At 41.3% G+C, this 103,407-nt stretch overlaps 6 protein-coding genes and 1 long non-coding RNA gene across 9 annotated transcripts; 5 read left to right on the top strand and 2 right to left on the bottom strand.

Moving 5' to 3' along the window:
• The first annotated feature begins 4,450 nt into the window (after nt 1–4,450).
• Nucleotides 4,451–6,716, top strand: adrb1 (adrenoceptor beta 1). Its single transcript, XM_041066490.1, has one exon. The coding sequence runs from the start codon at nt 4,571–4,573 to the stop codon at nt 5,762–5,764; it is 1,194 nt and encodes a 397-aa protein (XP_040922424.1). The 5' UTR covers nt 4,451–4,570; the 3' UTR covers nt 5,765–6,716.
• A 6,584-nt stretch (nt 6,717–13,300) lies between these two features.
• Nucleotides 13,301–38,504, bottom strand: ccdc186 (coiled-coil domain-containing protein 186). 2 transcript variants are annotated; one of them, XM_041067115.1, is made up of 16 exons: nt 38,399–38,504; nt 35,783–36,767; nt 35,231–35,357; nt 33,537–33,665; nt 31,861–32,073; nt 31,511–31,630; nt 30,531–30,635; nt 29,752–29,850; nt 28,710–28,796; nt 28,483–28,625; nt 26,850–27,105; nt 26,399–26,588; nt 24,668–24,763; nt 24,188–24,416; nt 18,650–18,869; nt 13,301–16,484 (listed from the first exon to the last, which is right to left on the bottom strand). In XM_041067115.1, exons 2-16 carry the CDS (start codon nt 36,745–36,747, stop codon nt 16,401–16,403), a joined length of 3,063 nt encoding a protein of 1,020 aa, XP_040923049.1. In that variant the 5' UTR covers nt 36,748–36,767; nt 38,399–38,504; the 3' UTR covers nt 13,301–16,400. The 2 variants fall into 2 exon arrangements, with proteins under 2 accessions (XP_040923049.1, XP_040923050.1); XM_041067116.1 differs by having other exon boundaries at nt 24,683–24,763.
• A 760-nt stretch (nt 38,505–39,264) lies between these two features.
• On the top strand, nt 39,265–48,746 carry tdrd1 (tudor domain containing 1). The gene is made up of 26 exons (XM_041066836.1): nt 39,265–39,275; nt 39,633–39,800; nt 40,014–40,051; nt 40,146–40,206; nt 40,620–40,734; nt 40,893–40,959; nt 41,060–41,140; nt 41,244–41,423; nt 41,534–41,677; nt 41,905–42,070; nt 42,180–42,263; nt 42,505–42,681; nt 42,773–42,880; nt 43,296–43,466; nt 43,973–44,233; nt 44,362–44,493; nt 44,751–44,858; nt 45,136–45,303; nt 45,470–45,832; nt 45,911–46,027; nt 46,129–46,257; nt 47,201–47,368; nt 47,499–47,915; nt 48,202–48,267; nt 48,370–48,413; nt 48,611–48,746. Exons 2-26 carry the CDS (start codon nt 39,641–39,643, stop codon nt 48,680–48,682), a joined length of 3,597 nt encoding a protein of 1,198 aa, XP_040922770.1. The 5' UTR covers nt 39,265–39,275; nt 39,633–39,640; the 3' UTR covers nt 48,683–48,746.
• Nucleotides 48,747–49,411: 665 nt separating this feature from the next.
• On the top strand, nt 49,412–63,278 carry vwa2 (von Willebrand factor A domain containing 2). Its single transcript, XM_041066839.1, has 14 exons — nt 49,412–49,540; nt 52,471–52,532; nt 55,819–55,893; nt 56,894–57,027; nt 57,119–57,228; nt 58,975–59,172; nt 59,324–59,457; nt 59,574–59,703; nt 59,860–59,915; nt 60,037–60,144; nt 60,227–60,808; nt 61,188–61,739; nt 61,834–61,956; nt 62,334–63,278. The coding sequence occupies exons 2-14, from the start codon at nt 52,481–52,483 to the stop codon at nt 62,462–62,464; spliced, it is 2,385 nt and encodes a 794-aa protein (XP_040922773.1). The 5' UTR covers nt 49,412–49,540; nt 52,471–52,480; the 3' UTR covers nt 62,465–63,278.
• A 47-nt stretch (nt 63,279–63,325) lies between these two features.
• Nucleotides 63,326–98,232, bottom strand: afap1l2 (actin filament associated protein 1-like 2). Of its 2 annotated transcripts, none has more exons than XM_041066837.1 (19): nt 97,856–98,232; nt 85,737–85,865; nt 81,707–81,772; nt 79,597–79,688; nt 72,257–72,368; nt 70,409–70,620; nt 69,237–69,416; nt 69,048–69,134; nt 68,854–68,938; nt 68,625–68,729; nt 68,076–68,287; nt 66,542–66,687; nt 66,339–66,450; nt 65,612–65,863; nt 65,132–65,429; nt 64,502–64,675; nt 64,233–64,420; nt 63,828–63,992; nt 63,326–63,715 (listed from the first exon to the last, which is right to left on the bottom strand). In XM_041066837.1, the coding sequence occupies exons 1-19, from the start codon at nt 97,869–97,871 to the stop codon at nt 63,689–63,691; spliced, it is 2,658 nt and encodes an 885-aa protein (XP_040922771.1). In that variant the 5' UTR covers nt 97,872–98,232; the 3' UTR covers nt 63,326–63,688. The 2 variants fall into 2 exon arrangements, with proteins under 2 accessions (XP_040922771.1, XP_040922772.1); XM_041066838.1 differs by lacking the exon at nt 97,856–98,232 and adding an exon at nt 90,385–90,406.
• LOC121201159 (kelch repeat and BTB domain-containing protein 13) lies at nt 77,069–79,572 on the top strand. The gene has a single exon (XM_041066841.1). The coding sequence runs from the start codon at nt 77,208–77,210 to the stop codon at nt 78,723–78,725; it is 1,518 nt and encodes a 505-aa protein (XP_040922775.1). The 5' UTR covers nt 77,069–77,207; the 3' UTR covers nt 78,726–79,572.
• Nucleotides 79,704–87,638, top strand: LOC121201160. Its single transcript, XR_005896601.1, has 3 exons — nt 79,704–81,235; nt 85,745–85,898; nt 87,369–87,638. It is a non-coding gene; the product is annotated as an uncharacterized LOC121201160 (long non-coding RNA).
• Nucleotides 98,233–103,407: the final 5,175 nt, after the last annotated feature.

Here is a 103,407-nt window from a genome sequence, read left to right as displayed (position 1 = left end):
GTACAAAGAGCTCAACTGCATGGCTGCCATTCCATTCCTGTTCTTCTCATATTCCTCTTTACATAGTTCCAGCCTTTGCGAATCAGGTCACTTAGCATAACTAAAATTAATACATGAATAAAGTGAAAGACTGCAGCTCCGCTATGTGAGATATTATCAAAAGCCTCACTAATGAGCTCGTTCCCTCATAAATCTGTCACAGTACCAGGGTATGTGTGAGCTGACCTCAGATGACGGACTTCCTGTTCACGAAATGCAGTAAATACCTCTCATTTGTCTCATTCCTTTAACCAGAAGCAGAACATTGCCCTCATATTTTGCGGATCAGTATTGGAGTAATAACCACTTTAGCTAGTTTTAGTCATAAACAATCACCTTACACTTTGCTATACTAGTCCCATTAATGTTTTTTTTTTTTTGCTCCTTTAAATTACAGAATGAATTGACTGGTAAACCACTGCCTTGGCTCAGAATGCCAAAGCCCAGTGATAGAAAAGGAAAACAGCTGAGGTTGAGTTTTTTAGGTAGCGGTAATTACAGTTTTCCAGAGAAAGCACACACTACCACAATTCAGAAAGGTGCTGGAGCCAAAAAGTGTTGTGTAAATGTCTCCATTGCAAACACCCAGTTCATCGTCAAAGATTTTGGTCAAGCCGCTCATAAAATATCACAAATAGTGTCCCACACTAGTAGGTGTCATCAATGATCAGTCAACACACATAGAAGATAAGGCAGGTGCTGTCCTACATAAGTCCATTCCTTTCCACTGTAGACATAAATCTTAAAAACAGGTCACAGTTATATATACTTTTAAAGGCTATTCTATATAATTATTTTCCAAAGCAACTGGACACTTTGGTTTCAAGCAAATTATACTTGAACAGGAGAAAATAGTGTGGTAGTTGGAACCTGTGTCTCAGTTGTGAGTTTGGTGTGCTAATGGTTTATTTACAGCAACAGTGATGGCGTTATGTGGAACTGATGAGAGATAAACTACAATGCCCATGTTTATTGTTACCAAAGTATATTTCAAACTCATCTTCGAGGTCTATTGATTGTAAATAGTCCATGTTAAAGGGTCAACTGTTCATCTATGCAAGTCTGAACAAAACATGGATAAATTATGAATCTGTCTTTAAAGTGAATATGAGAGGATGAATGTGGCAGTGGATTAGAGAAGTACTTTAAAACCATCATAACAGAGAACAAGGACAAAGCAGAACAAGAGCTATCGCTAGCACTCCCACCACCACCACCACCACCTCCCCCACTTTTGTACCATTGCCTACTATCCCATCCCTCCGTCCCCCTCAGCTGCTTCCCTTGCCGTTGTTCTGACAGCATCATTAAGCCCATGTGACTTTTGGCTGCTGTCCTCGCTGCCGGAGGCCATGCAAACACACTCACTCTCACAAACACAGTCTTAATTAACATGGGCCACACCAGAAACATCACCAGGGAGCAGACCAACACATTTACAAGCATAAAATACACAAGGTTTTCCACAATCACAAGTCGGGGGTGTCACCAGACGCTTGGCAGGGGCACCTCCTCTTTTGGCTGCCAAGTACGACGGCCTGTACGGTGATATAACACGTTAAAAAGAGCATTCATTTAAAAGTAGGCAAATCCCTCAAGTAAGCCATGAGGATTTTGAATCTGAGTGATCAGATAAGAGGCTCCACGAGCACACAGCCCCTTTCGGCAGCACAGAAAAAGGCTTTTTTTTAAAAAAAGCTTTCTCAGGGTTTTGTAAACCCTGTGCCTCCTATGACACTCATATGATGCATGAGCTGACACTGGTTAATTGTTTCTGACCTCTCAAAGTTAATTGCTCGTAGAAAAAGGCTTAAACATACGATGACTGGTTTTTTACATTGTTTTAATTGGAGAAACATTTATTCGCCCTTCATTCTGGCTGAGTTGGCTCCATTAAGATCATATCTCTGTGAGAGATAAAATACTATTTCCAGTCTGTGTGACAGCGCAGGATGAATGCTAACTCAAAAAGCAGGAAAAAGAGAGGTTTTGTGATGAATAGAGCTGCTGAAAATGTTCTCCCACTTCACCTGAACACATCAGACCAGTTTGTCTCCCTTTGCTGCTCACCTCCGTTCTCCGTTCTGCTGGGAAGCTGAAGCCCAAGAAGCAGGAAGACAACACTTCAGAATCAGCTTTGGCCTCTGACTCGATGTCGGTGTTGACATGCGAGGTCAAGCTGCTAAGTCAAGTTGAACCTGCTCCACTTCCTTTTTAAACTTGCACAGAGATATGTAGGAGGTAGCTGCTGTTCGGTGGTGGAGAGCACTTTGCTCAGCTTATTTTTGTGAAAGTGAGGGAGCAATTGCACAGAAAATACTGAAAGTTGAATTACAGCAAAGAGGTATAACTGCCATAAATGTAACCTTTAAGAGATGCCAGCGAACTGTTTGAAGAGTTTGAGATAGCTTTTTAAAAATGGATTTGTTCAACATCCTAAAGGGTCAGTTCACAAATTTTTTTTCCCCTGTTCATACAGATAGTTTTGATATTATTTGTCTAGATTTGGAGATATTTTCTCTGAGATCTCTTCCACCACTGCAGCAGAGTGAAGGTGAATGGAATTTAATTGGAGTTGCTCACAGCACTTAAAGTGACACTTTAAATATTCAGCAACACGACATCTGTCCATGCTCCTCAGGGTAATTCCTCTCTCAGTGAGTGAAAATCTTGGAGAGCACATATTTCAAAATCTGATACCTGATTCATAAACAGGGTGTCAGCCATCTCAGATTTATGTGGACGAAGGAGATCAATACTCCCAAACATGGAGGGAGATTGTTCACAGGGAAACTTTGCATTTATTTCCTTGTGCTTCTATTGTGAATTTTAGGTTCTTTCCCTGATGCCGCTGGTTGTTATGACAGGTGCATCTTGTTGACTTATCAGTCTGTTAAATCATCACCTTCGTGTGGCCTGATGTCTGACAAATAAAATCAGCTAAGGCTTTGTGGATCAGCTGTTATTGACTAAAAACATCAATAACAGGAGGCAGCTCCTAAACTGCTGCCCAAACAGACCATGTGCATTAAGCTGACCAAGTATTTGAATATCCTCATTTCTCAGATAACCATAGAAATTTGGTGAACAGGCATCATTTCAGCCTCCTCATACCACCTTCAGTCAGAAAACTCCTCTGGCCCTCCCAACATGGCTGTGAGTGTGAGAAGCTACAGATCCGTGCAGCGGCGTGGACACCCTGAGATAATGAGCTTTGCTATGTTGGGTCAGGTCGTGTCACAGCCTCTGGCGCTGGGTCGTCAGGTTCATGAACAGGCATGCTGATGAGCTCACAGATAAACAAGGGATGGGTGTCACAAGGCCGCTGCAAATGCATTCATTTAACTGATGATGAAGATGTCTGTCCTTGTCCTCATTTTTCAAAGTCTTTCACAGCCCTTTAGCTGTAGACTCAGAAAAGGATTTCTGAAACTCTTGGGGAACGAAGACATAGACAGGATTTTCAGAATTACTGTTCCTTACTCTGTGAACATCAATGCTTAAATGAATTGAACTTTATATTGGTACAATCAATCCTTTGCCATCTTGTCGATTACTGGATAAGACCTTCCTTCAAAATTTGGCTTTGATGTAGCAAAAGCAAACTTTCTGTCTCCACTCTTATTTGTCTTGCAGCTCTTCTTCTCTTGTGTAACCTTGTTTTTGTTTGAGCTAGGCTGTGTAGGAGACCTGTCTGTCAGCCAGTCCAGTTTGCTGACACCCTGATGCTGCACGGCTCAAAGCACCGACACCACTCATCCTGTCTTCTCCTGTAGATAACAAATAAGTCAAACCCTGTTTTTAAGTTGTCTGAATTCATGACTGAAGATCAGTAGTTCCATGTAATACAGCTGCTGTGAAGCAAAGAGCAGATCTGAGGTTGGGCCCATGGCCGTGGAATGTATTCTTAGTGATAAAAATATAAAATGGACAAGTGGAAAAACAAATGTTGCTTGTAATGGCAAGTGATGAAAACAGGGAAATCCCTGTAGTTCCTGATGATGTCTTGGTGGATTCTGGATGTCCATATTTGGCTCCTCGTGTTACCTAATTCTGGCAACGTTTCTCACAAATAAAAATCACACACAATTTTCAGGTAGGGGGCCTGGTTGTTGTTCAGGAGCTGCTTGCCAATAAATAAATAAAATTAAAATCCCTCCTCTACCTCAGTGAAGATGTTGTGTATTCATTCATGGGCATTAACTATATAAATACACGATAAGAAACTGAGACTGAATGCGTAATGTTTGGAGGTTCAGGTGTTGTTTGCGTCCTCAACTTCATTGTTAGGGCAATTTGTCCAGCGCTGCAGCCTGATTGGTCCTGAGGAGCCGTGATGTCACAGCCTGATTTGATGTTCCGGCCGGTGCAGCAGCTCGCGCAGGCTGAGGGCGAGAGAGGAGCTCCAGATGGAGTTGGCGCGCGAAGGAGGGAAGAGCCGTGGCTCGTGAGACAGCGACAGACTGGAAAGGCTGCCTCGCGCTGCGTTGATGAACTCGACCTGGTTCCGCACACAGCGCAGCAGCCCGTCATGGGAGACGGTGGCGCGTCCTCGGCGGTGAACTTCCAAAATGGCACGGGGAGCGAGGCGTCGGACGCACCTGGGTCCTCCACGGCCGCGTCCGAGCAGTGGATGGCGGGGATGAGCCTGGTGATGGGCTTGATCGTCCTGTCTATTGTGTTCGGGAATATCCTGGTCATCGTGGCCATAGCCAGGACGCAGAGGCTGCAGACGCTCACCAATGTCTTCATCGTGTCGTTGGCGAGCGCGGACCTCATCATGGGGCTGCTGGTGGTGCCTTTTGGTGCCGCGCTCGAGGTGCGCGGCTCGTGGCTGTACGGGTCCTTTTTCTGCGAGTTTTGGATCTCCGTGGACGTCCTGTGCGTCACCGCCAGCATCGAGACCCTGTGCGTTATCGCCATAGACAGGTACGTGGCCATCACCTCGCCTTTTCGCTACCAAAGCCTGCTCACCAAAGCTCGGGCCAAGGCTGTGGTATGCATAGTCTGGGCCATCTCTGCGCTGGTCTCCTTCCTACCCATCCTGATGCACTGGTCCCGGGACAGTGTGGACACAGCCTGCTACGAGGACCCTGAATGTTGCGACTTTGTTACCAACAGGGCATATGCGATCTCCTCATCCATCATATCTTTTTACATTCCTCTACTGGTCATGATATTTGTTTACGCCCGCGTGTATAGAGAGGCGAAAAAGCAGCTGAGGAAAATTGACAAGTGCGAGGGCAGGTTTCACAACACCTTAACCGGACTGACCTCCAAGTGCAAGAAGAGGCCGTCTAAAATCCTGGCGCTCAGAGAGCAGAAGGCTCTCAAGACACTCGGCATCATCATGGGGACGTTCACCTTGTGCTGGCTGCCCTTCTTTATAGTCAACGTCGTGCGGGTGTTTTGCGCAGAGGTGGTGGACAAGGACCTTTTCGTGTTCCTAAACTGGCTGGGGTACGTGAACTCGGCGTTTAACCCCATCATTTACTGCCGGAGTCCTGACTTTAGGAAGGCGTTCAAGAGGCTGCTGTGCTGCCCGAGGCAAGCCGACCGCAGGCTGCACATCAGCTCCTGCGACCTGTCCCGGTGCTCCGGTGGTTTCGTCTCCTCTCTGGAGCCCGGCACACTGGGGATGTGGTCGGATTGCGCCGGCTTGGACAACAGTGACAGCAGCCTGGTGGGGACCGCAAAGCTGTCTCACTCCGAATCACAGCTATGAGGGAAAACATTAAACTTTTGCGGAGGTGGATTACAACAGCCTGGAGAAAGATGGGTACAACAGCGGGCGTTGACTCCTTTAGCTTGTGCGTCTTTTCGACGAAGGTATGCGCAAGAGCTGGACCTCAGAGCTTAAATGGGTGGATTTTGGTTTGTTGGTTGTTGGTTGTTTGGTTGTTTTTTAGGTTTTGCATCAGAGAGAGAAAACATTAAGCGAAATCACCAGAAACGTGTCTGAAAGCCATATTTCCTTTTTTTTTTCGAAAAGAGACATCAGGACAGATGATCTTTCCAAGATGCCCAAGACAGTTTAGTGTCCAAGAGGTGATCCAATTTGCCAAATAATATGGAGCCTAAAAATCCGGATCTGAGGAATCATAACGGTTGTTTGCACATGAAACAGGTTTCAGTGAATCGACAGCTCTGTCAAAGAGCGCACGGACGCTCCTGTGATGTTTCTTATTTTATTGGATCAGAAGTTCGGTTATATTCTAAAGAGGATCATCTGTTTCAAGAAGAGCGGGTGTCATAAATTAACCCCAGGTTCTCGATGGGTCACAGTTTATCGTTAACCTGACCGCTCGGGCGCACTGTAATAAATGTGGCTGGTATTTAAAAGCATTGCACAGGAGCGAGGCATTTGTCGGAGCGTCTGTACTGTAGTCCATGTAGAGCTTACGATGTGTTTCTTTTTTACCTCACAGCCATCGGCAAGTGCAATTTGTACGACAGGTATTTGTTTATATTAAACATTTATGTAAAATAGACGTGTATTTATTCCGCGCTGTCTTTTCCAACTACACAAGTGAACGTGGAGCTGAATCCCACGCCCCTTGTACATATAATACTTTGTGGTGTTTAGTACCGAAGTGAGGAATTTTCAGCCTCATCCTTTGTCTTTCTCATTTAAGCTTTACATGCTGTTGTGAGGTGGTGTGTCGACTCCTGTGAAATAAAAGGAAGTTTCATTGTTAAATATTGTTTGAGCTTTATTTTGGAATTGTACTCTATCAATGAATCAAAGTTTAAAAGATGTGGAAGTGCAGGAGGCTTCAGTAATCATTAAAAACTGAAAATTTTCTTTTTTTCTGACCCCACTTCTTTAACAAACAATACACAGGGAAGAAAAATAAAATAAATCTTGAGCAGGACATGGAGAAGTAAACTGATCTGGCAGGATTTGTGCAAACAGGATGGGATGTTGAACTCCTCTGTGCTGGCAGGGGACTGCTGAGAGCAATGGGAAACTGATTGGCTTCTGTGGAGTGATGAGCCGTGAGAACATGGGATTTTTAGACAGTGGATTGATTCACAATCATGCACGGTGGGTTAACAAGCTTTTGTATTTTAAGTGTTTACATGTTTTCCATTCATTCATTCATTCAAGGTTAAGGTTCATTAATCCTCTACATCTGAAGAAATGAGCATTTGCATTAGTGAGCACATGAAACACTGATGTGCACTGTGATTGAGTTGAGATCATTTCCTGGAAAATTTGTATTTCTCTTAATTAAAATGTTAAAGCATTGTAAGTGCTTCTCATTCACATCCAGCTGCTCTACTAGATGAATGCATTTGTTGTATGTCAGTATTTTTGCCACAGTCCAAATGTGTTTCGACTTTTTTTTTTTAAGTTGTATTGCACAAAAACACAAGCAGCATGTCACTGTAGTTTTCACACTCCAGGCTAACGTGCTATTTTTAAACTAAAGGGAGATTCCAGTTGGAATAGGGGGAACTCATAAGAGACAGATCTTTAAAAACAATGGTCAACATCGAACCAGCAGATATCTTGATTTTTAGTCCAGGGTATGGGTCAAGCTCCAAAAACACTGGATCCTACACTTCCCATAATGCAACTGGATGGCACATTTCATAGCCCCCTAAATGCCCATGTTCAGGGTTGCCTTGGCTTGGATTTAAGATTATTTTTCTCAGCCTTCAGAAAGCTGCACAATCTGTTTTTACAAGCCGAGTAGCCCTCCTCAGGATGGGCAAACTGAACTTCATGTGTAAAAAACCGGTGTACTGTCCCTTTAAGTCATTTTCATGGCACAAACATTAAGTTAAATACTACTCTACTACTTTAACTGGGCCAATTATGAGAAGTCTTCACATCTAAAACATATAAGATACATGTCATCTTGTTTATGATTTTCAATATTTCCTCTCACTTTGCCAAACCTGTTGAAATGATCTAGAATCCAACAAAGTCCAATGTTTTTAAAGTGTCAGCTGCACACGAACTCATTCAGATACGTCCCGAGTATGCTGTTTGATCGCTGCATTTTCCACGAGCCTCACTTTGAAAGCCTCAGAAAATGTTGTAGTAAACATTATGACAGCTGGTGTTATGAAGTGGCTCTTGCAGGAGAGATCTGCAGTTCTTTCTGGGGAATATTAATTAGCCCTTAAGCTGGACGTCTTTAAAATGCATTAGCATGATGTGTCCTGCTAATGATGCTCTCCCAGAAGGACCAAGCCGTACATTTCAATTAGACCAGAAAAACTGAATGGAACTGAGCTCAGCTGTTTTGGCTAATGAACGTTGTTTAGATATGATTGGCTGAATTAATGTGTGTGAATGAGACCTAGCTTTTAGGGGAAAAAAAAGAAAAAAAGAAAAATAACAACAGCAGTGGAGCCAGTATCACTGATGGCCTCCTGGCAAAGACCCACTTCATTATTAAGCATTGTTTGTTTGGCAGGAAGTTTGTGTTTGGGCAGATTAGCAGTGGGCCCACAGATGGAGAAGCTAATCAGTGGCTTTAAGAATAATTGTTTCAAATTGCTTGTGTATCAGTAGACATTTTAACTGCTCCAAGTCAAAGTAGATGAATTGATTACAACATGACCTCTGCAGTAACGGTGGTTACACAGAGTTTACTTTCAGGAATATGACTGGTTCTACAGGAGTATTTGACAAACCAGTTTAAATATACCTTTAGCTGTTATAGGCCAAGATATTGGGTGCAATCATTTTCAGTCATTTGCTTTTTTTCTTTTTGCTGAGAGTTAGGTGAGAAGATTGAAGCCACTTTCACATCTGCACAGTAAATGTGTAGATACAGAGCCAGCAGCTGGTTAACAGAGCTTAGAACAAAGACTGGAAACGGGGGGATATCGGTTAGCCAGCACATCTAAAGCTCATTAACATGTTTTGCCTCCTTTTTCAATAAATACAAAAAACCCAAAATGTAAAAACATAAATTTGAGGTTATGTATCTGGTTATTTATTGGCTGGGAGCAGCTGCAAGCCAATCAGCAGAGACTACATGAAAACACTACTCAGCCAAGAAATAACAGCTGGATTTTGTTACCTGTAGATGAAGCCACGAGCTGTTTCCCATTGTTTCCTGTCTTTATGCTAAGCTAAGCCAAATGACTGCCTCATATTTATCATGCAGGTATGAGAGTGATATCAATCCTCTCACCTAACTCATGGAAAGAAAGTGAACGAGTTTATTTCCCAAAATGCCAAACTATTCCTTTAACTGTGTTGTATTTGACGCTGCTGACGCAGGTGCAGCTCAATCACCCACCCCATTACATGTGGATATTTGCAGATGTTAATGAACCAATAAACAAATTCACAAGTGCTTTCACAGCAGAATGAAATCATTTTCCACGACCTCCACTGAAACTTTGAGCGAGTATCTGGACTTCTGTCAGATCCTCTCGAGCATCAGGTGTGAGGTTTCATTCAGTTATTAAACGAGCTGCGTCTCCTCCCGCCCCGATCATGAATATCGTCTCTGCCAACCACCTCCTACCTACTGCCATCTGCACTTGATTAAAGACCAACGCAAACACCATAATCATCAAAAAGAATTAAAAGCACTTAGAACATGGGATGTCTTCGTGAATCTTAATAATCTTCTCATTTTCCCAAACGCGACTGTGAAACTGATGCTGAGGCACATTTGTTACACAACATATGTTTTAGCGAACAAGCCGCTGAATAACAAGTTTTCCAAAAGCTGACTTAAAAAAAAACAACGAAAACAACACTGTAAATCCAAGTCAGCTGAAGGGGAATTAGATAATAAATGACACTTACTGAGCTCCTTTGGTGGACTTGGGACTTCACAGGAAAAAAACGAAAAACAGGATTTTGACAAAAGAGATTTGTAATTCAGCTTATTACGGCAGAGATCCAAAAGAAACATGTTTACGAAACAGAATACTGTTAAATGCTATGCAAATACTGTCATTTTCTTCAGGAGGCGGTTGGAGGGGAGATGGTTACAATCTGTGACTAAGAAAAACAAAACAGTCATTTCTGAAAGGCTAGAAATGTCAGCACCTGGAGATAATTATTGCTGATTGCTAATGATTACAACCTTATCAGACCCCAACAGATTTTTCTAAATTTAGGCTACAGGAGCATAATAGTGTTCCCTTTGCACCCATTCGCCACTTAAAAAAAAAAAAAAAGATATTTAAAATCTTTTGTTCGGCCACATCAAATCTAATTAAAGTGTATCAATAGATGAAAAGTGTATTCCCTTAACACGTTAAGACCATCCATTCAAAGCCAAGTGATGGATTCAGTGGACAGTTTGAGAGAAATGTAGCTACTAGGGAAACAAAACTGTAGATTTTAATTATGAATGTGAATTAATTAACAGACATAGCTTCAGCGAGCAGAGCTGAAACCTCTCAGTTTGCTCAAGTCACTGATGCAAAACGCTGATAAAAATAAAAAAAAATAAAAAACTCTACCTCCACTGGCTGATAAATGCATTGTGACCCTGTACGATCTAAATCCCCCTGCGATTTTTTTTCCCACTCTAAATCACAGTGCGAGTGTGGAGGTGCGGTGCCAAAAGCAGGTGCTACGCTTCATGTGTCCATCTGTTTGGATTCCCGTGCGAACTTGGAGCACAGAGGTCTCCATCTGTTGCACGTTGGCTTGCTATGATTGCTGTACTTACATAAATATGAGCTTAGAAACTGAACGTAGCACAATCATGACTACAAAACTTGGCAGGTTGATGACTAAGTTATGAAAGAGACTGGTTACAGATCTACAGACCAAGTTCAGGAATGACATTACTTTTAAATCTAAGAATTTGACTTAATCGATGCTGGAGCAGTAACAAACTCCTCAAGCAGCCTTAGAGTACTAACTCTCTGCAAGTAAACACAAAAAAGTATATTTTGCAAAATGTCAAACTCTTCCTTTAAGTCTCCAGCAGCAGATCATCTGTAGCAGAGGATGTTTTAAGAAGTGGCTGATGGAAGCAGGAATTGGGTCTCTAAGATACTGTGAAAAGAAGATGTTCTCTTTCAGCGGTCAGATTCATCCTCAGCTCACAGTTTCTGATCAAGCCTTCTTTTCTTTTCACCCAGGTTGTAGAAATCTAACCACCATCATCACACATTTAGTCTTTTTTTTTTTGCAGCCCCTAATCCTTTGTAAGCCTCTTTCTTTTAAAGAATCACCTTCACAGTCCTGGCCGGATGAGCAGTCTTTCACAATGACACTGGGGTTCCAGAGGTGGACTTACATATCCATGATGAGTGGCTTCACGGAGCGTTCAAAGCCGCCTGAGAGGCCAGGCTGAGTCTAAAAGGGGGAAAGTGCCCTTTCCCGAGCCCGCCGACTGACTTCAGGGTTTTTATCCCTCACAGTAAAGGCCACTGTGTCACACCAGTAAAACATCACAGTGGTGCATCAGATTCCTGAGCCCTCCTCAGTTGTTCATCTGCTGACCACCTCAGTTCCCTGCACCTTCAGGTCGGTTTATCAAGAAGACAGAGCAAGAGTGGTGAGAACGTGGCAGTAGAGTAAGAGACATTAAATGAAAACAGTCAAGTAAAATACAAGCAATACAGCACTGACATCAAGGCTTCAACTCTACTCGTCTTACTCCTGCATTAAGATACAGAATACAATAGATAATTTCTAGACATAAGGTTGTGAATGCATGTTATGTGAGTAAAGGGAGTTCTGGTTTAAGGATCTAAAAAAAATCTGTTTCATTCATGAATCCATTCACAAAATGCACCTATCTGAAACTTGCAGCTCTGCACTTTATTTTTCTTTCTATCTATATATATAATTATTTTTTAAAATCCCAAATCTGAACGAACATGACAAAATCGTAGTGTGTTAATGTACTGCAGCGCCATGGGAGAAAACGAATCCTCTCGATTTCCATCTCTGAGCCTGAAGTGCAGCGTCTGAATGGGCAGAGCAGGAGAGTGGCATACAATCAAAGCATCAGTGAGCCATTCCACACATGAGAGGGCTGATTTTTCTGAGGGAAGATAGAACAGATGGAAACATGAATATTCCCTCTTTAAAAGGTCTATTTTTGTACAGAAAAAAGACAGAAAACTGAAATTAAAAGACAATAAGTGAAACGTAATAATACGGATTACAGAGACCCATTGATATTCAGCTGTTTTTATCTTAATGTTGCAGCTGTAGCGGAGCCAGTGTTGTGAGGGAATATGGTAAACAAAAAAAAAATAGACTGACAAGGACAGGATGGGCTTGTTATCTCTACACCTTGAGAGCTACTGTCATGCTCGCTGCTGCATCTAAAGAACACAGGCAATGCTTTACGAATTCAAGGGTGGTCATCTGAGCTGATAGGAGAATCTGTTATCAGAGAGCTAAAAATAGCCTGTCGGCAACCATTGGCCTGAATGGGATATTTGAACCTGCCGTGTGCCTGCGGAGAAAATGGGAAATGTCAGCCACACGTGACAAGAATGAGCAAGTGAGGAAATGTCTTATTTTCCTGCTAAATGATGTGTTATTTTGATGACAGGTGCTATCAGTTGGTCTGTAGGTGTATTTCAGTGTTTGCACATGTGCAATAATAGAGAAGGCTCATGCATGTGTGCAGATTGTCAGGGTGACTAAGGATATTGTTCAACAAAACTGGCTTCGTTACTCGGATTTTGATCCAAAGGACATGGTAACTGCACAAAGCTCTTCAAGATTAGTCGACTGACTAATTAACAGCAGTTATTTTGATAATTGATTCATAGTTTAAGTTTTTTTTTTGTCTAGAAAAATGGCAATAACTAGTTGCACATCCCACTTTGTGAAGATTTGCTGAACTGATGAATCACCAGTTAAAATAACGGTTAATTGCAGCCTTACTGTGAACCTTTCACATTCATATTTAAGCGTTATGTGACTCCACTGTCCTTAATAAACTAGGTTACTTACACAGGAAAGATGCTTTCATTTACACTAAAATGACAGTTTGTGGGGGAAAGTTCACCCTTGAGTCTGGATTTGGGGAGAATCCCCATGACGTTGGCTTTTAAATCATCTGAAAGGCCGCCTGGTTTGAGTGACAGTGCTGCAGTGATGTGCATGACCTCCAGCACTGCTGACACAGCTGCTTTTTAAGTGGGTCCTCTCAGAAAGAGTCACTGTGTGAAAGGTTATCACTGTGCAAAAATTGCCCGATTACCTGAATTACACTTCATTCCACTGTAGCTGAAAACCAGGGCAACAGATGTTAGTGTCAACCTTTTCCTCATGGCCAGAAAACACAGGACGACCGCGGAACATTCAAGAGAAAGTTAAGACTCATCTCCTTTTATTCCCTGGAAACACCATATATACAAACATAGTCCAGAATCAGTGTTTTTAAAAACATCTCATCGTAATTTTACAGAATGACGTATCTACAAATGTATATCATAATCACAGTTTGAATATTCCACAAAACAGAGCAAAGGGGGGAATCATTGCACAGCAGGAAGAAAACACAAAAATGACAAACTTCTCATTTAACGTCACCTTTCGACACTCGCACATATTGAGCAACATTTCTTCATATTCACACGGTGAAACGTGAGGTTCTATTCATTCATCCACACAATGCTGCAGCATGGCTTCGTTTCAAGGCTGTGGAAATGTGTAAAATCTCGGATTAGCGTGATGCTTACTGGTGACACACTGTGACCAAATCAGAAGAAGAAGCGTATTAGCGTGCCTCAGAGAATTAAGAGGAATTAATTAGGAAATCCCATGCGAGTGTTTTGCATAGGTTTTTATTTTACTTCTGCAGCAGAAACAAACTGCAAAATAAAAAAACTGCTATGATTTTCACCTACTCAGCAGCAAGCAGCTCATCGTCACATTGTTTAAGATGAATTTACTATGAAACAATCAAATGGCTTGACTGAAAAAGAAACCTGAATGTAAAGTGATGTGATAAAGTTGCAACCTTACTGAACCTATACTGGATTTGTTTAAGAGTTTAAAAGGTAACTAAGGTACTAAGTTTTAATATCAAGATGCTATCTCAAGGTTTGATTCCTCACACAGAGGAATCAGTCTGGGTGAAATAAAAGTAGACATACATCAAACACAGAGCACCCACTGCAGCACCAGGGAGGGTTTTAAGGACTCCGTGACCTCAATCCTGGAAACTTTCATCTCTATTCACATACTGGGCCATTTCAACATAGCCTCAGGGTGTACGGCAAGGGGATCGGCCTGTAAGCATTCATGGCCCATAAAAGCCTGTTTCTGATTTGGGTAAAAAAAAAAAAAAAAAGAAAAGAGATGGAGACTTATCTTTTGTGACAGCTTCCGCAATAAGATCAAATGAAGACCAAGGAAACTTTAGTGCTGTCGGATGGAGCTAGGTGCCTGGTCTACATCCTTCATCCCGTGTGTTTGAGATTGTGTGTGTGTGTGTTTGTACGATAGACCTAACAGCTGTGAGTGAGCGACAGAAGCATTACTGTGTATAGCTGAGACGTGCAGAGCTGCAGGAGTGTGTTCGTGCGGCTGACAGACACTGGTCTAAATGCAAATGGCGTTTATCCCTCTGGAAAGAACAAAACTTCATGGACTATCCGGTAAAAGCTTATAAGCCCGAACAGCTAAAGCATGTACACAAGGTGTAAACACACACAAAAAAAAAGGAAAAGCTTGAGAGATTAAAAAGGCACATGTGCAGCTCACACACACAGTTTGGACACTTAAATATTCAAACACCAGCACAGTCGTATGTTGCAGAAGCATAAAAACAGGCATACACACAGTATACAGGCACACAAACACATTCAGAGAACAAAAAAAATAAAATAAAATAAAATAAATCAACAAAAGGAACAGCATTGCACTTTGTCCCTGGTTCTACTTCTGTAGAGTCCATAAGTGTTCCTGAGCTACAGCTACAGATCTCCTGTGCTCCCACTGATTCTTCTACACTTGATTTACTTCAATGGACTCAATGACACAACAAAAAAAAATACAAAGAGTAGAGTGACAGGAATACCTTAACATTTTGTGCCCCCGCCCCCCCACCAGATCATATCACGCAGGAAAGTTTCTACTGGCCGCATCTCTTTTTAAAGTGATGCTAACAGACCACCAGGGAAGCTGAAACATAAACATCTTCAGATGCTCGTGTCTGAGGCTGCCAGCTGGTGCTGATGACGCCTGCAACAGGAGCATTTAAACGGGAAGGCCAACAATGTTTAAGGTATTCATTATTTTAAATTAAGAGCATCAACAATCCTAAAATAAAGCTATCTGAGGTGATAGTAAAAAAATAAAAACTGATAATCAATCAGACATACAGAAATAAAAACTCAAAAACTTTGAAGTCGACAGAAATGAAAATAAATTTTAAAAAAAAGAAAAAAAAAAATCACATTCAAAATGGCCAAACTCAAGACCAGCTCTACATTTCAACCTTAGCATGATATTATATTTGTCATAGATTTTCTTTAAATTTTACACAGCTAAAGAGCAGGATTCTTCCACACTGACGGCTTAGTGCTGTTGGCTGCATGAAGATGCAGTCTGCTTCCTTAAGTCTAGCACCGGTGTCACACAGACGAGCGGCTCTGCTGACGTGAGGCCCCTTGCCTCACCAGTTGGTTCGCAAAAGATGATGAAAAATGGCGGCACAAGAGATCCCCACAAGCCAGGGTTGATCTGTTTTCCACTTTTGCTTCACACATGGAGTGCTGTGTAGTTAAGCCGAAGAAGCAGCCTCTCAGAAATACATTTGGCTTATTGGCAGACGGACATCAGGAGACGAGCAGAGAGAGCGCATGCTGGGCGGTGATCATCTCATTTCAGTTTCTTACTGTACGGTGGAACCGAGCTGTGATTCGCAGTGAGGAGAGAAATGTACCAGGAGGCTCTATTATGTATTTATTTTTTTTCTTAGGACGTATTCATTGGCAAATCTGTGTTTGTTGTTTCGCAACGATTTCCCAGGTAGGTTTTGCTATACATTCATAATTATGGCATCTTCAGTCAATTCGTTCACAAGGGAGTCAGAGTTTCAAGCTTGAGGAAAGTGGCCCAAAAGAATTTTATGTCTTGGCAAGGGGACATGGACGTTAGCCAGAGGAGGATTTGTTGTGCTGAAGGAGGCGACGGAGGTGGCATGATGTAGATGGAATAGTGACAGTTCAAGTAAGTTCAGAGATTTTCCACGAGATGGACAGAAACTGAGGTCCTCCACAAAGCAACCTGAGGTGCTACTGGCCCTCACAACATTCATTTTGCTCCTTCATGTTTTGGGAAAATGACGGTGTGTATGTCTCTAATTTTGCTGTCCCTTCAAAAATGCGGTGTGTTGGAGATTCAACGTGTAGTCCTTTTATTTTCTCTTTCCTGTGATGTGGTCGTGTCACTTCCTCCTTACCCCATCCTCAGGATCCCTCTGCTGTTTTATGAGCCTCTCGATCTCGGCCCCTAGCGTCTGCAGATTCTCCTGTCGAAGAGAGCGAAGGCTTTTAAACTCAAATATGACATGTAAGTGACAATACATGAGGGGGACTGGTGTGCTGTGGCTGCTTTCTTGGTGTTTTCTGTACTTTGTGGCACTTCATAACTTGCTGCCATCAGTTCTTATACAGTATGAAAAATAATCATCACAGACTTTAAATCTGGCAGATCTAAATTTTCTATATCAAGCCTTAACTTGGCTTTGTCAGAGTGTTTTGTTTTATTGTCATTTTATTGTGTCCATGTTGAGTTTTGGATCATTACTCCATGCTTGCTTGTCAATCATCTTTCATCCACAGAAAGAAAAGTCGCTGCCAGAAAATACTCCCACCTTCATGTTCACTGTCCTATTAAGTTTGACACAATATAAAGATTATAGGAAGCTGCTTGTTTGCGAAATATGAAACAAATATTAAAGCATCTCATGCGCCTACATTAAAGTGCACATAGAACTGTTTATGTGGGCGCATTAGAAGCTTTAATAAATATGTTCATTTTTAGCTCGGTATTACGGGTACGTCATGTTTTCGCCCACTGTATTTGACGTTGATCAGAGTTAGAGCTACGTTTAACACTCTCCAGAATGCATAAATTGTCAAAAACAAGTAAACTGCATTGCATTACATAAAACATGTACTACACACTGAAAATATTGGAGCATCTAGCTTAACTTATTAAGGCAAATCTGGGAAATGTGAATATGTCATTGCGTGGAAATTAGCTGCTGCTGCCCGGATGAATTACATTTTCTTATGGGTGCAGTGTACCATTGGGCCAAATCAACCCGTGAGACATGCTGCTGTTGTAAGCTGAGAGCTGAGAAGTGGAACGGATGCATTCATTTAAACAGCAACACATCAGAAGAATTGGTTGAGCTGAAATCCTAATTCAATTAAACTATCCAAAGACCCTCTGGTGCAGAAGCTTGTCGAAGCTCACACACACAGGATGAATGAGGATGGACACTCTGAATACAGGCTTAAATCCACTATTTCAGACCCTGAACCAGTAAGGAGGAAAAACAGGTCTCAGGCTACAGCGGCGCACAGTCTCCTCATTTTGCAGCAGCATCAGTAAAGCAGGTTCTGGACTACACCGTGGTTTCCAAACATGTCATCTCTCTAAAAACGGAGATGGGTGACAGACAGCCTGACGAGCACACTGTCCTGACAGGACTGTCAGTCTGTCAGATGAAACGCAAAGTCACATGCAGACAATGTGATACATACTGTGGCTGACTTTAAAGGTTTTGGAGCTATGAACCAAATGTCAGACAACCTCCCTCAGCTAAAGGCAGAGGATGGTCTGACAGTCCCTGTACCCTGATGAAGCTCTTTTATCCACACCTGCACTGTCTTATTGTTAGTGTACTATTTTACTACTGCACCAGTACTGTCGTCGTTTGTGTAAAGCTGTTAAGATGACATTAGCTGACAATATTAATTTCACGTTTGATTTCTGCTGTCTGATGCCAGGGCAGAAGCACATTTTGAGGTGGACGTCAAACAGTGGACATCTCAGCAAAGTAATCTCCGCACTGAGTATGAAGATTTACTCACTAATTTAAATGGCTGCGAGAGGAAGATTAGCAACTGCATCTTCACTGTGATGCCCGAGCATGATTGCCATGCAGGGAGTAAGAATCTTCATCAGTATTCTGCATGAACAGATCATAGTCTATGCATAAGGGCTACAGTAGAAGCATTCGGTGATCCTGCGTTCTCCTGGGCTGGTGTAGGTGTGACGACTATGAGAACGTGAGCTAAGTCTTGGGTATGAAAAAAGTCATTAGTATTATGTAAGCATACAATAGGGACAGCAATATGTAATTAAATACCAAAATAAAGTAAAAATATTGAAATCTCTTTTTTTTGGTTAATTACATGTATGAAAATCTCCTTCTGACTTAGACAATATTTATAAAAAATCAAATCACATCAGGTTGCGTGGCTCCAAAGGTGGAGCATGACACTGGAACAGCCAATTATCCACTCAGGTCATCAAGGCTTAAACAGTTACACACTCGCAGCAAATTAAGTTGTGTTGTGTAGAACTGCACACATCATCCGTATCATCGCTGCATGTGAAACAGTTTTTTCTGCATTTAATTCTTCATCATGGGAAATGATGCCAGCTGGGGGGAGACCTTACCTTCAGAGTAATGTTCTTCAGCAGTGTGTCCTCCAACACAGCCTGCAGCTTCCTGTTGATCTCCAGCGACAGATCCAGGGTCAGCCCGCTGTCTGCCGGGTGGGAGGTGTAAAGCGAAGCCATAATGCCTCCCCGTCGGCTCAGGTGGGCCTTGTTAATGTCGGACGCCTCTGATGAGAGGGCCCCTGACTCCTCCCTTAGCACATAGCTCTGGATAATTCTGTGGGGAGGAAGGGGAGGAGATGAGTGAAAAGGCGTGCTTCAAAAAGGAGGGGAAACGGAGCGAATGCGTGGTATCGGCTGGAGACTGTTGAGCAAAGAAAATTGAGAAAGGGGGATTTATAGGTGGGAGCACGGAGAGCTCCTATAGAGCAATAAAACCGTTTCCCGCAGCAAAAGCAGCGGATGCTACTGGAATAGTAATGCCAGTGGGATGGCTTACTGAACTCATGTGCATGGTATTCATCCAGCCATAGCTAGAAAGATTATTACTGTACCAGTCAGAGAAGGAAAGCGTATGAAAACAGTGGCATCAGAATGGGACGCCAGGATTCAATTAATCAACTGCATGTATGTGTGTGTGTGTGTGTGTTCATGCCCATAACACATTTTCTTCACAGCAACAATAAGCTGTTGAGGTTCAGCCATGTTTGTGACAGAGAAAGGGAGAGATGGGAAGAGCTGTCGTCGTGATTCAAATTCGTTACTGCCTCCTTCATCATTATATTTTTCTTAATATGCAACCAAAGAGAAAGGAAAATAATACAAAGCACTATTAAAAGAAAAAAGGGAGGCGGTTAAGGAAATAAGTGCTTGAAACTCATTCATAACATTTTTTCTTGCATTTTTCTGTGCATGTCTACTGCGACAGGAATGAGGATGCTTGGACTACACTCAAGGCATCAAAGAAACGTAGACGGTTGGAACTAGAAAGCTGCGAGCGCATCTGTATCCTTAATTGTCTCTTAAGACTTGGAGTGTGTGGGCAGGCAAAGAGGGTTGTTTACTGTCCTACAGAAAAGGTCAACAATCTCTTAAGATGGGTGAGTAATCAATATTTTAAACCTGCTCTCAAACCAGCCGTATACCCTAAGCACTAACCTGAAACGGCAAAAACATTCAGCCCATTATTGGCATTGTTTAGTTCAAATTCAGGGAGTGTGTGCTGGCGATTTTTCGATGCTGAGTAACTGCAGGATAAGCTGTGAGCAAAGGGACGTTCCTCACCAACAAGTGAGGTTCTGCAGCAAGATTTCTACTCTGTAAAAATCTGTATTTCTAAACAGAGTCTGCTGTTGTTAAACTGTTCCTGTTTATTCAAGTGAGCATGTTGTGACATCTTGGAAGGCTTGAAAACATGCCAGTGACTTCTGTAAAAGACATTTCAGAACATACCACTTATAAACTGGCCAATACCACGATAAATAGGTACTGGTACTACAGGTACTGAACGTGCAGGAGTCTGGGACACTTGGGTCTCAAACCTTCTTAAAATGCAAATAATCCTTTTACCTGGATTTAAGAGATTACATCGGACGACCTCTCTGAAGAAGGGAGGATAAAGTCGGGAATATTTTTTAACATGGATTTTAAGAGCTTATATTGGTATTCAGGGTTAGTCTTGCACTCTGCATGAGGACAAACAAATGAGTACACCCTTATATTTTTTTTTTTATCCAATAATGGGTTTTCTGTCTTGGTGTTATAAGTCTTTCACAGAAGTCAAAACAATATCTATGCACAACATAAACCTAAAACTGTATGGTGCAATGAACGCATTCTGAACTAACAAAGCCAAAAAGTCTATGGTGCAAAAAGAAGTGAAGCTATGTAAGCACTACGGAGAAGCAGCCATCATAAATCGTCCCCCATCCACACATACACAAACACCTGGGGCTTGCACAGACAAAAAAATGAGACTTACCTCTGACTAGACTTGCAAGGGTCCATATTTGGACCCCGGTTCCATCACGACAGTGTTTAGTAAAAACAAAAAAGTGACAGAAATTAAAGATGTGGCCACATGGTGTGCTGAATGGCATGCACAGGTTGGCGGAGGGGCAGGGAAGTAAGCAAGACAAATGACTTGTATTTGAATTTGTGAGTCTCATGTCCTTTTTTTTTTTTTTTTATCCAGCTGACAAAGTGTGACAGAGCGATGAAGGCAGCAAGTCAAGCATGCATGAAGTGAAGGTGGTCAATCTGGGTACAGAGCAACTCTCAGATATGTTGTGTTGGACAACACTACAAAGCCTAGTTCTTAACCCTTGTGCCCAAAAAGTGGGAAGACAGAAAGAGAAGATACAGAAAGAAAAAAAAAAAAAAAAAAAAACATGCCTGTGATGTGAAAATCTTTCAATTGTCAAAGCCATGCTTTATCTTGATTGTATTCAGAACTACACAGGCTAAAACCATGAATTTAAAGGCAATTATGAGTTTCATATTGGAGGCATTTTGTTGCAACATGTACAACTGTACAAAATATATATGATAAATGTATGTACTAATATACTAATGATCAGATCTTGATAAATCTAAACATATAGAGGATATGTTTAGATTTATTTACAAAACATCACTGGCACTGGCTAAAATCAAAAGCATAAAGCAACTCCAAGCCTGAGTGGCAGTGGGACAAAAACCCAACGTAACCTTGAAAGGATCCATTGTAATATATTTCAACACATTCAGCTGGTGTGGACCCTCAGGAGCCTGCAACAATAGCTGGCATCGCCTTGATTTACATTTACCATTGATTAAAACCTTAACAGAGTGAAAAGGGTGCTCTCCAGATAAATAGCCATCTGCACCTCCTGAACAGAGGGACTCCTCCTGCTTTGTTCTCATCTGGTTTGTATCAGCATCATTTCATTCAAGTCACATGAATGGACCATTTAGACTTAATGGTCATAATAACCAGGTGTGGCGGCTGAAGGACAGACATCATTGCCCTTGAAGGATGACGCTGCCGTTTCTGCATTTTTTAGCTCATTTGCTACAAATCATATATACTGTATGAACATGGCAGCCAATGACCCATGTTTGACTTCGCAGCAGCACATGAACATGCCACTCTGAAAACACCATATAAAATACAAAAAGGCGATACGATGGCCGCTGTGATGGGTTACTGGCAGGAAAGTGAATTTTGACAAACTGAAGTGAATGGAAATGAACAGCCGTGTGATTGGTAAAAAAAAAAAAAATACCAAAAAAAACTAAAACTATTTATGTAGCAATAAAATTGCAAACTGGAAGGAGCTGCTGGCTCTGGACATATATTTCCCCTCTCTGAATATGCATTTCAAATCTTTCTTTTAATGATATCCTCAATGTCACTGAACAAAGAAATAAGAATCTCCTGAATAACGCAGCAATTCTATAGGTTTATAATGTGGCTACCAGTTTTAAACATTTTAGCTTTTCAGAACAGCATATTCTTTAAATTTTGTCCACGGTTAGCACTACATGGACGGTTGGTGACAGAGTTTTAAGCTTTGATACTCGATGTTTCTAACATGCACCTTGGGAATCGAAGTTAATGTCTCACCACTCATTTTGTAACTATAACTTTATCAATGAACTAAATATTCTCTAATGCAATTAGTCATTTGCTGTTGTATTAATTCAACTGATAGAGTTTCATGTCCATTCAAGGCAGAGAGGTGCACCACCTGTCTATGGGAAAAAAATGAATTGGACTTCTGGAACAGCTTCTCCCAATTTGCAACTCTTTTATATTTATACTATAAAATATATATTAAAATAGAGAATACACATGAGTAGTAAATGGATACCACCAGTAGTAGTCAGTGAGCTAAAAGATGCAGAACACTTCCATTGTACAACAGAGTGGTATGGATGTGCTAACGTAAACCAAAAATTAGCCTATTAACTTCCTTCCACTAACTGTCCTTTGTCAGAGACCCACTAAGCTGCTGCTTCCATATCTCTATCTCTTTATTCATCACCTGCTTCAGGCTTACAGTTAGCTCTCCAGTGTTCACCAGGCTGTCCTGAAGGGATAGGGACAGAAAGGCAAAAAGGACAAATTCACATCTCACATCCACATTCTGGGTAGTGTAACACACCCCCTCCCCGCTTAGCTGAGGTTTTACAGAGCTAAATTTAGCCTGGCAACCGTGGGATTCGTCCTCAATTTTAACTCTTGAATGTAGGTTGAGGCTAATGGATTCAATCCAAGTGTATAGCTGGGAAACAAATGAGGAGAGAGAAAGAAGAGATGATCCACGTAGAATCACTTAGGATGCTGGGATATCTCCGAGCACTGTCAATATCATTTGACAACAAGAGCCAATGAGATGCAAAACTGATCTAATGAACTGTAGGGAGTGATCTTTCCTGATCAATGAACAAGATTTCATTCATTTTATTAAGTCCAGAGAAATCTTTCTGTCTTAAATCTCTTTGGCTCTATGAGATTATATTAGGTAGAAATCTAATATTCACACCCGCTTTTCTCCTGGCATAGGTTCACAATCCACTTCAAGGCCCAAACTTCACCTGAAGGCGTGTTGTGAATAAGTTGTGAATAAGTCCAAACATCCTTCACACTGTCTCTTAAATTCAGGTGAAGGCCATGAATATGGATGGGACATCATTAAGAATCCATACTGAGACATTGCCCCCCCCACCCGACTCAGCTATAAATAGCTCTGAGAGAAGTTTGTCACGAATCAGAAGTGCTGTGTTTGCATGTCTTGAAATCTAAAGATGAGAGAGACAGGGAGGAGGTAGGGGGCCATAAAGTGTGTGTTTAAGCATATACTGTCTGTCAAGATTGGCTGCTGTCCCATGCAAAACAAGGACTGAGGTACAGTGGGCCTAAATATGTGCTGAAATATGAAGCTCAGCTCTTGCCATCTGCAAGATGCCAAGAGCTGTGTTTAACATGTGCAAGTAAGAAAATATACTCTTTGCATTATGTTGTTTTGCATTTTGCCACTTTAACACTTTCACACAACTGAAGCAAATGGCTCTCACTCCAGTGACCCCCTACACTAGAAGTGTGTTTTCACATGAGGTGTTGCTATTTTTCTTTAAAGGAAGATTACGCAACTCGTGGCTGTACAAGAATCCACAGGATATTTGAGGGTGAGCACTCTCTCATTAGTGAGCAGCTACTTATGCTTTCCCAACACCTCTTGTATTGTTTAATGGCTGCTGGTTGGGGCTTGTTGTTTTGTACCTATTACATAAGTGCTGAGATGTTGACAAGCTTAAGTAAAACTGCTCTACTGTTACATTAAAACTGCTGTGGGGCCTGAAAGTCTGTGTCAAGTTTTGTGAGGTTTCCTCACATTTGCACTGTCAATTTCCAAACTTTATCTAACCACCAGTATTGTTGAATACCAAGCATCCACTGCACCAGTAAAACCTGAACACTCTGCGTTCTATGGTCAGTCTGCTCCTGAAAAAGTTTGTCAGAATCATATTTTCGCAGTAAAAAAATATAATGAAGCACATTTCCAACATCTCTCTTTCTCTGTTCCCTGTACTTTGGTCCATGCCACTCACTTGGTCTTTTTTCGGATCTCTTCCACCAGTTGCTTGATGTGATCCTCCATGAATTCAATTTTTTCCTGCTTGCGAGCAAGGGCCTTTTGCAGACGGACAATGCGCTCCACTAGCACAGCCTTGTCGACCTCTGGGAAGCTGTCCACGACCACCACTGAGGGACCTGACTGGCTCTCCGGCGACCGCTCTTCAACACCACTGCTCCCACCCTGACGTGCATTCAAGGAGCCTGGGGTAAGAAGGGGATGGAGACAGAGATAAACTTAGAATGCTGTTAAATGTTTAATGCTGTAAATTTTCCATAAACAAAAGAATAAATATTCTTTATATTGCCTTGCTGTCATGAATAATGTAAATAAACATTACCCTCTTTAGAGGGACATTTATCCCACTAGAGCAAAAGCCCAAAATGCCTTATACGGCAACTACTGAAAAACAAATATTACAATATTACTACTGTATGTGTTAAATAATACCCACATTCAGGAGTAGTACCTGAGGAACTAGAGCGACTGCCCATACTGCTGGCATCCCGGTCGCAGCCTCCATTCTCGACCTGCTCCAGTCTCTTACGAGCTGTAGAAGAAGAAAAAGTATAGAATTCAACAATTTGTTTACAAAAAAAGTTTCTTCAGTGCAATCTCCTTCTAAGAAGTCTTTAAAGACATACCAAAGTGGTAACTCAAAATTGCTTACTGTTTGTCTGACCAACAGTCAAATGTTTAGTTTAACTGTATGAAAAAGAGACAAGCAAGCACATCTCCTCATTTAAGAGGCTGTAATGAGGAAATGTCTTTACTTGATAAATGAACTATAAACTTTAAGTTGATTATGGAAGTGTCAGAAAATTAATTTTCTGCTGAGCAACCTACTGATTTGTCAACAATTTCTTTCAACACAAGCCCTGATTGAGCGAAATAACAGACGATACTGACTGGGACTATGACTTTGAAAATGTTTTATAGTCGAGGAAAAAATTACCTGCGTATGAAAATTTTCAAACAAATTATCAGAGGCAGAGGCCCACGAGAAGACGCAGTGAAAGTCAAAGCTAAGCATCACTGCTTGTCTGAACTCAGCGAGCTTCCCTCTGTGAAGGTGTCTAACTGAATTAATGTGATGCAGGTTGTTCTTGAAGAAGAGTACACGCTCAGCAAACCCTCTGTGCATAAACAAAGGCTTGAAAACGACTGTGCTGTAGTCATAAAGTGTAAACACTGCAACAGTGATGAATGATCACAGGCTCTCCAACGAACACGTCCACTTTGTACTACACGCCAGCTAAAAGTGAAAATCTTGTGCATACAAGATAATAGCGCTAAACTTCATGCCCTAAGGTTATGTTGGCTGTATGTGTCCAGAGAACAAAGCAGGGGAAGGTTGCTCACTCTGCTAAGTATGACCATAGAATGAGAGGAACATTAGCTTTCTATACACAGCACCTATGTGTACACTCTGATCTCCCTTGTTTCTAATCACCCTGCACCTTCCCCTCTTAATCAGCATGTGTGACCAGTCATGAAATCCCGAGTACAGATGGTCTCTCAACCAAGCCATTGTATATTAAAGATAAATATCACAATAAAGTGAAAGAAGATGATGGGGAAGTGGGAAATGTATCATTCTGAACGGTGACACACTCGAATAAAGTTCTAGATACATTAATATACGCAGAGATACACGAATGGCATGAACATAATGACCACTTTGACAGGGCTGAGAATTAATGGTAATGATCCAACCCTTTTTCATACCTCGCAACTGAAATAAAATCCAATTTATGGTAAGTCTACAACTGGGCATGGTAATTTCTATTAAAATGTTTGACACATCATCTGCTGTTTTAAACAGATAATTTTGAACTTACTCTGCATTAGCATAAATCTGGAGTTAAGAGGAATCTAAGAACACTCATCATGTTTCACCTATGTTTTGTTGTCTTTATATAAAGCAACATATCCTTGAAAGTGACGTGCTGGCCTCGGATCTTGGCCAGCATTGTTTTACCAGACTAAAATGGTTTTTCCCTTGAACTGTAATGTTACACGTTGTATTGGATTAAATCACCAAGACATTTGAGTGCACATACAATATTGTTAGCTATGTATAATGGAAGGCATATTTTACAAAGGCTATAGATGCCGTGACCTTCCATAGCCACATGGATCTGAACCATGGTGGAGCAGCTGAAGTATCTGATGCTGTCCTGACCTTGTGTTAGTTGTTTTGTCAGGTCCTTGATGTTGGCAGCTTGTTTCCTTTTCTGAGTCACCAGCTCATCCCTTAGCTCTTCAACTCTGGTTTTTAGTTGGGCCACCTCTGTCTGCAGAGCTGTCCGCTCCTCCTGCAGCCCCTGCACCTCCTGCTGCCTCAGCACCTCTTCCTGTTTCAGCTGCCGTGACTGCATGATTAATGGAGATGAGAAAGAAATGGGATTAATAATGCAATAACAACCAGCACAGAGCAGTAAGATATTTTGACGACGGCTGCTTGCTCAAACAACAAAACGCAGAGTCTAGCAACATGTAAATAAACTGGACAAAAACCATAAAACACATTAGTTTAAGACTTTCTCCTGAATGTCAGGACAGAAAATATCCCTGATAAAGGACACTGTATGTTCTATGTCAGGTTAGTTTCCATTATGTGTCAGTTCCCCGACCTTGTCATCTAGTAGCCTGTTGGTCTCCTCCAGATTTGCTTGGAGCTCTGTGAAGCTGCTGGTGAGCTGGTCCAGCTGAGACTGTAGTGCGTTGCTCTCTGACTGGAGCTGGGCGTTCTTGCTGCTCAACTTCTCAGTGAAGCCCAGTAACTCAGCCTCACGCTCCCTGCTGCCTTGTACATCACGCTGAAGGTCAGCCATCTGGTTGGTCTGGCCGTCCACTTCCTCATGAAGAGACGTGATCTCCTGTTTGTCACTGCGGGACAAGACAAATGGTTGACACGAAGTTAATAAAGACAGCAACTCACATTAAATGGGCACTGACTCTGAACTTCCCTGTGTGTGAACACTCTAAGGACAGAAACGTTTGAATCATGAGCACATGCTCCATTTAAATTTTCACTATCTTTTCAATTACTTGTAATCATTATTAAATTCAAATCAGCCAGTTCTTTTGCACATTAATAATAATGTGTTCAGAGTGTTAGGATGAAGGTCCCAATCTTCATTGGCAGTGAAGTTGTCTATGGACCAAAGAAGTGGTGGCACCAAATGTTTTTTTTCTTGCCAACAACTCAAAATGTTGGTAAAATAAATAAATAAATTAAAATAAAAACTTCCTGCTTCTCAAAATGACAGCCAGAAAAAAAAGTAGAGAAGCTTTTGCATAAATCAATTTGGCTTGGCGCCACCTACTTATGGCACTCTGGCACACACAGAAAGCAGCATTTCTTAAAGTGGAAAAGTTTCTCTACTAAGTTATCTGCATATGGCCACCAGAGTCACAAGCCCACAGAGGGACCTGAGTCTCTTTCTGCCCTGTGTGCTATATCTATCTCTGGCCTATCTTTAAAAGCTCTGATAAGGTACATGAAAAAAAAAAACCCATAAAAGGGACAAGAACTATATTACATCCTGCACAGTTACATCAAAACCAGTCATGTCTGAATGGTGACACAGGTGTACACATCAAGAATTGAAACGGTCAAGAATAAAATGCTTAGAAGAGTGTGCTCATGTCCCTAAATTATATTTCCAGGTAGTGCTTTCCAGGTAGGCATTAATATTAGCATTAAGTCCTCTGTTTCCAACACATCGCCAAGCAACAACAATATAAAAGTGTCAGAGCAGTGTTAGCAAGTGTTACAGCTTGTTATCTGGACCAGCTTGCCTGCCATATTTCTGGATTGGCACCATCTAGAGTGAGCCTACAGCTCCCTCATGACATTTCTGGACTGCTAACTGTGGAAACAACAAGATGCTGAAATTTATTACTGAAGCATAATCAAAAATCTGAATGCTAAACAAATGTCTCATGGGCACCTGATTATCACATTATAGCGTCTGTGTTTTATTCATACTTGAATGCCAATGAGTGCTTACATTTACAGCAAGCAAAAAGCTGCACTCAGCTAATGTAGCACATTTGCTAGGAGGGAATTTAAGTGTCACTTGTTGTTGCAAGAAAATATGTTATTGTGCAAGTTTATAGCCCTTTGGTAATTTCCTTCATATGGTGCATATTGTTGATCTTACTCATCAGTGTGTTTCATTTCACTAACTGCAGCATGTGTCTATGCTTCAGCTTTTATTTCAAGCACTGTTCCTACGTGATCAGTGTGAGTGTGTGTACCGTTCATGCTGCTCCTGGAGTGTAGTGATCTCTTCCAGCTTTTCTCTCTGGCGGCCGATCTCAGCTTTCTGCCGGTTGATGATCTCCCTGTACTTGCTCAACTCGTCCTCCCAGCGTGGACGCTCGTCCTCTAAACACTTTAACTACATAACAACACCCACTTATTTAGCTGAACACCTGCTGGTATCCTATGCAAACACAGATTTTCAAGCACTTGTATGACAAACCTTGGTGCGTAGAGTGTTAAGCTCATCCATGCCCTCTTTGTAACTCTTCTTCAGGTCTTCCAGCTCTTTGGCCTTCACTCGGTGTACCTGGGGTAAAAGTTTTACATTAGTTATGTACTCACCATTATGCATTTTACTTCCCCTGAATCGTAAGTGTAAAAGGACACCATACACTAGAAAGGTTTCTTTTCTGTCAATTCCGATTATGATTACAAAGATTTAACACAAATTACCAATTCAGTAATTTTCAGTAAAAAAAAAAAAAAAAGAAATTCAATTTTGTTAAAGATAAAAATAGGATTAAATAAAACTTCAGCTAAAATAAATTCAAATTTAAGACAGTTTACCTTTAAGGCCTGATATTTGTAAAATTTCATTCAGATATTTTAACACATTTTAAGGACACATAACCACCCTGGAGAAAAAAACAGACTGTGGAATGGGTAATGTCTTCTGGGTTGTTGTTAAAATGCACAGCTTAATATTGATTATTTCTAGGCCACTTATTTTTAAAGCGAGATTCCCCTCAGAATGGGGCAGAGAGAAAAACAGGCCATTGTGTTTGGATTGAGTCCATATCTGTGCCTGTGTGCATGTGTGTCCGCCTGCAGAGTCCATGTGCCAGTTTGTTACTCATCCCTAGTTAAGTCAATTACACCTCTCAAACTGATGAAAACAGCTGAAAATAAACACTTTTACTAGAAGAGTTGGCATTAAGGCCATCAATAAAAGGCTGAATAATGGCCTGGCGGAACAAAATGTATATGTAACTTTGAATTAATGACAAATCTGTATTACTGTTTACTTAGTATTTCTGGTGGATAGTTGCATAGATACAAATAGAAACAAAACTCACAGAAAAGTATGTCTGCAGACACACTGCAAGGATATAAACTACTAATGTTTGAGGTATAGCTGCTTGGCTTCACACTGTGGATATAATGAAAAGTGGGTAGTTTTAAGCACGCAGGAGAAAGCGGGTGGGTGATTTCATGTGTAGATGTGTGAGAAAGTGTTTTCGTGTGTGCACAGTGGTTGTCACCTCTAATTGGTCTGTTTGTTCCTGCTTGTGTTTCTCCAGCTCTCCTTTGGTCTCTCTCAGTTTAGCATCCAGCTCATTGGACTTGAGCTCTTCTGATTCCTGGAGGACAGGGAAAAAAAAAGAAAAAACAAAAAAACAAAAGACAAATAAGACATATAGAGAAGGCTAGCTTGGAAGAAAGAGAGATACCTGGAAGACAGGTGAGGGGAAGCGACTGATAATAATAATGTCATGCCATGCTGTTTTATTTTGATGTCTTGTGCGGTTATATGATGGTATTGCTGTTTGTATATGCTCTGATAACACACTAGGGATGAAGGAATGGTAGCACAATCTTTCCACCACAGCTCTTTACCACCATCATAAGGTACAAATGAAAACTGCCATTCTCCTGAAGCTGAATCAGTACTGTTCTAAGTTCTGATTTGCTAGCATCTTTTTGTATTCGACTAAAAAAAAACATAACACACAAACAGTGTCATCGAGTCTGTGTGTGTGAGAGTATGGTGTGTGATACAGCTGAACATCTTCTCATCTCATGTGTCACTGAACAATTAGATTGGATTAATTTTCTTCTTTGACCAGTTGGTTGGTCATCTGGGAGTAAGCAAACTGATCAAAGAAACAGATTAGAAGTACACAAATGTATCCGTATTTCCATCCCTTCCACAGACACAAACCCAGACATGCCACATGATTCTGGGACACAGACCTTCTTTGTTTGGTTTTATCCTTGGCCATGAACAAACAAATACTTCTATGTCATAAATATCACAGACCTGATATGTTCGGATCATGTCCTGGCAGTTCTTGCGGATCTGTTCGGTCTCTTCTTTGGCCTGGGCCAATTTGGATGTGGTCTCTCTCAGTTTGTCTTTAGTTTCCTGCACACAGATTAACATAAACATGCTTTTGTAATTATAACCCTTAAAAAAAGGACATTTCACTTCAAAGCAAAGCCTGTACTGTATAAATCCAGAACAATTTGTAGAATGTTGCGGTTTTTTGTTCTTCTTCTAGCAGATTCACATACACATATCCGGACATTGTGTGATTTACACACACACCAACCACACAAACGACCACAAAGAGAAACATTAGTGGCTCAGCTCCTGTGGCCTTGAGCCACTACTGGCTCTTTGCTGTTTTCCTCTGTTTATAGTTGTGTATTTGCTTGGGGGCTGTTAAAAATAAAACCATTATTTTGTAACAGACATTTTCAAAAGTAGCTACAGTGTTAATGATGATTTCCTTGCAGAATCATTACTGTACAATTTTCACCCCATTTCATTTCACCCCTGAATCAAAAGACCCATCTAAATCATGTTTTTGTTTTTTTTTTTAATGGGGTGGCTGCAGATAAAATGACTGAAGGGGATGTCATTTGTATGCTGGAAATACTTTGTTATATAATAATTTGTTTGACAAATAACAGACGTGGTAAATGAAGAAAATCAACATTAACTAGAAAATTAAGTATGTTATTAAAAACTGATATGTAGTATAAGTATACACTGTAAACAGGAACTGCTATGACTTTAAGCAGTCAACCACATCAACCATGTAAATGTGTAAATTTGGCTATTTGTGTTCCGTGTATCATTTGATTAAAATTTGAATGCAGCATGTTCAGGTTCACATGCCCTCTTCACTGTTTTTCATTAGTTAGAAAAGCTATTAGAAAAGCGTGCTTAATCTCAACACGAAAAGTAACAGCTTTAACACAAAATAAATGACAAATGAAAATCAGTAACATTACCTTGTGTGCATCTGCCTCACTCTTCAGTTTGTTCTGGGCCCATTTGACCTTGATAAGATGTGAGTTGATCTCCTCCTTCAGCTTTTCCACCTCTCGATTCAACCTGCTAACCTCGCCTTCCTGTAAGGACAGGGAGATGGGTGAAGCAGGAACAATACAGGACAGCAAACAGATTTTTGACTGAGCTGAGATACGTATTAAATAACCTGTTGATATTTTCCCTCTGCTAATTCCCTGTTACTTATACAACACATACAAGTTCCAAGTGGGACATCGACGTCTTTATGTCTTAAGTGATTTTCAAAAAAAACCAAATCTATAACAAAGCAAAACTCTGACACAGTATTTACCTTGGCATCATACAGCTGCTGCAGACGGCCTTTCTCCTGAGCCAGCTGGTTTCCTCGGAGTGCCTGACGGTCTACCTCCTTGGTGGCTTCCCTCAGCTTCTTCTCCAAACCCTCTTTATCACGTCTCAGGTCGAGGGCCTCTTTCTCCCCCCTCACATATTTCATCACCATGGTCTCCTTCTCTTGGCGTGCCTCGTCACACTTCTTGTTCGCCTGAGATGGTTGTTTATATCGTGAGATATAAATGAGAGGTTTATAACACTTCCCACACTTCAGTCACTGAGCTGTTTATACTTCTAGAACCAAAAGGAGGATCAAAAGAAACTGATATTTCCCTTGAAATCCCTAAAAGGAGATGGCTGGAGAGTTGATGTATGGTCTACTCTACTTAGCCTGCTGACAGCTTCAATCCCATATTCTGCAGATTTTTTTTTTACAGTTACCTAAACTTGAACCGTTATTTTCTTTATCAATTAATCTGCAGATTCATTTCTTGATTAATCAACTAATTGTTTTATCCAACTAGGTCTACAAAAAAAAGATATTCAGGTACACCTGCTGTACACACACTTTGATGGTTCTCATGTGCCACTGCTCAGTTTATCAGGTAACAGTTTTAAGTTCCCAGCCCGCTCAACAGTTCGCTCTTACAAGATTTTGGGAGAGCAAGAGAAGCAGAGAAAGTTGAAAAATGAAAGAAAGAAAGTGCCAGTTAGGTGGCGCAGGGCTTATAAAATAACATGAGCAAATGTTTCAAACCTCTGGGGCAGGAGCTGATTAGGACTGGGTCACCATCTTAATATAAGGGAGGACTGATACATGGGATGGTCTAAAAAGGGATGACTGAGTGCAAAATCTACCTCATTCTGTTCACTGAACAGTGAAATTAAAAATTGTGAAGTGTGACAAAACTGTCAAGAGAAAAGTTCTCTACATGGTTTCAACCAGGTGTGTAAACGATTGGATGAAAAATGTGCTTTCCTGCACTATTCACTAAACAAGTGATTAAATCTGCAATAGTATGAGTTTGGTGTGCAAAGACCTTGACTGTTCAGCTGCTGGCTTTGTGCAAATGTTTTAAAAGATATATGAGATACAGTCGACTTTCTTGTATATGTACAGTATATACACATTTATTAATGTTGTATGTGTTGTGGATGATGAAGAGCACAAAGTGCTGCATTGTGGTTTGAAATGTCTTCATTAACCGTCTGTGTGTGCTGCTGCTCATTTCTCTGAGCTGATGTCTGAGCTTGTATAAATACATCAGGAACACTAACCGTGAGTATCCCGTACCAGCTTATGTCAAAAGTATATCCCTAAGTATCCCTACACTGTTTGGTAGGAATTTCTGTAGTTAAATCTTGTTAAGCTCAAATAATCTTATCACCTTCACTTCAGCTTCTGCCAAATATCTCCTACCTTCTTTCTCAATTAGTCAGGACAGGGTTACTGTAAGACTGCATTGCTAAAATTTGTTGATCATTCTTTTTAAATCGGCAACATTATGAGTTACAGTAAGTGACAAGTTTCACCTCAGGCCAGTAAAATAAAAGTACTGTAGCAGCCTAATATGGAGCAAAACCAGACGTGTAAATAAGGGTTAGAATGAGGCAAAACTATGTTGTGTGACCAGTTTATCAAGGACTGTCAGAGTATTTAGCTCCCAGTTATACCTGTTCTAGCCGGTAGGCCATCTCCTTCTGCATCTGCTGGAGGGCAGCCTTAGCTGCCTGGTCCTGGTGAATCAGTTTATCCCGCGACTCCTTCAGTTCTTTCAGAAGCTCCTCCACCCTGCCCTCCAACTGAAGTAACAAGGAATACACTGGGTAAACAACTTGTTGGGAAGCATGTAATCCTGGGCCACACCTGGCTAACCTGCTACACAGGAAGACACTTGACAGAAAGTGTTGGAGGCTAAATAAATTCAGCCAGCACAGGAGGAGGAGGAAGGCTGTTTGTTCTATTCCTAGAAATCAGATACCTTTACTGTGAAAGGAAAAATGTTTGTGGTGAGATAAGCCTAAAACAATTATATATGACAGAAAAGATCTTTTACCTTTTGGTCTGAAATACGATTAGTTCTGCAGAATGGCAAAAAGACCTTTACTATAACAAGCCTAAATCTAAAGACTGGAAAAAAATAAACAGGTCCATTGGTTGTATGTAAGAAAAAAATCCCCTTATACCTTTTTGCTTGCACAATGGGCAAACAAACACTGTTACCAATAAAGCATGTCTTAATTACTGTTCCTCCTGTGACAACAGCATTGCTAGACCAGGCCCAATGAATAGAGAAGCCCTTGTGTTTTGGAGTGCTAGCAGGATGATAAGCTTTTAAAATCATAGGACAGGATATACACACAAAAACAGCACAAAAGCTTTGATTAAAATCATCACCCCGTGGTTGTATGCCTTCACCAACCCATCATAATACAGAATTCCACCTCTGATCCTTTGAAAATAAAGGGTCTGTTGGTTTTGCGTGAACTTTTGGCTTTTGTTTTGTTTAATTAGTGTATGAATTCTTGGGTTATGGACAAAAACATGTCTTGTGTGGTCACAGTGACCTTGAACTTTGACCTTTTTGACCAAATTCTAATCAGTCAAAGTGGACGTTTGTGCCAAATTTGAAGAAATTCCCTGAAGGCATTCCCAAAATATTGCATTCATGAGAAAGGAACAAACAGACAGGCATAAAAACAGAGAATTCACACAAATGAATACAGCCTTTGATGCACATATGGTCTGTTGAATACTAGTAATCAGGACTCAGTGTCCTTTTCTTCTCCCCAGCACGTTGCTTTGTTTGCCTTCCTTAATTACCAGCTACACAGGGCTAGACTCCAGATTTAATTGGAGTGTCACTTTGACCGGTGCTGTTAAAACATCATTTGTCCTCTGGTTTGTTTGGTTTGTCTATCCATATAAAAAGGGATAATTCAAGTATTATACAACCGTAAACATAGTATTAGCACACATTTTTGAATGCTCAAATTACTCAGGCAAAAAAAAAAGTTGCTGATCTGGTGTTAAGAAAAACAATCTAATAAGCAATCAGGATTTGTATCCATTTTTAAGGGCACTGTAAACTGCTGTTATAAGCACCTTCCTTCATCCCATTATATCAATCCCTAATACTAAACTGTACACTGTACGGACAGGAAGTCAGACAAAACATCGCAGTGGAGCGCTTCCTGAAAAACGTAAAGGCTTCCATTGTTTTGAAAAATCAGTACCAGCTTGAACAGACGTGCATCTATAATGATGAACACAGCCCATTCTTTCTGAATATGCTTGTTCTGGACCAATGAACAGCCACTGCCATATAACCATGCTCAACAAGAATAGACAAAAAAAAGAAACTAACCTTTTTCATGGTGGCCATGTGCTGCTTTTCTGTCTCTGCCCTCTTTTTCAGCTCTTCCCTCATGTTGTCCTTCTCTGAACAGATACCCAGGATCAGCTCCTGATGTCTCTTGTTCTCCTCAAGCAACCTATACACACAAACGCACACAATACCGATTCAGGTCAAGTCCACACAAAGCACTGAAGAATTTAGAGTGATGTTATTAAGGCCAGAAGACAGAGTAGGATAATGTGTGGGTTATTCTGTGTCATGTAGCCAAAAAGTCCAGTTGCTTTAGATTACAATTATTCTCCAATGTTAGCCTCATAAAGCAGATTTAATTCAAGTAACGTGAACGGAAAAGAAAAGCAATAGCAATTAGCAAGTAGGTCAATCTCTTGCTAAACTGACCCATTTCATTGGAAGATAAGTATTGTACAAACAGCAGTTTAAAATATGTGATGAAGCTGGTCTAGTATATCATCATTAACCATCTGAGAAGCAGATTAACCAGAGACATTTGGTTAATCATATAACTGAAACCAATTTAAACTTCCAAGAACAGCAGTTTACCTCTGAATCGCTTTCTCCTGTTGTGTGTACTTGTATTGCACACATTTCTCAAAGACCACCATACAGCCCTCCTGGTCTGTGGGAAGCCCATTGACAGGGGGGCTCCCTTTTCTCTCGTTCCCACTTTCACCCTCAGGCAGCTGACAAGCCAAAAGCTCAGACTCCAGCTCATCCAGCAGTGACTCCTGTGACAGCGAGCGCTGGATCTGGGAAATAAGCTTGCGGCTGCAATCAGTGTCATAAGGGCTTGACGAGGAATGTGAGGGGGCAAAGGTGTTGGCACTGGTTTGTGGACTGGAAGCAAGTGAGGAGCTGACAGTGTCAGAGCTAGGGGTTGAAGGGCCATTAGAAATCCCAGAGGTGGTTGCTGAGTCGGTGGGGGAGCTTTTGGAAGTGCTTTGGACGGAAGAGGATGATGGACTCTCAGCTGAACCATTATCATCAGCAGGCAATGGCTCTGTGGAACAATTTGTTACCAACACTGATGGCTGCTCATTGTGGTTTGGAGTGGTAACATGAGGAACCTTCGCTTCATCAAAAGTCAGTAAGGTTTCTACAGTGCCTTCAAGAACAGAAGAAGAGCCTTCCAACACATCACCTAAAGAGGTGTCAGGGGCTACCAAAGCTCCAGCAGCCTCATTTGAAAATGAAGGAATCCTGCCTTCCGTGGAAACTGTACTGTTATGACAGCCCGTAGCGTCCATCTCACTCCCCTTCAACTGTTCCTGACTGCATGTTTGAGCTTCCTGCTCTGTCTTTGTGTCCGTCTCAACATCTGTTGTACTCTTGATTAATTCACTTTCAAGCGGTGCTTTATCTGCACTATTGTGAGATATTTGATCCCCATTTTCTACATTGGCTGTGTAGTTGTGAAGCTGATTCACAAGGGGAGATGCCTCACACACAGATTCGACCTCTGATCCTTCCATCATGTCTGTATCTGTAGCAGGACCAGGCTGTTCCATGGTCCCTCCCTTGGTTAAATCTGTCAGAAAGAGAGGAAGAAGCAGACACAGAGGGGAGAGAAGAAGAATGAGTGGGAGCTAAGACCGATAAACTGTTTCAGTTTTTATACATTACACTGTGTTAAAACAATTTCCCTGTAAACAACCATAAAGTCCTAGATGTCACGAATACAGCAGCCTGGGGTATGTGTATAGTGTGTCATTAGGTACAATCCTGGCCTGGTGTTGAGCCAGGAAAACCATGACATTCCTGACAATAAACTTCACATTTCCTGTTAGTTCTCTTGGTGATTTGCAAGTTTATCTGTCACCAAAAGGAACACATAACTCAAAGCCATTCCCAACATACACGCACATGCTTTTACACACACTGGTAGGTGTGATCCTTTCAACACCTGTGACGTAATTACCCTTGTGGGTGTGTTGTGAAGAACGTCATACAACTAAGATAGGTATTCAAGATTATTACACAGCCTGCACTTAACTTCAAAATGTATTCTTATATCAGTTTAAAAGGCAGAGCTTCAAAGCTTATTACTACATAGCATTAGAAGCAATATGAAACAAGATGAAAAACCATAAGACGTCACCTGGTAGATGGGGCTGGTACATGGTAGAGCACATGGCCAGTCTCATGTTTTTGAGAATAGTAAAGACAACCTATAAGCATTAGCTTGACAACACTTACCTACTTCACTTAATTTTAGGGATATAAAGAAAATTCACCAACCATCTGGTGGTGGGTGCTCACTAAAACTATGAACAAGGTTAATAAACAAAGAAACTATGAAAAAGGTTAATAAACAAAGAAAACCCGTCTCGGTTCGAAACAGCCAGGCCTGGTTTGGACCCCTTAACATTCATCAGTTACACATTTATACCATGTTTCCTGATCCCAAATCCGCACCAAAACCTTTTGTCCTACCCTCCTTTCTCTTTCAATACCATCTTCTCCGTACTCACTACAGCGGTCACCCTCCCCACAAATGGGGATCGAAATTTTACAAGTTTTACAGTAGCATCTGGCAATCTTAAGCTTAGTATCATCCTAATGTGATAATGGGATATAGCTACATACAGCGACATAATCCAGCGTCTCCTGTTAAGCAGCGTTAAGCACAACAGCTACAACACATGCAATAGCGATGGTGCTCTTATGACAGGTGTCATGCTATAACGATGTCTAAAGTAGTTCATGTAGTAACAGTACCCAGCCTTATTAAAACACGCCCTTAAGGTCTCCATGCATCGTGTAGGTGAGGGTACCATTTGTATTTGGTAGTTTTTTGTTAACATTAACAGTTCATTTAACGTTAAGTAAGCCCTAACGCTGTCTTTAGCTGGCTAGCTGTTTAGTTAGCCACGGCTATGCATTGAGAAAACGCATTCTATAACATAAAATACATCACACACTAAGGCTAAAACACAGCAAACCAACAACGGGCGGCTCAAATGTCTCTTAAGCTGAACTGCAGACTGACATATTGTATGGAGCCGCTGCTTACTTTCGCTAGCTGAGCTAATGTTGATAAGAGAGGCGTTAGCTAGCTACAAGAACAGTCAGCTCACGCTTCAGTTGGCGATGCTAACGCTAGCATCTATGATAAACGACAAGCAAAGCTTAGTAGTAGATGGTTGTATTTTCACCCACCGAATGCCAGAAACCCATGGTGTAGTTAAATATCGGAAGGAAGGGCGAACTTTGGGCTTGCTGTCTGACCAGCTGATAGCCCCAACAAGTCACTTTGATATGACACATCAACAAATATGGCCACTGCGGCAGAAACGATGAGGTGATATGAACCAATGAGAGACCACTGAGAAATGACGTTATCTGACGTCAACAGGTACGCCTCCATCTTACTTTTTACAGAAAATTAAATAACAATAATAATAAAAAATAAATAAATAACTATCTAAGTGAGTCTAAGTGTTATGATTGGTACTTATACCGTAAGTATGGCTTTGATGCCCAACCCACTCAATAAATTATGTTTTTTTTTTTATAACATAATTGTACTGGCAGACAGATAACATGCATGGAGATTGTAATATAATAATGCGAAGTATCTAATGTAAGAAAGTAGGCATGGAAATAATTAATAATTAATAATAATGTTAACTAATTAGTTTCCTCCTTCCCAACTTCTACATTTGGCTTTTGTATTTGTCATGGGAAGTAAGGATGTCAGTGTGAATTTTGCACAGACCAAAACAGTAAGCTAGCATTAAAAGCACTTGGTGGAAAGGTTACAAACACAAGCCCATACAATATTTTTAAGACACAAATTCCCCCACAGCTCTTGAAGATGAGTATGGCTTTATTTCCTTCCTTACCTCCACTTCAGTTCATTGCTTGCCGTTTTCTATGCCCTTAATCATTTCAATAGACAAAAACATTTTCATACATTCCTTTATTACTGAAAACCTCTCAGACAGAAGTACTTGAGTACTTCTGTGCCTGTCTGCAGTTGAGGCCAGTGCGCATGTGCAACAGTTTTATCTCTTCAACGAACACGTGCTCTCAGGTAAAATGTAGACTGCGCAACATTAAACCACAACATATACATTTTATTCGTTTGGGTTTTTATATGTGTATATTTTTTAATATTAATTTGTATATACATACATATATATGCGTTGTAATATAACATTGCTTGTTGTTGGCTACTTACTTGTCGTCGTTGGTACTGGCCCGCTAGCTCTTAACGGGCTAGCTAGGGAGCTAGCTATCCCGTACATAACGCGTACATAACGTTATCTGGCTGTTTGACCTTTGTTGAGTCTAGAGTGCTGTATTTTTTAAGCTAAAACGAAACTTTTGTGAAGTCCTCATCCTTAAGTCATATCTAAATACACTGAATTTGTGTTTATGATATTGACAGCTGTCGCCATGAACCGCTCATTTTCTCCAAACCTGACTCGACCTAACCTTCCCTTGAGGAAACCATCATCGAGCCCCGTGGCTGTATCCACCGCGTCTCCTCCTCTGAAACAGTTCGCCGGGCTCGGTGCAACACTTATCCTCTCCGCGTCTGGCGACACTGGAGAGGGTAAATCAGTCCAGTCCTCATCAGAGAAAACTGACAGCAACAGTTATCGGACACACAACCTGCCTTACATACCTGTTGTTTGTCTCATTTGGAGAATTGTATACTCTTACAAGACAGCAATAAAATATGAGTCTGTGAACTTGGTAATATTATGGATTGAATAATAGCTGGATATTAAATTTCAACAGATTAATTTTTCTTTTCTGTTTCCAGGTCCTGCCAATTCAGTAGTCAACAGGGATAAATCTGCAGTAGGTGTCAAAATTGCAGGTCTTCATCGTAAATCAGTGTGGCCTGTTAAAACTGAAAGTTCTGCCTCAGTGCCATTTTCTTTTGCCTTCACAGGTGCAAGGATCCATGCCATCAGCACTGACTGTATACTTTTGCAATTACTGTGGTCATCAAGGTAATATTACAATTTAAGGGGGTATGTTAAAGTCCCACAGCCATGAACCAAGGAGTTTCAATTTTAAGTTTTTATTTCCAACCTAAGGGCCGTCCCCACGTGAATTCGCTGATTAAAAGACAGTGTTCAGTGCTGGTGTTTGTGTATCTGGGGATGTTCTGCAGATTATCAATGAGAATGAAGGTGGTGGCAGAGATGTTTTTGTCTTTTTTTCACTTCATCAGTATTTGTGTTCTACATTTAGGAAAAGTGACTTTATAGAACTTTGCTAAGTCTTGCAGTGTGTATTTTTTAAATTGATTTTACCCATATTGTGACACCATGATGCGTGGCATGCAAACATTTCATCACTGTTGTTTTTGTGTTTGTGTCGACATTTTAGTGAAGTCTGATTTACTGGTGTTCAACAACAGGGAATTTTCGGTGCAAGCGCTGCAAGAAGACACCTTACTGCTCTGTGGTGTGCCAGAAAGAAGACTGGAGAGCACACAGACACGTGTGCAAGGCCATTGATCCAGAACCTGCAAAGTAAGCTGGTCCAACGCTGAGCACCACTTACCATCAGCCGTTACCATTTTTCTAATACCAAAACAACCAGTGAGGTTGTACAGGTTCACTAGCAATAAGATTAATCAATAAATAATGTCCTATAAGTAATGCAGGCGCTTGTTTCTCTTAATCTAAAGAGAGAAACCAAAGGAAACCACAGTTTCGCATGTGACAGGAGACGGATTTGGCCTACTGGAGTTAAAGGTAATTGCAGTGCTTCGATGATTTAGCAATGAAAGTAACGTTTTCAAGCTCTGCTTCTGTCTGGTTTGAAATAGATCTTTGTCTTTGTTTTAACCTGAAGCATGCTGATACATCCAGCCAACAGAGGATCTATTTGAAAAACTTGCATACAAGCAAAGTCATTACAGGAACAGACATCCAGGTACAGCAAACCCAGTTTGTTTTAACTGTAAAGACTGATCAGGTTAATGTTATTAATCATCAAAATGCAATATTTGTTTGTTGCAATTGTTTGTGGTTTTTAGGCATCAGTTGTAGAATTCTACAGCCCTGGCAGGTTTTACCTCCTTGCCCAAAGGCCAGAGCTGCTGGAAGCTTTGCAGGTCATCAGCACAGAGCTTCAGAAAACTTACAGCTGCTCCTCAGTAACAACATACATGCCCTGTGTTGGAGAGGTTTGCAGCGTGCAGTTCTCCTGTGATCTGGTGAGCAGAGGCCTTCTCAAGCATTTTTAACAAGAGTCACAAGATTTGGTACGCACATTAGCTCAGTCCTTGACTGTGTGGCTTGTGTTTGGCTCTATTTTTCTGTGTAGAAATGGTACAGAGGCCTGGTCCAGACTTTGGATGCTGACCAGAAGATGGCTAATATCCTTTACATTGACTTTGGCAACGAAGAAGATGTCCCTTTGGATAGGATTAGACCCCTCACTGCTGATATCCAGCCATTTTGTCCATGTGTAAGTGCATATTCACACCACTTAAATTACTTTTTTGTTTTTTGTTTAGTGTCCCACTCTGGCAGTGATGGGGGTCAAAATTTGTTTTTATGAATATTAATTATGCACAGACAACCGGCAAGGACATAGCTTTCCCTAACACACAGTTTCTCACTACATAATATTTGCCATGACAGTTTGTAGTGTCTTACAGCTGGCATGATGACACTTGCATCTGTTATGTCCAGGCAATGGAGTGCCGTATCGCTGGGGTGGTGCCAGTGACTGGCAACTGGTCAGGCGAGTGCTGTTTTGCAGTGAGACAGCTGCTGGGTGGCAAGACTGTGACTGTTCAGCTGGTGGAAACTCTAGAGAATGGTCGCATCCATGCCGTGGATATCCTGCTTTCCATGGGTAGGTTATATAGAGTTGGAAAGGTTGAAAAACGTCACCTATTTATGATAATGATAATTTCTTACAAGTCTAAATTCAAAATCGATAACCGTTTCCCTGTTTCTTTTAGGAAAGCTATTGAGCACATTCCTCCTTGAGCATGGCTATGCAGCAAAGGAAACACTCAATGTAACACCAACTCAACAGGATATAAGTACGCTAGCTTTATATTGACCATACCATCTCAAATCAGTTACAGATCAGGGCTGTAAGATAAAGAGCAAAACTGGGGAGAGTCAATAGATATACCCACACCTTTTAGGGATGGGTCATGACTTTGCACTTTCAAAGTTCTATTTAGTGTCAAATGTGAAGGTAAACATCTTCACCGTTGATAATTAGCACTGTAGTCATTCTTGTGAGAAGATTTTCAGTATTTACATGGTCGTCTTCAGATGCCATGATGAGTGCATCCTTGGAAAACTTCAGGCGTCACTCAAATGGGAAGGATGACAACACCTGGGCTCAGCCTCCGGATCCTCTGACACAGGCACTGGGTGATTCCTTCTCCGTTGTGGTCACCCGCATCCAATCACCCAATGAATTTATCGTACAGAAGGTGGAAAACGCAGGTAATTTTTTTTTTTTTTTTTTTTTGGTGCACTCAACTGAAGCCTCTGGACCTTGACCTGTATCTTGAACCTGAGAGCTTTTGGTTTACAGGAGTGATTCACGAGCTACAGTTGAAACTGAGGGAACACTGCTGTCAAGTCCCAGCCCCCCACACCTTCAGACCAGCACCTGGCACTGTTTGCTGTGCCCAGTTCTCAGGTACAACACATATGTACATATTGAGAATATATCAGCCCTGAACACACTGGATTGGATAAGACGTCTACTGAAGAAGCTCTTTGTGTCAGGATAGGAGCTAAACAAGTTCAGTCAGGACACACAGAATTTTGAACTGTTGATATTTCAACCAGATTTCACTTGGACAAAGATTTGTTTGCTAAATGATCACTGTATTCCTTTAATTAACTTGTTTTTATAATTTCAAAATGCTTTGAGCCTGAGAGGTGTTCAGCTGACCAATTCCCATATGAAATATTTTGTTTTCTCTGATTTTAAAACATTTCTACATTCGCTTCTTAAAACATGGTGTCATATATTGTAATATCAAAAAATAGTTGCTAGAGGCAGACCTGCTTTGAGAACTGACACACTGACTTCTGTGTGTTTCTTCCAGAGGACAAGCAGTGGTACCGTGCCAAAGTCTTGGCTTATCCATCAGAGGAACGTGTCTGTGTTGGCTACCTTGATTATGGCAACTCCGAGGAGGTGGATTTAGGTCACCTACGTCCTATAAGTGCTTCATTATTGGCCCTGCCCATGCAGGCAATGCCCTGTGGTCTAGCAGGTAGTTTCTTCACTGTGCAGCACATTTGAAATGTTGGAAACTTACCAAACTGTGCCTGCAGATTTTTTAATTTTTTCTCCCTTCCCTTCTGTAATCTGTAGTGTCAATCCAGTTTTTAAAAGAAATATGCTGATGTAACTAAATGTTTAAATTGGTCAATATTCAATGTTACCATGTAGTTGCCCTGCTATTTGACTGCAAGCAACTCTGTTTCCTGAGTTCCTGAGACAGTTGAAAACATCTTGACCTATACTTTGACATCCCCCTTTTCAGAGTAGAACTATCCTTAATGCCCCAGACATTGGTCAGATTTTTGAAAAGCAATATATTTTAATAAATTCTACAGTAACTGGCTTTGTGAACTGCTAAGAGACATTGGTATAAGCCCTGTCTGGTAAATTGAAATGTCATATTAAAACATAAACATATAATACTTTCTGAAAGCCACTGTCTCTCACACCCACTCGAACATCAGTCTGTTCCTTTCCAATCTGGGTCCTTTCCAGGGGTGCAGCCTGTTGACGACAGGTGGTCAGAGGACTGCCTGTTGGCCCTGCAGCGAAGAGTGTCGAACAGGATTCTGCGCGTTGAGATTCAGGGAGCTCACGAGGGCAAGGCTTTGGTGGCCATGATTGATGATGCCAGCGACCCTCAGGCCAACATAGCCGAGCTGCTTATCTCTGCTGGTTATGCTGCACCTGCTCCTGTTACAACCAGCAGCGAACAGCAGGTTGACCGGACGACAATTGCAGCTGCTGATCCACATGGTGAGAAGTGTCTGAAGTCACAAAATTTACATCTTGAGGATTTTTTAGCTTTATTAAAAAGCACAGAATGTAATTGGGCCTGTGTATGATGCTTTTTATTTTTGTTTGTTTTGAAATGTGCTCTTCAGTGCCAACCCCAGCCTCTGAGCCTGTGGTGTGGTCTTTTACTGAGATTCCCTGTGATGGCCAGACAGTGGCACTGCTAGCCAGTGTCGTGGAGAACCCCGGAGAGTTTTACTGCCACATTGACAATCCCACAGGTATTGTTGTTTCCTCAGCCTACAGAACCACCATTAGTGGTTTTTGACAATGACTTTTTCAAGCTCAGTACTGGGTGATACAAGTGCAGTATTCAGGTACTTGTTTCAGCAACATTGCTGTCTGTTTCTTTTTAATCTTACTATTACATTTTAGAAGCTGTTAATCTAGTTTAATTTAATTGGAATTTAACTTTCTTGATGCTTTGATGTGACCTTTTCTCGTGCCACTTGAACAGCTTATTTCATGTGTTTGTCAGAACTTCAGCGGCTAATAGAGCTTGTGGCAGAGCTGAAGAAGCATTGTGAGGCAGATAACTCACCTTTTGAGCCCAAAGTGGGAGAGCCCTGTTGTGCCATGTTTCCCGGTGAGACTGTCTACTGTGTGATAAACTCTGTCAGCATGCGTGATTCATTGGTATATGTTAGTGAATTAATTATATTTTTATGAAAAGTTGTAAAAAAGTACAATTCCTAAAAGATTAAATGTATCAAGTATTTAATCTGGTATGTTTACACATTAAATTACACATTATTTGTTTGGACCAGATGATGTTCAGAATAATCTTTTTTTGTCTTCTCCTATGGTTTTTATGTTTTGGGGACTCTTGGTATAGTGGGTATATTGTGCTTTTTTCTCCCCAGGTAATGGAGGGTGGTATCGGGCTATGGTGAAGGAGCTGTCGGAGAACCAAGTGTCTGTAATCTTTGTGGACTACGGTTACAGCATGAAAGTAGAAAAACACCATCTTAGATCCATCAAACCCCGATTCCTGACTCTGCCCTTCCAGGCAATTCGCTGCTGGCTCGCAGGTTGGGTGAGATTAAAGTAATTCTTTTCTTATTTAGCAGCCAAAAAATGTCTCATACAATTCTCATGTGAGATTAATATATGACTTTAAATTTTTTATTTTTGGCATATTCAGCCAAGTGATGATTGTTGTCACTCTGAGAGGAGTTCTTCTATGTTTGGCTTTAGGTGTGGAGCCCCTGGGTTCAGAGTGGGGCAGTGAAGCCCTGCTGTGGTTCCAGACAACGGTGGTTTGCAAGCAGCTCTCTGCGCGTGTCCTTTCTGTAACTAAGCAGGGCTATGGTGTGGAGCTGGAGAGCAGAGGGCAGAATGTGGCAGCTGCCCTAGTTTCCAAGCACCTAGCCAAGGTTTCTGGAGAGATTCCCAAAGAGACCCATGATACCACAGGCTCCGGAGCCAAATACCTAGAGCGTGCAAAGGAAAATGAGCACAGCCAAATACATGCACTGGCCTTCAACCAGACAGGAGCCAGTTCCAAAGAGAAGCCAACTGAAGCGTGGACTGCAGTGTCGTCAGAAGATCAGCAAGAGTGTCAGTGTCCTCAAGATGAAATGCGTTGGTTCATGATTTTAGCATCCTGTTTGAAATTATGTAATCTTTTTTTTTCAGTCTCATCTTTCCCGGTGGACTGGAAAACAGTGGAGCTGCCTCTCGGCGAGACCTTTAAACCTTACATTGCAGCTGTTACTAGTCCGTCCCTCTTTTACCTGCTTGGTCCCAGCCTGGGTCAGAACACTCACTTACATCAGTATCTGTCAAAAGAAGAGGCACACATTGTGAAAATTTGATACTTCCCCCTGTGGTAATTACTGTGTGTTTTTGTGCAGTAGACAAACAGAAGCTTCAGGAGTTGATGAAGGAGGTGGCTGCCTACTGCAGCAAAAACCAGGCCTCTTTTTCCTCCACTGTCCTGAGCAGACCAGCTCCTGGGGCTGCCTGTTGTGCCCAGTTCTCTGGTGAGGAACACTCATATCACTCATCTGCACCTGTAAAACTATCACAGCTGTTAGAGAAACAGGTAGTGAACATAGCCAGTTACAAGAACGCAGTAACAATAGGTGGAAAGCTTTCCACACTCCTGGAGACATGAATTGAGTGAGTGAGCCTAGTTCAGTGTTTTATTTTTTAAATGATTGCCCTTACAGCTTAACGCCACTAGGTGTCAGACAGGTAAATTACAAGTAAATGACTGAGAGAAAGTTTCATCCTAATATGATCTTAAGCAATGTTTTTATTAGAGAAAAAGCAGGGGGTAATAAATACAACTTAGAATCTAGCCATGCACAATATTAGTGTTGAAACATCATACTGAGAAATCTAGACTCCAATGTGGATCCTCCATCATCCAGCTTTTATGTTTGCTCCCCAACTATTCTTGAGACCCCACCTGCAGTTGTTACCCCTGCAGACCTAAGCTGGTAATTTGGTGTCTGCTGGGAGATATAATTACACAGCGTGTGCTCAGTCGAGCATAGGAGCGGCTCTCCTTTAAACACAGCATACAAGTAGGAGACTATACCTTGGCATACATTCCACAGCTCAGCTAACAACAGGGTCCGATTTAATGGAGTTTTCAGTGCTGTCTGTAGATTCTTAGCTGGTGAGCAGTTTTTAAGGGCAGCCGTGGAGGTAGAATCATCTGAATCATCTACTTAAGGATGCGTTTACAAATGTTTTTTGGATGTTTGTCCTAATTATCAGTAAATATTGATTGACAACTTTCTGAACTGCCATACAGTTTGTGCATGTTATTTCCCTCTGACAGTTTCTTACACTCCCATTTATATTAAACATATTGCAGCAAAAATGGAGGTGGTCTCAGGAGGTTGTGACTTGGTAAACCAATATATTAAATCTAAGCTTCAAGTTAAACTTTTTTTTTTTTTTTTTTTTTCCCAGATGACAATAACTGGTACCGTGCAGTGGTCCTGGAAGTTGGTGAGAATGAGATGAGCGTAATCTATGCAGATTACGGAAACACTGAAAAGGTGCCGTTCTCACAAATCTTGCCCATCCCCATGAACCTGCTGCAGCTTCCCTTTCAGATCACCCGCTGCACCCTCACTGGTACGGCAATATGGCTGTTATTCCTTCTTTGAGAAATTAATTTCAAATTGGACCACAAGTGCTCTTTAACTGCTCCAGGCTGTGCCATTTTACTCCCTCATACACCCCTCTGCTCCTTCTCCATTCCTAGGTAAAGAGCACTTTCCTGCAGAATGGCCAAAGGAAGTGCAGCAAATGTTTCAAACCATCCTTTTAAACGGTGTCATAGCAACCGTCCAGTCCTTTGATGGCTCTTCTAATGTGCTCTCACTCACTCTGCCCCCTGAGAGGGGTGGGAGTCAGCTGACTGCCATGATAGTGGATGCACTACAGGTCCAGGCCAAGAGCAGTCCTTTCCCACCCAGCACCCGGAGGCCTGACCAAACTGACAGCAGCACACCCACTGCCAGCACTAAAGCTTTGTCTTACTGCCCTGAGCCCAAGTCGATGCCTGAAACCCGAACAGGGCTGCGACATACAACAGCCACCCCAGTCCCCACCATAACTCCAGAGCTAACACCCCAGACTACCAAACAGAATAAAAACACTTGTGCAGAGTCAGTCAGGGGTTAGTGAAGTCACAATTTCACTGTTTTTTTTTTTTTTTTTAATTCAGTTGCTAATTTTTATATTTAAATTAAACTATCTGAGCAAACCAGGTATATTTTGATATATGTATGGTATGCATCATTGCTTAATTAGGTCCAAATCATTGGAAAAAGGAATGTGTAATGATTATTTTCATGTGTTTTAATATCTAATCAGTAAAGGTAAAAAAAATAAGGATGACTTATGAGGTGTATAGTGCAGTAAGTGCTGAAATCAAGTAGCAGCTGTTACATTTTGTTTTTCAGAAGATCCAGTGGAGAAGATTATTGAGCAAATGGAGCCACCATGCAAAATTAACTCAGAAACCAATGGTATGTATGCTTTAAAACAAGAGCATGATCTGTGACTGCACAGTGCAAAATGTTTTTAAATCTTTGGTGGAGAGTTCACTGGGTTTTCTGTTTGAACCCCAGATCTGGAGACCTCTGGCTGCTGCTGTCTGAGCCTGAAGACTAAGGTCAGAACTGGTTTCACCTGGAAGCTGGAAAGCATCTTGTGTTACTTTGTGTTATTTTATTTTGATAGGACATAGTTTTTTGCATGTACACATGAGCATTAACAGCCATGTCCTACATGCATTCTTATGCCATTTCTGCTAAGAAATTCAGAAGTGCAAATGGACAACAGCCATAATTGTTTTTGTCTCTTTCGCAGATTGATCAACTGGAACAGCTGATGCAGCTGCAGCTTTCTCTCATCAAGCAGTTAGCTGGACAGACAAAATAAGATTAACCACATGCATAACTTTATAGTCCTGTTCACCAGCTTGTTGAAATCAAGGTTGTGTTTTTAGTTGTTCAGAAGTTACCCTCCGGCTCTTACTTTTAATTTTGTGTCTGTAACACGGACCGTTCACTCCGGCCTGGTTGTTTATGTTTTTAACCTGCAGTTAAATCACGGTTACCCTTTTTTTTTTAGGTTTTAGTATTTTTGGAGATTTTCTGAAACCTCATACTTGAGAGTTGGCAGAAGATGTGCAACCTCAATTATCCAAGTGTGTACCTGTCTCCTGTCAGTGAGCTGCAGCGCACGCTGTGCTGCCATCTGTTCCTTTGTTCAGTCCTAATCACTTGTTCAGGTGGGATGTTCAGCCTGATTGATTTATGTTTGACATGTGTTTCAGTCTTTAGGAGTTCTGTGATGAAAAAGACTAAATTAATGCACGAAAGTGATTTTATTTTGACTACAGAGTTTCTATGGCTCTCTGTGCTGGAAAAGAAACATCCAATGTGAAAATTTAAAATCCTTGTTCCTACAATTACTTTGTGGACGTGGGATTTGTTTCTCTTCTTAGAGATGAGTAAGAACTTACGGGAGCACTGAGGGGAAGCGTTTATAATGCCTCTCGGCCCCTCCCTGTCTCCATACCTGCCCTGTGCGGGATGAGACGAGGACAAATTAGACCCTACCGGTGCAGGAACATCAGAGGTGGGCATGGCGAGTAGGTGGGGTCGGCGCTCTCCTGGCCGGTGCAGAAAGCCAGAACATCAGACAAGTGCGGAAGCAAAGCGGTGAGAGGAACCGGGGAGGACTGGTCCCTGAAAGACGCAGCTAAAACGCAAGGATATCACTTAACAGCGCATGGTAAGAAATCGTTTTATCTGTTATGGAGGAGACGCAGCGGAGCGTTTATTTTACTCGCCTGATCATGGAGGGCGGAACCTGCTGTAACGCTAAATGTCATGTTTACTAAATGAGCGTCTGGATGGACCAGACGCTCATTTAGTATTGAGCAATGATTATGATACGAAATCAATTAACACAGTCCTGAAAGTACAGGTGGAAGCTGCAGCACAGTTTAGGAAGTTTGCAGAGCAACCACGCACTGATGGTCAGTGTCACGATTTTAGAAGGAAACTTTAACCTTTGGCCAGTATATAAATAAAGTTAGTGCATCAGTTTAGTTTCAATACAAGTCGTTTTGAAAACCGCAGGAAACTAGAATAACTGCAGTGGACTAAAAAAAAAAAAGTAATTAAATGCATTTCTTGAATTCCATCTACCTACTTAGTACTTAAGTAGGCTGACTCGCATCAATTTGTTTGGCTTCTTGAGTAAACCTGGACTACTGTTGCATGTCAGGGTCATAACCTCTGGCCCCATCTTAAACCTACCTTGACCCTTGACACATTTAAGAGTGACCAGATGTTGACAGGAGGGATAACTAGAACATAAGCTGGAGAAGAAAGTGAGCTTCTTTAGATTTCGATGGATTTTTATTTATATTATATATATTATATATTGATATTTTCATCCTGAAATGGGAGCTGGTGTTGTATGAACACAGTTGTGTGTGTTAGTCTATGCATGACTTAGTCTTCAGTGTTTGGGTTAGGCTTAATTTGGGGTGTGAAAATCAATAATGCAGACAGGGAGCTTTTATAGATTATTGAACTGAGGATGAGTCACCTCCTAAAGTTTTACTACATCAGATTAGGATTTTAATTCAGTTTCCTACTTTATATATTCTGTGTGGCTGCCAGCTTGCTCTTGCAACACATTCCTGTGCTTAAATGCATACCAACACATTCTGAATTATAGTTGTGGCTTTTAATCACAGCCTTGTCACCTTCTGGAGTAAAAAAAAAAGTTTCCACATTTGTTCTTCTGTTGTTCTAGAAGTGGCCATTTCGGGTGACTCATTCTGAAATCATTTAAACTGTTGTTTCTCAGAGTGGCACACCTCCAAGTACAGGTTAGGAGATCACTGGATTTTGTATGAAGTTGGTCCAGAAGCTAGCGCTCTTTTCTAATTACAGACCAGAGAGTGGAGGCACTTTCCAACCTGCCAACCAATTCAAAAACAGACGGCACATCTATGGTTGAGGCCTTTTTTCTTTTTCTTTTTCTTTTTTTAAAGGTGGTTACATTTTTAGAAATGTCCCCAGTTAGTCTTATTTTTTGTTTAATCAGAAATATCAGGTTTACTCATTCAAGTTAGAATAAAACCAGAATAGATACCTTACAAAATGCCCCTACCCTGTCAGTATTGTCATTTATGATTGCGATTTTCAGTGACATATTTTGTTTTTTTGTTTTTTGTTTTTGTTTTTTGTCATAATGGCTAGATATGGACATAGTTTAATTATTAAGACCATATACAGATTGATGACCCACAGGTCTGTGTGTAGAAGTGTTTGAGTTTAGCTGGAATGAAAGTTCCAGTGCAGACAGAGCAGAAAGATGTTCACTGACAGCCAGAAAATGAGGAAGACAGCAAGATGAGTGGTGGAGAGATCCAGAGGAATGCTTGTGAAGAGGCAGCCAATTTTGAGACAGGTGTGTGTGTATGTGTATGTGTTTCTTTTAATTGTAAGCATGCATGACTGATTTCTTCTCCAAGCATGTGTGTGTGCATCGCACAGACTCAAAGCTGCGCCGCCCCTGGCAGTAACGAAATCTCTTGTCCTCGGGACGTACCAGCGAGTGGGCAAATACAGCATCAATAGCCCTTGGTGATGTTTATCAGCCCAGGGCTTCTCAGACAGTCACTGCATGTCAGCTCTGCAGATCTGTATCGCAGACACACAGACTCCTCTTAAAGCGAGGCCCCGTCCTGCACACAATTCTATCTCTGTTTCAGAAATACACACAGCCTTACCTATAGGGAGGGTATCTGTGGCACGTCCGCCCTCTTTGCCCACCGCAAAGCACACACACACACACACACTTCAGACACAGGCAGGATATTATGGCCGAGCTTATCAGCAGCCAGAGTTAATCAAACATTATCTGCAGCCCCTCAACTTCTTCTGTGTTCCCAACAATGAACATACAGAATAAGGCAGGTGGGATTGTTAATCTGTTTTTTAGATGCATGCCAGGCTAGAGGAGTGGTTACATGAAGTTATAATTTACACAACAGTTTATAAAGTATACTCGTATAATCAGACGGATTACACCGTAGATACTAAGGACATACTATCAAACATACACACACTCGCGTACACAGCCCTCAGTTCATACTCATGGTTTAACACATTCCTGTTTAAAAAATAGCAATTCTTTCACATCAAAAGCAAATGATCAAAATCCTTATTCTGCTTTGAGAAATTCAGTTCGAGCTTATTGTAAACTTTCTGACCCAGACAAAACACAGATTGGTTCACATGCTGGTGTCAAGTGGGTGAAGTGTTGCGTGTCTGCGTGTGGAAACCTTTGTATAGAGAAGTGTGTTTTGGTTCAAAATCCTGGTGTCCATGGTGGCTGTCAGTCATCAAACGTCTCTTCATTTGTTCTCGTTGAAAGGTTCGGGCTCGACCTACACTTAGCTGAGAAAACATGGTAAGGGTATACTCAGAGTCCTTCAGGCAAGTTACAACTTTTGCAACTTGACTTACCTGGTCAAGAGGTAAACGTGGCCTATGGCTAACATCTCTCTTCGTTCTCCTCTTAGCCTCCCCTGCTCTGCACACTCGTTTCACATCAATAACTCTTCCCTCTCACACAGTCTCTCCCCTGCTGTGTTTTGCTCTGTACTCTTTCTAACCTTATGCCTTTGTTTATCATTCCAGGTCTCCCAACATGCACCCTGATATCCATCTCTCCCTCCTCTTGACACTGCTGCTTCTTCAAGGTCGGTTGATTTATTTTATTACTGTTTTGCATTCAGTTTTAGTTTAGGAGTGCCCTCTGTGCCGCTCTGGTATTTGGAGCTTTTCCATTAAGGACACTTTTAAGTACTGTTTTGGAATATTTTTGGTCTACCTTCATTATTACTAATGTTTGATCATTTGGAGAATGCAGCAAATACACAAAATGTGACACTACACAACCTTTAACTCATCTTCACAAACTGTTTTGGTAGCTGCTTATTGGCTGAGAGTACCCTGCTATGTGGTTACACCTTTTGTACATTCACATTTGAACATTCAGTTTTGTTTTTCATTCGACATTCCTTTTTGTCTGTTTGTTGTTTTGATGACCACCTGAGAAGGTAGATGCCACTCTCATGTTGGCATCTACCTTCTCGGTTTGCTGTTCAGTAAATATGATGCTACAGAAAAAGCCGGTTCACTTAGCTTTGCTAAAAGACTGAAAACAGAAGGGAACAACTGACTAAAGTTGACATAAATGTTAATATTAGGAATATTTTGTTAGGTATAAATGTTTGCAGAGATAAATAATGTGTGATGAAAATCACAAATACAGTGATGAAAATTGCCGGTATTTGTGAGCATACTGAGGTGGAAGTTGGTGCTCTGCATGGTGGAAAATGTTAGATACTTTGCTGATGCTCTTCTGGTCAACCTGGGATTTTTCTTTTTACAAGATATTTTACTGCTTAAACCTGTCAAGTCCCCAGCACTGAAGAATTCCCATTATCTTCTCTTCAAAGTGATTTCCTGCCTCCTGTGCTCAAAATGCTGTTCGTTTCCAGGCAAGTCAAATTTCGGATCGCTTTTACAGCGTATCGTCAGTTGTTCTCTTGGACCCAAGAGTATTGGTATTTCCCTGAGGGAAGAGGCAGGAGTCGTGGGGCAATACGATCTTCGACTTGTTTTCAAAAATGACAGCTTTAGCACCATCTGAAGTATTTATTACTGGCCATTTTAAGACTTTGAACTTGAGCAAACCAGATTGTTTCACCTTGTCAAGACGCCCCCCTTTCCTCCTGTGCTGACAACGCAGATAACATGTTTCAGTGCTTCACTGGCTAGATATCCATGTAATCCACCCTGTCAAATTAAATTTCACAGATAAGTAGAAGCTGGTCCAAGTTTTTTATCTCTGATTTCAAGGGAATATTACTATATATCTACTAGACAGTAGTGGGATTAATGTCAATTAGACATCAGCTCCCCAGCCTGAGGATTCTTGCTCATTATCTTGCTCCAGATTTTCCTGGTTTTCATTCACAGACATTAAAGATACACAGTCATTTCGCTGCAGGCAGTTGGCTGAACAGACAGACTTTTTGTTCAGCACAGTGGGGCCCCACTGACCATGAGAGAGCAGCTTGCCAAGACCCTAAACTTTCACTGTCAGGAGGACTTTGGGCCGGGAATGACTTTGGAATTAGGGGCAGATGAAAGGGTCAGGATTGTGAAGAGGTGGGAGCGTAGGCCCTCAGGTTGCAGGTGGTGCTTTTCTTTAACGATTAGTGTTTGGTTGGTTTTTACGCTTTAATGTTTCCTGACCTCATGCAGTTTGCTGCTTTCTCTCTATGAACTGATAATGGAAGACCTTCTGTAAAGACTAGGATGTCATGGGATTACATAAGCATCAGTATAACATTTTTGGTTTTAGTCAACTTTTCACAATCAGAGAATTATTTTTCTTATTTAAATATTGTCAGTGAAGAAGAGACTTTTTCTCTGCTTCCTGGTGCTACTTTGATGCTTGATGACCAACAAGAATAAAAAGAAAACACAGGAGCATCTCAGTTATGTTCTGTTTAAGAGAAAGATAAATGATGTGTGTTACTCGTTAACACCTTGACAGCAGCCACGCTTAACACATCCCTTATCTCTCTGTCCATTGACTGAAGGGGAGACACCTGAGAGGTGACCCGAGCCAGCTGATCTCCCTCACTACGTCTGAGCGGGATCCTTGTGTTTCCTCTCCTGAACTAACACTCGCCTTCTCCACCACCTGTCACATCCTTGTGTCCACAGCTGGAAACATTGTCATGGAAGTTTGAGCTGTATACAGATTAGCTCCGAAACTATTAGTTAATTAATCAGTTAGTTGCACGTCATGAAAAAAAGCGACATATTATTTCCTGTAAATTGAATGAATTTGTTTTGTGGACTGTTGGTTAAGAAAATCCAGCAATTTGGGATCTTTGAACTTATTTTTTTGTTGTCATATGTAATCCAAGCTAATTTTAGTTTAATAAAATTATGTTTTTGTTTACATTTTCACAATGAAAAATCCTTCTCTGTATAACATATAAACCTCTGGTCTCCAAAAGATGACCACTGAAAGAAGTCTGTTAAGCTTTAGTAAAGGAGGAGGATAAAGTCAGATTAGTACTAAATTCTCTGATGCAGACTTATACTTATTTCTGTTGAACTTTTGTACATGGAACCTTTCTTGATGTTTCTGTCCTTCTCTGTTGTTTTGCTCTTCTGACAGCCACCACAAGATGCAGCACCTATTTCAACTAATTAGCAGGTGCTACATCAACACGAGGCGGACAGCCCGAAGCATTACAGCAAAGCTGTCAGGAACAAACTGATAATTTCCCTCTGTGTTCTGAAAGAGAGGGACTGCACTTTTCAGAGAGTAAAATCTGTTCACCGTGGACATGCGTGTTTGTAAACTCACTCAAGCGCTCCGTCTCTGTGCTGGACAAATACCTCTGTGACCCATTGGGGTTACTGGGGACAACAAGGCATGTTCACATGCTGAACAGGAAATCACATGTCCCGCTCGCTCCTCTCTGGCCTGTACGTGTGCCTGAATAGGGCAACGTCCTTTCAGTGAATAGAGCCAAAGAATGGTTTTCTTCACTTGTCCATTCACATTAGCTTTAAATACTCAATTATCCATCTCAGAAGGGGTCAAGTGCGAGTCAGTGAATTGCACAGGCTTCAGGGACAGCATCCTATTTATTATTGTATTTCATTTTTCTGAATGTGCGTAAGTACACACTTTATCCTACTGTAGAGGTAATGTACTATAATGTACTATCACGTCAGTCTGCAGTGTTTGTGTTCATTGACAACAGTAAAATTACTAACCCTGCTGCCACTTCAGTCACCTCTGTATGTTGTGTAGGGTTTTGTTGTTGCATTCAGAGGTACAGTTGGCCCAAATTCTGTATCTGATTATTATGTTTGCTCCATTCATGTGCTTAATACTGTTTACATATGAGTGGACATTTGAGTGACCTCCGTGTTGTTTGTCCCTTCTAGTCCAGCGGAGCACCACAGTGCAGGAGATCCAGACCAGCCATGAGAACATTGTAAAAATCAACTCAGCAGGAGAAAGTGAGTATATTACCAATATGACAAAGTTTTTAAAGAAAGGATGCCCTGATTCACTGTGTAGAGAAAGGGGTTTGCTCCCATGGTTACTTGGTGATGAGGATTCTGCCGGGAGAACAAAGCCTCCCTTAATAAACAGGTGAGCAAATATTTGTTACATAAAAAAATACCAAAAACTCAGCACATAAGAAGGGGGTTGAAGGAAGAAACTGTCACAGCAAAGGGCACTGACATGAATGTATCAACAGGGAGCGGTGTGTGGTTATAATGGCCTTGTTGTACACCTTCATGCACGTGATTGAACGCTAGCAGACAGCTCGTAAACGGGCCAGTGATTGTGCTTCCTGAACTACTGCTGTGTTCCATATTATAGCGACATGTATAAAGGCTTAAGTGACAATATGTGCAGGGTCTGAAGTTGTCAGAGTTGTAGAAACATTGTAAAGTGTGATGCAGTTATAACAAACAGATAAATTGCGAGTGACTTTGAAAGGATCCTTTGAAGCGGTGGGTGGTCTTATCAGCCTGATGCCTCTGTTTGGAGGTAACTTTCACATAAACAGGAGCCAGTGACTGACAGACTGCACAGACGGCACACTCTCTCTGACTCTAATGGCTCTCCTCGTGATCAGCTGCACATTCTGACATGACAGCAACACCACAGATGATTTATGCAGCTAGCGAGTACAAACAGGCTGGGGAGAGAGAGAGAGAGAGAGAGCTTTGCTGGGTAATGGTGTTAATGAGTGTGTTCCTAGGAGAAGTAAATTGAGCTCTGGCATGCTAAGATGTTTTTCTCTTATTATGTCAAGGTATTATTTTCATCTGCAACAGCACATTTGATAAGTAACCAGGATAATCCCATAATGCCCATATACAACAACTATTTCTTCTTCAGTTCTTTGCCAGGAATGCATTGGTTTAGACACTGAATGAGTTTGGATCTACATCTACTCTATATCTAGATATGCAGGTTTAACTCTGTTTCTATTTCCATGGAAAGTGATGCAGTGCTCAGGAGCTATGGATATCCTCTTTCTCATGGACGGTTCCTACAGCGTGGGGAAGGGCAGTTTTGAGAGGTCCAAACACTATGCAGTCAAACTCTGTCAAGCGCTAGACATTGGACCAGATAAGGTTTGTTTTCTTTCTGTTCCCTTCTCAACCTCTCTCTCTTCTCTCTCTCTCTCATGTCAGTCAGTACTCATGTAATCCCACCCTTGTCCAGGTGCGCGTCGGTTTGATTCAGTTTGGCTCCACTCCACGGCTGGAGTTTTCTCTGGACTCGTACACCACCAAACAAGAGCTGAAGAAGCACATGAAGAAGATTTCTCACAGGTGTGTCTCTCCTCTCGTCTCACCTGCAGTGAGATAATGCTTTGGGCTGCAAGAGACTTGTCTGAAAGAATTAGGATCTCTGTCTCAGATAATAGAAAATCATTTTTTTAGGACTTGCGTGATCTCCTTTTTATAACAGCACTGCAACAAATGTTCTCGATGAGCAATAAATTATCAGCATGTTACAGGGACAATCTGCCACAGACAGACTTCAGGGAACTTTAGAGGGACAAAGTCATTGGAAACAGTGTTCATATCAATATGACCTGCTATCAGAAATGCAGGGGAAAGTTCTACATGGGCAATAGAATTGCCAAATGTTTATTTGTATGTTTGATGAGTTACATTATCTGGACTGGATTTAGTTCAAACTTATGCTGAAGCAAAACACACACATATGCACACATCCAGAGGCTAAGTAACACCAAATGCTCCCTGGAAAGAAAAACAAATTAATTTCAGATTAGAAGAACACCACAGGTGGTCACTGGATACTGGATAAGCACATAAGCCGAGGAAGAGGAAGGTAATTTGGCCAAGTGTGCGTGTGTGTCTGTGTGCGTGTCTGTGTGTGTGTGTGTATCATTTTGGCTTGCCATCTGGTTTGAAATGGTAACCCATGCTTTGAACTGTCACATTGCCTCAAATCCAACGAGTACCTCTGAGAGGTCAAATGTTGCAGTATACTGCAGGTGTATATTTATTCATGATGATGCAATAAAGTTTGCACAGAAAATATGAATAAAACAAATACATATATCATACTTAGCAGCACTGCAGAAGATGTCTCAAACATTCTAACATAAAAACAGACAGAATTAGTTTGTTAAAGTTGCTTTTTTAAGGATTTCTGCAACATTTTAATAAAAGATATAAGATTCAGAAACCCGGTATTATAAGAGCGAGACTTAAATGAGATTAAAAACTGTAAACAGCTGTAAAAGCTTGTCTTCGAATAATGTTAATGTCTCTTGAATCTTTATTCATCACTGTTGATTAAGTTTGCCTACTGCACTTAAAACAAGTATTAACTGGTATCTAACAAACAGCTTATCCCAGGTGTGAGCACAGTATGTGTTATGTAATATTTATTGTGCATTTCAGTCTGTTTGTATGCTGAGAAACCAGTACCTCGTGTTGTTGACATAAATCTCTGCATGGGAGCTATGATTATAAAATCATGCCTGCAGGCCTCTCATGGTTTTTGCTGTATTTTCTTGTAGTTTCATCCCTCCAAGCAGACGTAGCTTTGTTTTCACAGCTGCAAAAAAAAAGGGGGGGACAAAAATGAAAGATAATAGGATGGCACCTAAGCACATCGTTATCTGCACATCACAGGTTTGTCTCATTAGTTCTGTCTTCACGTGAAACCTGAATGTGTTTCTCACTGTCTTGTGGGAAGATTTAAAGAGACTCCTGCTCTGAATTACATTTATGTCTTTTTGAAAACAAATATAATAGGTTTCAAATTGGTTTCTTGGGTCCTGAGGTGATGAAACTTAGCCAACATTCTTATGATTTCTTCATACAGTTTAATTCCAAAGAACTAAAAAGAGAAATCCAAATAAAATTCATCTGCGGTTTACTTTGGCAGTGACAGGCAGTAGACTTTTGACTCTGCTGGCTTCTGTAGTACAGCACATATTCTCCTGTTTTTCTAATTGTTCTGTCAGTGTTGTTCTAACAATAACATTTAACAAAAAAAAAACAAAAAAAAACACATTACTCCAATCTCTGAACTCTCAGGGGAGGCAGCACCCAGACGGGCCTGGCTCTCAAGTACATCCTGAGGAAGGGTTTCCCAGGCGGTCGTAACTCCTCCACTGTGGCCCGGATCGCCATCCTTTTATCAGATGGGAAGTCTCAGGGCAACGTGGTGCAGGCGGCTGCACAGCTCAAAGAGATAGGTGTGGTCTTGTTTGCCATCGGCCTCCGCTATCCCAGGTATGTTTGATTATTGCCAGGGATAAAACTATTAATCATTCATTATTATATGCTTTTCATATATGTTGCAATTTAAAGGAAACGGAAAACTTATGAGATGGAACAGAGAGTTTTTAAAAAATTAAAGTAATTACTGTTTTCTCTGCTACAGGTGGGAGGAGCTACACGCTCTGGCCAGTGAGCCAGTGGAGAGCCATGTCTTCTTCGCCGAGCATTTCTACGATGCTGTCAATGGCCTGTACACCACACTGACCACCTTCTCTGTCTGCAACGCCACGCCAGCAGGTGGGACTCCCTGACAACACTTTTTCATTCGACACAATTATGACTATTACATCCCTGTGTGTTCCCTGTCTTTCTAACACCAATCCCTAATAATCCTGCCCTGTTCTGTTCTCCAGGTTGTCAGGTGGAGTCGTTCCCTTGCGAGAGGAAGACGCTGGAGACGGTGAAAGAGCTGCAGGGGAATTTCATGTGTTGGAAAGGCTCCAAGGGCTATTCTCCATACACGTCTCTGTGTCCCTACTACAGGTAAGTGTACAAGTGGTAGGGACACAAAGGCCATTTTACATGAAATTAAAATGGCCTTTGACAGAACATTACAACTTTACCACAGTGAAATGATCTGAGCTCAGCAGAGTTCGCAGTTTAGAGAACCATCACAACTGTGTATACTGTGTGTTGCAGGTACAACAAGGCTTACAAGAGACATCAGACAGTCTGTCACCGGACTATCTGTCCAGGTGACAACCTTGTCCTATCCCTTTGATTCCCTTTTACCTTTTATTCTTTTTTTTTTTAAGATGGTGTGTGTTTGGTGAGACATGTTTGTGCCGCTCACTGTCTGTCCGTCTGTCTCTGTAGATCCCTGTGACTCTCAGCCCTGTCTGAACGGTGGTACATGTGTAGCAGAAGGTCCAGAGGGCTACCGCTGTGTGTGTCCGCCTGGCTATGGAGGAGACCCACACTGTGGTTCGTTCACTGTCTGTGTGCTTACTGAGATATTCACTTTAATGCAGAGATCAAACTAACTAAACCCTCCATCCCTCCTCAGCTCCTGCATTGTCACTGGACTGCTCTGTGGACTTGCTCTTCCTGCTGGAGGGCTCTGCCACTCTTACCTTGGAGGGCTTCCTCCGTCTCAAGTCCTTCTTAAAGCGCTTCCTGCAGACAGTGATTGGGTCTGACAGCCCCAGTAAAGTGGGCCTGGCGGTGTTTGGTGGAGAGGCGCGAGTAGAAGCCCAGGTGGGCAAGTTTAAAGGGGACCTGAGTGGTCTAATTAAGGCAGTGAATGCGCTTCAGCCAATTGGGGGCGAGACCAAGACGGGCCAAGCACTCCGTTATGTCACTCGCCATGGCTTCGTGAGCGCGCCCGTCTTTGCTGATGTTGCTGATGACCTTCCCCGTGTGGTGGTGCTGCTCACTGCCACTCCTGCTGTTGATGAGGTGGTAGAGCCCTCAAAATATGCACGGGACAGAGAGATCTTCCTCATCGGGGTGGGACCTGACTACTTAAAGGGACAGCTAAATAATATCACAGGGAATCCCCAGAGGACTCTGACCTATACATCACCTGACAGGTTCAGTGCCAAGATTCCTGAGCTCAAAGCCAAGATCTGCAGTGTGGACACACAAGGTATCTAATGAGCAAGAGGACACTTTTACACAAATTCATTTCAAACGAGGAATGTTCTTCTGGGGCAGTGTTTTCCTTAATTTTGAAAATGAATTCTAAATCTATACTTGATGCTTTATAAAAGGCAAATCGCGATCCAAATTGCAATCAGGATCCAGTCATTCAAAATGTGAATAGTGATGGTTATTTCATGGTGCTTCATTTTGAGAGACAGAAAAGCATCATATTTATTAAGATATAAAAGATAATAGTCTTTAAAATCTCCTGTTTGTAACTGTATGTATATTAATAAACCATCTGGATTTTCTTTTCTAAGGTCTTGAAATCCCACCTCTAAGTCTTGTTTCAATTTGTACTAATAAATAATAATTCTTTCCAGGTTGTCTGGGCCAAGCAGTAGACCTGGTGTTTGCCCTGGACGCCTCTGGTGGTGTCAGCCGTGACAACTTTGCCACCCTGCGCGACTTTGTGCGCAGCCTCACCGTCCAGTTCGACATCAACCGCGACGTGGCCCAAGTGGCACTTGTGACATATGGACGGAGAGCTGCCACCGTCTTCAACCTGGACACCCACGAGACGGGTTCTGCCATCCTCAAGGGAGTAGCGGACGCCAACTATATGGGTGGAGTGGCTTCGACCGGCACAGCTTTACTGCACATCCACTCCAACGTCCTGACTGTCGCTAAAGGTGCTCGGCCCGGAGTCAACAAGGCTGTGGTGGTGGTGACTGATGGTTCGGGTGGGGACGATGCCGCCGTGCCAGCGCAAAAGATAAGAGACAACGGAGTTTCACTGTTTGTGATCGGTATCGGAGATGTACAGAGAGAGAGGCTGCTGCAGATTGCTGGTTCAGAGGAACGCATGATCTCCGTGCCGTCGTATGAGGATCTCAAGTACTTTGAGGATGTTCTGGTGCAGATGCTGTGTGCAGGTGAATATTCAGGGAAATGACTCTGTAGCAATGAGAATTTGTGTACGTTACATTTTGGTAATTTACTGTTTTGTGGTCATTTTCTGTCACTCAGAGGTAAAGAAGCCTGTAAACCTGTGCATCCCGAACCCGTGTATGAATGATGGGACCTGCATCCTGTCAGGAGGGAGCTTCCGTTGTCAGTGCCAGGGCTACGAAGGACCACACTGTGAAACAAGTCAGTGGCATTAATGAGAGTCTTCTGTCCTTCATTTTTTTTCTTCACTCCTGTTTTTCTCTGTTTCTTTTAAAAAAAAAAAAAAAAAAAACCTTTTCCTTTCTGCTTGAATTATTCATCTTATCTGTTTATCAGTCACAGCTTTTAATGCTTTTGCTGCAAAGGTAACCGTGGCAAATTTCTGGCCATATCAGCCTTGAAAAATTTTGACACATCATTTGATCATCACTTCTGTCTCACTATACAGGGATATGCTGATATGCTTATTAGCTTATAAATTAGTCAAGAAAATATTGCCATGACCGTTAAGAATGGCAGGCCAAAAAAAAAAAAAAAAAGTGCAAAAGTCACAACGTTTCCTGTGGTTTTGTTCATAGGAAGCAGCAGGTCTTCATCCAGAGGGGATATTCCGAGGCCTGCTGGTCTCAGGAAGAAGAGCAGGCAGAAGAAGAGCCACCAGGAGCTCCTGCATCACTACAAACTACACCGCCGGAGACATGCTGCCTGATACACCCTAAACGCATAAACACACATGCTATATACAGAAATAAATCACCTATGGACTCTTAAGAACCAAGGATGTTTGCGGGTTCACATTGGAGTAAAGGGAAAATTAATGTTACCGTTACCTTGTCACTGTTTCAATATTTAAACTTGCACTCGAACTTCAACAAGTGCCTTCAAACTGTGCGTATCTCCACTGTGGTGTCCATTTGTGTCCTAGTTTGTTGTTTTTGCAATTGGTTCTCCTTCCTATTCAAATATGTTAACTTTTATATTATATTATAGTTTATATCTGTGTCATGAGTTGTTTTTTTTTTCGTTTGTTTAATCCCCACAGCCTTCTTTCCTCTGACCGAGACAAAAACATCAAATATAAGCCAAAAGAATTATTTTATAAATATACTGTATATATGTATTGCATTTTTAGTGATATTAGTGGCATCTAATACTTGGGTAATGAGGCTATTTTTGCACTTGAACTTAGCCTGAACTTTACTTTAAAATATCTATATTAAAACAGAATTATTTTACTTGTACAACTCACAAGCTCTAAAATGTTCTGTTTGAAATGGCCGATCATTTAAATCAATAACCAGAAGAAGATGTAAACACTTTGCACCTTCTAAAACATTTGCCAGACAAACATCCTCTTGCCAAATGAGCCCCATTCATGAATGTTTTATTTCCATCAGTGAGGAGTGAATGTATCTACTCTAATTACCCTTTAAATGTTTAATGCTGCAGGTTTCCCGTGTCCTCTGTAAACTTAACCTTCAGTTTTGTTTTCAGCAGACGAGCTGGACTGACAGGTGGAACGTTAAAGGCAAGAGGAGACATTTTCTTGAGCAATTTGTCAGTACATTTTTATTTGAATAAAAAGTGCATTTCTAGCTAGCAATGCAAGCCAAAAGGCTGAATAATGGTGTAAATATATTTACATCTTGGCTACCAGCATATATGAACCAAGTAACGAAAAGTGTACAAAAAGGCCAATTTAGTACAGGGGTGTCTTTCTGTCTCAGACTTCAGTGGTTTCAAATATTTGGCTGTTTGCAATGTTTATAGTCTTGGCAAGGAGGTGATGAGGATGCAGGGTCCAGAGAAGGGAGGATGTTGATTTAACTGGTCTGGTTTGTTAACTTGGCAGTTCCTTGCTAAAGTAGGACAAGTCGCAGAGAGCCGACCAGACCCAGTGAAACTCGTGGATGTGGGGCATTATGTTTTCCTCCTAGGTGGTGGATTTCTTCTCCCACTCCTGTAAGTACAAAAAAGGAACAGTAATCTATAATATCCCTTTTAAGATATTCCTCAATAATTTGCTCCACGGACATTCATTCTTTCAATATATACAGAATCTGTAGTCTCACTTTTGCTTTCTGCAGGACGTTGCCTTTGGTGGTCATGATGGAGGAGGGTCTGTTCTTTAGCACAGAGGCAGAGTTGACTGGGTCTGCACTGACGTTGCTGTTCGAGGGTTGGGATGATGATGATGATGATGATGATGATAGAGCAGGCAGGGTTGCTGCTTTAGGCTGAGGGTAAAGTAACACATCAGATATAGTCTGTCTTTTAAAAAGGATTAATACTCATCGCTTAAGGAGGGAGGTTAGGTGAAAGCTTTGACGGCACATAATTAGTTCAGTTTTTCATGTCAAGTTCACAGATTCTGCTTTACAAACTCAGTGCATTCATCTACACAGCATGTAAACATTCAGCAAAAATGACTGGGCTCTGAAGTTCTGCATTTATACCAACAGAACCAGTACACTAACCGTGGTTGTGTCCTGGAGGCTGCTGTCCAGTGTGGTTCCCAGTGTGAAAGGACCTGACTCCACCTTCTTCAGACTTTCCTTCACTTCTACCAACCGAAGCTCCACCTCAACCCTGCGTTGCTCCGCCTCCCGACACGCCTCTTCCTTCTGCTTCAAAAGGGCCTCTAGTGAGGCCTGCTGCTTGGGATCTGAGGATAACAGACAGCCGTCAGTCATTCAGATCAGTGTCAACTTTGTTAACACAAGTGCTACAGGAAGTGTGTACGCACCTTGGCAGGCACCGTGCTCCTCTTTGATTTCTCTTTTCTCCTTCTTCAGCTTTGCCAGACTGCTCCTCATCTCCTCCCTTTCCTTCTCCAGGCGGTCGCGCTCGTCTGTGTAGCGGCGCATGTCTGCCTCCGTGCGGTTTTTGCCCAGTTTCACTTCAACTGCACTAGAACACCCTGGGAATTGAAAGTTGAAGTTTTGATAATTTTTGAAAGAGTGTAGTCATTTTAACATTAGCCCGAGAGTGCAAAGAAAAACAACAACAATAAAAAATGCATTAATTATCAAAAAGCAAATATTCCTTTTCACATATAAATCTACATTCCACTGTGAAGCTGTGCCTTCGATTGCAGAGGATGCAGCTTTTCACCAGAGGGAGCTGTAGTAATTCAAGATCACAGAGAAAGGGAAGCAGTTAATCTGACTCAAACTCGCTGACTCATTTTCTGCTTTATGCTGAAAATGTACTTTATAAGTACTTTCAAAAAGGTGTGTGTGTTGGTGGTAACAGTGATACTGATGAGTGACAAGAGGACATGCTCACAACACTGCAAGGATAGTGTGGTTTGAGCACTTACAAATCGTACTCTCCTGTAACACATTATGTAGCAAGCCTCTCTCTTCACTCTCACCTATGGTATGTGCCTTGGGCCGTAGGGGTTGAGGACTGTGGGGGAACCCAGCACCTGTGTGAACTGTTGACCCTTTCTGGGTCTGTCCCCCGGCAGAGTTTAAGGCCTGTGCGATTCCAAGACTCATCCTCTTATTCGTTTCCTGGCTCTGGGATGTGGTTTTGAGTGGCTGAGTTTGTGACTGCTGTGGCGTAGAAGTCGGGGGACACACTGGTTCTCGTTTGCTGGTGGCAGAGGTCAAACTTGTTTCATTTGACACAGGTGTTGGCTCTGGCTCAGAAGGGTTAGTTGAGCTGACCTGAAATCCGAAATATAAAATATGAAGGAAATGTAATAACTTCTGCTTGTTTTTGCAAAGAAAGGTTTTGTTTCACAGAAAGATCAGGAAAGGATTTTAGTACAATGTTAAGTCTGTTTTTCTTTTATCAAATATGTTTAGGAATGACACAGGAGAAAATGCTGTATATCCCTATTACGTACTTCTTTAACTTGGCATGAGGAGTCCTTCTGGTCCTCTACTGGGACTGGGGAATATCTAGAAATTTCTTTGGGAGGGCTGGATTTACCACTGGATGTATGGAGGAAGGAGCGCACAGGAACTAGGTCCAGGTAAACCCTGTTGTCAGCGTCCTGCTCTCCTCCCTCCGAGTTCTTGGCATCCTGTGCGCATGTTTCATTACGTTCCTGAAGGTTGTTGTCCTCGCTGTCTGGCAGGCCGCTCTCTTCAGCATCCTGTATGGCATGAGATTAGGAAGTTCGGACATGGAAAGAGGCCAGGCGAAGTGAGTCCATGTAAAAATGAAAGTGAATTTGAAAGTTGATTACAAAACAACAGGCCATAGAGCTGCGTGTTTTCTTAGGAAAACACATCACACCAGATGATTTCACTGAGCGTTTTGTCTGTTTAACGTTTGTCAGAAGAGTTTGACTGTAATGAAAACCTAAACCATCTAAACTCTGGCCATAAGTGAGTTAATTTGATTATAGAAAACTTTGTTATCTCATCAAACATGTTTTGGATTCTTTTGGTTAACTATTCAGAACCATCATCCTTAAAAATGCTATAAAGGAGTTTAGTGAATGAGTTTTCACAAAGATGATTTTCCCAAACTAAACAAATACTGTCTGTAGATGTTGGAAGAAGGACAAGTGTCTCAGCTGTTTTGATTCTAGACACCTTCATAGTGCATTTTAATCCTGCACGTACCTCTGGATCAGCTATAGACGCCACATCATCATACAGGTCCTCAGAGTGGTGAGGGATGGCAGGTAGGGTGTCTATGTAGGTGTTTGGCTCTGAATACCTCCTCTGCATTAAGCTGGAGAGACACAGAAGTTTGCTTAACTGTTGTTCCTACATTTGCATCTTGAACAATTTCACATTTAAGTAGACGGAAGTGATAATGTTACTATAAGGAAGTCTTGGCAGCATTGACGATGCTGGAGATCCTCTCAGCGTTGACGTAGTCGTACGTCAGCTCCTCTGGATCCGTCTTTGTCCCTGTTTGTGACAGCAAGAGGCCCAGCCAGTGACCCATGTCTGCTGATGTCTTAGCCTGGCGGGGGGGAGTTGGGAGGAGAGAGGAAAGGAAAAGAAAGAGAGGAAGAAAGTCCATTCAGCACATACCATGCACTTGCAACATCATGTATTTAAAACCTCATGGTTTATGTTGTCTGCCATCTATCACTTTGTATTAATAAAGTAATTGCTGCAGCATAATTTACCAGCAGTATTTCAACATGTAAAACCTTTGAAGAAGTAAAACTGTCCACTCTTCAGCAGAGCAGTGCCTCTCAGCTAAGAAGAAGATGTAAAAAATCAAGACACAGTGCTTATAGCCATCACTTCTGTGTCTGGCTCCTTCTGCAAGTCAGTTAAAGAAGGGTCTTTTGTGGCGCATGCAGTTAATCAGCAATGCTGCACAATGAAGCGGTAACACTGTGATACAGCTGTTTTAAATAACCAGGCTAAACTACACGCACAAAGAGACAGTTTCACATGAGATGCTGACAGCCTATTATTATTTTGGGAGATTCAACAGCTCATCTAATAAAACGTGTGAGTAAAAAGTATCATATGTTACCATCACATAATGGGTTTACTCATATTTCTCGCAATTAAAATATATTAGCTGATAGACAGTGCTGAAGTTTTTTTTTTTTTTTTTTCTTTTAGTAAGTAATGGACCAGAGAAGTTTCAATTTGTGAAAAAAAACAAAAACAAAAAAAACCTCATAAGAAAAAAACAAGCCATAAATGTGTCAGAAACAGCCCTCAAGACTAAACATTAAATTCCATTGCCTATGACCAAATATGCGCTGCAGCAGGGTGGTACTGGAAGGCTAATGAAAAAGGGCGTAGCATTAGTCCCCAAAATCCCAGTTTTGTAATGCACCCCCACCCTTCCCACACACACACACACACTCACTCATATGAACACAAACATCCACACCACACTTCAGTGCAGATGTATATTACATAGGCTAAGTTTGATGTCAGCAGAAAGTGAGTTTCAGACGAGGATACTGTTTGTTGGTGTGCACCGTTTCTGTTTTTGAGATATGTTGATACAGTGTGTGTGTTTTTGTCCAGACATTTTGTCTTTCCAGACATGATAAATATATTAACAGTACGGAGGTCAGAGCAACAGAGGAAGGCAAAAAAATGCACTGAGGACAGGAAATGAACTGCATGTAGATCAGATATCATGGTCTATTTTTAATGATCTTTGTTAGTTGGCCTGTGACAGATTCTCTTTTTTGGGTCCAGTGTTAACATCACCTCTTGATTAGATGAGGAGTCAGACTGCTAGACAGTCGCAAACCACTTATTCAGCAGTGGTTAGCAAAGCAGAGAAAAGAATTGAGGGTTTTCTCTTCCTCCTAACCCTGCAAACATTTGGAGGGATGTTGCAAAGTACCAGAAAAGACACTGGTCACCTACCTCGAGGGTTGCCACCTCTGTGCCATCCATGTGAATCCTGAAGGAGTACAGGTGCTCAGGGCTGGGGTCAGGCAAAATGCTGCAGCCTTCAAGGGTTACAGCTGGCTGGCTCACTTTGTTTTTGCCCTTGTCCTGGTAAAACCATAGCTGACCGTTCTTGATGAGACACCAGCAGGTCCGCCATTGGCTGTTCACCAGCACGTTGAGGTAGCCTGACAGACGAGGGAGAAGTATAAATAAAGAAATAAAAACCTTTTTGGGCAAGGACTATACAGCACTGAGGACCCCAGAGTTTTGTTGATAGAATGTCTAATTGTGACTATGTTTTCTACTCAGATAACTTCGTATGAGAAAATATTGTCATGTTTATTCTGGCATGAAATAACTACAGATATAGACTTTCTGCTGTTACTACTAATACCATCTGGCAGGGTATACAGAACTCAAAGAGGACAATGTTACAGGAGAGCACCTGCACCTGAGTGACATTCAGTACATGCTTTGGGATTTTAAAATCTAGCCTGACATTTACAGCAGACCTCTGCTCACCTGAGGTGTCGACACATTTCTCTGGGCTCTCTAATGAGGAGGGTTTTTTCTTGCCAATGTTCATGAGGTTGCTGAACTTCAAACCCGCACCGTATTTCTTCTTCACTGTGGAGAAGAGAGGAAGTGGAACAGTGCTCGACGTGATTGCTTACAATAGTTCTTCCTTCAAATACCTTTCAAACATTCTGTGCAGACATAATTAATTAATTAATTAAAAGGAAAAACTTACCATCTTTGTTTTCAGGGGTTTCAGCGTGACTGTCAGTGCTGCTGCCGCTCTCTGAGGCCACTGAATGTCTCTCGCTCAGCTCTCCCTGTGTGTTCATATCTACATTTTAGTCATTTAGAAGCTGTGGTCTTAAAAAAGTATGACAAAAGTTGAGGACAGGTAATCCAGCTATAAATAATTTGGATTAAGTGTACCTTAGTACAGATGAGCCTCGGGGAGTCAGACGCAGAGTGCTGGGGGTCACAGTTTTCAGCTGGCTTGGGACTGATCTCCTGAATCACCTAGTGAACAAGAACAACACAACAACCAGTTTGAGTCACAATGCTGCTCCACATAACGTTTTTAAGAGTTAATAAGAACGAGGTGTTTTTGGAACAGCTTACCTTCAGCCACTGCTCTGTCTGCTCCCTGCTCTGCAGGCCCAGCACGATGGCCTCCCCCCCCACAGGAGTGATCTTCAGCTTGTGCTCTTTTCTCTTCAGCTGCTTCTCTTTGTAGACCACACTGCAGCCCAGCAGACTCACATCCAGCAGGGGTGTCTGCTCCTTGGAGCTCTTATAGCACTGTGGGGAGCAGAGATAACACTGGCTTAACTTAGAGATTGTACAACAGCTTTACAATAGGCAACAGGTAAACAATATGTATACTATTTATATTTACTCCAAAATCCACGACCCTCTATTATAACAGTACTTTTTACATAGAAACAATGCATGTCATTTATGATTTAGCGCAATAAAACAATGGTCGCGTTCATCACTGGATCAAATGATTCCAATCTTACCCTTGTGGTTTTCTACAGTGATGTATTCAGGGGAGTTTTCATACTATAAACACATCATGAGTCACAGCTCAAAGGTAACATAGACCGCATCTGAAACCAGTATGCCCTGTGGCAGCAGAGAGGCTCTTGGTGTTGAGGAAGCAAATAATGCCAATCTTAATCAAACAGAAATAAGATTAAAATAGTCACATTTTTACTAATTTGATACACGTCAGTCCTTTATTACCACAGACATTTGACGTAAGAGCTCCACTTTCTTTACCAGCTGGATGCTAACTTTGTCTTCCAGTGGGTTTATCTGAGATTTTACTTGCTGTGATGAGAGCGTCCAAATGCTCAGTAGAGCCAAGGGGCCCCTTTACATGCACATCATTTGCTCAACAAGTATTGTGGGCCCTTGCCTGTTGTGCATTGTGGCTCCCTGGTTTGGGAGACTTCCTCATCTTTCTCAGCCTAAATGAGGAGAGAAACACGAACTGTCCTGCTGCTGCATTTGTTTACAAGTTGATTTATTGGATTAATATTTTCCATTCTAAAAATAAATAGCAAAACAAAGGCATGTGACGGCTAAACATGGATATTTAAATATGTTTTGAGGCTTTGCTTACTTTTACATTATTTTTTTCTATGCTGAGTTGTATAGAAATGTTATAATTACAAGAAGAATACAAACAAACTCTTCCCTTCATAAAACCATCTGTGCTCATGACCATAATTGTTGTACACAAAACCTCACTGGGGCTTTAATTCAGATTTTCACACAGTACCCACCAGCAGGCGATGGTCTTTGATGACACACAGCTGTTTGGCCCACTGGCCGAGCCACTTCTTCCTCCACAGGAAGGCGCAGATTCGTGCGTCCTTCATCAGCTCAATGGATGAATCTGCTGATGGCCACTGGTGCTGCGCTGACGGCGATTTTCCTCTGGTCACTTCCTCTTCATCGTAGGACTCGTATGAACTGCTAACTACCTCCCCATCATCTAAGAACAAAAACCAATGATGCCGTCACTGAAGAAATTAAAAGAAAAGGCAGAGGGGTTGTGAGGAGAGAAAAACGAGAAGGCATGAGAAGCAAAGATTCATAATGATGGCTGAGTTCACACTGCAGTGTGGGGTGAGTCTGAAGGAGCAAATGAGGTTAAAGCCTGAATTCTTGACCTCGATGGCTGCCTTCAGTGGAAGAGGATTTCCTCACAACACTCAATCAAATAAGCAAAATAACATTTTTAATATTGATGGGTAGTGGCAGGATAAAGATGCCAAGATATGATGAAAGAGAAAATAATAAATTAACTAAACTGAGATTAAGATGGAGCTGATTAATGATGTTTGTCACACGTCTTGAGTGGTAATTGTTTCTTTACATGCAGGACCCACAGGACATGCTGGTTCGCCCATGCACAATACAGCTTATGCCTCAACCAACAGCGAGACTGCAAGACCAAGACATGGCGCAAACACACAGGTCCTGTGATACAGAGCTAGCTACCCCTGGTGATAACATCATAGACCACACTGTCAGAGCTGTGCACTCGCATCCAAGGCCCAGAGAGGAGGCCAAAAAAGTCCAGATCTACACAGGAGGAGGAAGACAAGAAAGAAGAGGATGAAGAAGAGGATTAGTAGCAAGTGAAGTGTGAGGTAAAATGTATCTAAAAATATTTATAGAAAAGATAAAAGTTAAAAAAAAAAAAAAAAAAAACTTTTTTCAACTGCAGTACATGATAACCAGAGAAACCACAAGCTCTTTAGGATCAACGGACACAGGCCACATTCTCAATAACAGGAAAACAAAATAAAACTTTAGTCCTCCAAATTACATGAGGGAAAATCCACAACATGTCTTCCGGTTACTCGGAAGTGACTCATGAAGTGTAGGCCTAATTAACCTCATTAACCTCTGTGAATCTAAAATCTAAAAATAAAATATTTAACTTACCAATAATTACAAGTATTACTTATTGCTTATGTCAGAGATACCATTTGACTGGGCAGATAAAGTAACTTATTTAGCCTAACATGGAAACAACCCTGCTGCACCAACCCAAGCCAAGCCAAGCAAAGCAAAGCAAAGCAAAGCAAAGCAAAGCGAATAAAAGAAAGTAGCCATGGTTTCTCAGCACCTGATGAAATCTTTTTAATTCTTTTTTTTTCTTTTTTGTTCTTGGTTTTAGCACGTTTGACGGTGCAAGATATCATTTCTCAGAAAAACCTTCTTCCTGTTGACATTTTGTAACCAAGTGTCACCGTTGTGGCAGCTACCCTTCTGGTTAACAGCTCAAGCCCAATGGTTAAACGTTTGCTAAAGAACAACAAGTACAACAGACCCGAATCACTGCAACCCCATGTGAAACAGCCTCAGACGGTGTGTCACAAAACACGGCCACATTTGAAGAATTCCTCTTAAAAGGAAAGCGTCTTCTACGATACTGCTGCTGACGTCCTTTACGGTAACATGGCAGCAAGGTGACTTTTGTCCCTAATAAACCAAGTCTTGAATCCTACAATCCTTCAGCTGGGCCTTGCTGTGAATCGTCTGAGCTGTTTCCTTGTGACAGATGTATGGGGAAGAAGAACAAACAGAGACAAATATGACTAGAGTTTTTTTTTTTTTACCATTGACAGTTTCCTCATAGGGCTGCGCCTCCTCATAGTAACTCTCTGAAGTGTCTATACAGGCTGGAGAAGGAATTGCAGGTAAGGGGAACGGCTCCCGACCCACCACACTCTGATGGAGAAGGATGGGAAAAAGGGAAGAGGAAGGAAAAAGGAGAATAAAATTAATCCATGATCCATTAATCCATCATTCTAGTGACATGCCATACAATACAGAGCTCCTTACAAGTATTCAGTGAATGCCCCGAAGAGGAGTATATCCAAGAGCAACACACACTCACATACACACACACACACACACACATTATTAACATGTGTTGTGGCCGCAGGCTGAACATGTGGCAAATCCAGCTGTCACTTCAGGAGTAAGTAGGGAGTTCCTCATGTAACCAATCCTCGTCTGACCCGGTGCACTAGAGACTTACATGTTTGCCTTCAGGGAAGAGTGTATGTGTGTGAGCATGGAAAAGAGAGGGGAGCATGTATTTGTATGTGTGTGTGTGTGTGTGTGTGTGTGTGTGTGTGTGTGTGTGTGTGTGTGTGTGTGTGTGTGTATGTGTGTATGTGTGTGGGCTCAGTGGCTTTCCCGAAATCAATCAGCAGTCTGGCTTCACTTCTGTCTTTCTTCTCGTCTCCTGTGTGGTAAAGTCTGTCTGTCTGTCTGTCCCTTCCCATACTGCTGGAAACCACCAGCTTGGCTGCTGGAATGCGTCACAATTCATTTAGAAACTCATCATTACTTTTATATTCAACTAAAATCAGTAAATAAGCCGCACAAGTCAAAATACATTTCAGAGACCACAGCCACCACTGGAGCTCATTACATTGACAAAGTTGTATGTCTCAGTGATGGTACAAACTTCAAACTGGTAAATTGTATCTTTAACATGATAGATAGATCTATCTACCTATCATGTTAAAGATCTGACCTATCTATAGATAGATAGCTATCAGATCAGATAGCTGATCAGTTTCTTTTTTTTCTTTTTTTTTTTAATACAGTCTAAAACTCTATTAACATGTGAGGGAAACAGTCACAGTTTGGTAGACAAAGACATATTTTTCTTTGGAATTGTGAAATCATGCACAATGGTCCACTTTTTTTGAGACCATTTGTTAGCTTACTTATGTTCCTGGTTTGTAGTTTATTTACAAGTTACATTGGAGTTACATCATCCGGCTCCAAGAGATGACGTTCTGACTCCTACACCTTGTTGAAACAAAAAAAATTCCCAACAGATGGATTTTCTTTTCTTCACATGAAAAAAAAACAACAACCTCTTTATCTCCTCTGCCTGTGACCACAAGTCTTTAGCTATCAGATACTGTATCTGCGGTGATTAGCACAAGATGGGAGATATGCAAGTTTTGTCTGGGTGTATAGTAGAAATACGATTACATACCAGCTCAAAAAATTCAGTAACCACCAGTGAAGATGTAATCTGTGTATTCTTTCCGGAATAAAGAGATAAACACAAAGGCAAAGAGATGGACGGTGGAGACAGACTTCCATGGAGGAAGGACCCCTCTGAGGCCAAAGAAAGAAGTGAAAGGAAAAGAAGGTAAAAGAATTTCAAATATTCTGTTAATGTGGTACCCACGTACAGCCACCAGAGGACACAGCTCATGTACTAAATTTGAATTTCTGAATATATAAACAAAGTTACACTGTTAAAAAGAAAAAAAAAAACAAGAATTAAAGCCCTATTAAACCCCATTAGAACAGTGGTTCCATAGGTTAAATTCATGCTGCAGAAGTCTGATATTGTTGAATATATTTTAAAAAGTTTTTTTTCCTGTGAACTCTATGAAACCCTATGAGCTGAATGACAAAAAGCGATTTCTTAACTATGTCTAATGTTTCCTCCCACCACTGATCTGAACATGCTGTCTGTATTCCTTCTTTTTTATTTTTACTTCATTTCCCCTAAGGCTGTCATATTCTCAGCAAGATCACAGAAATATGAAATATAACTCTTTAGCAGAGGAGCTTCATTTATCATGCAAAGCATGCCTGAGGGAAGTTGGCTCTGTGGAAAAGTATGAGCTTTCATGAAGTGGGACATTTTAAAGTATCTCCTAAGATCAGCTTGTTTAATTAAGGGTGGAGATCAGCTGGTCAAAAGTGCTTAGTTTCTCTTCTGTCATGACTAGCCCCTAAGGTGGCTGTTCTCTGAACTGTTTTGGTTATGTTTTGAACTCTCTTTTGGACTTTAGGACTCTTGTTAAGTTTAAATTTTGTTCATAATTCCTGTTTTATTTTGAAATCATGACCCTTGTGTATCTTGTCTTGTTCTACTCCCTGTCTTTGTCTTGTTTCCCTCCATTTGTGATTGTCTGCCCCGCCATAATTGGTTTCACCTGTTGCCCATTGCCTTGTGTATTTAAGTCTCGTTATTTCCCTTTGTCCTTGCCGGTTCGTCTGTTTCCATGCCTGTGTGTACATCTTCAGTGTAGCAATGTTTGGTAAAGCAAAGCTAATCCCTCCCAGGAATCTAACTTTAGACAGAGTTTGCTGTGTAGAGATGATTATTTTCAATTTAAAAAAAAAAATAGAAAGAAAAAGAAAAAAGGAATAACATTAATGAGAAAAGAGGCAGTAATATATAATGTGTTTGGTGGTTACCAGTCTGTGGGGGATCTTCTCTAACAGAGTCAAAGACCAACAAAATACTGAAAAACAAATCTTATTTGTTCTGTTTGTATAAAAATCACAAAATCATCAGACTTCTGATGTGGCCAATCAGAGACAATCCCAGTGACTCCCAGTAAAACAGGGAATTCCCTGCTCGTGAGCTCTTTTCCCAGCACATCACATCAGTGAACTGACACATTTCCAGTAATGCATAGCAGATGGCAATAAGCTGTCATAATAACTGGCGTCATGTCATAGTCCGCATGCAGTCATAGTGAAGAAGGCTTGTTTGTGTGATTAGCCCGCGTGCCAGAAAGGAGCCACCACAAAACGTGTGGGACAGAGATGTTATCAGTGGGGCTTGAGGAGTATAACATCAGTTATACATTATGAAGCTGTTAAAGACTTTTCATAATGCCAATATCACCAAATAAAAATGTCAGAATGTAATCTGAGTTACAATTTGATGTCTTCAAAATGATGCAACCATGAGAAAATATTGAAAAAAAAAATACATAAACTGAGAAGGTTAATCTTATGTCAGTAAGACTCATCAAATAATAACATCAGTCATGGCTGCATTCCACTGAGGTGTTTCAGTGACGATGTCCTCGTTTTGTGCATATTGGTTCACTGGTATGCCGACAGTTAAGTGGAGCAGAGACATTGTTATCTGGACTTAATCCATTTCAGTCGCCATTAAAGGGAAATTATTTGAGATGATGTGACCCCAAAAGTAAAAGGGACAGCTACAAAGTTCAAGAGCTGACAGGGACTTCATAAGAAAAAGTGATTCTTCTGAGAAAATCACTCTGTAAAGAATGGAGCATGCACACACACACACACACACACACACACACCACAGCCCTAACAGTGTAAACTGCTCCACAGTGAAAAAAAAACAGCAGTCTAGGCATCTGTTATTAATTAAAACAAAGAGCCAGGCATTCCAGAGCAGCAGCAGCCCCCCCACACCGCCCACCCACCCTTATCTCTATCTCCTTTCTTTTTCTCTCTCCGTTTCACTCATCTCCAAAAAACTAAATCGGCTTGTTGTTTGGGCCAAGGCTAAAGAGGAGCCATTCCACACACCAGCTGGACTGATATGAAAAAGAGAAGAGAAGGGAACATGCCAGGTGTGTGTCTGTAAGTGTTTTTTTTTTTTTTCTCCCAGAAGACTTTACAATCACCGCAGCTCCGCAATAGTCACTTTAGCCCTCAGCCTTTCACTTCTCACACACACACATCTTCACCACAGAAACGTTGGGTAGAAGGAATGGATCGAGGAGTCGGAGCATAAATAACAAAGCAAGCAGAGGGGGGCGGCGGAGGAGGAACAGGGGTGTGGTGGAGGGGCTTTAAGAGTGGGAAAAAGAGCCCAAAAAACGAACAGTCAGAGGAACATGGAAAATCCCTGGTTCCCATGCCAAGAATCCAGCGAAGTGAAAACACACACACACAGACACACACACACTCGCTGTGTATCTGAAAGCCTGCTGGGAGCTCAGAGCAGGGGAGAAGGTAGTGATAAAAATAATCAGTGCAGCTCAGCTTTGGAAAACCAGATTCAGGAGAACTCTGTGGACCTTTGCTATCTGTGCACTGGTTGTAACATAGAAGTTTCTGGTTCGAGTTTCCAAAACTCAAAGTGGCATGAATGAAAATGGGGGGGGGGGGGGGGGGGGGCAGTAAATGTCAGCTGCATGGTGGTGGGGCAGAAACTGAGAAAACAAAAACCTCACATGACACACATTTTGCACACGCTGTATTTATTTTTCCATTATTTTTGCCGTCTTGGGAACAGTTTGACCTCCTCTAAACCCATCATAGTTTTGGTTCCAGATTTTGTTTTTTCCCCCATTTGCAGGCATAAATGTTTTCAAGTATCCAACTTGAAATGTTAAACTATAAATAAAGAAGACCTACATGTATGAAACTAAAATAGGAATGTAAAAAAAATGGATTTAATGGGTGGTAATGCTGGCAAGTAACATAATCATGAATAATTCAGCAAATACTTATGCTAGCCAATCATATTGTGGTTATGATAATCACCAGTTGCCGGCAGCCACATTACCACTTACTGTGCATGTCAACAGTTTTTCTTTCCCTGCCTGACGCTTGCGAGTGGCACAGCTGCTATCTATAGTACAACTCTATTTTCAGACCATGCAGACAGGACGCAATGGAACTCACACAAATCTTTATTTACCGTCCAGTTCTGTGGAAAAAATGGCTAATCTCACCGAGTCACACGCTGTATTGTCACTCGAGAGCCTGTTTTAGGAAGAATAAAGATTCCGGGTTTAAGAAATCATGGAAGTGCTTGAAGGCCCGAGAGTCAACCGAGATATTCATGCCGAGAATGCGACCCTTGATCTAGAGGACAGGGAGCACCAAGTCGGCAGGGTGAGAGTGAGGGTGGAAGAGAGCTGGTTCACCGTGGAGAGAGCCTTGCTGGCGAGGTATAGTGACTACTTCTGTGCTCTCTTTCAGTCTGGGATGAAAGAAAGCCACCAGGACGAACTCCACCTGAAGGGAGGAGTGCATGCAAGGGGTTTTCTCATTGCCCTTTCTGTCTGCAGGGGAGAGATTCCCACCATCACTGACCCGGATGAGCTCATAGAAGCTGTAGAGTGTGCTGCTTTCCTGCAGATTGCATGTTTGGTGCAACATCTTTGTGACATTATTGATTCAGACAACTGCCTCTTGCTTTACTGTGCAGCCTCCATCTTTGGGGTGCATAAACTGTTTCACAATGCAGCTCTTTTCCTTTGTGATGCTTTTGCTGATTTGAAGGAAGCAGCAGAGAGTTCAATTCCTGAAGACCTTCTTCAGTATTCTCAGTCATTGTCTCCATCGACTTATGTTGCTATAGGCACCCACTCTCCTTCCATGGAACTGCTACATGACTCCTTTAGGGTTGTTTGCTACCTTGATGAAAAAGAGGGAGAGTGGAAGCATTTGACTAACCTCCCAACTCTCTGTAGTACCTCCATGGCTGGCGTGGCAGTGCTTGACAATCGATTGTACATTGTAGGGGGAGTCTACGGTTATGGTAAGGACACAGTGGACAGCAGCTTTTGCTACAACCCTGACTCAGGGGTCTGGACTGCTCTTCCTGGACCCCAGCAACCAAGATATGACTTCACCCTGCTGGGGCATGAGGGCAGACTCTACGCCATCGGCGGCGAGTTCCAAAAACGGATCATTTCTACAGCAGAGAGTTACGACACTGTGAAGGGAGAGTGGGCATTTATACAACATGCGCCAAGACCCGTGGCATCTGCAGCTTGTGCTGTTGCAAGACGGAGGATATTTGTTTGTTTCTGGAAACCACCAGATACCACTGATATCTATGAGTATGTGCCAGTGAAAGATGAATGGAAACTTGCCACCACAATGATAAGACCTCAGAGCTATGGCCACTGTATGGTGGCCCACAGAGACAATTTGTATGTGATGCGCAACGGGCCTTGCGATGACTTTCTGCGTTGCCTAATGGACTGCTACAATATCACAACGGGCCAGTGGACAGCCATGTCCGGACACTACATAAACAGCAAGGGGGCGCTGTTCACTGCAATGATAAGGGGGGACTCGGTGTTCACAGTAAAGCACATGCTAACTCTTGAATACACCATCACTGGAGATGGATGGAAGCCCCGCAGGCAGATGAAGGGATTTCCAAAGAGTGGTTCACTGTGGACGTGTTTACTCAGGCTTCCCAAGACGGGACCAGTTATACCACAGCTGGATTCAGAAGGGAAGGAAGGAGAAATGTCTTTGCCAGACGCATCTGAGGGATTTGTGGAAGCTATACCGCAACTGTGAAATTACAGCACAACTGAAAAACAATGTGATGTTTTTTCAAGTTTCTACACTGGAAGTACAAGAATTGAAAAACACAAACTAAATGATTGTGGAAGCGGCACAGTGACACCAATGTTCCTCATTTCAATTTCATTCACTTTCACATGTACACACACTTGTGTACACACACATGCACACGTGCTGACACAAAGCATTTGCTCTGATTAGCAACAGCTGCTACTGTAGTTTATATTAGGGGAGGCCACTGTGCATGTGTGTGAGTGTGTCCGTGTGTGTGTGTGTGTTTGTGCAAAGTTCAAAGGCACTGACGGGATGTTCTAAACCTCTCATTCTCCATGTTTTTCCTGAAGTCACACTGGGCCAGTTCAGGAGACACCGGTCTCCCAGTCAACGTAAAACCCATCTTTCACACACTCTTGAACGCTCACTTGCCAAGGACTGTTGCCCCACGAGTGATTAAATACCTGTTTCTGTGGGAGAATACATTTCATGTAGCCTAAGGCTTGTAACTCTGAGGGTTGTGGGAAATATTTTTGTCTTGTATGGCCACAGAGTGCATTTGTTTTAGTACTTATAAAAACCAGTGGAACACGTGATATCAGTCCATAGACCCTTATTTTGAATACTTTAGGTGCTTAGTGATGGTAATGCTCTCACTGTAACAAAAGACCAAAATACTGTCAATTACATTTATAGGTGGAATTTGTCTTTTGGCTCAGTGTGCACACAGTTGAATATCATGATTTCCACTGGGGTCGTTTATGCTATTACCATTCCCACCACAGTGGCAGAGGCTCAAAAGGCTGTGCGTTAAGCTGAATCATCTCACATGTTAATCTGCTCTGATGGAATTGAGCTGGTAATCACTTACTGTTCTGGGGGGCGGCAGGTCAGGAAGGCTCTTCTGTGGGACGGGGAAACATTTTCCTGCTTTTCCATTGAGCAGGGCATCTGATCTGTCATCTAGGTTATAAAAGCATAGAGTTTGGAGATTCAGTGCATAACAGAAATAACTCATAACAACATAACTCTTACATTATATTGGCTAAACATACAGAAATTTGGTATAAGTGAAAGAGATGGTTCATCACACAATTTGAATTTGTTGAATCTAGTCTATTTTTATTCAACACTACTTCCAGATGCCCAGATGTCGCCTACACATATCAATGCTTCCTAGTATTCCTAACACTTGCAGTGAACACAAGACCCTTCATTGTTAAATTATAGTGACCGCATAGCCCAAACAAAGGGGAAGCATTTGTATGTTAGCAACAACCATGTTATACAAACACACCATGATACAGTAAATAAATTAAATCAAGAAAACTGAAGAAGACTTTGGATGAAGAATTATGGTTTTCATTGGATTTATCCTTAAACTAACAAAGGCCAATGCTTATGAACAGCAGTGATTCATAACATTGTTAGCTTTTGACTAGATTAAAGAACTTGTTTGATACTTTAGGAAAATAATAATAAAATTAATTATTTGCCTTCATGTTAGTCATTGAGCTTTAGTGGTACTGGGAAGCAGAATTTGTGAGCTTCATATTTAATGGACTATTTAATGAGGCCTATATTTAGCGTCAAGTTGCAGTTTACATCCACGTCTGTCCAGACTCATACAAAGTGTGTAATGAAGATTATGAGAACAGGGAATTTAATAAATTGTATTAGGTGTATTTTCTCATGTTTTCATTATGACCAAAAAGCCTTAAGTCTACGTGAACGTTTGTGCCAAGAAATTCTTGTCCGGACGGGTGAACAACCCAAAAACATAACAAGAAAAAAAAATGAGAGGAAAGTCTCAAATTATATAAACAGATTTTGTGTGGCCGAAAAATTATTTTTCCGCTTCTTTTTTCTTGTTAACCTCTTCCTGTTGGGGGATCTTCGGCCCACAGGTTGAGAAGACAAGTATACTGTATCTCTGCCAAGATTATCGTCAAAGCCATTGTGTTCTACTTCCACTACCCTCAGACCTTTCACCAAGTTCCTTCTTGAATACTGATACGTGGATTAACATGAGATACAAGAGCAGAGCTTTGACACAGTCACTTTAAATGTCTTCTCTTGAAAAAAAATTCTCACTGAATCATTCTCTGTCTAAAATATGAACAGCTGCAGAACATCCTTGAGCTTTAGTGCGCGAAAAAAAAAGGGCTGTCGAGTATGTTGCACAGGACAGCGAGCAAAATTTCCAGTTATGCACCTCTACTGTAGGTCAAATCCTTTTTGTATCATCATGAGGATACAGCAAAAGCTGAACTGAATTACAAACTAAACAATGTCAGTATTTCCACATATTGCACATACTGAAAGACAAAGTTCATGTTTACCCAGTGATTACTAATTAAAAAGTCTCAGTTCTCAAGTCTGAGCTTCCACTTTCCATCAGTCTATGCGAAAGAAAACTTGTGGCTTTTCGAGCGTCGCTGCTGAAAATATGCGTGTTAAGTCTAGAGCTCATTCAAACCACATTCTTCATCGCTGTCCAAACAAAACAGGTCAGTCTTAGATGGTGCGGAGCTATGAAGAAACAGGCAGGAAATGGTGAGTGAGAGGAGGGGAGATGAGGGGGCTGCTTCTTGTTGCAGCTTATTCTCATGTCTGCTATTCACTCGAATCGTGTCAGAGTGGGTATGAGATGAAAAGAACATAACAAATATGCGCCGGCGATTGACCACAAGATTTTTCAGGTTGTCTGTTTGTCTGTCTGTGAGATAGCCACATACCAGTATTCAAGTAGAACATAGGATCTCAGTTTAGCACCGAACAAGAAGAACAACTGAGGCTGATGGGAAGCTAATTTGTTTTGTAGGTATTTTGGTCATAAAGAAGAACTCGAAGAACATGACTGTCTGTACAAAAACTCATGTGAATGCTATATTACTCTACTAGTCTGTTTTCCATAATGATGAATAAATTCTTACTCTTTCAGAGGGAAAAAAAAACACAACCATCCCCAAATATCACACCTTTGTTGTCTTTGTCCTTCCCGGTAACAATCACTTTATTCATGTAGATATACTCCTCATCAGCACCTGCGTGGAGACAGGAAAATGAAACACTAACATCAGTAAACTTCAACACTTTATCATCTTGCTACAGACAAACAGACAAATATGTTCCACTGTGGTATAACCGTTCCAGTGTTCTTGCAAATATTCTGCTACAGACTCATTTGTTTGACTTAAAGGTGTTCTTTCACTCTCACTCATTTTTATTTTGAAAGGCTGCCCACCTTAAAATTCTGTACAGTCAGGCTAGCGCACTGTTGCATAGACTAATTAGTTGTCAAATTCTGTTTTATTTCAATAATCTGGGAGATTTGGGATATAACCGTATGCAATAGAAGCTCCTTTCCATGTTTCACTGAATTTCACTGAATTGAATGTCCAATCAAACGTAACTGAAGCAGCTCCAGCAGTTTTGAGATAGACCTCTTTGTGCCCTTTTGTCACAACTACAGTCACCAAAAGAGTACGTATATTTTACTTCCTATATAATCTGCTTTTAGCACTGATGGAAAAATCTGACTCCACCTTAGTGCCAAACAAACTTTCATCATGTTTGTCAAAAAGACCAGGATTAAATGAGATCTTCACCGAGACAAGTGGCCCATTGTGGAGACAGATGGGCCCATTATTGACACCCACTCTTTACCGTGGTGGGCATTCATCGGACATTAGTCAGAAAACTCCTTGCCTGCACAGATAGAGCACTGTGTAACATCTATCTTTGAAGTTTTTGAAGATGAAGACGTACAATGAAACATACATTGCAGCTCCTGAACTTGACCCTCCTGCTAAAATCAGTCTAGACTTCCAAAGAGTTTATGTTATAACCACAAATGCGACCACACATTAGTTTCTAATCATGCTTCCACTCAATATCTGCATGGAATTTATTTATATTCACAAGCAAGAATTGCGATTGCTCCAAAACAGTTTTTTTTTAATCCACTGAGTTTTTTGTTTTATAAGCATAAAAACTCAGAAACTGTTCTATTTAATTAAAGTGATGATGAGAAAATATTATGATTATAGTCATAAGTCATAGTTGTGGTTTCCTGTGGCAGAGGTTGGGAAATTAAATGCTTTACATGGCAAGAGAAGTTTAATATCACTGGACAAATGATGAGCACTGCCATTAGAAACCTAAATTGACTTCTCCTTGCACTAAAATGTCAATATTTACTGACCAGTGTGAACAATTGTATCATTTAGGCAATAAGTGCAGATGCTAAAACCTCATGTCATACACTAATGCTGAAGTCAGCTCACTGAGAAAAGGACAGTGTTCGGCTTAATGTCGGTCTTAACATGGTGGAGTAATTACAAGCTGGCAAATACATCGCCTTAACATTGCCACATAAACAGTTTGAATGAATGTCTTTTCTCAAACAATAAACCCTGCGGTTTTGGCATAGCCGTCTCCAGCTGGTTACTGTAACCTGTTATGGGAATTTGTTCCGGAGCTGCAGTGCAGTTTTGAGGAAGATCGTTTCATTGAATTAAATATTTTAGCTGACTAAGATTATATCCTGAGAGGAAATCAAACAAAACTCTACCCTTGGGTGATACTCTGGAGAAGTTTTCTCCTTTGAAATAGATATCGTGAGGTGAAATCAAACAGCAGCAGAATGAAACTATGTTTTGCCTGTACAGTGAAACCAGATTTTAGGGGAACAGAGTTGAAATGCTATTTATAAACTGCTTCTCAAAGGAAGTGAGCATCCCCAGAGGATAAATGCAGCTTCGGAAAAATGATACAGCTTGGAGCCAGGAGAGGAAGTATGGAGAGACGAGTCCAGGACCTGAACATGGAAAAGCATGACTGCTTGTGTGTGTTGGTGAGTGTGTGTGTGGGTCAGTATGAGAGACAGAGGAAGACAGAGAGGGAGTAGCTCATTGAGTCCAAAAGTGACGGTGAATGTAAAAGAACTGGGTCACAAAAACAAAATGTCCTGGATTTTATTATTATAAGATGATACGCATTATTATAAAGCAATGATCTTGGGTCCGTGTGGATTTAATGCAACTTTTCTCCACCATTACATGAAGCTAAGGTTTCTGAGGCATCAGCAGTGTCATTCATTATCCCCTATTAATCACACATCTAGGGGCTGGGGCTTGGATGAGGCTGGTTCACATTGAAACTAACTAACTGACTTCCAGGCGCCATAAATCACGTCAGCCCACCAGCAGTCGCACCATTTTCATGTTGAGTGTCAGAGCCAGTGAGTTAGAAAAATAAACTTGTCATTAGTTGTTTGACAGGATACTTTAACAGGTCATGCATCAGTTTATGATGAAACAAGAGCCACTTTGTTTGATTTGAGCTTGCTTGCAAGCGTAAACTAATAACCACAATCATTCACAAAGAAAAAAATGTCAATCTGATAATCTTGCAAGGGAGGTAGAATGTGCAAGCATAAATATTTAATTCAGCCACCACAAAGTGGTATTAAGAAACCAAAATGGGATAAAAGACCGCGAATGTATTTGTTAATAGAAGCTTGCAAGAGTATAATTATTACATAGTGGTTGCTGGGAGTTTAAAATAGCAAAATAATACCAGAGTGGGCTGCTTGATAGCTTCTTTTAGGCCAAACTGCCGACTGTAAGCTCACAGAATTGTGGGAAACGCAAAGCGTGACCACACGTTACATAAGGTGCTATGCATAAAGACACACACTGCCATTTAGTCTAAAAAGCTTTTGAATGGCCTATAGTTTCACATTTGTGGTTAAACCTCAACCAGTGGAACTGTCATGTCATCACAAACACAGCAGCATTAGGAAATACAAGAAAGGAAGAATTATAGTGAGGAAAAGTTTGTAATCACTTATTTCATTGGAAATAATTTTGCTTTTGCAACCTCTGATAAGGCACTTGCAGAAAATTACCTGTCCATTTGTCTCACATTTGCGACAGACCATGTTTTACATGTATGTAGGCTAACAGACTATCTGGTTAACCTTTCTAATGTATCTGTATTACTAATTAAAAGTACTACTAGGATCTGAGAGTGCTCCAGTATTATAAAAATGTTATCAAATACAAAGATTGACTTATGATTCATAGAGGTGGTGTAAGGCTAAGATATTCTGCAGCCTTTACACAAGGTAAATGTCAACTCATAACACAGAGCAGGGGAGACTTTATCACTCTGTGGAATAAAAGATTGTCTCACAATAAAAATCCAGTGTCCTTGAGCACTGTGGTCTACACTGTTATACAAAAGCCTGGAAAAGTCAGAAAGATTCTGGCCCAAGTGCAATGATCAACATCAGAACCATTTACAGTAAAATATCAAGTGACAGTCTTTACTCAGTTTCTTTATGTTTTCTGATGTTGGGGTATTTGCAATCTTGTTACACATCTATAGATTTAACTAAAAATAAAAGGCATTCAAAGGTATTTGTCTTTGCTTTAATCAAACATTGCTCTTTCAAACTTTCAAATTTATTTGACAACTAATTTCCAAACAAGGAAGAAGTACTTTATCTTCCTGTAATGTCATTTTCCGGATGTAAATTTTATGACATGTGATACTATAACATTTAAGACCTGTTTCCATCCTCTCATTTCCTCCCTGGTATTGTTTTTACTTACATGTGTCAAAAAAATAAGTGCAATATCCACCAAAGTTAGTTCCTAATAAATTGAGGTGAGGTCATACAGGTTTAGAGATGTATTTCCTTTTTTTTATTTCTACATGGCCAAGTTTTAATAGTTGGAGTTCAAGTCGAGGTGAGTTCAAGGTTTTTTACTGACAGGTCTGGCACATCGGTAGAGCTCAACTGATACAGTAGATGTTTTCAGACTGTACTTCACGTTTAGGAAACTAAGCTGGAGAGCTTAATCTAATCCACATTTTTTGTAATGAAAAATCTCATTTGTTGCAGTGCTCTACTGTACATAAGTCTGTGGGCAGGCCCATACCTCCCACTCTCTGTTCCACAACCTACGCCTCTACTCTTGAATGACTTTTTCCTCATACCATTGGAGGTTCTGTAGGACTGGAGGAGATCAGAGAGCAAGCCCTTCTGGATGGTGGCGTTCCCACTCAGGGTCTCCTTGTCCAGGATGAGCAGGAAGCGGTGGAGCTCCATCAGGAGCTGGTCCAGCACTGGAAGTACAGGCAGAGAAGAGACTCTCAGAGGTATAGCAAAAATAAAAATTTCCTTTATGCAAAAATGGTTTTAAACATTTCTTGGTGTGGAAATAGTTAGAAGTATTAAAATGATGGCTTTGGACCAAGACTTCCCATCAGCAAGAAAAAGAAGAGCCATGAGCAATATAAAAGCTCTGAAGTTTCCAAGCAGAAATATTCAGAATATTATACTTTAATTTATGGCTGAGAACAGGGAGTTCAGCTCAAGGACGTGTCTTTTACCACTGCTTTCAGCTGCTAGTTTGTAAGCTATTTCATTCTCACTGTTTGGCTTTTGTGTTTTAAGCCCCGTGCTGCATGCCAACATTTTACATGGGAGAAACTCTTCAGAGGTTTTCAGCTGGCAGCAGTCGATAACCATTCAGACTTAATGTCATTCACCCATTTCTCTCTTGCATTCGCTATTGACAGTTGTAAGTCTGTTTGAGGTTGTTCTGGGAGTTGTATGAGTTTAGCTAAAGGTCAAGTCCAGAGGAAGGAGGAGCCTGGGCCCCAGTTGGCGAGGCCACTGTGTCTGGGTGCATCCCACACACATCCTTCAGGGGTCAGAGCTGAGCTCACAGCCCTCTCCACTGTGTGTGGGGGGCTCTTTGTATTTCCCTTCACTCTCTCTTGGCCTCATGAATAGCCCCCTTGCTACAGTGGGCCTCAGTGTGTGAGTACTTCACCAGAGGATGATGATGATGGCGGTGTGTAAAATCTCCCCCAGAATGTATGTCATCATCTTTCTTTCAGGTTTCCTCAGATGCGTCTGTATTGTAATCAGCTTTACCATAACCACTTAGCTAAAAATAGACACAAAATCCAATGCCAGAAGACAGTTATAAGGACATACAAAGCAAAATGTCTAAACTATTACAAGGGTAATAAAGCACTCCTCTCTGTTTGAACCCTATTAAAACTGTCAGCTAGTCTGTTTTAGTGGCTCCTTCCGGCTCAAACTGATCATTAACCAAGAGTTGCAGGGAAATATGTTCATGCCCTCTCCCCTCCTTCCTACACTCCCACACATCAAAAGTCCTCAGCAGAGGGAAAAATTTCTGCAACACAAAGTGTCAGACCCTGGTAAGCTTTGCCTTTCGGAGATGACGAGAGGCTCTCCCAAAGCTAAAGCAAACTGGGTTCTTTTTAATGACTCCTACTCAAGCTGAGTCAACTTCTGCTGAGAGGCCCCACGTGAGGAGGACCTGCACTATGGAAAACATCACTGAAATGGACACATGTAGACACACACACACACATTTGTAGGGATTGTAAAGTAATTAAAACCAGCTTAAACAATGATAAAGACTCCAAAACGTTTACTGGCTCCTCTTTGTGTTGAAATGTTACCATTAATGATTAAATCCAGACGCATTTACTTTCATTACGTTTCTAATAGTTGTTTAGCTGCTAATGTTTGGCCGCTCGGTATGAATCCAAACATTTTTCCAGCTTCTCCTCTTTGTGTGTTTGCAGAGATTGACTCAGATGGCCTTTTGGATTGGGGGACCCTGGGAAACGAAGTCAGCTGACAGGACAGGGAGGTCTGTAGCAGGCCGTCTCTGTGGGCTACGGGTTGGCCAGACGCCCACTGCACATCCAGTGAGTGGCCGCAGTCTCCGCAGCATAAACAATTCACTTCTGTAGAATGGCCAAAAAGAATCTGAGAGACCAACAGCTGGCCAGAGTACTACAATGTTTTCTAATTGTGGCTATTAAAACACAGTAAAAGGGGCAAGTAAGAATAAAGTACACTTAACAGCATAATATTTGTTTGAATAATAAGTTGACTCTGAAGTTTTCAAATGTCTACCTTTATGCACAAGGGAAATTTCTCTTCCTCATGCCTGAGGTTGTACTTCCTGGTTTGTTCCATTAACAACAAAAACAATTACCTTTGTGTTTGAGATATCCACGCCTGCTCTGTTTGATATGGTCCTCTGATAAGTTGGCATATTTGCAATGCCTGATTAGCGTAAAGTAGAAGAATGAAATTAAAAGAGGCACACCCTCGAACTGGGGATTTGTTTACAACCTGTCCTACCAATCACATTGGAGTGTTTATTTTTGATGTAACACAGTGACACACTGGTTGAGATTTTAGGGGAATATAAGATCAGAGCAGAGATTATACATAACAAATGTTTCCTCCAATATTAGTTGTAACATTCCTAAGTCTTTTATCGGTGCTTGAATGCATCCTTGCTTGGTCGATCGAGAAGGGCTCCTTCTTTCAGTTTGACTGAAATCTTTTTTGATTAGCTTTCCAAAAATAACCAACAAAAGCTATGAATGTCTTTGCATGCAAGTCTATCTCTGCATCCATCTGTGCATCTGGCCCACAAATGGTAACTTCATTTCAATCTTTAACAGCCATCTAGCACAGCTGCAAACTTCATGTCTGTCCTATGACAAGCGAGATCACAAAATAAATGATATTATCTGTGCACACAAAAGGAATGAGTTTGTGCATCTTATACTCAAAATCATTTCTGATTTCGGGCTTTTTATTTATAGAGGAGAAGGAACTGGACTTGAGTCTTTCCCACCATTTTCTTGTTAAGTTTGAACCAAACTTGTGCTGAACAACCTGACAACATTTCCTGTTGTCAGAGGCTTGAGGTCCTGCATCGTCACTGACAGGCCACATCTTAGCAGAGAGGAGCACAAGCATCTCATCTAATCAAATTAACGAGGCAGGCATGGCCTCTCATTTCAGTCAGACTTGATTCCAGGTTAAATGCATGAATATAATTTGACATGAAGTCAAATTAGCTTTCCCTCCAAGTGTATTCTCTCTCTCAAACCGCAAGAAAAATAGTGGGTGTTTGGAACCACAATTCAACCCTTAAAAGAGACAAAATAGAATAAGAAGCAAAATAAAAGATAAAGCAAAAGATGTGAGAGCGTTAAAAGGCCACTGGGGCACAAGCCACCGTGGCAGCTTCAGTGTGCCTTGTCAAAATCTTTGTAAGAGGGATATGACAGCTTTCCTTTTTTTTGGTTTTTGGTACAAAGTCAGACATTTCTCTGGTGACTTGGGAAAGTCACTGTGAGAAATTTTACATGTTTTTGTATGTTCACTAAACCATTTAGAGGATGTGTTCCACATCCTCTAAATGGCAGAAACAACCCCAAATCTTTATTATTTCACTATCTCTTTCTATTTTACGTATGACTGGTGTGCACTGCTACTTCTCTTTTTTTTTTCTGAATTCAACTTTCATGTTTCCTCTCATCTATACATCACCTCCCTTCATCTGTCCTACTTTCAAAACAACTCCTCAAATCCCAGCATATCAATTCATGCTGCAGGAAATATCCAGTTTCTCACTGATGCAATATTTTTGCTGCTTTCAAGCATTTTATAACTTTGATCAGGGGAGAAAAAAAAAACTCAAACGGGTGGCGAGTTAAAGAAAACAAAAACAAGATGAAATGAGAAATTACAATATTGCTTCAGCCTGATGATGCAATAAAGGCAGCTGAAATGTAAGATGGCCTTCATGCTTGTCCGGCTTAGAGCTGCTGGTTGAGGTCTGTTTGGGACACTTCCTTTACTCTCTGAATCACAGTCATATTTTGGGATGTGGTGCAGATGTTGAAAATAGTCACAGATGTGCTCACAAGGTTTTCTTCACATCCAGTAAAAAGTCAGTGCTGCACTACTGAGCTTTTATGTAACAGGTTCTGTCTGTCTGCATGTCTATGCATCTGTGCACCCACATCCATCCACTTCCACATCCACTCATCCATTCATTCAGTGACTTCATAAAGTGTGTTTCTCTTTAGTACATTTGTTCTCCAGATACCGATCACATGGATGGACTTGGCAGCAGGGAAAGCACGTCACCAATATGGATGTGGCACTGTCGTCTCCCCTGAGGCCAGACAGTTTCTCTTGACTAATTCTGTGACTCAGAGACACTCCAAGCAGTCGACCAATGAGATGTCCAGCAGCACACCACACTGAGCATTGTAAAACACCACAATAGATCCTAACCAGCTGTATTCACACACAAACACCCCCTCCAGGATTTGTACATTTAAAAATGCATTTTTAATCTGTTAAAAACGACTAATTACAGTTACTTCTTAAATAATTGGAACCATGCACCAAGCATTTTGTAAACTCATAAAACTTGTTTACCACAGCTATCACCATTAGATTAATTGGCAGTTTATTTGAATGTGATTTCAGTTCAGTTCTCTGTAGAGGAGACTGAGGCAAAGTTTTAGCTTACTTTGATTGTTGTTTAAGTTTTCAAACATATCTGCCACCTGTAAAAAAAAATGACCAATCACAGAGTTAATCTCTGTGAGTTGGTAAACAGCACTGGTTTGTATGAACATATTTATCTAAGCAGGTTTAGTTAAAGATATATAAAAGAGATTCACTGTTTAATTAACTTTTAAAATTCCATTCTAAAAGAAACCAAAGAATAGTAGATCCAATCAACTGAAGTCAAATGATTCAAAGCACCAAGCCTACCTTTTGTCATCCTGTAGCTGACAGTGACAGCGCTACAACTACACCTAAAGGGGAAGTGGAGGCAATAAGAAGAACAGCAACCAGTGACCAAACACGGTGGTAAAATGTTTGGGGGCGACTGTGTGATTTTTACATTGTCACAGGTTCAAGGTGCTTCTGCTTCAATAAACAGGAAAAACCCTGACAGAAGCAGAGCTGATTTTTATTTCCCTACCACTTAACTTTAACACACCAAACTTTGAGGGGAAGGGCCTGAATGCAGGATCAAATATCAGTTTGATTGGTGTTCGAGCTCTATTGGCAGGCACTGGTCTGTCTCCTTGCAGCATGCTGGGTTCAGCTGTGGGGCAGGGGCTGCGTGGACATGGCTGGATTAATCCAAGCTGTGTTTTGGTGTTATTGCCGTAGAAACCAGAATTTAAAAAAAAAAAAAAAAAAGTGTCAACTCGCTGACTTCAGAAAAATGTCTGCCTGTGTCTGATAGCAGCACTAAAGGAACTTTGGAAAGAAGTAGACCAAGAGGCAAAAGTGTAAAGGGAAAATGAAAAGCATAAATTGAAGTTAGAAGCAAGATAAGAGTTTAAACGTTACATGTAAATGCACATTGTTTCTTCTAAAATTAGTAAGTTTTAAAACGAAGGGAAAGAAAAAATGTGGCTCCAGTACATCTGTGAGTGCTGTGTCTTTACCTAGAGTACACTGTGGCCTTATAGACAATACGTCTCCTAGTTTGTCATCTAAAGTAACTCAGTGAAAGTATATTAAATTTGCTTCTTTAGTCTAGATGACATTTTGATTTCATTACTTGCCTTTTCAGTCACATGCCGAGGGCCCTTAACATCAAATGTGAGTAGCCTGGTAGTCGTGTGTGTTGACAAAATGTCACTGTGTGAAATTACATTGGGAGAGATGTCACGATGGCACTGCAAGTAACTGAAGCAGACCTCTCTCTTCTCTCTCTGTTCAGGTATGGTTGGTCTGGTCTGATATAAATCAACTCTTTCACTGCTTTTTCAGACTAACTGCCTGAGGTGTGTGAGTCTATGTTCCCACTGGGCTTCAGGTGAATTTCTGAGCCTTGATCAGAGCAGCTGGCCCTTCCTGATCAGCAGTTGTTTCACTTCTCTAAAATTCAGGTCTGTGTATTCCTAATTGTAATGGACTGCGGATACCTTTGTCAGACTGCTTGACTTGTGTTCAGTCACCAGTATCTACAAGCTCCTGTCTTAAAGTTTTCTGTGAAAACCACAAGGGCGTGTTAGAATGTCATTGGCACTGCAGCCACATGTATGCAACAACACAACAAACTCCACTGAGGGACTGACAACCTGAGTGAAATACAACATGGTTTAACTTCATGATTATCAGAGCTGGTGCTCAGAGCCGTGTGGGTTCTGGTTCTATAAAATCAGAAACGAACTTGCTGAAAGGATAGAAACCCGCAGCACCAAGTCCAAGAACTCATTCATTCGTTGACAATGTGGAAGCAAAACAGACTCAGATTACAGTATTAAAAATGTCTTATTTTGCTGCATTGCACAAATTATGTAAAAACAACTTTGGCAATCTTAAATGTTAAAGTGCTTTAAAAAAAAAAATCTCTGTCAGTCTTGCGGTCAGTTGAGGTCAGAGAGGAGGTCATGGCTGAATTCTTACACTAACGATAGGAAGTGTTTCACACTGTGGGAAAATTTTGATCCATGAGCAGCTTGAGGTTGTTCAGCGGGTTGGTCATGGCTGAAAGTTCAGCAGAATCCACTGGTTTTAACACTACAGTGGCTTACTGCATCATTTTTTGAGATGCTTTATTTGTTTGATTGAAATGAGAACCTGTAGTCTTATCTTGACAACTCCTAACAAACTAATGTAGTATAGTCTATTCATTATTCATTTCTTTTGGGTTTGCTTGTTTTTCTTTTTCTTTCTTTGTTGACAGATGAAAAATAACATTTCCCTATAAAATCTGCTCGAGGCATGCCGCTGTGGCAAAAATATTAACCAGGTTCAAACTATTATTAATTATTAGATGGGAGACAGCATGAAAAAAACAGAGCAATCAATGTCGTATGAGGGAAATGATAAGAGGAAGTGGTGAAGGCATAGGCTTAAGACAATGCAAGTAACAAAGAGTAGAAAGAGTCTGTGGGCTGAGTTACAGCAAACGTTAAAACATTAGCACTAGCCTTACTGGTGCAACAGACTGAGGCGTTAATTTTTACAAAGGTGCAAATACTGAAGACAGAAGCAGTAAAGAAGGAGTCACTTATAAAGTGCAGTTCCACTCCACTCTTTTTCAAGTTTTGTCCTCTTTCATCGTCCCACTGCCAAGACAACTGAATCTTGCCTTTATTCATCTCACGCTTTATCTTTCCCAGCACTTTTTTCCCCTTTTCCCAGTCCGTCTTTAGATCTGTGCTGTCTCATTTATATTGAGTCTTACAGCTTGGCCCTTGGAGAAATCAGGCAGTTTTTATTGCTGAGACATGCTAATGGGTTCTAAAATCCAAGTAAATCTTTGGGGTTTTTTTGTAGGAAGGGGGCCCTGGACTACTTGAGCAAGTTCTACTTGATTAGCATGCAATGCAAGTTACTGTAGTCTCTGCAGATAGAGGCTAAAGCTGAAGGTTTAACACTCTGACTTAGAGGCAGGATGACATGAAGTTTGTGTGTGTGCATGTATGTGTGTGTGTGTGTAAGAGAGTGTGTATGCACTACAGTCAGAGATGAGGGAAGTGAGAAAAAGAGCAGAATAAAAATGGAGCATAATGCAGGAGTGTTTGTCCACAGAAACAAAATCATTTAAGTCATCTGCAGATATGATGGAGAGATGGTGTAAAAATACCACTGTCAAAGCGCAATGTCTAATATTAATGTGATGTATTGATATTTATACATTAGCTGTCAACATTTTTTATCATCATGTTTTCAGATAATGAAGCCAACTACTGGCTCAATTTGGACGACCCTTTCAAACACACTGGAATGTTAACAATGATAAAAACATTAGATAAGACATAAGACAGCTGTGGGACAAGAGTCAATTACTTTTCTTCAATAATGTAAAATGGTGACACAAATGGAAAGTGAAAGTTCAAATTAACATCTCTAAAGCTGCTCTAATTATCAGCTTTACGTTAACAATCAACCAAATGACTATTTGCAAAGTAAAAGGTGTCACTTGTAGTGATGTGCCCAGCTCTACGTAAAGGTCTAAGCCTTTTATTGCTTTGGTTTTACAGCCAGCAGCTTTATTGTTTTGGTTGAGTTTCACAGTTCTCAATGGCAGGCAGCGGTTTTGAGCAAAAAAGCTTGGATAAACCCACAGTGTGCTACCTGCTTAGCACCATACAGCAGACAAAGTTAGCAACTTGCGAGTGACCATAGCAGACCAGTTAGGAGCTAAAGAGACAGACATTCATCACTGTAGTTGGGTGGAAACCAGTATTACAATTACAAGTGCCAGGTGACAGAAACATGAGTCTAAATGAATTCTATTGTTGCTCAGTGTCTGTCAGATGTGTCAGTGTTGTGTTGTCTATTTTGTGCTGCAAGTGGCCAAGAAATGAACTAATGTAGACTTAAATATATTTTTTACCCCCAAAACAAGTCTATTTCCAAACAACACTAACTGTACAGAGCTGTGCTACATGCAGAAAACTCATAGTAACATTGTGACTCTAGACTTGTCGTTCCAAAATGCACAAACCTCCACAAACTCCCTCCTTCCCATAAGTTTTTTCTCACAAGTACACACAGAGATGAAAAATCTGTCAGTCTTGAGGCAGAGGAGGCTCAGTGTGATTCCACCTCCTCTTAATGCAGCACCCTGCCTTCATCCCTCCTTCAATCTTCCTCTCTTTACTTCCTCGCTCCACAGGATCCAACCAACAGTCAAAAGCATCATACTCTAGATATTCTGAGGTGTGTGATGGGTATATGCATGTCACTCTGTGTGGGCATTAACACGCAGTAATACTGTACAGTACTGTGTAGTGATAAATAGATTCATGTCTAAGTAAAAGTGAAGCTTTGCAAGGCTCCACAGTGTTGGCTTGATGAGAAAGAAAGAGACAAACTAGAAGCAGCTGCTGACAAATGAAAACTAACTAGCAGTGCCGCCTCAGAGTCACCCACATAAAAGCTCCTCTGCTTAGTTATTATCCCACAGATAAGTGGCTGCAGGGAGAGTAAGAACTAGTGTGCATATGTGTGCCATTACAAGTTTGTGAGCTCCTGATCCCTTGTTCTAAGAACGTATTCCTTCGTAAGAATACCTGGTGAGAAAAAAACAAAAACAAACACAAACACAGGTCTGATCCAGAGCTTCTGTATCCAATAAACAAAGCAACGTTTGATGTGTTGAAAATGAACAAGAGCAAGACCCAGAGGGCGAAAAGGGCCAAACTCACACTGAGCACCCCACTGCCACAGAGCAGGAAGACCGTCTTTCTTTTCATCATTTTTATAGCCCAGTCCAGCTTCCTGAATTACCCACACTCCACTCGCTCCCCGTTGGCAAGTACAGCCCATGACACACATACGAGTGAACCGGCAGACCCCATGCCAGCCCTGACGGCCTACATCTAAGCCTGCCTCTGCTGAGCGTATGGGAGGTGAAACCCACTGACTCCGTCACATTGTGCTACACTGAAAAGTGCCTTTAAAAGTGTAATTTTCAACTGATACTGGGATACGCAGGTTAATAAAAGAACACACATAAACATGTTATTGTGAAAAAAATAATATCCTCTTCCATTTCTGACAAAGCCAGTCAATGATTAAACTGTACAGTAGTTGCTTGTTTCTTAGCAGAATAATCCACTGATTCAAAGATGTCCATCAACACGTCTGTCAGTCTGCCTCCATTTCTCTTACATTTCATTTTGGCAGCGATCACAGAATCAGATCATTGTTGGAGAAGACGGCTGACGCTGGAGGCAAGAAAAGGAGCCATCATCATAGATCATCACAGATCTCTTTTCTGGGTGAAACCCAGCTGCAAAGAGCGTGAAGCCAGCACAGCGAATTCAACATAGACATGGCTTCCCGAGAAACTGGTGGATTCCATAATAACATGGAAAGCAAAACAAGCAAGGCCATGATGTGAAAGGCACTGATTGACAAGGAAAGGGAGATAATAAATAATGGAAAGCATCTTGCAAAAAAATAAACAAACACATACTTCCATTCCCATTATGGGAATGGAAAACTGTACATAATATAGAACATAGGTAATGTTTCTTTTACAGGCTAATGTTATCAGAATATACATGAATGCAATGTACTTTGAAGATATAGTGTATATAGTGTACCAATCATCACTTGACTAAGTTCACAAATTGTGCCCTGTACTGCAACAATGATTTTCAAACATGTCCCGTCACAGCCCAAAGGTCATTCCAACAAAACACAGCTCCAGGTGGTTTCACTAATTTGATCCTCATCTCTGGCAAAAGGTGTGAGAATCAGTAACATGAGATGCTTAAGTGTTTCTCTGGAATTAAACCTGCATGAGTCACGTTTGGAAAAACACAGAGAATATCCAGAATACTAAACAATGCCTTTCCTTGTCATTGGCCTCCCTGAATTTTCCCAGGTTTCCCTTTACTGTACCCCCTCCACTGACTGCCTCTGGCTGCTAGTATCTAATTCAGTGTCCTGGTGCTGCTGCATACAGTTGCCAAAAGAGTACACTCCAGTCCTTATTTCAGCCCTGCACACCAGCTCAGTCTCTGCACTCTGTTACTACCAGATGCAGATTTCTTGCCCTGCATCTCATGATCTGCCTTCAGCTCTTCCTCTTCTCTAATGACGTCCTCATTGCTCATGTTTTCCTCCTATCTGCCCTGAAAGCATCTTTGAAAATGTCTTTGACTTAAACCATTCCCTTGGGTGACTTGGGAAGTCTGATCAATTGATGGGAAACAAACCCCTCCTAGTTTCTTCTGTGCCAGTCAGAGGTATTTGAGATACAATCAGCTGAACAGTATAGCTCCCCTTGTGGACAATCAGTCTAATCTCATAAATAAAGTAACATGGCAGTGAGATACACCATGTGTACTGAGATACTCCACATGATGATCTGAAATCATCAGATCACTTCAGATCACTTGTTTTGTCCAAACAACAAAATAATCTCAGAGATATTCAATTTACAATGATATATAACACAAGAAAGCACATCTGTGAAAGCTGGACTCAAACAATTAATCAATAAATTATCAAAATGATTGTCTGATCAGTTAATTGTTGCAACTATGCATGTGACTGACAGATGAATGACCAAATGAATGAACTTAACAGAGACCCGCCCACTGCTAATGAAACCCCCTCACAGGAAAAACTGTACCCCAAACACCTCCACCGACTGTTTACTCTGACGGAGTGTGGGAGTAAAGAGACTGGACTGTCCAGTCAGCTGGAGAACGGGAATGTTGCAGCAAGACTGCCGTCTTTCAAATTGTAGAGATTCCACTGCAGTTTGACTATGGCTATTGTTTCCAATCCAGTCAGCTGCTTCACCCAGTTGCCTCACCTACACCAGTGACGCTGAGGGGGTTCATAGAGTGCAAAGTTCAGATCTGATAGTCCACAGTCATGTTTCTCATATCAGCTCTGAGCTCCAAAGATAAGTAACCTCCCCTGTAACTAGTCTCTGTGCAAAAGGGTTTTTTTTTTATGTTCAGACATGAAGGTGAGGTGAAACTCCTGGCTCATTCATTCTTCTAATTTCAACATTTGGGCTCAAACTCTTTGTTTATGTCAGTCATTAAGTATTACATGGCCTTGCTCATCCCTCATGGACAAAATAGCCACAGGAATTTGAGGAATGCCCTGGGAACAATGTTGCTGCTCTTGGAAATCATCAGCGGCCAGAGTATAAACTACTTTACAGAGCCCACTTGGAGGAGAGGCGGTTTAGCGGGAGAAGCCACACATCTTAATAATCCTTGATGAAACAAGGTGCATTCACCTCATTCAAGTAGTTTCAGTCCGATGAATCTGAGCACTCGCTGTGCACAGGCAGCTCACCAGTCTGACAAGACAGTCTATCTATTTTAAGTGAGCTACCTAACTCACCTAACTCACCATTTTAATAATCATTATTAGGGGCCAGATGACCAAAACTCAAGCCAGTATGTCAAACAATGTTCCCTTACAGCACAGACCGAGCAGAACTAAAATAAACTTATCAGACATTACTTTGGTGTTGTCCCAAAACCTTAGATTCTGGCCGCTGGCAACATGCGAATGGCTCGAATGCAGCCAAAAACAGTAAATGTCATATGAAGAGTCGTATGTCAAAAGAAGTCGTCGGGATTGGTGTAAGTTTCACCACATACTATTCTGTTGTAAAGCAGTTCATATAGATGCATTGTCAGCAGTGACACTCGATAATTCAGCAGCCTTGTTCCTCATGTTATTGACACAAAGTTAGAAAACACACATAAAAAAAACATCCTCCTCTTACCTTTGTGCTTCTCCATTCGCTCGCTCGGACACTCGCAGTTTCACCTTCTTATCCCTCGCTTTTCATAAAATCAAACAATCCCAAAAAGGTTTTTTTTTTTTTTTAATTTATATATGTTTTTTGCTGACAGGTTTTTGGGTGATGGATGGGGCAGCAACTTCAGCGGAATGCAGCCCGGCGCTCCCGTTTTCAACAATACACTGACGGAGCCAGACAAGACTGGAGTTTTGACGGAACAACAGCGCTCTCCTCGTCCTCCTCATCTGCTTTTTCCGCACCTCCTCCTCCCCAGTCTGCAGCATCCACGCTGCAGATCGGTTGCTCCTTCGAAGAGGGGGGACCTCCAGGTGCTATTCAGAGAGACTCCTGGGGGGTGCCACGACAAAAACTGTGGAAGAGTGTGTGTGACTTTTCAGAACTCAAGAAGAAGAAGTTGTCACACGGAGAGGACGGTCGCACCATGGCCTTGTCTATAGCCTGCTGTTGTTATCTTCACATCCACGCTTCCGCACTGAATTGTGTCTTTAACCATAAGGGAACACTCTCAGAGACATAAACAAACACACATTTGTGGAATTAGTTTGGGGCTCAGAGCTGGTTTGTCTCCTGCTCTGAATCTATAGAATTTGGTTTTAAAATAAATACACAATATGTTTGAATGAGAAGATTAAAGAATTCATCCAGATGTAAGAGGGACTAAAGTCTTTGTGATCAGAAACAGAAATGGTGTCTGAGGACAAAACTATGACAAGGGAGGCTGTCGATATTATTATCCACAATCGCATAGTGGTTGTCTTTAAAATGAATACACTGAGCGGTTTCTGTAGGCTACTGTACTTTTGCTTTCTCTGCCAACAGTGCAGTGAAGTTGCCTGCCCAAACAACCGCGCACCCCCGTGGGAGAACAGTGATCGGGCGGAGGTATGAGAGGAATGTCAAACGAAGTTAACACAACGTACTCCAGAAGATGATTAAAACGCATGAAGGGTTTTGTGTTGAACCTGTCTATCACCTGAATGCTTTTATCTCTTTACCTTGCGCACAGGCGCACGCAGTTACTTCATTTAACGCAGCAGCTCAGGCAGTGAGGACGATTATGTGGTTGAGTGGAAGAAGCGAAAGAGCAAGACCAGAGTGCCACTTGCTTTGCACCAGTTAGATACAATAGTGGGGCATTTTGTCACAACCTTCAGTAGTGCTTCCAAACACGCATAATGTGTTACACTACACCTGTGGACCCATCTTTTACTTGTTTGCTGACCCTCTCTTACACCAACACACACCCACGCAAACTTATTTATGAGCAATGACGCTGTATCTTTTTCCGTGTGTCATTGTGTGTGTGTGTTTTTTTTAGTGGGACTGTAAGTGTGAAAACGTGGTCTATAAAAGCCACAAATTCTACCGGACGTTCTCATGTGAAACTACAAGGTTGTGGGTCAGCCTGAACTCACAGCAGTCTATGTAGTAACTCAAAAAAAGTGAAAGTGTTTATAATGGGACGTTTTATTAGTGTAAACCTTCCTATAAGACTATGTCTACACTCATCTCTCTCTGAACTGCATTTTCCAATAATAACCTTATAAACTGTCTACTTTAAAACTTGCCAAAACACTGTAGTGTAACATAAGACTGTTATATACACATCCTTTGGTATCTTTGTGCTTTAAGTGAAGGTCTAATAATAATAATACAAAGAGCTTCAAAGTGAAAAGAACACCCACAAAGTTAGTAATGACAAGACAAAATATACAGTGTATGCAAAAGAGAAATACCAACAAGACCTGTGAATACTGTATTTCAGAACCGGAGGCAAAAGAAGAGACAAGGAAGATGGAAGAGTCAGTAAAATGCTGGCACATGAAGGTGGAACTTTGAGAGGCTGCTGACAAGAAGCAGCTGAGTCTGCACATCTCTCACTCAGGCCATTTCAAAAACTAGGAGTAACCACAGCAAACTCTCAATCCTCATTTGATAAATTTTGACTGGAGGACAAGCAGAAACCCTTCATCTGACATGTCCCTGTGGCTTTTAATGGGACTCATCACATCACAAATATTCAAGGGGCCCGACCAAAAGTACAGGAGGCTTCTTAAGATCCATTTGGAATTTTAATTGTTGGCCAGTGAGGCCAATAATGTGAGCTTGCTTTGTAAAAGGTCTCAGTGGTGCATTTTGAATTATCCACAAAGTCCTTAGAGCTGCATTGTGAGTTTGTAGACTGACTTAGCATGAAGTTTCAGATTACAGAATCTAAATCAATGCACTTGTCAGTTAGGATTAATTTACAGTCAAAATAGTGCAGGATAAGCTGTTAAGAGCAATAATAGACCGCCATTCAGCCGGGATTTTGTTGAATGTGCTCATAGTTTCTGAGTATGTGTGTGGATGCACGTCTGTGAGAGGGAGGGCGGTGGAATGGTAATTTGCTGCTTGAACTGTGGGGGATTTTTGTGTGAAAATGTGCTCAAGTTCTATTTTATTACTTGCTTCATTTAGCAGTTGTGTCTATCAGCTGTTCATATTTCCTCGAACGATTTGAATTGTTAATGTTCACAAGTATTTTAAAAGACAAAGCATTAAGCGTTTCCAGCTAAATGTAAAACCCCACAGGGTCTGTTTTCATAAGCTGACTCAGGCTTTCATTCTGAAGAAACTTCTGGCTTTTGCAACAAATCCTGATGCAGTATTTATTTAATACAGCTGGACAGCTGCATGGTTCCTTTAAGTCGTCAGTGTTTATGTCGTAAGGGCTTTGTTTGTCTGCCCTGTGGTTTCAGGAAAGAAGGGTAGTTGTGGCATCATGATGGCATTTTTATTTTCCTGACCAAATAGATGAAATCTGTTATTGCATTGAGGCCTTGCAGACGCTTCTGGTGTCTTATAGTAAACTGCTGATTTAACCTCAAAAAGTCAAAAAGTGAATATGAAAGTCAATGGAAATGTGTTTTTTTTTTTTTTTTGGCCAAAAAGTAAGTGTTTCATTTGGAGTAGCTTTGTTGAAAGTTTTCAATTGCATCTTTCTGTCTTTGTGAGTGGATGGAGTTGTCCTCACATGACCTAAGAACTTTCAACTGAGTTTTTCAAAGGCCAAGGATGCACTTCCTTGCTCAATATTCTATTTGTGTTGTTATTCATGAATTCAAAACAAAATTTGCACTTGAACAAATCTTTTCTCCTTCTTTTAGAGCAAATACAATGTGCGGTACTTGTTCAATTCTTGGCCTTGAACCAGCGTCTATTAGTGGGAATCTTTGCACAGGCTTCACCTCACTTCAAACAGGTCTGACAGATGACGTCATTTTTTTTCCACACTTCATCATATGGCCTTGAGTGAATGGTGGAAATGTGAATGTGAGTCAGGCATGATGGCTCAGCATGAATTGAAAACAAGGGTGGTCTGGCCTTTCTCTCCTCTGCTCTGTCCACAGCAAAAGAACTGTCTTGTTAATCCAGCAGGGGAATTCCTATTGTGCAGCCGACCTTTGGAAGCTCCTGACAGTACGGGAGGTTTCAGGTCTTGAACATTCAGATTTGGATTTTAATGATTTATGGTCACCATGCTTGTCGGTGTGTGTGTGAGGTATTTGTATGTAGGTGTGGAACAAGGATACTAAAAGTTTCTAACAGGGTCAGACGGACACTTGAACTTTAACAGAGTGCGTTTTTGTGTCAAAGGTGTGACTGCAGACTGAGCTTCTCTCCTCTTTTCTGCTGCTGATTGGAGCACAAAGAGCATTCCTCAGCTGTGAATCAGAGGACAAAGGTCACCGACTCAACTCCAAATTAGCACTGGACCCTCTTTGATTCAGGGGCCTCTCCCATGTTTGCACACATATATACAGGCACATCGTGCACTACCAATCCCCTGAAAAGAGACCCCCCATTTATTTAGGTATTTCCATCTAATCTAGTCTAAACCATGTGCCTCCTCTTACTGTTGCGTCTGGGAATTTCCAAAGAAAGGCAAATCCACTGAGTCCGCTGTACCTCCCTGTTGTTTTAAGAACATTTAGACCAAGAATGCAGAGTGCACTGGCTTTGGACACACTACACCTATAAAGATGGTGCCTATTTACCCTGCACCACTGAGGTGTGTGCACCTGACCAAACGCTAACAGGCTCTCCTGTGGCTTAAGCAGGGGAGTGTTAAGTCATAGCTCAATAATATTGTTTTTAGTTCATGTGTGATCAGGTTCACAGTAACCTCTGTGGAAAATAAACAGTGGTTTCTCATATTTCAAAATGTGTGCAGATGACTCATGTGAAGGCTGAGAAAATGTTACTGTGATACTTTTTGCGACAGCTTAAATCTTGCCTGCTAGGTAGGTTTTCTTTAGGGAACGCTGAGAGGGATTTTGGTAGGCTAACCTCATCGCAGTCGTCAGAGGACATGCATCTAAATGATTCACAAAATGTAGGCTACTGTATTTTTGTTTTATTCTCTCAGAATCATCAGAATCTCTTAAAGAAACACTGGAACTACTTACTGGGACACTTAAGTAGAACAGACACATGGTTAATGTTAAAAGTAACACGTGTGCTTTATCTACAATGACAAGTCCAAATGTCTGCTGTGAAAGAAAGCCTATTATCAACCATGTCTCAGCTCTGTACAACTATGTTTAGTAATCTGACAATTGTTATCACTTTTCCTTTCATTTGGTTGCTAACATCAATAATGTTAGGCTCCCTGAGTTAGTAGATTCATATTGATACTGTCTATGAGATCTCCTCAGTCAGAACAGAAACTTCTGGTCGATTACTTCTGCTCGTCCCTTCCTGCCTTAAACCATAAGGCTAGAAGTCCGTGCCCCTAGTGTCTTCCGTTTGTGCACCCAAGTCTCAATGTTGCTGTGCAGCATTGCCACCTGCAGGTGTAGAAGTGAAAGTGTAGACATGAATGTATGCATTAAGTTAAATTTAATGAGTAAAACATCACCTACTATGTTAAAATTCAGAACAAGAGTTCAACATTTTTAATGCCCAACACTGTGTCATTTTTAAACCACTGTCGTTCTGACCTTCTTCGGTTTCTTGCACAGTATAAAAGGCTACTGACAAAAATATAGACTCTCACTATATTCGCCATCCTAGTTTGCACCATGGCAACCTGCACATCACACTGTCATTTCCTGGGGGTGATTTCAGCTTAGTGTTTTACACAGTGAGCATGTAATTGTTTTAGAACTTAAGGACAAACCCAGCTGAAGATACCGAGCTCTATCTGCCACTGAATCCCTTTATGTTGCATTCTATGGCATAAGCATCATCACCATCTGTATGATAGATCCATCTCAGATTTCTCTTAGCCCTGCTATATCATACAGCTGAATACTCCACTAAAGTCCCAATCAGTCAGACTCCTCGGCTTGGCAGCTGGCACCGCCCTGGTGCCTCATCTCAAACAAAGATAAGTGTTCTCTCAGAGAGACGTTCCGCATCTGATGTCAGGGCACAGTCACAATTGAGCCTCCTCAAAAACATGAATGATGAGAGACTTTATTAAAAAGAGCTCTTCATCCCTTGACCTTGCCAGTGATTTTTTTCCC

Source organism: Toxotes jaculatrix, chromosome 21 (assembly GCF_017976425.1).
Source record: "Toxotes jaculatrix isolate fToxJac2 chromosome 21, fToxJac2.pri, whole genome shotgun sequence".
In the NCBI taxonomy this organism is placed as follows: Eukaryota; Metazoa; Chordata; class Actinopteri; family Toxotidae; genus Toxotes; species Toxotes jaculatrix.
The sequence above is the reverse complement of the archived record's forward strand: the minus strand, read 5'-3'. Positions and strand labels throughout refer to the sequence as shown.

Coding starts and splice junctions, on each gene's coding strand:
- adrb1 (XM_041066490.1), top strand. CDS start 4,571: ATGGGAGACGGTGGCGCGTCCTCGGCGGTGAACTTCCAAAATGGCACG.
- ccdc186 (XM_041067115.1), bottom strand. CDS start 36,747: ATGGAACAGCCTGGTCCTGCTACAGATACAGACATGATGGAAGGATCA. Junction 29,851..30,530: donor ACATGATCCGAACATATCAG/GTCTGTGATATT, acceptor CCTGTCCTCCAG/GAATCAGAAGAGCTCAAGTC. Junction 28,797..29,751: donor AACAAACAGACCAATTAGAG/GTGACAACCACT, acceptor CTTTTACCCCAG/GTACACCGAGTGAAGGCCAA.
- tdrd1 (XM_041066836.1), top strand. CDS start 39,641: ATGAACCGCTCATTTTCTCCAAACCTGACTCGACCTAACCTTCCCTTG. Junction 40,052..40,145: donor TCAACAGGGATAAATCTGCA/GTAGGTGTCAAA, acceptor TTGCCTTCACAG/GTGCAAGGATCCATGCCATC. Junction 46,258..47,200: donor CTGTTGTGCCCAGTTCTCTG/GTGAGGAACACT, acceptor TTTTTTTCCCAG/ATGACAATAACTGGTACCGT.
- vwa2 (XM_041066839.1), top strand. CDS start 52,481: ATGCACCCTGATATCCATCTCTCCCTCCTCTTGACACTGCTGCTTCTT. Junction 57,028..57,118: donor TAGACATTGGACCAGATAAG/GTTTGTTTTCTT, acceptor ACCCTTGTCCAG/GTGCGCGTCGGTTTGATTCA. Junction 59,704..59,859: donor TCTCTGTGTCCCTACTACAG/GTAAGTGTACAA, acceptor TGTGTGTTGCAG/GTACAACAAGGCTTACAAGA.
- LOC121201159 (XM_041066841.1), top strand. CDS start 77,208: ATGGAAGTGCTTGAAGGCCCGAGAGTCAACCGAGATATTCATGCCGAG.
- afap1l2 (XM_041066837.1), bottom strand. Junction 79,689..81,706: donor GAAGGACAAAGACAACAAAG/GTGTGATATTTG, acceptor TTTATAACCTAG/ATGACAGATCAGATGCCCTG. Junction 68,939..69,047: donor CGAGGCTCATCTGTACTAAG/GTACACTTAATC, acceptor ATGAACACACAG/GGAGAGCTGAGCGAGAGACA.